At 40.6% G+C, this 118,674-nt stretch overlaps 1 protein-coding gene across 4 annotated transcripts; it reads right to left on the reverse strand.

The window, feature by feature from the left end:
- Window positions 1–34,714: 34,714 nt before the first annotated feature.
- MKNK1 (MAPK interacting serine/threonine kinase 1) lies at window positions 34,715–87,298 on the reverse strand. 4 transcript variants are annotated; one of them, XM_089515078.1, is made up of 15 exons: window positions 87,221–87,239; window positions 79,534–79,596; window positions 76,933–77,016; window positions 71,655–71,751; window positions 61,089–61,187; window positions 59,526–59,623; window positions 56,449–56,528; window positions 54,297–54,370; window positions 50,436–50,540; window positions 45,466–45,521; window positions 45,267–45,362; window positions 40,015–40,209; window positions 39,052–39,216; window positions 37,683–37,726; window positions 34,715–36,675 (listed from the first exon to the last, which is right to left on the reverse strand). In XM_089515078.1, exons 5-15 carry the CDS (start codon window positions 61,183–61,185, stop codon window positions 36,447–36,449), a joined length of 1,239 nt encoding a protein of 412 aa, XP_089371204.1. In that variant the 5' UTR covers window positions 61,186–61,187; window positions 71,655–71,751; window positions 76,933–77,016; window positions 79,534–79,596; window positions 87,221–87,239; the 3' UTR covers window positions 34,715–36,446. The 4 variants fall into 4 exon arrangements, with proteins under 4 accessions (XP_089371204.1, XP_089371203.1, XP_089371205.1 ...); XM_089515077.1 differs by lacking the exon at window positions 76,933–77,016 and having other exon boundaries at window positions 87,221–87,298; XM_089515079.1 differs by lacking the exons at window positions 79,534–79,596; window positions 87,221–87,239 and adding an exon at window positions 78,472–78,501.
- Window positions 87,299–118,674: the final 31,376 nt, after the last annotated feature.

Consider the following 118,674-nt stretch of genomic DNA (forward strand, 5'->3'; position numbering starts at 1 on the left):
AGAGAAGATAATAAAGCACATCTCAGTGCTGCCTCATTTTCAGTCACATCACACTCATGTACCTCTCCCCTCCCCAAACTCACTGCCCTGTTTTAAAGCCATTTGCTAGATAGTAATAAAGCCCACAATGCCACCCAAGAGGACTAGCTGCAAAAAGATTTATGAATTCACTTTTGTTGTGTAGTGCTCACTTCTCAAACACAGATGAATATTTTATACCCTGGGAGTTACACATTCTGCATAATGTAGAGAACAGGGTAACCTGAAAGATTAACATAACACCCCCTTAGGGAAAGCCACTCAGTGGGCTTTGGAGTTGGTGAGATGTGTCAATGTTTCAGTGAAAGCTCCACCAAGTACATTATCTGATTATAATATTTGGCTGGAGTTTCCAATTAAGTAGCAAGAAACAAAGCAGAATTAGAGCAAACAATTGCCTTTTGCAGAGGAAGAAAATATATCCTTCCATCTTGCAGTGGAGTCATACAGAAATGGACAAAAATGCTCTAGAATCCAATGGCAAATGCCATTATTCACCTTCAGGGACTCTTCCTCCACCCCTATTTTCTGCTCCATACCATACTCTGACCGCAGCCGCACATGGCAAGAACTCTATATGTCTCTAAAAGCAAACTGCTGCAGCTTCTTCTAACTTGTATGTTCTTCCTCATTAATAATTTTTGCCATCTTAACCACATTCTGATCTTGCTCAGTCACACGTGTCCCAGTTTTCATCTGTGAAATGTTGAGGAGCATGACATATATAGATGATTTCTCATTAGCGTTATGAAACTATTACCCATGCTGGTTTATATAAATTTTGGAATCAATGATAACCCTTGGATGACCCCTGGCCAGACTCCTAGCCTGTCCGCCATTACTGGCAAACCGAGAGGACATGTACACATCCCCTAAGGGAGCACCCATATTAACATCTTAGAAGGTCTGGGAAGTCGCATGAAGGGATTATCATAGGACCAGGAAGAGCAAATGTTTGCCTTGCCTGAAGCTATCACCCCCTCCTCAAGTCTGTTGTCCGAACAACTTAAGTCATTGATATTATCAGATCCAGACATCCAGGTGAAAAGAAAACAATTAAACACCTTTGTTTCGGCCAAGCCAGCCTCTTTGCCTAAGGCCAGATTTGGCCTATAAAAAGTCCCCACTTTGGCTGCTCAGCGCGCCATCTTTCAAGGTCTACTTGCTCCACGTCAGTCAGACCTCTGTTTTGGTAGCCGGCATTTCTGCTCAAACCCAGGTTGCGGAGCAGACTTGTCTCACTGTCCATCACTCCATTCGCTTCCCGGAGGGAATCTACATTCTGGTAAGCATCTCCATTAGTAACGCCTGAAATCTGTTCCTATTTTCCTACCCTAATTTTCCTGAGTCCTGAGTGTGTGTGTGAGTGTATGCGCAACGCATGTGTTTTTCCCCTATTTTAATAAATTAAACACCTAGTTATTAATATCCGTCTCAGCTTTATTTATTGGGATCCCCTGGTCTACTCCGTATACATATCGGGAGGGCGATTTCGGTGGGCTCTTGTGGCCAGCCCCTCTTGCAATATTTGAGCTAATAACAACATAATAAAATTCCCCTACGGACCCTTGGCTACAAAACTAGTAGACAATTTGCCATAACCATGTTCCAAGCATTTATTTATTTATTTATTTATTTATTTATTTACTATCCCACCTTTCTTCCCGAAGGGACCCAAGGCGACTCACAATAACAATTCTAAAAACATAGTGCCATAAAACAATTAAAACATCAGCTGAAAACAATATAAAATTACAAACAATAAAACCACAATATCCATCCCATATAAAACCCAACCCATGTCTAGATATTAAAAGCCTGCCTGAACAGAGCTGTTTTTACCTGCTGACATTCCAAGAGGAGCAGGAGCAGCCACCAAGAAGGCTCTTTCTTGTGTCCTCACCAGGCGAGCCTGTAATGGTGGAGGGACCAAGAGAAAGCCTTTTCTGGAAGATTTTAGGGTTCTAGCAGATTTGTATGGGGAGATACAGTCTCTCAAATAATCTAAACCTAAGCCGTGTAGGACTTTATAAGTCATAACCAGCACTTTGAATTGTGCCTGGAAACAAACCAGTAGCCAGTGAAGCTGTTTCAGCAAGGGAGTTATGTGGTCCCTATAACTGGCCCCAGTCACCATTCTGGTAGCGGCGTTTTGCGCACAGTGAAGTTTACAAACAATTTCCAAAAGCAGCCCCACATAGAGTGCATTGCAGAAGTCCAAACGGGATGTAATCAAGGCTTTGGCCACTGTAGCCAGATCTGACATCTCAAGGAATGAGCTCAGCTGGTACACAAATTTTAACTGTGTAAATGCACTCCTGGCCATCGCTGAAACCTGGGCATCCAGGCTAAGACTGGAGACCAGGAGCACACCCAATCTGCAAGCCTGAGATTTCAGGGGGAGCGAAACCCCATCCAACATCTGGCAAAATCTTTCAGTATTTTCCAAGGGGTCCACCCTGCCACACACCCCATTGAGGTCTAGACTGGCTGTTTTATGCTAAAATGTTCAAATAAAAAACAAAAATTTTGAACTTCTCACTCCTTGGTAAAATGTTCATGACATTAAAGCCCAGTAAGAGCAGGCATTGACAGAGGAGCAGGAAAAGAGTGAAGAAGGTCAAATAGCGATATGGTGTTTTTCTAGTCTTTGTCACCCCAGAGAATGATCTCAAATTAACTATTCACTGCCCACCTGGCCTAAGATGGCAATTTCTAGTAAGCACTGTATACAAGCTTTATAAACTGTGCATCCAATCCTGGTTAAACTAGATCACTGCCATGGGGCTCCCTGGTGCTGCTGGCTCTTTGTGGAGGCAAAATGACTGAATGATATTGTCGCATTGCTGTATTTTGTGAAAATGTAGCCATCAGTTTGAATTTGCTGCTACAGAACAGCTTGAGACATTTGAGCTTAATATGAAAGGTCTCGATTCTAAACAAACAAACAAAGATGGAGAGAAGCAGCTACAACGGAAGGCTGGTTAAAAATAAAAACAATAAACCATCTTAATGCCAGCAGGCATCAGAAAGAAAGAGCAAAAAGGATCCAGAAAGTGCAATTGAGCAGCTGGGCAAAAATCTGTGATGTGTTACATTACAACACCTGACACTTTGCTTGTGACACCAAGGGCCATTTAAACAGAACAAAAATAAAAATGCAAATGTAGATCATTGATGAAGGAAGTTGTCTGTGCATTCTCCTCTTGGGTCCTTATATATTCTTGGTCATTTCTCTGTAGGCCAACAGGGAAATGAGCATTGCCACAGATATTCTAACAATGCAGATGGACACCTCATCAAATATGTGAAGCTTCATAATCCATTATGTACTTATTTGTCTAAATTGTTCACCTCATTTCAGCAACTGGCCAAGTGTGCTGAAAAAGCAGCTTCTTTTCTTTTAAAATGTGTTTTAAATGTATTAACTAATTTTAACACTATGATCATGTAATCATACTTTAGCATGATGTATTTCTGGTTGATTTTGGTTTTGCTTGTTGTTGAATTTGTCTTATTTTATTTCTCCCTTTGTGTGGTTTTACTTGAATCTATTGTGAACGTCCTCTGGTACAAAGCCAAGAAATAAATCAAACCAATTAATTAATATAAATATATCTTTGGAATAGAATATGTAAAAATAGCTAAATGCACAAGTACAATTACCCCAGTGCTTATATCAGGGGTGGGCAACTGTGGCTCTCTAGATGGTTTTTTACTATAACTCCTATAATCCCTCTCCATTGGCCATGCTGCTGGGAGTTATATACCAAAAGCAGCTGAAGACCCCAATTGCACCATATCCTCCAACTGTCCTGATTTGATAGGTACAATTTCTGTTAATCCTCTGTTGTCCCATTTTTCAGCTGCCTTTAAAATGTTCTAGTTTCTCCCTCCTCCTCCCACTTTCTCACTTTGTCAGCCGTGGTATTCTTCTGGGTCACCTTGCAATGATGACACTTAGAGGCATTGTTTTATAGTGTCCTATTCTTCCTGGAGGCGTGAGCCCAGAAGTTGGTTTTGGGGCACTCCTACTCAGCCCCTTGGTTGTTGGCCTGCATGGTCCCTCAAGGTTTGATTCTGGTATTGGTATATGCTATTTAACATACAGTATGCACAAAACCACTGACACAGGCATGCTAAAGGAATAAGCAAAGCCAGATGAAACTAGTTCCCTAAATCAGGACTGAGGGACCAGCAGCCTTCAAGGCATTGTTTGATTCTAGCTCCCATCAGTACCAGCCAGCATAAGGATTATGGTAATAGCACTCCCAAAACATCCAGAGGACCACAGATTACCTATCTCTACCCTATAAATAAAGGTTTACATCCCTTTCTAAGGAGGTCCTACTTTAAGCTGTGATGAGTCTTCAATGGGAGGGACATTGGGTCACGCTCCCTGTGAAGGACTCCGTGCGCAGTCTGGGGGTGCTTCTTGACTCGTCCCTTCACCTGACTGCTCAGGTGAATGCGACGGTCAAGAGCACCTGTCATCAGCTTCGGCTTATTCGCCAGCTGCGCCCATACCTGGCCCAGAGGGACCTTGAAACTGTGGTACACGCCCTGGTAACCTCGAGACTGGATTTCTGCAATGTACTCTACATGGGGCAACCCTTATACCAAACCCGGAAGCTTCAATTGGTGCAGAACATGGCAGCCAGGCTGGTCACTGGTACGTCCAGGGCCAGCCATATAACACCGGTATTAAAAGATCTCCATTGGCTGCCCATTCGCTTCCGGGCGCAATATAAGGTGTTGGTGATGACCTATAAAGCCCTAAATGGCTTGGGCCCAGGATACCTGAAGGACCGCCTCTCCCCATACATTCCGCCCCGCACCCTCAGAACATCTGGGCAGCAATTACTTAGGGTTCCTGGGGCGAGATTCGTCTCCACTTCCAGGAGGACTTTTTCCATCGCCGCCCCGGCCCTTTGGAACACGCTGCCCATAGAGCTCCGCTCAGCTACCCCCCTAGCCCAATTTAGACGGGACTTGAAGACCTACCTGTTTAGGATAGCATTCCCTGAATAAGGTCCCATATGCCCCCCCTGCCGCACTGGCAATGGGTTTGGCTAACCTGGGGCTTTTTGTTTTTTGCTTTTATGGTTTATGTAATTCTTGTATGATTTTAATGTCTACTGTTTATGTATTTTAATTGTTGTAAACCGCCCTGATCTGATGGAAGGGCGGTATATAAATAAAAATATTATTATTATTATTATTATTATTATTATTATTATTATTACAACAATTGAAAAATCATCTCCAGAAGGCTAACACACAGAGGGAAAAGAGGCTAGCAGCGAAAGGGATCCCCAGTGTCACACCCAGTTTGTGGTTAGAGATGAAGAAAGGATTTTCGTTGCATGCCATTTCACCTCTGAACTGAAAGAGCAAGTACATTCCCTCCTAGGGCCCATCCCAAAGGTGAAAGGGCAGGGGAGGCAAAGCCACACAGCATTCCTCCTGAAGTATTCTCTGTTGGAGGCAGAGCCCACTTCCATTGTACATAGGGTATCCCAGCCACCTAAAGGGCACACACTGTAAACTGAAGTCCCCAACCAAAGTACCAGCTGCCCTCCAACTTCACAGCATATAGGCAAATTCCCAAGCAAAGTACTTTAGTCTCTATTTTGGGCTGCAACCAGAAGATGACAGGAGTGCGGCCTCAGATTGTCAGCTCTCAGGACATTGTGGTGGCAGTTCTCAGGTAATTAGGGTGCTTCTTTGGTTCTCCAGGCTTTGACTCTCGAGCAGTAGAGGGAAAGAAAAGGGCCATTCAGAATACCTTTTACACCGAATCAGGAACCGAATTATGCATGTGAAGTTCATATTCGCCCCGAATCTCCCACAAGCGAATTTCAGTTTTGCACACCGTTCCGGGTGTGCAAAACAGAGTAAAACAGAAGCGGAGTAAAAGCTGTATCTTTTGGGGAAAAACAGGTTGGGTGAATATGAACTTGTCCCTGATCATGATCGGGTCAAGTTCAGGGGAGGGATTTCGGTGAGAGGGAGGGCAGAGGGCCGAACAGTCCTCCCCTTCATCGGAGAAGGAGGAAGATGAAGCCGGGTGAAGGAAGGGGGCCATGAAGGGCAGCATCGGAAGGAGGAGGAGGAGGAGGAGAAGGCAGGAGCCGGAGGATGGGTGCCAAGGGCAATCAGGGTGACGGATAGAGCCGGGGGTGCCAAGGGCAGAATCGGGGTAACGGGGGAGCAGTAGGTGGAGGACCCGGAGAAAGGGTCAATTCAGGGCAGGGCAGAGGGAGGACAGAGGGCAGAGCAAGCCTCCGCTTTCGCAGGCAGCTTTCTCTCTCTTTTTATTTTTTTAAAATTTTTGACAGACTATGCGCATGTTTTTTGCTACTGGTACATACATATATAGAATGTGTGTCTGCTTGTGGTACTTTTCCGTTCATTTGCTTGCTCCCAGCACGCATTTTGCAAAAGGCTTTTTTTCTAAATTATTTTTTATATGTGAATGCTACAATGTGAATGTTACTAATGTTTCTCTTTCAATTTAGCAAATTGATACAGAATGCTTTTGCCACATATATGTATTCTGGGGTGGCAATAAGGATAAGCAATTGATGCAGACATGGCATTCCAAGGTGAGGAATTGTTGTTGTTGTTGTTGTTGTTATTATTATTATTATTATTATTATTATTATTATTATATGTGTATGTGAGGCATTCTGGGGTGGCAATGCAAGAGGTTGCAGAGATGGAATTCTGGGGTGAGGAATTATTGTTATTGTTATTATTATTATTGTGATGGGAAGAGGATGCATGTGGGGGAGGAAAGGGCTTCGGAGGTAGCATTGGGCTGGAAGCGAAGGGGAGGCAGGAGGCCGAAAGACTGGAAGGCTGCAGAGACCCATGACTTGGGGGGAGCCACACTCTCTCAGCCTCAGGGGAAAGGCAATGGCAAATCTCCTTGGAACCAATCTTACCAAGAAACCCCAGGATGGGGTTATTTAGGGTTGCCATAATCTGCAGTGACCCAAATACACACAACACACACACACACCTGGACGTTTTTAAATTTGACAGAATATGCGTACACTCCCACCTGTTGTTGTTTTTTTTAAAAAAGGAGGGGGGAAGCACACTTCCAATTGCCCAATGACTGCAGGAAACATCACCTGTGACAAAAGCAGAACTGAATTTGATTGACAGCAAAGGCACCTTCATTTTAAACCGGTTTCTTCACAGGAGCTAAAAGGGCATTCAGGGTTGAAATACCCTGATTGAGGTAGTGGGCACTTGCTTCCGGAGGGATTCCGGGGGGGGGGGGGGCGAATCTGCCCAGTTCCATCCAGCGCAAAAAGGTGAGTCTGAGCAGGGCCAAAGTCTAGTTTTACTGTGTGAGGCAGTCTTAAAACCATCATGCCCATCTCCTCCCCAGTCTTCACTGGCACCATAGCTCACTAACTCACATATTCACATATGTGTTGTGCTTGCAGAGCTTTGACCAAAAACCCAGGGGAGAAAAAAGGAGACTTGAAAGAGAACCAATGGAAGAATGCACGTTGGCCTATAATTAAACAGAGTGCCAGCAGCACAACTCATGAGCCTTCTTGTTGTGTGAGCCCTGGCAGCAATGGCTTGGAGATCAGAAGCATTTAGTTCTGAAGAAGAAAATACTCCTAGTGTTGCTGGCAGAGAGCCTTCCAGCAGCAGTGAAGGGCCTGGCAAAATTCCCCATGGTTGTGTAGGATGCCATGCCTAGTGGCAATGGTACCAGATGCTGCAGTTTCTGGTCATTATTTCCCATTAAGGATTATTATTTTTGTTTTTGCTCAGTTTTGGGGTTTTGCTCAGTTTTGACTCAACCTGAGTCCCAGCCACTCTCCACCAGCACTTTTTAGTAGCTGGAAAGTGATGACAGAGCTGGGACCTGGCTTGGACCCGGGCTGATGGCAGCTGGCAATTAGTTGATGATTTAGCATGCAATAATCCCCGCCTCCATCTCATGTCCCGGCTGCAGCCTGGGAGGCTTGAACCTGTTTTAAAGTTCCTGCGATAAGCTCCTAAATCACTCTCCCATTTGTGTACAGAGAGGGTGGTGTTTTTAGAATAAACTACCTGCTGTGGCAACAGGAGGATCACCTCTGTGACATCACAAGCATTCACATTCAAACTCTCAGTTTTAGGCTTTGTCCCTGAAACTTTAAGGAATGGGAAACTGCTAACCCAGCAACCCAACTGTGTCCCCACCCAGTGTCATCTCACTTCTGGAAACCTGGAGATAATCCAACAAAGGCGGGTTATAAACTGCCGCTTTGTGGCGATCTGCCACCGCCACTGTTTGCTCCGTAAGGGAGCCGCTGCAGCCAAACCGCTCGGCTCCGTTACGGAGCAAAAAAGAAGCTCCAAAATGGAGCTTCTTTAAGCGGCGCCTCTATGACGTCGCGAGGCGCCAGGGGCGGACTCACGACGTCATAGACTCTGCGACACGTGCGGACGCACAGCGTCCGATACGTAAATATGGCGGTGGCCGTGTGGAACGGCCGCCGCCATATTGTACGTACAGAATATGTACTAGGGTTAGGGGGGTGCAGAAGCACCGCCCCTTCCTAACCCTAGTACGTATTCATTACGTACTAAATGGCGGTCTGTAACCCGCCAAAGTTAGATACTTAAAAAAAATCCCTACATCTCATATGAGATGGATGGATGGATGGACAGAGAGACAAAAAAAACAGAAAGTAGTCAGGGATCATTATGAATACTTGGGTTCACATCTCTAAACAGCTATGAATTTCATTGCCTTTGGGTCAATCTCAGTCTGCAGCTAATGTGCCAACAATGAATTATTGCCAAGCCAGATCTGTCTTTCCAAGTGTCCAGCTACCCATAACTAAGCAGTAGTAGGATGATGCTCTGGCATCTAGAACATCCTGTTACCACTGGCTTAGACTAAGACTTGCCCCATGGTGAGGTATTGTACTTCCTTTAGAAAAGCTGACAAACACATCAGGATTTCAAAGAGAGTACAGTGGACCCTTGCTATCCATGGGGGATTCATTCCAGATCCCCCCGCAGATAGTAAAAAACATGGGACCTCAAGTCCTATTCTTTTCAATGGGTGTGCGCTCCCGTGCATGCTGCCACATGCACACACACCCATTGCAAAAGCGGGGGCTTGCTGTCCACAGAAGCTCAAATCCACAGATGGCAAGCCTTGTTTGGCTTTGTCCTGTGTGTGAAACACATTGTCCCTATTGCTTAGACCACTTAGGAGCTATTATCAGAATCTGAAGGTCACTTCACCTTTTTCAAGCACATGTTGAGGTCATGTTTGCTTCACCCAGAGGCATTCCCTTCACTCTTAGAAGATCATCCTTCAAGTTGGGAGTTTATCACACGGGAGGAATTTCTCTTAATTTCGAATGAAAAGAAAGTGAGGCCAGAACGCATTCATGTGAATTCGCTAGTTCAGCGAGTTTAACATGAATTTGAATTGCATTCAAACTGACTTCCCACTGCCTGAAAATTGCTTGCCATTGCCTGAATTTGTGTGTGGTAGTCTATCATGCAATAACGTGAAACCCCATGATTGCGCTCGGACTGACTTCCCATTGCCCAAAATTGTTTGTGGTAGTCTATCACACAATAACATTAAACCCCATGATTGCGTTCGGATTGCCATTGGATTATACTTCCAATTTCCCTTGTCTGATAAACTCCATAGAAAGACCTTTAAAATGCAGAGACACACAAAGAGAGTCTCTCTCTCTTTCTCTGAACTGCATCTCTCTTGGCCCTCTCTCTTTTACCTGCTCTGATCAACCACCCCTAAATTGTGGAATGACCTACTGGGAGAGATTCAACAGGTAAACATACTGTCTGAATTTAAAACCGTATTAAACTTCTATCCCTTCCACCAGGCCTACACATTTGACTTTAAACTATGGGTGATAAATTGGTATATTTTAATCTGGATGATTTTATTATGTAATGGTCATTTTAATCCTATGTTTGTGTTTTAACTTATATGTTTAATGGTTAGTTATATGTTGTATTTTAATGTATGTTGTAACCCATCTCAATCTATGATTCTATGAACAGCAGTAGAGACTAGTAAGAAAATGTATTATTATTATTATTATTATTATTATTATTATTATTATATTGCTCTAGAAAATGATTTAATAAAACCCACTGTGAAAAGCATTTGAGAACTGCATACCCCTATGATCCATTTCCACTGCCCCACTGATCATAATCAACCCCTTTGCTATGCCTGGAAGGCTACAAGAAGTTAGTTCAAACCCCAAGAACATAGATGCAAAATGTGGTATATCTCCATTACAAAATATGATCTCTCTCCATAACTCTTTGAAATGAATAATATCCTCTGGGGGATTAGATTGCAAAGTCACATGCTATTTCAGCACCTTTCATCCATGCTTGAACAGAAGAAAGTATTCACATAAATAGGGTGTGCATTCAGCTCCTTTGAAAGCCTTGAGCAGCGGGCCTCTGCTCTGTACTCCTTCAGATAAGGAGAAATAGAATTATATACTTTTTAAAAACCAACCTTGCAATCTGAGAAATAGTGTCTTAAAGATGGTACATTGTGCATCTTGTCAAAGCACAATGTATTCCTAGGAAAAGGGGAACAGCTCCAGATATTTATAAACATACAAAATAAAACTGTATTACTTTAACTTCCTAAGCTGAATGACTGTGACAAAGGCATCTTCCAACCACATGACAGCAGAGGGCTGTGCCTGCAGAAAGAAAATTGGGTGTGCATATATCAAAGACATAGAGAATGTAGTAGATTTTAAATATTAATCATGTAATTTTAATCTCAATGTGTTAATTCTTTTTAAGGGGGGAATTATGTATATCATTGTATGATTTTATATGTTGTTCGCCACTTTGATTGTTTTTACAAAAAGCGGATACAAATAAAAGTTTTATTTGATTATTATTTATAGTCCACTTGGTGCCAGGGAACTCTAGGAAATGTTATTCAGAGACAAAGGTGCTAAATAAAGAGATAATTGGGATGCCAGAATGACACTCCCAAATTCCCAGCACTTAGACTATATTCCAAGGTGATTTATAGAAAACTGTACAATTATCTGGTAGGCTTGGCCAACCGCTCTTTCATGAAAGGATCAGGAAAGTTAGGGAGGGAGGGCAAACACAGCCTCATTTGAGAGTGGGAATTGGCCTGAGAATCTAACCAGGCAATATTTTTATGCCAGGTTTGCAAAGGTTCTCCTCTAAATGGTGAAAGATGTCTGTTTGTCATAGCAAGTAATTTTCCTCACATACTTATCCTGTAGATTCAGCATCCTTTATCATTAGAAGGTTTAAATTGGGGGGCTTAATTTACAGATTTGTTTGCTGGGACATGCATGTTTGAGGAAATTGGTTTATTTTAATTTTGTATGCAATTTTCTCCCATCATTGGGGGGGGGGGGGGGAGAGAAAAGGTTTATCACAGAGGAAATGCTTTCCATGTGCTGTCTAATTTGATCTGTAGTGCTGCATACATGTACATGCATGATTACATAACAAGTTCCCACCTCTGTGAAGGACCCCTGTGTGCATAAACCTATTTTTGAACCACTAACAATTATGCAGCTACTAAGGGTGGCAAAGTTTTAGCCCTCCATGTTTTGTGCTACAGCTCACATAATCCTCATGGTGGCTAGGATGTCTGGGAGTTGAAGTTCAAAACCCTTACACTAGGGCCCGTGACCAACAGGTCTCTCAGCACTGGAGAAGGCCGGTTGGAAGGTGTTGTTCTATTCCCAGCATCTTTGTTGGGTGAATATATATACTAGTGGTGGTGGTGGAGAGTGGAAATTGTTTGCATAGGCCTCCAATCTCTTTAGATCTTGTTCCTGGGATGAGGCTGAGAGTAAAGTTCAGGTGACAGACATTGGTATATTTCTCTCACCTATGATGCAAATTTCAGCTCCCAGAATGTCCCAGCCAGCATCACTAGCCATGGCAATCAGAGATACTAGGAGCTGTAGTCCAAAAAGCAACATTTTGAAACTGATTGAGAATTTATCTCAAATCTGTCCCTAAGCCTTGTTTAACCTTCTTATGAGCATGATCTGTCTCTTTCTCCTTCTGCCTCCTCATACCTCTCCAGTATATTGCTGGCATCTAAGCTAACTGACAGCACTTTGGGAAGAACGTCATTCATTCCCCTCTTCTGTACAGCCCAATGTTGAATGTCAGTAATATGCAAAGAGGGACAGGGAGCCCTTTGTAGAAGTCTGAAAGCATGTTCCAGAGAGCACTATGCAGAAACAAAATTTATTTATTTACATTGACAGGAATCCTGTTAGGCAGTTATGAATGCTTAACTACCATAGTTATGGAGCTACGCAGTGAATTCCAGCCTACCCACCTCCCAAACATTCCCATCCCTAGAAAGCAGCTGCTGTGATTGATGGGGTCCATTCCCCTGTTGCTTGGGAAGTTGCTGACAGATGTTCCCATCTTCTCCTATGACAGCCCTGCATATATATATATAAACAGCTTTTGCAATGTCACCACTTCAAACAGCAAAATGTATTGGGGTTAAATTTATTTATTTCTGTCTCTGTCAGTCATCTCAAAAAGCTTTTTTGTCATGTTCTCCTTCCATTTTGAAGATGTCAGTCTTATTTTGCTCTTCACATCTGGTCACATTTCTTTCTTTTTAAAAAAAAAACAGTTTATGTTGGTCCTGAGGAAGGCAGCTGCAAACTAGTTCTCTTCAACACTGCCTGGATCAGATCTGAGCTGCATATAAATGAAGTTGAACTTTCTGTAGGGCAATGTTCCAAATGCCATTGTTATTATGAACAGCAAAACTAATGAAACTGTAGCTGTTCTTTGTCATTGTTAGGTCATATTTTGGAGAACTAATTTCTGTCCACAATGGTCTACATCCAGAAAATTCCCTACTATTTAGGCCTGGAATCCATGTAACCTTTAAGCCATCAATAAAATTATGGACACAATAGGATAGATTGGGTTGCTTATAGTGGTACCAAAGAGCACAATGAGTTTGCTAATTCTGTGAATTCTTGATACAATAAATATTGCCTGAAAGAAATTTAATGAAGTGACCAGACCAAAATCCAGCTATGTTGTGGTCTTCACTGACTTTCTGTGGAAATGCCCTGCAGAAAAGAGCTGTGTTTTACAGACAGGTAATTGCATATAGAGTAATACCATCCAGCTCTGCCTGTGAACAGCAACAAGATTTGAAGACACTTGAAAGGATGATACATGCACACACATAGACCGATTAAGGCAGTTGGGGAGCCTGGAGCACTTTGAAAAACAATTTCCCATATGTGTAGGTAAATACCCTCCAGCAATTTACAGATGAAAACTTGGACATATATGGTGGACCTGTCCTAACATAACAAAATATTGGAAACAGGTACATATTATTGTTTGTCCAATTTTTAAAATTAATTTTAACATTAGCAGAGATATACAATATCATATGCAATATGATAAACAAAAAACAAAAAATATTGAAAGATCTCATGGAAGAGTGCTCCTATATATGATCTTGGCTGCAAGATTAGTGTTAGCAAAAAAAAAAAAGGGGGGGGGAATACCCCCTTGATAGAAGAATGGTTATGGTAAACCTTAGATATGTAAAGTTTATACACCTTGACTGGAAAGTTAAGGATACAGAAGATAAACTTGGACACATCAGTGTGTGGCCAAGGACTGCATCTATCCTGCATACTTAACACAGTTTAATACCACCTTAACTGCCATGGCTCCATTCTATGGAATTCTGGGATCTGTAGTTTTGTGAGACATTTAGCCTTCACTGTCAAAGAGTTCTGGCACCACAACAATCTACAAATCCCAGAGCCATGACAGTTAAAGCAGTGTCAAACTGCATTAATTCTGCAGTGTGAACTCAGTTTGCCACAATCAAAATAGAGGGGAAAGTAGGTAAAAAGGAAAGTGAGAAGAGGCAAAAGAAACTGGGACATTTTTTTAAAACTATCTGAGAAAGTGAGATAGGACTATCCAGATACTCCGGATGTTATACAGATTTGTAATCCCCCCCCGACACACACACACACAAAATAAGAGGCACATACTAGAGCAGTTAAGTCATTATAACTTGTAGTGTTATAAGTTAATTAATGTAAGATTAAAACTGAAATAATAGTTTAGATCAGTACTGGACAACCTTTGACCTTCCAGAAGTTACTGGTCTTCAGTTTCTGATCTGAGAGCCAGCACGCTGTAGTCCTCTGAGTGTTATACTGCGACTATTGTAGGTTCATGGCCTTAGGGTCACCACAAGTCAGAAATGACTTGAAGGCACACAACAACAACATTTATTATGTCTCAGCTTTGACAGTCTCTATGAACCATTAAGTGTACTCTGATGCCAGAGCCAATGGGTGTAACAATAACCCCCTGGAGAAAAGACTGAGATTTTCCAGTTTCAGTATTGGGTGACTTTCTCTGCAATTCCTTGCTTCCTTGGAGATGATGGCTCCCATGCCTGCATTCTACCCTGCAAATGAATTTCACAGTGATATCTTGCATTATAACATTCATGAGCAAGGATACCTTCCAAGGGAAACTGTTTGCCGACTCCCAGCTCAACAGACATTTGAATGCAAATAGGAAACCTTAAGACCTCACTCTCAAGCAGTGTTGGGTGCTTGGCATGAAAGTCTAAACTATCTGAATTGCCTTTTAAAAGGACTTTCCCAACTTCTGGCTGCAAGAGCATGGAGAAGGTTTGAATTTTAAAAGGGTGGGAATCATGCTGCCCTCCAGATGTTGTAGGACTGCAACTACTGACAGCACCAATCCAGCATAGCCAACAATGAGGAATGCTGGGAGATGTAGTCCTACAATCTCTGGAGTCCCCACAGTTGCTTTAATAAGTCATTCCATTATGAACCCTGGCCTAAAAAGTCTAGTCTCTATTTCATAACTATTATACATTCACATCCAAGCTGGGAAAAGTCATGCTCAAAATATCAAGTTTGAGAAGTCTCATGACATGACTGAAGTGTCTATCATTCTAATAACCTTATCAAGTTTATAATTTAGGTGGGTTTTTTTTTCAGAGTCACTATGCTATTGCCATCCTTTGAAGCTGAGAGAGAGTGACTTGCCCAAGGTCACCCAGTGGTTTTTATGCTCAAGTTGGGAATTGAATCTTGATCTCCAGGGTCAGTCTAATGCTCACACCATTATACCATGCTGCTATACTTACCTTGTGTGTAAATCTGGCACTCTTCATAAGTATACAAGCTAGGAATTCTTTTAAATGATTTGAATTAACTAGAAAACACTGGTAATCTCTGAAGCTTTATAACTGTTACTTCTGTTTTCCTGGATTTGAGGAGCATTAATAAATGACTGTCACTTTCTGCCTATGCACTGGAAATCCATGTCTCCCAGAGTCACCTCAGACTGATGATTCCCTTCTCTCAAGACTCCATGGATTAAATACAATGTTTAATTTTACAGACTTTGTCAACTTTCACTGAACAGTTACATGCCTGAGTTGTCCTTTTTGTATCTAGGTATCTAGGAGCTTTATCACACTAGTGAGATCCTGCGGGCAAACAGGAGTTAAATGTGATTTAAATTAAATTTGAATTTAAACAAAACTTGCAAATTTGGGGAGTTTATCACACTGAATTGCTTCCAAAATGAAATAACATGAAGTTAAACCACAGTGAAAGCAGATAAAACCAGCAGCTTTTTACTTTTGGGATGTTCTGAAAGCAAAAAGTGTAGCCCGGCTGCACCCAGGGTCCCAGGCATGCTTCGGAGGCCGCTTTTCAAAGCCAGGAGCTTTTTGGCCTCCAAAGCTCACCTGGGACTCAGGATGGAGCCAGGCTGCAGTCGTCTTGCAAAATCAGTGGCAAATTATGTGTGATAATTCCCACCTGCATCCCGCAGCCTCCTGCACCCATTTGGGTGTAGTCGGGGGTTATGTCCATGGGATAAACTGCTAAAACTGACCAGTGGTCCATCTAGCTCAGTAGCATCCTCTTTCACTGATGCCAGATCTCTAAGGCTTAAGGGAGGATTCTTCCCTAGTTCTTACCCAAAGATCACTTGTATTACTTGATATTCAGGTGTCCAAGTACTAACCAGGCCCTATTTTTTTATTGTTTTTATTTATGGCATTTATACCAAGCTCTTCAGCTCTAAAGGCTCTCAGAGCAGCTTACAGATAGTTATTTAGATGGTTCCCTGCCCTCAGGCTTACAATCATGCTAAGTTTCCAAGGTCAGAACAGACATACTTTGACAGCCAATGAGAACTACATTCCACATGCCAGAATCCCAGAATTGTTGACTTTCCATACAACATGTGACTTTGTATATAAATTTTTCCTTGCTGTTACCTGCCTCGATCCTCAAACGGGAGAGGCGGGATATAAATAAATAAATAAATAAATAAATAAATAAATAAATAAATATTATTAACATGCTTTGGTTAAAGCATTGCAAAAGATAAATAGGATACATTGGATCCAGAATTACTGTAGATTGAGTTGGTAATCACTCATTGCAGATAAACATAGGTAAACTGTCTTTTAGTTAAATTCCAACTGTTTCCCCTTGCTTGGTATCTGAGATTAAAGAGAGAGTTCAAGGTAACTGTAAACGCAACATATATTGCAGTTTGGCTGCCCTACCAAGCAGGTAAATAAAGCAGGCTCTCCATATTTGCTTGGGTTAGGGACACAGGACCCCCATGAGAATGAAAAAACTTCAAATAAAAAAAGTCTCAAAGACTACTTCTCTAGGTCCTCCAGCTCAACTCTATGGTCAACCTCTGTCAAAAGTTGACCATAGAATCATGCTGGAGGATTTACAAATGCCTACAGAAGTCTTTTCTCTAGTAATCTCTAGCTCTTCCAATGCAACTCTATGGTCAGTTCCCAGCAACATTTCTTTGGAAGACTTAGGGATCCCTAGAGAGAATATAATAAACAAATCCACAAATAACTGTAAAAGTCAAAGCTGCAAATCTGGAGGGCCAGCTGTAAGAAAGAAAGTTTTTTTCTTTCTTTACCATGCTATAAAGAAGACCAGTGAAATGTTTCATGGAGAGTTTCAAGGAGTTACAGATGTGGTATGTTTATTTCATTTATTTTCCAGTATTTTAAAAGTATGATGAGATGTTAGCTCAAAAGATGCACTGTAAAGTGCTGCTCAGGCAGAATTGTGAAACACACCTTGTAAGCATTTCACCACCGCCCACCACAACCATGCTAGCCAGGGGAGAATTGAGACCAGAAGTGTCCAACAGTGGTCCCATAGTTGACATAGAGCAGTGAGGCATCCCTCTCTGTTGCTTCCCTACTCTCCATCCATAGAGAATTCCAATCTCCATAACAATAACAACAAAAAGATTTATGCAGATATAAGTGAGATTTATGATTATATTTATGGTGGATTTATAAGTTTAGTATTGGACTATGACTCTGGAGATCAGGGTCTGATCCCCCACTCTGCCATGGAAACCCACGGGATGACCTTGAGTGAGTCACACACTTCCAGCCCTAGAAAACCCCATGATAGGTTTGCCTTTGGGTCTTCATAAATCAGAAATTACCTGAGGGCACACAATGACAACAACAACATCAAAGTTGGATTTATATCTGCTAATAACAGGATGGCAGCCTTTAGCTTTATTGTGCTACATTTGTGTGTGTGTAATTGTTCTGTATAATTACCAGAAAGCTATAGCTCTCTGTGAACTGCAACCTAAACCGCAAGTTGTGCATAGATAATAATCATCAGCCAATGCCAGTTTCAAGAGACTGAGGTAATATGCTTGCAACGCAGCTCACAACGAGCCCACCTGTATAAGGCCAGCAGGGAACAGAAATGCTGAAAGAATAGCTCTAATGTCCTGAATGATAATTGTTTGTAAATGGTTCCCATGCGCTTCCAGTCTGAAAGGAACTAATATATTTAACCCATGTTACAAAGTAAGCATGTACACCTTTATTTTACAATCAGTGGAGATGGGTTTCTGGAAAAGAGGCAGAGAAAAATGGTTCTAATGAGACCACTATTCATTTTTAGTTATTATTATACTTACTGTAGTGTTTGACTCTTCCAACTAAATTAAAACTGGATTAGACATGTTGCCACAGCAACACTGGCCCACCTTCGTCATATAGCTCTCACACAAACTTTTCTTGAGATAGCACACCTACATGACATCCAATTTGATTTCAAGGCACAGTGTGGTGAAAAGACATAAGGAGCATCTCCAAAAGGCCCATCTGATCAAGCATCCCATTCCAAATGGGATGCAGCAAGATGCCCATGAAAGCTTCCAAGCATGGTGTGAAGAAGACAGTCCTTTTACTGTGTTTATTCCTGGGATGTGACATGTGGAAAGATTCTGTCTCTTAACACCAGAGCTTGTAAAAGTTATGTTGGCTTGGGGATTCTGGGAGCTGTAGTCTTCAAGAATAACTTTTCTAAGCTCTAGTCTTAATTTCTTGTCATTGCGTGCTTTCAAGTAGTTTCTGACATATGGCGACCCTAAGGTGGACCTATCACAGCTTTTCTGACAAGGTTTCTTCAAAAAGGGTTTTGTATTTGCCTTCCTCTGAGGCTGTGGGGATGTCACTTGCCCAAGGTCAGTCAGTGGGTTTCCAAGCAGGGATTAGAATCCTAGTTTCCAGAGTTGTAATCCAGTGCTCAAACCACTATACCACACTGGCTCTCTCTAGTTTTAATACAGAGGATCAAATAATAAGAAATTATTTTTGGGAACCCTACAGTTTGTCTCAAACTTTTATTAAATATATTTATGTTAATGTGTAACACTCACAGCCCAAGCTCAGCTTCAGTGCACACTCTCACAGCCCCAATATTAGCTGTTGAATGCAATATTCACAGCCTTGGCATTCAAGTGCATGCTCACAGCCCAACAACTAGCTGCCAAGCGTAACATTTATGGCCGATCTAGCCACCAAGTGTGTTCAAAGGATATGAAAAGGTGAACAATCTTTTTTCTCCACTATCTTATATATTGTTGCTTTTTTTTTACCAACTTAACATATACTATGTCATCATCTACCCTATAGAGTCTGTGCCAAGGAAAGGGGAAAAGGTTCCCATGCCAACTACCAAACTGTTTATCCAATCTCCAGGTGCTGGGACAAACTGGGAACAGCTTATCTTTTAGCACTGGAATGCCATCCCTCCTCCCTCCTGTACCATCCCAGTACAAAGAACATTCCTTGACCCATTCTTATAACAAGGCCAATGCATTTTTAATATTATATGAAGCCTAAACCACACTTCTACTAAAACTATAAACTCTGGCCCCAACACCATGTGCTTTGATCGCATGTCAATTATGCATAGTGAAGTGGTTTCATTGTTTGCCTGATATTCAGTTAAATCAGGTCAACATGAGTTCTTATATATATATTTTATCATCATCATCATTCCTTTTCCCAAAACCTGGACACAGAGCGGCTTACAAGATTAAAACAGTACAATTAAAAACATACAAAAGTGTTACATTAAAACAGATTTAATGATTACAATATTAAAACAGATTGCATATAAAAGAATAAAATATAGTTAAAAAGATAAAAGTGTTTAAAATACATGTAAAAGAATACAACACCCAGCCTGTTCTTTAAAAACCTTCTGTTTTAAATGCTTGTCTGTACATGAAGGTCTTAGTCTGCCGGCAGAAGGACAACAAAGAGGGGGCCATTCTGGTCTCCCGGGGGAGAGAGCTACAGAGTCACAGAAAAGGCCCTCTCTTGTGTCCCCATCCACGATGCCTCTGATGGTGGTGGAACAGAGAGAAGGGCCTCTCCTAAGGACCTCAGAACCTGGGCTGGTTCATATAGAGAGATATGGTCTGCCAAATAGCCTGGACCTGAGCCATATAGGGCTTTATAGGTCACAACCAGCACTTTGAATTGTGCCTGGAAACAAACTAGCAGCCAGTGGAACTTTTTCAACAGAGGCGTTGTGTGGTCTCTGTAACCTTCCCCTGTTAACAGCCTGGCTGCAGCTCTTTAAACCAGCTGAATTTTCCAAATACTCCAAAGACAGCCCCAAGTAAAGTGTGTTCCAGTAACCCAAATGGGATACAACCAAGGCATGTACCACCATGGCCATATCTGACATCTCAAGGAACTGGAGCAGTTGGTGCACAAGCTTTAAATGTGCAAAAAGCACTTCTGGTCACTACAGAGACCTGGGCCTTCAAGAGTACTCCCAAACTGTGAACCTGTGTCTTCAGGGGGAGTGTGACCCCTTCTAACATAGACTGTATCCGTATTCCCTGATCTTCCAGGAGCACCTCTGTCTTGTCTAGATTAAGTTTCAATTCATTTGCTTTCATCCAGTCCATTACTGGTGACAGGCACTGGTTTAGGACCAGGACAGCCTCCTTGGATTGAGGTGGAAAGTGGTAGAGTTATATACCTATTCAGCATTCTAATACGTATTCAGTATTAGAAAATAAGGGCCATGTTGACTAGCCAGATAGCCTCTGGCATCTACGCAAAAGAGTAAACATCTACACAGAGGGAAACACAAAGTGCCTCTGCAATTTTTTAATAAATAAATAGATGCTGAGATGCTCATTTTACACACCTAAAGAACATAGAGAGCCTTATCAGTGAACAGGGATGATCCAAGACATAGTATCGCCTGAGGCAAAGCAGCAAATAGTGTATGTGAGCACACATGAAAATATGCATGCTCACCCAGTCAAGGTACATAAGCAGGTCTGGTTGCTTTTGCACGTAAGGCAAAATAAAATAAAACAAAATAAAATAAAATCCCATAAGCACCTCCCCACTACCTGGGTGCAAAATCATAACAGTAAAACTAGGCATTATACTTTCTTTTCATAACAAATTGTACTGCCTGAAGAGGCCACCTTACTCTGACTAATGGCAGGTCTGATTCTGGCACAGTGCGTGTTAATCTTCATGGGTAATGGAATCATCAGACACTCACTTTATATGATTTCTGTATTTACTTATACATCTGATAACCCACATTCAGTGACATGAAAATAGACAATGTAGAGATCAACTAAAGTTCTCTCTGCCTCTGCAACTATTCACTGATATTTATCACTGTTACCAGATTCTCTCATCTCATCTTCTGGGTGAGAGGTGGAAGAGGACAAGAAAGCAGGAGAGAGAAGAGCAGGTAGTTATCAAAACCTGAAAATTCATGAATCAAACTGTTTGTGTCATAAATTTGTCATAAGCAGCCATTCTACCAGGCTGTGAAACCTCACGACATAAGTATGTGTGCCTCAGTTTTCTGCTTGTTTGTTTGTTTGTTTTTAATTTTCCCTCTCTGTCTCCATTTCCTTTTCACAGAATCATAGTGTTGGAAGGGACTGCCAGGGCCATCCAGTTCAACCCCCTGCCATGCAGGAATACACAACAAAAGCAATCCTGACAGATGGGCATCCAAACTCTGTTTAAAAACCTCCAAAGAAGGAGAGTCAATCACTCTTCAAGGCAGTCCATTCCACAGCTGGACAGTTCTTTGTTGCTGTTGTGTGCCTTCAAGTCATTTCTGACTTATGCCGACCCTAAGATGAACCTATTACAGGGTTTTCTGAGGCTGAAACTATTTGAATTGCCCAAGGTTATCCAGTGGGTTTCCATGGCCAAGTATGGAATTGAATACTGATCTCCAGAGGCATAGTCCAATGCTCAAACCACTACTCCACTCTGTTTCAAACCACTACACACACTGGACAGCTCATAACATCAATGAGCTCTTAATGTTTATTTAGGACAATTGGTTCATTTTCTGGTCTCTGGAGCAACAGGGAACAAGCTTGCTCCACCTTCTACATGACATCCCTTCATATGTTTAAAGACAGCTAGCATGTCATCTCTGTTTTCTCTTTTCCAAGCTAAAGATACCCACAGCTCCCTAAGTCATTCCTCGTAAGGCTTGGGATTGAGCCCTTTGGTCATCCTGGTTGGTCTCCTCTGACACATTCCAACTTCTCAATATCCTTCTTGAACTGTAGTGCCAAAAATGGACACAGTATTTTGGCTGATCAAAGCTGAATACAATTATCTCCCTTGATCTGGACTATAACCTCCTGCAGCTTTGAATCACATTGGCTTTTCCTTTTAGACTGTAAACCTGAAGGCAAAGATTACCTTAGTTTTTCCAGAAAGCAAAAACCTCCTTGTTTCAATAGGCCTTTAGCCTTGGCTTACCAGAGTGGAGTGATGTGTGCTGTTTTAATGTGCATTGTGTATTTTAAGTGTTTAAATTTTTATTTTTTTAAAAAAAATAGTGTTTTAATTGCAAATACTGTTTAGTGCTTTTTTAACTTTTTCTACTTCATATTGTTGTAACTGTTCTGTTTTAATTTATGTAAGCTGCTTTGAATTGTATTGGGGGGAAAGTGGATAAAATAAAATTAATAATAAAATTAATAACAACTGCCTTTTTAAAAACTGCTATATCAGCCACTCTGAAAGCTTTTATAATTCTAGAAGGAAGGTGTAGCTGACAGAAATAAATATAGAAACTGATCTCCTTGAATAGACAGGACCATCTAAACACTGCATTAAAACTGCCTGCTGCTATCAGTGGCTACATTGTCAAAAAAAAAAAAAAACCATTTTAGTGTAATACCTCCAGAGTCCTGGGGTAAGTTTGATACATTCGTGAGCAAAGTTCAGTTTGTTTGGTATACTGTATAAAGTATTGTCTGTCTTCTGCTACCACCAGTGTATGATTCTTTTTCAGAAGGTCCCCTGTGGAATTGATCTACTGATTCCATTGTTATCAGATACAGTATATTTTCACTTGTTCTGCTTTGCTTCAGAAAGGTTTTTTTTTTAAAAAAAAAAAAACAACTTTGGCTTGGCCTATGTCCAGTAATAAATGTTATTCCTCACAGGGCTGTAATACAGGAAATGGATAGATCAAAAAATTAATAAGCATCTTGTACAGAACTCCAAAAGGCAGAGAGAGAGAGAGAGAGAGAGAGAGAGAGAGAATGTACTGGACAGATTAGTGTCTTGTAAACACTGTGGTTCTTCCCTAAGAGAAAAGCTTGCTTTCTCAAGTCACACTTAAATTGATTTTTGGATTTCATTCAAGTGCATCAGTATCATTCCAGCCTGTGTTATGCATGATTATTTGCTATTGCAAGGAAGCTAGTGAATGAGTCAAGATAACCATGATGACTTACTAAGATGATGTGCATTTATCGTATTTGATTTCTGGATAGTCACACATAAGGATATGTGAAATTGGACTACTGATGACTTAGATAGTTAGAAGTAGTTTGAAGGTTTTTCAGGACATCACCCTGGATCATTTACATACATATGATATTGCTGCCTATATCTTAACAACAGGGAAAGATAAATGTATAATTTACTTTCCCCCTAATGCCCTCAGTGATTGCAAAGTTGTTGAGATAGCTGCTCCTCCATGTAAAAACCAGTGACAGGTGGACAAAACTCCAGGCCTTTCCATAAGGTATCAGATGTGATGGTAGTATCATAGATTGAAGCCATAAACAACTCCACCATTCCTGCCTATGATAAATAATACATTATATTAATCACAAAAGAGGGTGACAACTCTTTCTGGCATGTCATACTCACTGTTTCTACCATTTGTGTCAGTATTAGAAGCTTTATGGCAAGGGTGGGAAACTACTCATGGTCTGGGGCCCTCAAATGCCCTACACCAGTCCTTGGACAGCCAGACATGCCCAAGTCCTCCTTTTTAAAAACTTTTAAATATATGCTCCCCATGTACCTCTAGGGCAGTGTTATTCTAAGCGGTGACTCTTACACTGGTTTCAGTATGCCAGTCATCTACTACCAGTCCCTGGTGAAATTCTATGAAAAAGAGAAACAATTGTATCCAATGGTAACAAATATGGGACCAATCCTTTACACATTGGGGGAAAATAATTGCCAGTCCTCCATACCTGTTACCTTGGGAAGCACTACCCTAGAGCAGGGATGGGTAACTCCAGGTCAATTTCATACCCTCAAACTCTCTGTTTGGCAAGGATAGTCCCAATTAATCCTCTGTAGTCCCACTTTTTCAGATGCTTAAAAATGTTCCAGTTTCTCTCTTATCCTACCCCTTTCTGCTTAGCTTTTACCAGGTATGTTCTCAGAGCACATGAATTGACACGTTTTAGGAGTACTCATATCTATCTAGGATATTACTGTTTTATGTTTGGGCAAACTGGACTAAAAAAACACACTCACACAGAACTCTGTAAAGTGAGAGTTGTATTGAACATACAGCAGTCAAGATATGCAAAACAGCTGCATTGGGAACAGCAAATAAACAGTTCATGCAACTTAGAACACAGCTGTTTTAGGATGGAACGACACTAACTCAAAGTGAGCAAACTTTAATATTGCAAAGGTTCGGAATTAAGCAGTGTCAAGCTGTAGGGGTTGCTAAGTGGATGGGGAGATGAGAGCAAGAAAGAGTTTTAAAAGTAAGGCAAAGTAATGCTTTCTCTACACAACACACAACACACAACACACACACACACACCATCCATCCATCCATCCATCCATCCATCCATCCATCCATCCATCCATCCATCTGCACATATGAAAGAGTGGGCAGTTTGATGGAGCTGCAACGTGCAGGAATATTACTCCCTGAAAGACAGATTTAAGAAATGTCAGAATTTACCTCTCATTTGACTTGTGTGAGAAGCTAGGAAGAACTCCTACTAAGTTGGGAGAGTTGGTTCTTCAGGGCTTGGATAGTAAAGCCCTTGCAAATGGAGTAGGAGTTTACCCAGTAGCCTTCTCTGAGGAAGAAAAGGTAGTGGTCATGGGCTTCTGTGTGAAGGATCTTACTGTCATGCATGATGCAATGTGTGAATAAGACTTTAGAGGCCACGCAATATCGATGTCAATGAAGAAAAATTCCAAAGAAAGAATAATCTTTTCAATGTCTGAAGTATCAAAATGAATTGCTGAGGGCAGCAGCTACTTGGCACAGTTTACACAGCCACCTGAAGAGAGTGAGGTTACCACCAAAAAGCTATTCAGCTCTGGAATGTTTTGTGACTGCATTTGCACATGTGCAAGATCTGATTATGTGAAGGCACAGAGATAATGAAGAGGAAGATGAATGGGCCTCAAAATGAGGTGCCAGGACCTCATTTGGCCCATCCCTGGGGACATAGAGTGTTCCCATGTTTCATGCCCTGACCTATCCTGGCTATATACTAAGCTAATAGCTCCCCTGGGAGATTTATGTATTCATGGCACACTTGTATGTGCTGTGTATAAAAGATTTTTAAAGAACTGGCTGTAAACTGCTTCAAAGCCGGAATTATGGTTGACTTTCCAGAAGTCCATCTCCTCCTCTTTCCTAATCACAGCTGGCGTCAGGAATTGGTGGAAGGCAGCAAGAGGGGGAAAAACGGTGCTAGAAATCAGAAGAAGGTTGTGAGGGTATGGTGACAGCAGCTAAGGGCTCATTTCTACTTTCTTTTAAAGCGAATTGCTGATCGGCTTATATGACCATCATTCTCATTTGAAACCGGTTCTGATCCTAGTGTGATCAGTTTGCAAAGGCAAGTAGTTGCAAAACCAATGAATCAAATCTTTGATCTATTTTTTAAAAAAATCAAATGCCATGGAGACCTTTGAAGGTTTTAGCACTGTGCTCCTGAGCACCTCTTTGGGGGAAGCACCTCCTGAGTGATGCCCAGCCAAGGGGCCCAGTGCCTGCCAGCACCCTCTCTCCACCCGGGCTGCTGCTTATGTCACTGATGACACGCAGATGATTGACATGCATTTTGAAGTGGCACAAACTAGTGGGGATGACAATCATGCCAAAAAAGAAGTGATTACAAGGACATAATGAAAAGATCCGTTTTCATAGTGGGAATGACGGACCTTTTGGAATTGATTTACGAACACGGAGCGAAGGTGAATCCCAAATCGGTTTAAATGTAAGTGGCAATGAGCTCTAAGAGAGCACATGAACACGACCAGGAGCTGCCTGCTTTTTGTTCTCCAAGATGTCTCAAGGCAAGAAGAAAGAATCAATGGCTGAGAGCGAATGGCAGTATTTCCTTTGTTGTTAACTTCTGACTCAGCAACCACAAAGCAGCCTATATCGCTACTTCTATGCCACTAATGAAAATTAGCAGGGAATTTACAATTCCAAGCCAAGGCTGCCAGGGTAGATGGAAAACTTTAATATTACCCTCATCCCAAAAATCCTACTCAAGAGTATTGCTTCCTTTATGATAATAGTGAGGTTAAAATTTCCTACCCTCGCCCCAGATGTCCTGAGCCCCTTCCCTATGCCAGTACATTAATACAGTACATTAATACATGAGAGGACCCTAATAATAGGCTAGTATTCTTCTGACTTTCTAAATTTAGATACCCATCTAAATTTACTCTTCTGCCTTGCTCTATATATGCATTGATTTATTCTCCCATTGAGCACCCAGAAATTTTTGCTCATAGCTCATATCTCTGTGTGCAGATGCCTGTGCACCTATGGGTCTATGGATGGGGATGAAAACATGTTTTTAAACAAGACACTGCCCTAGGTCATCACTTTCATACGTTCGCCAAGTCCAGCTCCAGAGGAAGCAAGACTGCCTAGGGCTGGAACATATACCACGTGAGGTTAGTGTTACTGTGGAGCATCTGTGAGTCTTAACCACCCAATCCCCATGTGCTTCATAACCACATCTGAAGATGGGCCATAGTTCAATGGTAGAGCCCCTGATTTTTCAACAATTTCAGTTTTTCTAGGCAGCGTTGGGGTTCCTTTCTGGAATCCTGCAGCAGCACTGGCAACCAACATCAATAATAATAGACAAGAAGGACCCATGGTCTGACCTCTGCAAGATAAGGCAGCTTTCCTCTTAAGGCCCCAGGGAGATGAGAGGAGCAGAGCAGAATTTTGTCCATCCCAGTAGCTTCAGACAAAACAAACTGCTGCAGTCTTTCATCGCTTGTGCATTCTTCCTCATTAATAACTTTTGCCGTTTTGACTACACTTTGATTATGATTGGCCACATGTGTTTTCACCTGTGAAATGTTGTAGGGTATGGGTCTGCCTTCTGCAGGATAAGACATCATCTCTAAAGATAGCTCAATGAGTAAACTTCACTCAGCATGTTAAATCCAGAATCATAATTTTAATGCTCAGCCACTTGCTTGCTACAGCTGCAAAATCAAGGAAGAATAATCTTATTATAGTGCTAATTTTGTTAATTGTGCTAATCACAACAGTAAGGAACACTTGGTTCCAAAATGAATATTCTGTCTAGATAAAGATAAAGATATTGGAAGACTGTTAAGTTTGCACAAAACTTTTGTGCTTTATCTCTTTAGAAATTTCAGGTTAGGTCTACCTTAAGATAACAAAGGAAAACAAATGTGTAAGTCTCTTGCATTGAATTAATTGTGTTAGATCAAAAGGTTTGTTATGTTTCATGGATCTTAAATTATTTATGATGTATAGTCGTAGGTATACAACCCTGCAAATTAAACTTGCATTACCTTCCAATGATCAGTCACAAAACAAAGCATGTTCTTCATACAGTGGACCCTTGGTATCCACTGGGGTTTTGTTCCAGGAGCCCTCATGGATACCAAAATCTGTGAATGGTTAAGTCCCATTACTTCCAGTGGTGTAGTAAATGGTCCCTTATATAAAATGAAAAAATCAAGGAATTGGATTGCGGGGTGCAGGGCAGAATATTTTCAAGGCATGGATGGTTGGGTTAGATCCAAAGGTTTGTTATGTTTCATGAATCTTAATCTTAAATTATTTATGATCTATGGATGCAGAATCTGTGCAGAATGGAGGATCAACTGTAATATGAGAAAATCATGTCCTATGGCAAACAAATGTCTGTATTATTAAGGGAGGATTTTGCTTTAAACATGTTTAATTGAAACCACTTTTCAATGTACCATGAAACAAGCCACTGTTGAGGGCAAAGGAAGCATGCATGCAATAGATAGGGTTCCCATCCCCCCTTACATGTGTGTGTAGGTCCAAGATGTAGGTCCAAGATGGGAGGAGAAGCAGACAGCTTGTTGTTTAGAGCAAACTGTAAGGATGTAAATTGGAGTGGATGGGTTCAGAAACCCTAACTTAGACAGTGGAACCCCTTACTTAGATATCTCTTTTGGTGTCAAAAATCAGATTTCCAATTGCCCCCGATTCACCCTACACACACACACACCCCAATTTGCTTTCAGCTTGGCTTTCAGGAATTCAAAAATGGCTCTGATTAAAAAGTGAAATTTTGACAAAGAGGAGGAAAAGAATCAGGCTATTTGAGGCCATGATCTTCCTTCTGCCAGGTTTACCTGTTGACTAATAGGTTACCGCACTACACTCTTATAGCGCTGTTATTCCACTTCAACTGCTCTGGCTGCTTCCTGTTGCATTCTGGGATTAACAGTTTAAAGAGGGCATTTAGAATTCTCAGCCAGAGAGCTCTTAGGCCTCACTGAACTACAAACCTCAGAATGCAACAGGAGGCAGCCAGAGCAATAAAAGTGGAATAGCAGCACTATAAGAGTGTAGTACTGTAATGTGGCAAGTGGGATATGATGCCCATTAATGAGTCCAGTTGTTCCATGAAGCCATTACTCATAGTAAAAGAAAACTAAGCTCCTTCTTCCACTAAACTATGCTCCTGAAAAATAGACTGTTTATCTAATCAAGTCCTTAATGAAGTCATTCACAAACCTTCAGGCAACTGTTTCTAAAAATAGGTTGCCATGATGACTCAAAATGGGTCTCTTGCCAGTAAGTCAAGCAAGATTAAGCTAACTCCATCCGAGCTATCCATAGCTACAGGTGTGTGCGTGGCAAAATGAGAGTGTGTCCCCACATAACAATTCTGTCCACCCATAAAATTTGTCTTCATCCCCCAAATTTCTAGCATTTCAGCAGCTTAAAATTTCACGTGAGCATTTTGAAATCCAGTTTATACATAGAAAGGATAGACAGTGTTACCAAGGAAATGTGAATACAGCTAATAGAAGTGAACAAAAACTGAATTATTTTTTAAATTTTCACTTTTTGGAATGTTAGAAATTTGGGGACTGCAGAAAAATTTCATTTAAGGGTACAGAATTCTTATTTGGAAGGCAATGCCCTCACCTCCCTCCCCAAGTTATACTCCTACCTTCTGCGTGGGGATATCATCATTTTGTCCATTGCAAAAGAGCATCTAGAATAAAAATATATATCCCAGGATAACCAAGAATGATAAGACTTGTAGGCCTACAGATGTGGAATTGGGTTAGGGAGAACTGTGTAACATGGGGAGACATTAATCACCATAAGTTGACAGGCAACTTGAAGACACGTGTGTGAACACACACACACACACACGTGCCTTCAAGTCATTTGTCTATTTATGGTGACCTCATTAATTTCACAGGGTTTTCTTAAGCAAGGAATACTCAGAGGTGGTTTTGCCAGTTCCTTCCTCTGAAATATAGCTTACAGCCCTTCATATTTGTTGATGGTCTCCCAGCCAAGTACTAACCAGAGCTGACCCTCCTTATCTTCCACAGTACAAACTCCACACCAAAAACAAGCAAGCAAATGACAGACAAACTTCAGGAGCATGCTTAGTAGCCACATTGCAACAGAATGAAGAGTTGCAATTATTTTAAAGTCTTGGGATTTTTTAAATGTGAAGAAACCTCTGCAAAATGACTTCCCTTTGGTGGAATTTATGGTGGGTTTAACATCTCAGCAGAAGGAGGCTCAAGGCTGTATGGCTTGAACAGGGACATATTTGGTACACTGCATCACTTTCTCCCAAAACCCTTAAAATGGTATCTGAGATGAAGCTTCACGCATGAGGCTAACATACAAATATCCCCAATCAAAAGTGAACTGTCATATTGCTTCTAGTGGTTGTTTTGTTTAAAAAAAGAAAGATGACTACTGCTTTCCTTTAAAAAAACAACCCCACTGATTCTTTTTATTGATAACTAAACAATGCCATCACTGGAAAAAAAATAATTTACTGATTTTACTGTGTGCTGATATCTCTCATTCCACCCCTACAGTAATCTAGGAGCAAATTTGTTTTTTAAACCTTCTTGTCATTCCAGATTAGAATGTGCTGAAACAAACGGGCCATTTGTGGCTTTGGGGAAAGGAGGCTTATCTGCATGTATAATTCACCACAGAGAAAGTGGTGCATTCTGCATTTGGACATAAATTGTTCTTAGAGGAACTAGGAAAGCATACAAAAAGTTAGGACCAACTGGCCCAATATTATCTTTTATTTGTGGAAAGCTGCTATAGAGAGGGATCAGAAGATATTAGCAGAAATAAAACCATAAACTATCAGGTGCTTAACTCTTTCCCAGACACTCATTTTCAGCTCAATATGACCCTTCCCTAACATTGTTTTTTACTCACAGTCCCATGATTTGGGCTGCTAGAGGGGGAAGAAGATAGCCATACTTTGAGAAATGAGTGCTGCTGTTTCATGTGACACACTCACAATTTACACAAATATTTGACAATGCAGTTATAATTCTAGGTATGTGATAGTGTAAAATAAAACAGACAGGGCTTATGTGGTTTATATGTGTAAATTTGCTCCCAGGGAAATGTTTTCAAGCAAATATGTGGAGATGAATACTATTTCTGCCTCTGCAAGTTCATGTGCCAGCAATTGGGTGCTACCACTGAGATCTGCTTTGGCAATCTGCTTGTGCCAGGTTCTTTGGACACAAAAGCACTTTTGAATTCTCACATTCTGTTTAAAACAAAATTGCTACAAGACCCCACATGGTATCCAGGGATAAAAATGAAAAAAACAACAACATCACAACTGCACAAATCTGTAAGAAAATACACACTTCCCATTCAGATCAGGTCCTCCTTAAATATGGAGGCACTTGTCTTTCTCCTGAAGACCTCATCATAAAGTAAGTTGTGCCATGTGTCCAAAGCAATATATTATCAATATGCCCAATTAAAGTAAGTTAATCGTCCATTCATTATTGTTGCTCCTATTGGCAGAAGAGGTCTTGGCCATCAAGGACCTCTTCAGAGAGAAAAACAACCTGTTTTTAAGCCTGAGCTGCCTTCTTAATCACATAAACAAAAATGATTGCAGTGCCTCCAATAATTGTGTTAGGAGAAAATAGTAAGAAATAAACGACATAGCAAGACCTGTAGGGAAAGCTTTGAGAGTGGGCACTAACATATGCTTCTTCAGAACTGTCAAGCCTTCAGTTGCCATGGTTGCAATGTTCCTAAAGAAACCAAATTAGATATTTGTGCTTTACCACTGGAATCATCTGAATGAAAAAAGCATCAGTCTTCAAAAATCATCATCATCATCATCATCATCATCATCATCATCATCATCATCATCACCACAGGATTTGTGTTTTCTCTAATCTGCAAAGCAGCATCTTTTCTACAGACCATACAACCCATTAGTGTTGTTGGAGAAAACATGCCCACATGGTTTAGGCTCTGTAGATACTTTCTGTGTTAGTTAACATAGGTGGGGAAGCAGGAAAGAATTTTTCTAGAATGTTGTTTACACTAAAGGGTGAATTATGCAGTTAAAAGATACTGATAATGAACAGCACATACAGGGAAACAGTGTAGAATTGGGCTGCAAGAAGAATGCAAGTTTGACTGTTTATCTGCTGGATTAAAGTGCCTCCCCCTCCCTCTCTCACACACAGACAAACATAAACCTGCATGCACAAAGCATGCAAGCAACATTAAGTGAGATGAGCCAAGAGGTGGAAATACATCTAATTGGTTTTTAGCTTCCATGGCTGAAATTAAAACACAAGTGAGCAACATGGGTGAAATTAGGACACAGACAAGTTGTGGCACACATTGTAACACCTTTAAATGTTTTTTTTATTTAAAAAAAACAGCTGTGGTGACTAGAAAGGTATTTTTAAAAAAACAGCTGTGCTAACCTTTGAAGCCTACCGGTTCTTAGATTAGGGAAGGAAAGGGATGGTGTTGGAGTTATGGCATCTACACGTTTGCTCTGAGATGTTGTGGAGGAAACACTTGGGCCACATACCTCCAATAACTAGGGGCTAACTGGGAACAAAGGCAAGGGGGGGAAAGCCAGTAAAGTTTTGTTTCTCTATTTGAAATTACAAAGTACCCTCTACTAAGAACTATGTTTCCATCACATCCTGTGCAGTGAGTCTCTTCAGAAGTCTCTTTGCTCTCAGATCTGGAGATCATCGTAGATATTGAAACAGGCAAAGCATATCAATAGAAGCAAAACTGGGTAGCTGTACTTTGTGTTGGGGGAAAAACACAACTCCTCAGAAAATCATCACAATATATGAAAACACAGTCATAAAGTCCACTTCCTCCAGTAAAATTCCAGTGTTCCAAGGCTAAGCAGGCATTGCTGACTTTTGCCATTGTCTTCCCCTGAGGCTGAAAAGTTGTGACTTGATCAGTCACCAAGTGAGTTTCATGGTCAAGTTTGGAATTGAACTCTGGTCTTAACTCAACCTACCAATGAGTTATCAAACCTATATATTCTCATCATGAGTGTAATTCCATTATTACACAGCTAATAAAACATCTAACCAAATTTCTGGACTTCCTCCACTCCCCTTACCTTTAACCACCAAGCCTGATGAAAGTTCATGGAGTGCTCAAAAACTTGCTTCTAGGAACTGTAGTTGGCTTTAATAAAGGTATTTAATATTGTTGGATGATTTTTGCTTTCTCTCTTCCCCTCCATGGATAGGGAATTCCTGTACGCAAACTCTCCTCTCTCTTTCAAACTAACCATGTGACTTAGGTTACTTCCCCTTTGGGATTGACATTCTCTCAAAATATTTTCAACTGAGCTGTTGTGTTTCCATCTTCCTGCTCTGTCAACTTTGTAAAGATGGTGTGATAAATATTTCTTTTACCCGAACTATTCACTAACTAGATTAGGATATAGCTTCTATGTAACTGTAGATTAGAGCAATTCGTAAACTTTTGTTTTAAACTACAAACTATGTGTTTGTTTTTTTGGAGTCAGTCTCAGTTCTTAGGAAAGCATAGTTAGACAAGAGCACATTTCTGCTACTCTGCTAATTTAGACCCTAACAGGCTTGGCTTTGACATTTTTGATATTCAATATTTTTGTTTCCTTACCAAAGGCTGAAGTCTTAGGAAACTTAAATTACCCGACAAATATACCGACTGGTGGATTTTGCTTATCAACCAAAGTGGCTACCTCCATGTTGTACCAGTGTTTTTAGTGGTTCAAAGTTGATGAACATGCTCAGTCTTCATTGGACAATTTAGAGGGCTTATTTTTTTACCTCTGAGGAAGGTGACCATGGGCAAGTCACACTCTCAATCTCAAGAGGATAGCAATGGCAAACCCCCTCTCAATAAATTTGCCAAGAACATCCATGACTTTAGGGTCACCATAAATTGGAAATGACTTGAAGGCACACAACAACAACAACAACAACAACAACAACAACAAACATTGACATCAACACAGACTTCATAAAAATGTACTAAAACCTTTCCCCTCCTTCCAGTGTCCCCTTTCTGCTCTCAGTACTTTGCCATCTTGATTTACTGTGAGGTGGAATGATGTCCAAATGGTCTTCATTGGGTTGAGTATAAAAATATAAAATATGTATCAAAGTAAGCAAACATAATTATCAATCATCCTTCCTCTTTCCTAATTATAAAAAGAAGAAAAAATCAGAATTTTTATCTCCAGTTCAATAATTTTTAGCTCATGCTATAGCAGCATAATTGGTATACTATTTGGGGGGAAGTATGTTATGGAGGTAATATAAACATACAAATGCACACAGGAATAAATTAACTACAAAGAGGAGAAAGTCCCAATGACTGATTAAGTATGCCACCAAGCAAGGTTTTTGTTAAAACACTCAAAAATTTATCCTCATGTTTCCCCCTAAACGTTTTGCGAGCGATACATTATTTCTGCCAGCCAGATTTGGTGTTTGGGTATGTTCACACACTTTCACCAGAGCATGCATACTGACATAAGATTTCATGTATTTTTTTTTTAAAAAAAATCAAGCCTAACAAGATATATGTCCAAATGGTTTAGGCCACCAAGTTAATCCCAAGAAAAACAATCTTCTCATGATAAATGATTATCTTATAGTCATTCTATGAAAGTGAGACACAATTTTGCATCTACAAAGTATTCAAATATGTTGCACAGTTTAGATCTAGGTATCCAAATGTATGGTTCCACTGAATTTTCTATTGGAGATCTACATTTTATTTCTTATACTTCTTGATAATCTCAACAGAGTATTTAGGGTTTTTTTTTAAATAATTGTTATCTCTACAAAATAAACTGTCTAAATTAACCCTCTATTCAGATTAATTGTATATATCTTAATTTTATTTACCTTACTTGTTCTGAATGGTATACTATACAACAGGATTTACACTGTCCATATCTAACATCATGTGACTGAAATTAAAAACATATATTCTTGATCTTATCCCCATCAAACAGTTCAAACAGAGAAAGGTGTGTGTGTGTGTGTGTCTAAACAGATGAAGAAGAAAACAAAGCATTTTAGAAACAACTTAATTTTAATGTAAAGTACACAATATTAATAAATGTGTTACATACATAAGGATATTACTTCCTGAGTTTTCAAATGCTTGAAAACAAAAACCATTAGCTATGCAGTACAGTATATCTGTAAAAGTTTAAAGTACATTTAAAAACCAAAGTATAATTAATTACCTTCACAAATGGTACAATACATAGAAAACTTTTAGCAGCCATTCTTCACATTCATCACTAATATGAAGCACTGTCATTAAAAATGTATAAATACCCACATTGTATTCAAAGGCAAACATGAGAAGCTATACTGCCAGACTGTATTAGGATAACCTCAATTCACATCTTATTGAATTGCTTATTGGATTTTTCCCGTTTCCTGGTCCTTCAACACAAATACTGATTTTCAAAAAATTACCAACTTTAAATAAATCTTACTTTTAAAAAACTTCACTTTCCTGAGGTGAACAGCTTTTGCACTTTCAGCAAAGTAAGGTTTCCCAACATGCTCAAGCTGAATTCACTGGTTTGGTTTTAAAATGACTTTTGTAAAACAAAGCCACAGGTTTTGAAAAGGCATTAGTTGAAATAGTGTGTAGCATTTAAAAATGAAATCTGAATCTTTTCCTGTCACTTGTCTTCTCATTACTAAATCCAAAATACACTGTAATGGAGCTTTCAGGTACAGCTTCTGAAGTATAAGATTACTCCAATACAACTCTCTTGGCATGCAGAAATGTGGGGCGGGATTGAGACACACAAAGGAAAACATCACAGCTAATAATGAGAAAGTATCTTTACATTGGGCTATGAACATGGCATACACCAGCCCTGTGGTTTTTCTTTCTCCAACTTCAGTATTATGACCCTACAAAAAGTTGTTCATGGAAAATGTGTCTCAACAGCAAGAGACTCTCTCCTCCCAGCACAAACTGATCCAAGCTCTAGGAAGCTCTGAGCTAGTTCATCCAACTCTATGGCATTATCTTTTCATGTACTGTGGTAGAGAAGACCATTTGTGGTGTGCACTTTAAAAATGTCAAACTGAACCAGAAGTCCTGTTGTGTTGTCAAAAGAGATGATATGCTCCTCAGATCATTAGACGCTAAAAACAAATTCTGCAACTATGCAAGTTCACTACACTTAAACTTTTTTGTATGGCACCACAAAATCTTAAATTTAAGCAATTCCATTACTGGCCATCCTGGTTGAAAGTTTCTGAGAGTGGTTTGCTGAACAAGTAAAATTTCAAAGCTCTGGTCACATCTGTAGTCAAGGATCCAGCTTAATAAAGACACACACTCTTGACACAAAGATAAAGGAAAGATTTTTTTCTGCATATGTTTTGCTATTTCACTGAAATCTTATAGTGAACGAAGAAAGAAATAAGCAGGTAAGCCAAGTTTCCTGAAGAATGGCCACCAGTTATTCTGCAGCTGCAGGCAGAGACCCAAAGTACTGAAAAGTTCGTCAAGAACCTGTTAGTTCAGAGCCCTTTTTTTATAGTCACAAGACTGGTGACAGAAGTTTTCTTGGGTTTATGAAATCTATGTGCAAACACAGCCTGGGTGGTTTGTTATATCAGTACCACAGCACCAACTGTAATCTAAAAACTTATTATTATTACCATTTGCAAATTTAAAAACTCCAAGGAAATCTTCCTTCTATATTACTTCACTTTGTTAATTTGTTCTAAACTTTGTTCTAAAAACTTTAAAAAAACAGTGATAAACCATTGAGTCCTTTAAAATAGTAATATAAAAGCCAAGTCTAATTTCAGCAAATAGACAGGGGTGTTAAAGGGCTATATGAGAAGCTGGTTGGAAGTCGCTGCTCTTTGTGGCCTGGGCCATGGCTCTGCGTTTGGCCAGCCGAGATTTGGAAGGAGGAGAAAGCTTCATGGAACACATGGCCTGTGAGAGACTCTCTTGCTCTTCATTGAGATGATTCTCATGTTGGGAGAGCTGGCGGTTCAGGGCAATGGCCTCAGCAGCAAAGATGGTCAGCTCCTTTGTGCTGCTGTTCCTGGAGAAGGGATGTAGGAGTCGGGGAGGTACAGACAAAAACAGCTGATATAATGCAGACAGAGACTTGGATCCCTTTGGGCTGTACATTAGCAGAACAGTCCACTATGTTTTACCTTGTCCTAGAAAACTTATCCAGGGGTAGCTGTGTAGACCATACAGCCAAGTACAATAACACCCCATGTCCACAAAACAGTGATAACTTATCACTGTTTTGTGGATTTTGGATGTTATTGCACTCTACCTTCTTCTAATTCAGATAGGACAGAGACAGTACCAGCAGGAGAAGAAGGGTGCATTTTTTTACCTTGTAAAAATAATGCAGTTTGACACCACTTTTCATCCTATGGAATCCTGGGGCTTGTAGTTTTACAAGATCTTTAATCTTCTCTGTCAAGAGTGCTGGTGCCTCAATAAATCCCAGGATTCTGTAGGATGGAGCTGTGGCTATTTAATGGTATTAAAATGCATTATTTCTACAGTGTAGGTGCACCCAAAGGCTGTCAGCCTGGGCAAGGTGTTTCTTGAGTGCCTGACTAATGAGGAAGATGAGGATGCATGAAGATAAAGATGCACAGGAGGTCTGGTCTGGACAGTACAAACATTTGAGAAAAAAGCACAACATGCAGCCAACAACCTTCTCCTCCCACTATCTCTGCCTTTTTTCTTCTTTCCATGATGCCACCTCGTTCATTTCCCCACTTCACTTCTACTAGCATAATCACACCATCAGTGGAGCCAATAGGATCCTGGCCTTAAAATCCAGTTGTTAACACCAGCAGAAAGGCAGAAATTGCCTCTCCATTGTTTTTTTTACAACTAGCCAAATTAGGTTCTGTGATCTTTAATAAACAACATTGCGCTCTAGACTAGACAGTGTTCTCTCACAGTTTTTCCAACAAATGCTTTCACTGCTCCCTTCCTCACTGAACATTTATTTCATTTGATTGTAACAACTCTCCAGTTACCCCGTTCAACAGGTTATAAAAGATAATCAGGAATGGTTACCTTTGAAGAACCTGTGGTGTAGGCAGTCCTCTTTCAGAAGCATGCTGCACATAATGGAAACATTTCAAGGTTAAGTTGAGGATGTTTTGAGAAAATCTTTATTCATTCAAACATCTGATTCTTGTTAGGTGTCCGAGTTTTATTATTTTGAACACGCTCTGCTGGATTGGCAGAGCTTCAAAATGAATTAGATAGCCAAACAAGGCAGATATAATGTTTATAGAAATGTATATTTAACAGCAACACAATCATGCACCATCCTCTGCATTAAGCAAACATCAACATAGGAGAATCTGGAACTCTTTCTATACAGAATTGAGTTTTGTTATATAGAGACAGACAGGCAGTGAAGGGGGAAAGGCTAGGTTTTACTACAGAAGTGGGGAAAGTATGGGCTGTTAACTTCATATGGATAATTTCTGTGTCTAGGATTTTTTGTTTGGTTGGTTTTTTGGGTTTTTTTTGTTTTTTTTTTTGTTTTTTTTTGTTTGTTTGTTTGTTTGTTTTGTTTTGTTTTGTTTTTTTTTGGCTTCCAAATGTCTTCTAGCCAGCAAATGGGCAATTTCCTAGTGTTTCCAATCAGTTTTAAAAGCTGAGGATCCATGAATGCCTTTAAACCCTTATGCTGCAGGTAGGAAAGAGATACTAGGCATTTCTGGATTAGGAAATCATTGTGCCTAAGGTCAAGAAACCTTGGACCCTTAAAGAGTTTTATATTAAAACTCCTCAAATTATTTACCAGTTGTTATGTTGGCTGGGGTTTCTAGATGCTGAACACATCTGGAAGGTCAAATGTATTTATTTATAGGTATTTATAAGCAGCCACACTAACTGACACATTGAATTACATGGCACTAGGTTTGGTGACTATTCACATTTACACCCTAAAGAATCTCCATTTTGGACAGATTTTTTTTCCTAAGGTGAGTAGGCCAAGTGAAATGATGATTCACATGATGAACCCCTCTTCTTCAGCCTCTGATAACCCATTAAAGCTTCCCAACTCTATTTTTTTTTAATTCCTGGCACTGTTCAGGTTTTCCTAAATGAACTAATAATTGGCTATAAATGCAGCAGTTTACTTTGCCCCTCCCCAAGCCTCAACCTCCTCCTTCAAGAATATCCCAAACACTGGCCAGTCAGAAATGATAGGCTGCCACTCCCAGCATACTGAAATGCAATGATACAGCTTGGGGGAGGCAGAAGAGGGGCCACAGGGGTGACAAGTGGTCTCTGCTCCCTTTGCAGATGCCACCCAGCTCTAAAGCAAAGGTAATTTTTTGCTCAGGAACATGTGTCTTTATGACACACTGTACACACTGATGGCTCTATATAAAAAATAATGAAGGCTTAAAGAGGCACTACTTACACCTTGTACCCATGGATGCTGTAGAACCTGAGCAGCACTAAGCCTTTCTTTGGCATCACGAACTAACAACTTCGAGATAAGATCTTTGGCATCATCTGAGATACGAGACCAGTCCTTCTCAGGAAATTCATATTTGCCTTCCTGTATACTCTCAAAGAGTTTGTTCTAGTAACAACATATATATATATATATATACAATCATTTTCTTTAGAAGCCAAAAGCTCAGAATTAAAATATTAACTTTTCACTTTTTTCAACATCGAAGAAATTTGGTAACATTGCCATTACAACTTTGGATTACCCTTCCTCTTGTCTTGAAGGGAACAACATAGAAACCATATTTAGACAAGCCATTTTTGAAGACTGGACATAATGTCATCTTCCCATCTATCATGAGCATGCACAGTTCATACTGGAGTACAGTAGTGAAATCTATTTTCCAGTTTGAGGTATCCCCTTTTTTCACTTATGCATTACATACAATTGATATAAAAAGATATAACAATTCTTGGAATACAGCCTGACATATAGGAGAGCCAAGCCAGTATTGTAGTAGGATTCAGAGATCAAAGCTCCAGTAGTCTCTATGGAGCCATGAGATGTACAGGGCAACTTAAATCAGCCTAACCTACTTCATAAGGCTATTGTGAAAATAAAGTGGAAAGGGCAAAAGACATGTGCAACACCTTAAGTTCAAAGTATAAAAGGTAGGATATAAATGAAACTGGTGAATATAGAAAAGATATACTAGATCACAGTTCTAAGCAGAATGAAACTGGGATCTGAGACAGCACACTGATCAGGTTATATGGTCGCACCCATACCCCTCACTCTTCCAGTCAGAAGCATGCCTCAGATGATTGCTGGAAGTTTTTTTGTTTGTTCATTTTTTTGACAGAGCTCAAACTCACTTGCTTTGTATGCTACTGATACCAGAGGAATATGTCACATTTATCTATTTACCTGACAAACTTTGCAGACTTCTCCCCTGTCCCAGCCACAGTCTGTGCCACAGTTCCCCACAAAAGGTGGGTAGCCACTTAGCATGATGTACAAAATCACACCCAAGCTCCACAGGTCACAGCGCTTGTCATAGAATGTGGCTTCCTCTGTGAACACTTCCACCACCTCAGGGGCCATGTACTCTGCAGAACCACACTAGCAAGACACCATTAGAAAGGCATGTTAGAAAGAACAGTTTCATTTAAAATCAACCGTCTATTATCCCCTCTGTTGTAAACCGCTCAGATTCCCAGTGATTGGGCGGTATATAAATAAATCCTATTATTATACATAAATCCTATTATTATTAACTGAGAAGGAAAGAGAAACATTAATAAATCCCTAGGGTGTTTTTTTTCAAAGATGCATTCAGGACACAGCAAAAACCAATACATACTACACATTTCTATGCTTGCTTTTTGAGACAAAACTTGTTTCAGGTTAATTTCAATGGATCTTTTCAGCCTTATCTGTTCAGAATGTCATTATATTGCCCAAACCACCCCTGTTTCTCAAATAACTGCCCTTCTCACATAAACCTGAAAGAGTATAAATCCAGCATAGGGTGTACTCCTGCTGATAATTTTAAACACGAAGTCCAGGAAGCCCAAGGCAAAGTTAACTGCCAGTCAGTGGGCATATAATGAGATGATAGAAGAAAATTAACCACTCAGTATTAATTTGACTACAGCAGAGGAGAAACCTTCAGCCCATAAAGGTTCTCCAACCTGCTGGTTATCTGTGCTCAAATTGGGGATAACAAGCAATTTAAAGGCCATAAGGAGCTGATTTGCAGTTATCCCAGATTATCTGGGGGGTCTCTGCATGGAACAGGAGCTTTTGTTTTTGTTTGTCCTGGAAGGCTCTGCATGCTTGAAATTTGTGGCATAAGGAGAAACTGGTAAGATTTACACCTTGGACCTGCTCAGTTTGTTTTAGTCCCTCCTGGTGACATAGTTTCCAGATCTTTCCCTAACTGAATTTTGGCTGCTGGAAAATAAAAGGTACTCCCCAACAGCACAGAGTTATTGTGTAATCATCCACATTCCCACATATACAAGCCACATAACACTCTTGAAATGCAGCCCAGTGCAAATCATTGATGTTTAAGGTGGGCAAAGACAGACTAACACTAAGAAGAAAGATGTGTAAATTTAATTCATGCTCACAGAACAATCTATGCTCATAAGATAATTCAACCTATTTAAAGCCAAGGACTTTCAACTCCTGGCAAAATTCAACTCCATGCAAAGAAGGATGGGATTATTGGTTTGCCTCCCACAACCCTGGCAATACACTACTGTAGAGTTGCTGGGCAACAGCAAGTATTATGTAGAAGCTAATGAAAGCAAGAAGAATTTTAATTCTTACGTCTTTCAATATGCAGTACTTGAGCAGGCATACAATTTTAAACTATTCCTGCATTGTAAAGAAGGGTTGATCTTGTGACATTTGTATCAAACACAAAATATAATTTCAAAACAAAAGGAGCATTGTAATTTCAGGTCTCTGAGCGTCAAATTCTAGGGGCTGAAAACCCCACACAAGGCTAGGGCAAACACCTCTTAAAGCTTCTTTAAAACATCTACTTCTAATTAATTTAAACTCTGGCGGGTTACAGACCGCCAAAAAATACGTATCCCATACGTATTAGGGTTAGGAAGGGGCGGTGCTTCCGCACCCCCCTAACCCTAGTACGTATGGAATACGTACAAAATGGCAGCGCCCTGTTCATATGGGCACCGCCATCTTTACGTCTTGGACGCATAGCATCCAGACGTGTCGCAGCACCTATGACGTCGCGAATACGCCAGCGGCGCCTCATGACGTCATAGAGGCGCCGCAAGAAGGAGCTCCATTTTGGAGCTCTTTTTTGCTCCGCGCGGGAGCCGCGCGGTGTGGCTGCTACAGCTCCCTCACGGAGCAAGCGGCGGTCTGTAACCCGCCTCTGGTTTCTATTTGAACTGCCTTGTTTCAAAATTAGATGAGCCCTTCCAAATTTGAGGCTGGGCTGGTACTGTATCATAGTGACGTACAATCATTACAATCAAGCCTCTGTCTTTCTAGTACCTAAAATGCTGCATCACAACAGCATGCCAAGTGCAGATCCCAAGATGGATTTGCTAAATATGATTGATGATGATTATTGGAGAGAAAACATGGTAAATTATTGTTCCATATGATCAGTGCAGCTAAAATGTTATATGCCTCTTTGTGGAAAAATGATGAAACACCAAAATTGATTTATGGCTTTTAAAAATATATGACTTTATGGAATTGGATAAACTGACTTATTTAGTTAAAAAGAAATCAATGAAAGAATTTAGCCAAAGTTGGGAACCACTGATTAATTATTTAAAGGAAGAGAAGGGAAGTTTTACAAGAATAATTTTCGATTGAGCAGTTACTTTAGAATGAATTAATGGATAAAGATGAAGGTTAAAATGAAGGGCTGTTTTGGTTTATAGGGATTAACTAAGATGCTGTGGGGAAAAACAGATGAATTATGAGGTTATGAATGCACTTGTTATCAACTAGAGACATTAGAACTAAGATATGTTAGAAAGTATGAAATAGTAAAGGGATATACAGAATTGGAAATAAAGTAAGGAAGTAATAGACTTAAAGTTAACTTTTTTGGTAATGTATGATATATAGATGAATAGATGGACAAAATATGATTTTATATATATATATATACACACACACACACACATACACACACATACATACATACACACACATACATACACACACATACATATATGTCTTAAATTATATTGTATTGAAATTTTTAATAATGTTAAAATTAATAACAAATATGTTTAAAAAGCAGCATGCTATGTGCTGCAAATTTGAGTCTTAGGAAAAACACAGAGCTACATTTCCCCATGGTACCTTGTACCAGTAGCACTGTTGAGAAACAGAAAAGAGTGCAGGAACAGAGGCAGAGGGAGAAACAACTGTTATGTCTCTCAGGTACAGGTCTAAGAGAATGAAAAGAACAAGGGGAAGGGGAAATCTAGGAGAGTGTGTGCATCTACAATGTAGAAATAATGGTGTTTAATACCACGTTAAGTATTGTAGCTCTGTCCTATGGAATCCTGAGATTTGTAGTTTTACAAGATCTTTACCCTTCTCTGCCAAAAAGTACTGGTGCCTCACAAAATTACAAAATCCCTGGATTCTGTAAGACAGAGCCATGGCACTTAAACTACAGTTTAAATGCAGTATTTCTACAGTGTAAGTACACTCCAGGATTCACAGCAGGAACAACTGACCTGCTTGTAGGCTTGAGATATGTGAACTTTTGCTTCTGTAGTTATACTGCATTTGGTCACCCTCAAGTCTTTTATTCCCTTAAATGGATCACTGTCCCTTATATATTTAACTGCATTTTAGAATAATTTGATTATACATCTCTCTTCCATGAAATCCTACTTCTTTGAAATCTAGAATCATTCATAGAACAGTCCTTTGGCTTGTATCTTGCATAAAAAACAAGCTCAAGTGTGTGTTAACTTCATATGCACAGAGATGCTCACCATTTACCTTTGCTTCTAATCCTCCCCACCCAACTTTTGCCTCCTTTACAAATTTAAGATTGCCATCTCCTCTGGGTCTTTCTTCTTGTTACTTTTGATTCAAGGACATTGATGGTGTTTTATTAATACATACATTATTTAGTAGTAAGGAAGTGAATGGTTTTCAGTTCAAGCAAATTCATTTTGCAGCCAGTTTTCAAGAAACCTAAGAATCAATATTACCCTAAAATGCATTGGGAAACTTTATCATAGCAGTAATCTAAATCATTAGTTAACCTGCCTCTCATATAACACTATATTGTAGCTTGAAAGCCACACATGCCTGCTAATTAAATAGAGCCCTAGGCTTGAATTGAAGAAAGGCCATGTTCTAGTGGCAGAACATGTTTTGCAGGCAAAAGGTTCAATCCCTGACATCTCCAGGGAACATTGGAAAAGACTGATGTTTAAAGACTGAACAGCTGCTCCCAATCAGTGTAGGCCACAATCGGCTAGAATAACTAGTGCTTTGATTTCCCATATAGCCGTTTCCTATGTGACATTAACTTCTTCCTCAGCATAAACTATTAAGCCAATATCACATATCCTAAGTATGGGACCAAAAATCCTTTGGGCAGCACTCTGGGGCCTTATTTCCACTCACAAAAACAAGCAGTTTAGGATCCAAATCGATGGATCGATTCGACAACGGAGCATGGTTTCCACTACATTTACCCCAATCACATATTTTCCCTGTAAAATAACACACTTGTGATTCACATTCACAAATGAATCAGTTCAAAATGGACCCGCTCCAGCCAGTCGAAGGGCAAATTTAAATTGATTCTGATTCGCATCTGGTTCACACTTGCACAGAATCAATTTATCCAAAAAGACACAGAAAACATCAGCATCAAAAAACCACAGGTTAAATGGGTCTAGCACATGGCCTCCTTCTCCAAATTGCTTAAGTGAATCAATTCAAGTGGGAACCAGAGTCATTTGAACTGGTTCAAACCAATTTGTGATCCGATTGAAAAGGTAATGGGAATCAGGCTTGGGTGCATCTACACTGTAGAAATAATGCAGTTTGACACCACTTTAACTGCCATGGATACATACAAAATCCTGGGGTTTAGTGAGGCATCAGCACTCTTTGGCAGAGAAGGCTAAAGACCTTGTAAAACTACAAATCCCAGGATTCCAGAGGATGGAACTACAGCATTTGAAGTGGGGTCAAATGCATTATTTCTACATTATAGATGCACTGTTTGATCATATAAACCTGACCACAGATGTGTGAATGTCATTCCTATTTTGAGAAAGAAAGAGATAGACTATGAGAGAGATAAACACACTTACAAAAGTCCTCCTTTGAAACCAGACTCTGTGAGCCACAGACCTTCTAGGACTAGGGACAGAAGAAATTATAGCCTCTCAAACTCTGATGATGCAGTTTTGAAGGTGATGGAAGTCTGCTCATATAATTATAAAACCCCAATTACTGTGAGTATTCAGATGCATTTTACTAAAAATATGGAGCAGAAGTGATGACTGCATGCTGAAACATGGCTGAAATGTCATAGTTTGCCATGCAACATGACCCCCTAATACACAGGTGAGTTAATAAGTTGCCCATCTTCCTCCCTTAGCTCCACTTTCCCACAGAACACAGCAGAGTCTACATACTGGAGTAGTCAGCTCAGGAGTAGTAATTGGGGTACATGCACTGTTGAGTTTTACACCACTTCCAAGGTCAAAGTCACATATTCTCACTGGGGACACCTAAAATGGTGGAAGAAGAAAAAAGGGGGAGGACACCACATTACATTCATGAACACTACCTTGCAAAAGTAATAAAAAAGAGGAATGACAAAGTATGTAGTACCTTAGTGGGAGATTCACACAATATGTTTTCAGGTTTTAGGTCTCGATGAGCAATACCTAAAGCAAGTAACACAGGGAGAAGAATGAATTACATCTTAAAGAGATACATAATACAAAATTGGGTGGGAGAGCCATTATAACAATACACTATTTACTACTGGTGTTTACATACAGAGTGAAGTGAATCAAGCTGTTCATGAGCTGCACTGTCCACCAAACCATAGTCAGCCATTGTGTTAAATAGTACTGGATAAACCCTGAATAGGCACAGCTATATAAGGAGTCTATACCATGCTTCACTACTCTGCCAGAAGTGACCACATTTTGGGGATGGACAATGTCAATGTGAGGTGGAGATATGACATAATTTCCTCCCAGATATAAATTATCTAGCAATGTTAAAACATTTAAGAAGTGCATTATTGTTGCTGACGTTATGTGCCTTCAAGTCAACTCTGACTTATGGCCTCACTGTCTATATTAGAGTTTTCTCAGAAACCTTTATTCAAACGAGGTTTGCCATAGTCTTCCTCCAAGACTGAGAGAGTGCAATTTGCCCAAAGTAACTCAGTGGGCTTTTAGAATCCTAGTCCAACATTCATATGACTATATCACGCAACCTCAAAAACTGCATACAAACCACAATTTTTAACAGTGCGGTTAGCAGGAGCCTCACATACTATAGACTTCTTATAATCCTGATGAAGAAATGCTTGTGCATAAAAAGGACTGTGACTTGTTTCTTACTTGTATAATACTGTGTGGTGGTTGCCTTTTTTAAAAGGGAATATAAACATCTGAATAATGGCTGAACCAGCTCCCTTCACACAATAATGGCACAAAATGCTCCATATTAAAACAGCATTAGGACTGTGTCACACCTACAAGGTCACTTAGTTCTTTGGTCAAACACAGTCCATACACTACGCATTGGTGTTTTCAGGGAGAACTGTGTTTGAAGGCTCCCATGACAAACACAAACTCGCAAACATCACAGCTGAGTAGAATAGGAAGGAACCATATTAACTCAAAGAGAGGAGCTGACAACATAGCTCAAGTGCTGCCAAAACTATGTGGAAACTTTGGAATGATTTACACATGAAAGGGACTACCCTTTTGGCACAGTGCAAATTACAAAATAATTCTATTATAGAACTTCTATCTCCTGGTCCCAACAAAGGAAGAACCTGTTGGGTTTCAAGACAAAACATATTGTTATATGAGCATGTCGTTCACAAATTAAAATCAAATGTTAACATTGATTTTAACAGTGACAATGAGTATTCTAATGGCTTTAGGGAGCATCTGCACTGGAGAAATAACTGCTTGACACTTCTTGAAATGCTGTAGCTTCATCCTAAGGACTCTCTGCCCAAAGTCCTGGTGCCTCAAACAACTTTAAGTACCAGAATTCCACAGCATTTAGCCATGACAGTTAAAGCTGTATCAAATTATTTCTGCAGTGCAGATGCAGCTCTAGAAAATTATATAACATGAATGGGTTTCCTCCTAGTATGTTGTGCACTATTAAGGGTTTCTTCACCAAGTACAGAGTCTTATGATACAGGAACACAGAAGGTAGAAAATACAGACTTCATAGTAAATCAGTTCCTACAGTTACTCTTGCTTTTTGAGAACTGTATAATTTTAAACAGCAAAAAGCTTAAGCATTCAGAGTAACAAAGGCTTTGACTCCCAGTTTAATACTGTGTGCAATATTGTTTAATAAGGCTGTTAACGCCACACAGTGGAATCACAAACTAAATGAGAAAATCTGGGATTACAGAAGATCATTCTTCAGTCATTGCTTCCTGCTGTGTAGCTTCTTTCCTCAAAACATTTTTACAAACTGCTTCTAAAACATTCTGCAAGGCTAGAAAAGGGCATGGTCTGCACACAGCTAATGAAAAGCAAAACATAAAATTCCAAACCAGCTTGTATTTACATTATTTCTAGTTTAGTGTTCCTGTTTGTAAAATATGTATGCCCCCTCTTCTGTTCAAATCATAGCCTCAGAAAGTTTTACAATCAGTTTAAGAGCATTAGAAAACGAGTAAACAATAAAGTAAACAGCACCAACATAAAACACACAAGCAGAGAAATAGCAGACAATACAGTATCAAACAGTACCATAAAGGTCCACTAAGACCCTGTGCAGACCAGTCTTAAAGGCCAGGTTGGGGGCAGCGTTGGGGTATGGCGTCCATATGACGCACATCCCAGCTCTGCACCCAGAGCGGCATTATGCCATACATTACACTGCACAGCGTGCGGCATCACAATGCTCCTCTGGCACTGCATCTGCACAATACAGCACCAATGGACTGCCAAAAAGGTGTGGCACCACAGTTATTGCACCCTTTCCAGGGCGCAAAAAGGAGATGCTCTTTGCGGCTCCTTTTCGCGCCCTGGAAAGGCCAGATCGGGGCTGCGGTGTGCAATTGCTGTGGCCCCGATCTGGCCTTTGGGGCTGTCTGCACAGTCCCTAAATGATTTTTTTAAACCTGATGTCTGTGTATGCTCAGAAAGGCATAACTTTTAGAGCCATGGTTCCTTAAGTGAAATGTTCTTGCTAAAACAATCCAATTCTATAACCTCACAGGGCAAAGAAACATGTGGAGAACATATTTGGTTAAACTCAACATATAGATAAAGTCACATTACTTCAGATAGCCAGGTATCGAATGTGGGGGCTTTAAAAAACAAGAACAAGCACCCTGAACTGATGCCAGAAACAAACTGGATCTAGCATAGTGGACCTACTCTCGTTATTGCTTTAGCTGAAGTTTCAGTACACTTTCCAAGAGCAGCCTCAAAAACAATATAGTTACAGTAGTCTAATCTTCAGAAAGGTGTTCCTTTGCTAGAACAAGGTGTAATTGGAATCCCAGCTGAAGCTGTGCAAAGCCACCTAGTATCAGAAACAATGCTAGAACGAGGAGGAATCCCAAGAGGTACAGTTGTTTTTCAAACTAAAACTTAAAACATTCTGGACACCTCGTCTCAGAGTGGCTTCAACTACAACCATGGGTACTTCTGCTTTATCTAGACTGAGCTTTGGTTTGTCAGCCCCCATTCAGTACTTCAGCACTGATTTAGGACTTCCACAGATCCCTAGTCATAGAAAGGAGACAGAATTGGATATTATTGACAAATAATGCCACCCCTGAAACTTTGATTTCTCTCTTTTTCAGAGATGTCAAGCAGACATTCCTTCTGCAATTACTTCAAGACATAAAGAGCACTCCTCACTGTCCTTATTTCAGTAAAAGGTGGAACAGACTGGTGGAAAGGGCAGCTTGAAGCCGCTCCTTCCAAAGATGGATTGAGGCCATGGCAAACACACACCATGACCCCAATCTGCTTTCTCCCCAGCTAAAAAAGGAGCAGAAAATATCCACTCCATTTTTGGCCGGGGAAAGGGTGGCTTTTCCCACCCCGCTGCAACCAAAAGTCAGCTTTCAGATGCCGCAGCAGCGTGCAACATCTAAACGGCACTCCACTGCAGCGTCTTGAAGCTGCCCACTTCCAGGTGGCTTCACGGTGGCATGGAGCATGCAGTGTAAAAGCACCACACTCCCAAGCTGTCTGGACGACAGCTTTTACAACCGGTCTGTTTCACCCCTAAGTCAATAAAAAATCTTTTAGACAGATTTTATAACATTCTCCCCTGCTTTCCACTCTAACCTACCTAACTTGCTCTTCACTGAAAAGCAGGGGAGAAACCCATGCAGCTCTCCAGAAGTTGTTGGGTTGCAAGTCCCAGAAGTTCCAGCCATAACTGATAATGGTGACATATTTTTGGAGTTGCAGGGCAACATCATCCAGCAAGATTGCCACCACTGTGGTACATGGTGGTCCTTAAACATCCTGAAAAATCCCCTCTGCTTCTGCAATTGTCTTCCAAACACACTCTCAATTCACAAGCCATGCTGTTCAGTTCAGCAGTGATATTTCCACAGTTTTTTTCTGGCAGACAAGTTTTTCCCCAGACACTTCAAAACTATGTCCTCAGATGGAACAATATTAATGCTGCTATACACTTGAGTTGTTGTCACAGAGGTACAAGAGAATAACGTACAAAGTACCGGTAAGAACATGTCTAAATTCTTGGTTTTTTTCTGATAAGCACCACACAAGCTAGCTTTCTTCAAACTTCTATGTAGTGTATTTACGTAGAAACACCATAAGTTAAATATAGAAGACAGGGTTCTGGAGCTGACAGGAAAAGTAGCATATATCTGACCTGGATACCTTGTGAAAGTGCCTTTTTAAACCAGTTTCTCTCCAACCTAACCACTCATCTTGCAATCAGCTCTTGCTAGTTTCAGGTTTGTTTGTTTTTAAAGTGATGTATAAATTAACATAAAGTGATTGCAACCATAATAATTCAGCTATCTCCAACTAATTAAAATACACAAAAAATATGTAAAGCCTCAGTATCAAGAACCTGTGCAGTGAAACTTTATGATCTGTAAAGCATATTGCAAAAAATAAGTTAGACTGGATACTGTAAGTCATAATCTTTTCTTATTAGACAAATACCAGTCTGTAAACTAAATTCTTCTTCAAATATTCACCTTTTTTCTTACTGTATAACCTTATTTGATGAAGGGCATCTACAAGCATGAAGCTGGCAGTATAAACACTATTCATCCTCTCCAAATACCATTTGGCTACCATGAGTGACAAGCATGCTGAATCATGTCTGTGCCCAGTAGCTCACACAGGAGCTGTCTTCATCCCCTTCTTAATCATAGCCACTACTGAACAAAGCCAAAAACAATGGAACCAGAACTCCTGGGCTAGCTGGTATATCTAGCACACACCAAACATGACTAAACACTGAATGATCCCAAGCATGCTGGTCACACACACACACACACACACACACACTCTAAAACCGTCTGGTCTCTGAGCTGCTGACTAATGAGCCTGTAAGACTGGAGGTGGAGGTGATTGTATTTTTACCTTTTGTGTGCAGGAAATCCAGAGCAGAGGCAATGTCTCTCACCACCCTGCTGGCTTCTCTCTCATTAAAGTGCTTTTGCTTTTGTATGTGGGCCAGGATAGAACCTGTGGATAAAAAGGGCAAGCAGGTGCTTTTGAGAAAGAACAAAAAGACAGACAGAGCTATTTGAAAGCAATTCATTCTAGACAGAAATGGTAGTGGAAATAGATACGTTAGAATAAAATTGAACAGCATGGCTCTTATCTCAACATGGGCAGGGACAAAGGTAATTATTGTAGAGAAACTGCTGTAATAGTCAACAATTTTACAACTCAATAATAGGTGCAGAAACTGCAGTCTAATTTATATATGTTTATTCCAAGCAGGTCCTAAGTTGTCTGGGTATTTTATGAGTCTGGTACATGTGTGCATCACAACAGTCATAAGACAATAACTCAAAATCCCAAGGTATTATCACGTAATTAAAAGGTAACTGTTGGTTTTAAAGGAAAGCAAGATTTTACATGATATTGAAATGTAAAGAGAAAAATGCATTTCTGAACTGCAACCCCCCCAGAAAAAATAAGATTTCTTCAGCAGATACTTTTGTATATTTCTCATCTGAGTTTACAATTCAAAAAGGACACTGAGAAACTGTAGCGTGTCCAAAGGAGGGCAATTAAAATGGTGAAGGGTCTGGAAACCATGTCCTATGAGGAACGACTTAGAGAGCTGGGGATGTTTAGCCTGGAGAAAAGAAGATTAAGAAGTGATATGATAGCCCTGTTTAAATATTTGAAGGGATGTCATATTGAGGAGGGAGCAAGCTTATTTTCTGCTGCTCCAGAGAACAGGACCCGGAGCAATGGATGCAAGCTACAGGAAAAGAGATTCCACCTCAACATTAGGAGGAACTTCCTGACAGTAAGGGCTGTTCAACAGTGGAACACACTCCCTTGGAGTGTAATGGAGTCTCCTTCCTTGGAGGTCTTTAAACAGAGGCTGGATGACCATCTGTTTGGGATGCTTTAATTGAGAGTTCCTGAATGGCAAGGGGTTGGACTGGATGGTCCTTGTGGTCTCTTCCAACTCTATGATTCTATGATTCTACTCAACAAGGTCCTCACACCCAAACTTAGTTTTTTCAACCGTCCATTTATTCTTAAGCCACTGGTGGCTGGTTGCTTCCATTGTGGTGGGGTAATGAATCTGCTCCTGGTTTTAACTTGAATCTTAAAGGTTCTAAATCTATCTTGGGGATAGGATTCATCACTTTGGATATCTTCTTTAAAATTCAGTAGTAAAAAATGGAGTAGATCCAGCATCTCACTGACATGGAAGCCATCAGCTATCTCTTTTTCAATTTATTCTGAAATGGAATGAGATGCAAGTTATTGACACTTCTGTCAGGCAGACAGAACAATATATAACATGCTGGTAGAAGATGTGGGTTACGGCCTATCTCTTAGATCTGCCAAGAGACTCCTTAGGAATCTTGTAGGTTTCTGGCCTGGTTTTGAAGAATTATCCTTTCAGTACTAGAAGACAGGACCGCTATATGAATGATGCAAAGGAGCAAGAATGAACCAACACAGAACAAGAGGCATGCAAGATTTTGCTAATAAAAAAGTGACAAGGTTCCTTTGATCCAAGGTGCAGATGAAGAATCCATATCCTGACTCTTTGGCTGAAACAGTTTTTATTTTCTACACAGAATGCTGAACACACAGGCTGCTTACCAGGAGCGGCAGGGAAAAGATGACACTGGTTAAGCTTTACACATCTAGCCTACATAAGCCACATGCATCACATGCACATACTACAATAAACTTTCTTAGCTATAAAATATCTCATGTCCCTCTTGGACAGGCAATTCTGATCAGTGTAATCAATTTTAGGCATAAAACTAGACAGGGATAGAAGAATGTTCTTTATTCTGCATTAATGCATTCAAAAATATGTGCTGTAGACACAGTTGTATCATACTCTGGTAACATCCAGGATAGAACACTGCAATGTGTTACATGCACAGCTACTTCAAACATACAATTTCACACAGCTGTAAGGCCTTTAACCAGCAGCAATCATCATGAGTATTAGGAGAGCTTCACTGCTGCCGATTTTGTTTCAGACTCAATTCAAAGTGCTGGTCATTTATTTATATGACATAAAGAACTTGTTTGGCAAGTGGAATCTCCTTTCTAAGGTCCTTCAACAAGTGACTCCACCTTCAAAGTAATGACTAGAAAGGTGGCATTTTTATGGCAGTACAGTACCATATTCTGAAACTCATAACATGATGGTCTGACACACTTTTAAGAAGATTTTAGGCAACATGCAAATCATGACCTGTTTTCCTCCTGAATTCTTAAGTTTCATCTGTTTTTATCTGTTCCTATTGTGTTTGATGAGTTTATTGATTTTGGTACAATTTTAATGGTATTTTATGTAAGCTGTCTTGAAAATCTTTGATGTCAAAAGCAGATTTTAAAAATGGCTTAAATAAACAGAAGGTGCAATCCATCCATGCAACATACAGATCCTTCAAAGGAAGAAATAGTTGCAGAAAACACAGGGTGAGCCAAAGTTCCTGTCTGTACAAAGAGCAGGTAATGGTGATGAAATAGTGAGGTGGAAGAGTAGAATGACTTTCTCCTATCTGTGGGGCAAACAACCTTCAGTGAAAACTCAGATCTCAAATAAGTAGAGGAATACGAATCACAGAATTTGGATTAAAGTTCAGGATTCCAGTGGGTCCTTGTTATCCACTGGGGTTTGGTTCCAAGACCCACTCCCCCATGGATCACAAAATCAGTGGATGGTCAAATCCCCTTAAATACGATGGCACAGCAAAATGGTGTTCCTTATGTAAAATAAAAAATCAAGGTTTGCTATTTGGAATGTATACTTTTTTTGAATATTTTCAAGCTGTGGATGGCACAAAGAATCTGTGGATAAGTACAAATCTGGATCCCCCAAAATTAACATGTCAGACTTTAAGCACCCCAGAAAAATACCATGCAGTTTTCAAGGATATCTACATTGGCTGATAAATATGTCAGGAGAACAGAGGAAGAAAATAAAGCTATATACTCGCCTATTCTTTTATTCAGTGACATCTTTGATTACTTGTAATTAAATGAGGAGGCAGTAAGGTTTTATTTTAAGAGCAGAGTTTTGAATGTCTGCTGAAACTTTAATATTAAAATAGAATTCTTAAAAACTGGTTTATACTTTTTCTTGTGATCTGTAAAATATAAGTTAATTTATAGCTTGATTAGAATTCTGGAACTATTTTACAATTTCTTCCCACGGTAAGACTAAGTGTCTTGTTGTTGCTGTTGTATGCCTTCAAGCCATTTCCAATTTATGGCAACCTTAAAGGGTTTTCTTGGCAAGATTTGTTCAGAGGAGGTTTACCATTTCTTTCCTCAGAGGTTGAGAGAATGTGACTTGCCCAATATCACCCAGTGGGTTTCTATGGCTGAATGGAGTTTCAAACCCTGGCCTCCAGAGTTGTAGTCCAACACTCAGACTACTGCACCACAGTCTCTTGTGTCACCACTATTCCACCATAATATAACAAGCTTATTCTTTTGGGGTCTGTATACTGTGTGAAAGTATATTAATATTTCAAGAGCTATTAATATAAATAATTTCAATAATTTCTTTTGCAATTTCATTTCCATCCCTAATTGGAGATTCCAAGGATTAAAACTGCAAAATACGTATGAAAATTTTATGTTCTACCATTTATATACACCCCTAGTGAGATCACATCAAAAAATATTACCTTTTCACCCTTGCAGTTTTCTCTTTGAGGTCTGAACATTTAGTATGATGCTAATTACAAAAATATTTTTAAAAATACACATATATACCTCCACGTAGTTTTTCAAAGACAAGATAGTACCTTGAACTATCTTCAAAAAATTCTATCAATTCCAAAATGTTCCTAGGAAGGAGGAGAGAGGGAGATAGACAGACACACAGTGACAGAGAGAACAAATTTTATTTTTTTCAAAGTACTCAACAAAAACGCTATTACTAGAAGGCAGTAACATTATTAAAATCTTCTAAAGAAGAATACCTCTTATACTGGTCTAATCAAAGCAAAAACAGTATAAACATACGCTTCCTATTATATTGCCAACTTTAACTAAATTCACCTCACTGTTCCAATTCTGTAACAAATAAATATACCTTGGTTTACTTGCTTTGAGTATTACTCTTCTTAGAATTGAATAAACTGAATAAATAGCAAAATTCTAAGTCTAGACTTAATGTGAAAGCACAGTCTACTCTATCCAAACATTGACAGACAAGAGCATTGGTGGTACTTTAAGTAATTAAACAGCTATTCCAGATAGGATTTCTAACCTAACCCTATTTAAATTATACAGTCTTATACAGAGTCAGAAGAGGCCACACAGGCCTGTCCAGTCCACCCACCCTATCATGTAGGGAAACACAATTAAAATAATCCTGAAAGATGCCCATCCAACCTTTGATTAAAAACCTCCAAAAATGGAGGTGCCACCACCCTCCCAGGCAACCTATTCCACTGTCAAACAGCACTTGCAGTAGAAAAAAGTTCTTCCTAATGTTTAGGAAGAATCTCTTTTCTTATAATTTGAATCCATTTGTTCATGTTCTAGTCTCTGGAGCAGCAGAAAACAAGCCTGCTCAATCTTCTATGTCTATTCAGATATTTAAATATGTCTATCATGTCGCCACTCAGTCTTCTCTTCTCTACTCTAAAAACACCCAGCTTGCTCATAAGGCTTGGTTTCAAGACAGTTGATCATCTTGGCTGCCCTCCCCAGACATGTTCCAGCTTGTCAATATCTTACTTGAATGGTGGTGACCAAAGCTGGACACGGTATTCAAAATAAGTTCTGACCAAAGCAGAACAGAGTGGAACTGATATTTCCCTTGATCTGGACACTATGCTCCTGTTGATGCAGCATAGAATTGCACTGTCCTTTTTGGTGGCAGCATCACAACTTATGTTTAGTTTGTGGTCTACTAAGACTCCTAGTTCCTTTTCACATATACTACTTACAAACCAGCTGCCAGCCATTGTATAGTTGTACAATTCATTCATTCGAGTAGTTTTGGTCCAGCTCGCCAATCTGTCAAGGTCATTTTGAACTCTGTTCGTATCCCCTGGCATATTTACCTCCACCACCCTTAATTTGGTATCATCTGAAAATCTGATAAGCATGTCTTCCATTCCATTATCTAAGTGATTTATAAAGATGTTCTGCAATGCTGGGACCATGAGAGAAGGCTGAGACATTCCACTAGTCACTTCTTTCCAGGATGAAGAGCAACCACTGGAAAGTACTCTTTAGCTTCATCTACACTGCATACTTAATACAGTCTGATACTTCTTAAACTGTCATGGCTCAGTGCTATGGAATTGAGGGAGTTGTATTTTTGCGAGCTATTTAGTGTTGCCTGTCAAAGAGATCTATTTCCACAACTACAAATCCCAGGATTCTATAGGATGGAACCATGAACATTAAAGCAGTGGACTAATTCTGCAGAGTGTGAGCAGCCATCATGTTCTCTTAACTCTTAACAGATCCACTTCACTGTAGCACTCTCTAGCCCACAGCTGCATGCTTACAATAATATAACTGGGGAACTTGTCAAAAACCTTAATCAAGATATATTACATCTGTATTTCATTTTTATTTGAGTAAGCAAATGTTATAATTTGGATTTCAAGCACACTTTTAAAATGTAAGATTTTACATTTCTCAAATTTAAAGGGGCAGAGGTACGGTAACAACTTCACATATACACACACACTCCTATGCAGTATTACTGAAGTGAAGGCTGCTTAAGAAATAAAGAGGGTGCCAAAACGTTCAAAGAAAAACTAGGAGTGGTGGTTTCATGTCACTGTTCCTCCCAGTGCTCGATGAACATAATTTGCCGTGTAATAATATTTTAGCTTTGGTTTCCCCCACAAACTAAACAATTAGCTCAGATTGTGTGTTAAATACAGTAGCAATTCCTTACTTGTTACCCTGACACTGATACAAAGTCTCCACCTCTCGGAACACCCGACTCCGACTATGTCCAGCAACCTTTTCAATTATCTGTTGCAAAAATTGAAAATAAATTTTAAAAACAAGGCAACCTACAAAAATGCCGGTCATTATTTTTCAGCTTTATAAAAGGTTTTCACAGAAGTGCCAGAGGGGTAAGATTGTCAGGGACATTTCTTAACGTTGCTGTTATTCTAATACTCTTCCTTTATGACAAGGAACCTTCAAACAGGTTAAGAAATATTTCTTTTAAAAACTTGGGATGGATTTGCACACTGTGAATAGCCTTTTCTCTTACAGTTTTATTTCTTTTCTTTTTTTTAATTCTTTATTATTATGCCAATACAAATACAAAATATTAATACATTTACAACCCAAACACACTAGCACCCTTCTCATACAATTCAATACATTCAATACAATATAATATTAACAAACTAAACATACAAACAAACAAGCATTCTATCTTTCCATACATACTTACATTCATACTAAGACTATCTATATATACCATCTATCATCAGTTTTATTTCTAATAAACAGGACTCCAGTCTGTTTGACCAGAGAAGACAGTGGAGAATCAGAAATAATGGTTTCACAGGGGAAATGTTATCTTCCTTTCATCTCTTAAAAACTACTGGTTTAGACCAGTACTGCTCACAATGCTAGTCCCTGGGCAAACATTAGCCCCTGAGCCATTGGCTGCTGGTCCCTGGCAAGTTTCCAGGAAAGATAGAGAAAGAACAGTTGTATTCAATGGGAACAAATATGCTAGTCACTAGCACATGAAACAAAAATAACTTCTGGTCTCACACATCAAGAAGTAATTGTTTAGACATTTCCAGACTTCCAAACTATGGTCTGGAAAGTGAAGTTGAAGGCTTTCATGGCCGGCATCCATAGTTTTTTGTGGGTTTTTCGGGCTATGTGGCCATGTTCTAGATCTAGAACATGGCCATATGGTCTGGAAAATTTTCAATGAACACACATTCATGTCATTACAAGCTTTCTGCCTTTGACTGAACTGTGGTTTGCCAGGTCTGTTGTTAAGACTAAGCCAAGGCATTACTCACTAAGTGAAATGTGCAGGACAGGAAAGGAAAAGACAGCATGAGAAAAAAGATGAGTAAGCAGAGACATGATAGATACGAATAATGCTACACAGGATGTACAGAAGGTGGATAGCAAGAAGCCTTCCCATCATAATTCTAGAAGTCAAAGTCATCTACTGAAACTGAATGGTGAGAGATGCAGGACAGATAAAAGGAAGTATTTCTTTGTGTTGTACATAGTTTACTGTGCAATTCACTGTTTCAAGATCAGTGATTATTGCCAACTTGGATAGCTTTAAAGGGGAATTAGATAAATTTGTGCAGGTTAATAGGACAGCAATTGCTACTGTAATCATGATGGCTAGATATAACCAGTATGTGAGACAGTATGCCTCTACATAACAGCTACTGGGAAGCAGGAGCATGAGGGTGCTACTGCACTCTTGTTCTGCTGGTAGCCTAATTATCAAATTTGTAGATGATACCCAATTAGGGGGAGTAGCTAATACCCCAGAAGACAGGATCAAAATTCAAAATGACCTGAATAGACTAGAAAGCTAGGCCAAAGCTAACAAAATGAAATTCAACACGGAGAAACGTAAGGTATTGCACTTAAGGCGGAAAAATGAAATGCACAGACATAGGATGGGGGACACCTGGCTGAACAAGACTACATGTGAAAGGGATCTAGGAGTCCAAGTAGACCACAAGTTGAACATGAGTCAACAGTGTGATGTGGCAGCTAAAAAGTCCAATGCCATTTTAGGCTACATCAATAGAAGCATACTGTCGAGATCAAGGGAAGTAATAGTTTCACTCTATTCTGCTTTGGTCAGGCCCCACCTGGAATACTCTGTCCAGTTCTTGGCACCACAATTCAAAGAGGATGTTGAGAAATGCCCTATGAAGAATGACTTAGGGAGCTGGGGATGTTCAGCCTGGAGAAGAGAAGGTTAAGAGGTGATATGATAGCCCTGTTTAAATATTTGAAGGAATGTTATATTGAGGAGGGAGCAAGCTTGTTTTCTGCTGCTCCAGAGAATAGGACTCAGAACAATGGATGCAAACTACTGAAAAAGAGATTCCACATCAACATTAGGAGGAACTTCCTGACAGTAAGGGCTGTTCAACAGTGGAACACACTCCCTTGGAGTGTAGTGGAAGCTCCTTCCTTAGAGGTCTTTAAACAGAGGCTGGATAGCCATCTGTCGGGGATGCTTTGATTTAGATTTCCTGCATGGCAGGGGTTGAACTGGATGGCCCTTTCGGTCTCTTCCAACTCTATGTTTCTATGATTCTATAAAAATAAAGCGCACACTCCATTAAAAGACCCTTCTCTTACAAATAATAACTGAAAGCATGGCAAAAGCAAAAAGGTGAAAAGAGGTCAGAGAGGGGGCCAGCCTAGTTTGCCAAGGGAGGGAATTCCATAGCCTGGGATCAGCCACTGAGAAAGCCTTCTTCCATGTCCTCACCAGACATTTCTGTGATGACGATGGGCCTGAGAGAAAGTCCTTCCCTAAGGATTCCCCAAAAAAAACCCACACTATCATCTATGATCACCATTTGTCATCACTGTGTACTTTTGGTATATAAGCACCTATGAAGCAAGACCTTAAGATAGTGATACTAAAATCTTTCCCCCACCCTCGACAAAATATATGAATAACAATATTTTGATTATTTACTGTGCAGATTTTCATCCACACATTCATGTATATTCATATTTTAACATTTTATAAGGAAATAACATTGTTCAAATTAGAAGAGTAAATAAATTCAATATTTAATTAAATTCAATATTTAACTCAATGCATGTAAAAATTTTACACATAAAAAATGTTGGGAAGAGGTGGAGGAGCAAGGACTAGAGCCTCCAAGTCTCACCCCCTCCTTCAGGAACTCTCATGCCCCCCCCCCCCCAGCAGTACCACCCCACCATTTGAGTACCCCTGCTTTAAGATATTGAAAAAAACTTTGGGGCGCTTTTACTTACTTTAACTGCATATTCCTTCCCATTTTGCAAGCTGACAGCACCCTGTACCTTAGCATAAGAGCCCTCACCAAGCAACTCTGCAGTGAGTTTGTACAAATCTGCCAAAGAAAGCCAGCAGACAGAAATGTAAGGGAAGCTTAGTACAGAAAACTTCAGTGAATTGTACAGATAGGCTAATAAGTTAATTACTATTACCAACAATAATATAACAGCAAGTGCTCTCTTGCTAATAAACAAAATTGAGATAGCAGCTTCGGTTTTATCAATCTGTTCTCATCAATAAGTTAAAATCAAAAGCATGGGAGTGAAGTTCAAACCTTATCGACATAAATATTAACTCCCAAAATTCTGTGATCCTACCAACTGAACTGATGTAAAATAAATATTTCAAAATCACTGCAGTTTATTCTCCAGGGAGAATTTGAGAAAGTAGTGCTGTTTCATGTTAGCATCTTAAAATAGCTGTAGTCCAAAACAGGTCTGTGTTAAGGAAAGAAAAACATAAATTCCTATTATTTGTAGTTACACATGAGGCACAATCCAAAGAGGGTAACATGACAATATGTCTTCTGAATTCAGTGTGTTATATGCAAAGCAGTGTAATGCATGCTTACACAGAATTAATTAAATGGACACTGCTCTCAATTAAATGTGAATAGTACTGGAGTTTTAAAGGCCAACTGCTCCTCCTCTCACATTATTCTGAAACAATCCTAATGAAACAGAAGTAAGATCTGCCACCCACCAGAACCTCAGCAAATATTCAGCCAGTCTGACTTCACTCTCTAGGAGGTTCCCTAGCTAAGGTACTACCTTGTGTTTTTTATGTACCTTCAAGTCACCTATTGACTTAAGAAAACCCTATGAAATTCATGGGTTTGTCATAAGGCAAGAAATACCTAAAAGTGGTTTTGTCAGGTCCTTACTCTGGAATATAGCCTACAGAACCTGCTATTTGTTGGCAGCCTCTCATCCAATTACTAACCAGAGTTGACCCAACTTTGCTTCCGAGATCAGACAGGATCTGGTGCCTGTAGGGTATTCAGGCCCTGAGGTGTTACTTTAATTGATGTAAACATGGGTGATGTAACATAAAACAAAATTTCAGAGTCTGGGCAGGTTTATAGGCTAGGAGGCAGCCTTTCAAATATACTGGCCCTAGGCCATTTAGGGCTTGAAAACCACCACTGTGAACTGTGTTCAAAAACAGCATGGAAGCCAATACAGCTATGCTGAACCAAGACCATGCGGTGCCAAGATCAATGATGAATCGTCTACCACACTGTGCAGAGACACTGCACACTTTTCAAGGGCAGCCCTAAGTAGATTGAATTACAGTCGTCTAATAAGCAAATAATGGATGATACTGTATGAACTTCAAAATGTCAATATTCTGCTGCCTTTGAATCTCCCAAATACAATGATGCAACTCAAAAACAGTAAGCATAAAACACACTGATTAAAACAGATTTTCACCATAAACAGTGCTATAAACCCTGTTGCAACTGCATAAACTGAGGCTGCTGTGCAGGATCATAAAAGAAAGCAAAAAAGAAAGCCAACCTTCAAACCTTCCAGGGAAATTATCTGTAGCCCTGGTCCTTTTTTTCTTTTTCCTTTTGACACTGTCCGCTATGGGAAGGGGCTGGCTGCTGACCATCTCTATACAGAAGAAAGGGTAGAAAGGGTAAACAATAATTCTGTTTGTGTTATATAATGCTGAAAAATGATATGTGCTTGTGCTTTTTAATATTCTTTCTCATTGTAGCATTTAATATTTGACCTCCTGCATTTCAAAAAATTAATGGGTAACAAAAAGGACATATTTTGCCTAAGACGTACCCCCCTTCTCTTTTTTTGCTAGTTTCAGGTCAAATATTGTTCAGGAAAATATGAAAAACAAGCACTTATAATAAATTTACTGAGAAAGCCATCTCCATCTCTTGGTACTATGGCAACAACATGGCAAACTGGCCTAACAAAAATATCTATACTCTTTCAAAACCCTCTAGTGTGCCTCAGTTGCCAAAAGGCAACATTTCCACATAGCAGATTGCTGGCCTGTTTATATCAGGAGCTTCATTATCTCTTCGCCATTTCAGCTGTCCACATAAAAACAGGATTATCTTTGTTAAAACACAACAGAATAATATAGTTTGATGAATGAGAGAATAAAGCCATAAAATATATAGGAAAGCAAGGGTCACAGATTGCAAGCCAAAACTATTGCTAGAAGAGGCAAATCCTGGAGAGCATCCAACAAAATCCATAGGAAACAAGGGCAATATATGTCCAAGTGCTCAGTGAATGGTTGTTTTTATTTTTATTTTGGAAGTAGCCCAATGCATTTCAGCCTATGCATATATCAGCTGAAACACATTGAACTTTTCCCAAATTAAAAAATAAAAATAAAAAACACCATCCACTGAGCATTTAAAAAAGTGTCTCCTTTTTTCCTGTCAAATCTACAAGAAGTTACCATTCTATGCCATTTCAGTTATCACTGCAATCTTCCAACTCTGTGATGACTTACTGAATAAGCTGGAGAAAAAGGTCAGTTCTCTGTACACAAAAAGTGTTATCTACAAACATGGGCCCCACAAGAAAATAGTTTGCTTTTAAAACTTGCAGCCACTTTTTAGATGCTTCCAGATTGGATCCTTTCTGTGTGGTTCATCAGTTCCATTACTGTTTTTGCAGTTGTTATGTGAGATTGCAACCAGAGATCCACACCTAGAAAGAAGAGCTGGCTTTTGTGGGTGGCATACCTTGACATTCCATTTGTACAAGAAGGGAGAGGGATATGTCGTGGGGCAGTTTTTTGTTGCTCTCCTCCTCACTGCCTTTAGTCCACTAACTGTTGGATCTCCCTTGGAAAGACTAGCAGGACTAGAGTGTTTGAGAAGAGGTTCAGCACACCTGCAGCTCAGTTAGTGCAGCCCCAGATGTTTGCACTCAATAATCAGCTCCCCTAGATAAAGCAAGCAGCAAATGCACTACAGATTCAATCTCTGAATTAGCTCAGATGTTTCTCACAGAATGGGCAATTGAAGATGTGTCCAGTGGCTGTAGAGCATTTGCTGCCTGCCTTATCTAGGAAGGCTGATTATTTTGTAAATCCAGACTACTCTTCTGTGCACACCCTTGTTGGTTTTGGTTCCCCAGCATCTGACTGATTCTCTGTCTCTCATCCTTTAGAGCAGGGGTGGGGAACCTACAGAGGCATGATGGGAATGGTAGTCTGTCAGAACCAGGAGGGCAGTGGGTTCCCCACCACTGCTCTAGGCTCATAATCAACCACACACCTTCTCAGTTACCCAAGTGAATTATGACACTATTCTCCCAAAATTATTGCTTCTCCATTCTCTGATATACATACAGATGAGTGCTGCTCTGTTACCCCCAGGGTCTAGTCCTCCTTCACCCCTAGTCAACCTGTGATATCAACTTAATATTAAAAGGGATGTTTGGATCAAGTATCCAAGAGGGCACCTCCAGTGCAGGAAACTAGGCACAGCATATAAGGACTTCCATCACTGTACCTTGAAATCCTGTTAGCTCAGCATGGGGAAAGACAAGGCACTTAGCCAGAACAGATCAATTAAGATCAGAATCTGCACAATCCTTTCACATAGGAGTGAGATGGAGAGCAATATACAGTACCAGGTACTTGCCAGAAAGCTGGGGTTCAAAGGGAGCTGGAAATTGCACCTTTTTGTGTAAAACATTTGCATTGACTGCCCTGCCATTTCCACACATCTCTGGTTATTCTTCCTCCTGGAAAATCCACTCAAACTCCTGAAAAACTGCCTCAGAACACATTTCACCCTATAAAACTGCCTACTTGGGCAATTCCAATTTGGTTCACTTAAGTCAGGCAGAAAATCTGTTGGATTCAAGCTTGACCCCTCACTACTATTGGCTACGCCACACAGCAGAGTACTGAGCCCCATTTGACTCAGTGTCTTCCCCCAGATCGGAGCCCCACTTCTGGAACCAGTAAAGTATCACCTACTGCAATCCTTTAATTCACTGTCTGCTATCAGCTTTTATATCCTAGTTCTTTTGTGAATGTGTGTGAGAGAGAGAAAGTTTTCTTTGCATGCTGATTCCTTTTTTAATCAATAAACTAAACTAATTTAGAGCCAGCCTCTGGATTTCTTGAGTTAGGAACCATTATACATAGGCTTGTATCCTGGCTTTAGGGTTAGCCTAAGCCCTCTTGCCAATTGTGGGTGCCCTCCCAAGACCCCAGCTTTTTGTGTCCCAGCTAACTCAGGGAGACTCCATCCTTTTACATTAGGAGAAGACACATCCCTAGGGCTACATGCAACCCCCTTCAGCCATGTTTTGGGTGCCCTTAGTTCCTGCAAGCTTTGAAGAACACATTTTCTTTGGCAACAAAAACAAGGGTGAACTTAGGTTCCAGAAGACCTCTGCACTATTTAACATAAAAACTACCAGGTTTTGGTCTGTCTTGCTCGTCTGGGATTTTTTGGCAGTCCCTACAATAGTCACAGGGTCAGGAAATTGGCCTCTGGATACACTATGGTTACTCATCTCTGCTTATCAAATGATTTTCTGCTCTCAACTGAAAACATTTGTATCCAGACGTACAGCTTTAGTTTGAACTCATCACTGCTTGGTATCAATTCAGTGAGGCATCTTTAAAAGAAAAAAAAGGAAGGGTAAAGTTTGACTTTGTTCAACAAATGTAGCCAAATTTCCCATCTCTTCACCACAGTTAACCATTTGAGGGGAAGTGACAGGTGCACAAATCCTACTTAGCTTCCATATGAGGCTTTAGAGCAGTGATCTACCTATAGATGGGGTGGTTTACTGCATGATCACCCTGACTCATTCATGGAATTGTATGGAAGGGGGGATTCTCCAGATGTCATTTTCTGTTTGTAACCCTCCTGTGTTTTCTTACCACTTTCTCTCACCAGAAAAATAAAACATTAAGGAAGAAAGGACAGAATGTCTACACAGTACTGTTTGATAGTATTAGAAATCCTGTCTGGAAGAACCTAGGTTGTGCATTGATATTTATGGTACCTAACAATAAATTCCTAACCAAGATTTAAACAGCCATCAAGGCACCATCTTAGCATTCAAAAGCTCTCTGGTACCATTAGGTAGGGATGGAAAAATACCCCTGGCTTCTGATAATCAGCATAGGCAATACAGGTTGAGTCTCACTTATCCTACATGCTTGGTTTTGATTTTGGATTTTTTTTTTTTTGTACTTCGGAATATTTGCATACACACACACACACATATATACGTATATAATGAGATAGAGAAGATACCCAAGTCCAAACATGATGTCCAAACATCATTTATGTTTTGTACAAACCTTATACAGATATCCTGAAGGTAATTTTCTAATATCTTTAATAATGTTGTCCATGAAACAAAATTTGTATACACTGACCAATTAGAAAGTTAAGATATCACTATCCCAGCCACACAAGTGGACAATTTTGGATTTTGAAATTCCTGATAAGGGATATTTAACCTATACTAAAGTAGATTACCCAATGTACTAATCCAGTGTAAGGACGCTTCTTTCATTATTATATTCCCATTTCATACCCTACTTTCAACCCTCAACGAAGGAGAGTGAGTGAGCATATTCATGCAAGATGGAAAACAACATACAAATGTACAACCCTGTCCCAATAACTGGTTCTCTTTAAGAACACCATCTGGAGCTGGCTATTTAAAACACACAGACACACACCTACAGAACACCTTTCTTATTATTAAATCTGAAAAAATATACCCTGGTCACTTAAATATATCTTTTAACTGATCATTTAAGATTGGACCACAGTTTGGAAGTAACATGTTACAAGGGCAATTCTATGTCTAAATATTGTCCTCTCCCCACCTTCCATATTCCAAAACTACAAACAATTGTCTCTGAAAGTGACCAGAAGTGACTGGAATGTCACTTCGTGACACAATACGTGACAGTGTGGTATGGGGTTGGGAAGTGCTCAAAATGGCCTCCCAAATTTTGGCATGATCCAGCCCAGGGTCAAGAGGAATTAGTCAGATAATGTTTTTAAAGATGGTGAGATGCACCACTCCTGTGAATGTAACTTCACTCACAGGATGCTCCTAGAAGAGAAAATGATGATTACCTTTTTTTTTTTAAGAGTTCCTCCTTGCCTATTTACAACTTGAGAGGCTGTCCTGGAGAAATGGGGAAACTTCTAGAATCGTGCAAGAGGTAGCACAGTGGGACTGCAGAGGGAATGGGCAAAAATGACCACCAGCTCTAAAAAGGGAGTCCCCACCAAATCTCAGTGCCTTCTCCATTACACAAGAGCCACTCAGGATCCAGCTCATCAGATTCTGAATACTGACATTAATATCTTATCTATATAAATAAAAATGTAAATGTTTGTTTGTTTAAAATCTTAAATCTCCAAAAGCTCTTCATCGATTGCTTTGACATTTTGACACAACATTCTATTCAAATACACACATGGTTTTATATGTGCCACTGGTCACTGTGAGCTGCTGGTCGCTGTCCTCCAGAGTTTGCCGGCCCCCAAGTGTCCCTTTGGGACCCGCAGAAGCCAGCAAATGGGCCTTGGAGGATGGGAGCCAGTGGCAAGAGCTGATCTAGACAGGAATTGCTTCTCACATGGACAATTATATGTTGCATGTTCTAGAGTCGGCAAACCAAACAATCTCTATATCTACATAGACAATGGAACAACAAAAATATTGTATACCCACAAGCATTGTGACATTGAATATTTCAGAAATGTAGGCTTTCTCTTTTCTTTCTTTTCCATTTAATCGAACTGAGCCACAGCAACACGTGGCTGGGTACAGCTAGTTGATTATTAAACTGCTTATTGACAATGGTCCAAAACATACTGCAGAAATAATGCAGCCTGCAACCTCTTTAACTGCCCTTGTTCAGTGCTAGGGAATCCTGGGAATTGTAGTTTATTGTGGCACCAGAGCTCCCTGACAAAGAAGGCTAAATGTCACAAAACTACATTTCCCAGAATTCCCTAGCATTGACTCAGGGCAATTAAAGCAGTCTCAAACTGGGATATTTTTGCAGTGTATTTTGGACCAATGTCACTGAGGCTGAAAGAAGATTAAGAGGTGATATGATAGCCCTGTTTAAATATTTGAAGGGATGTCATATTGAGGAGGGAGCAAGCTTGTTTTCTGCTGCTCCAGAGAACAGGACCCGGAACAATGGATGCAAGCTACAGGAAAAGAGATTCCACCTCAACATTAGGAGGAACTTCCTGACAGTAAGGTCTGTTCGACAGTGGAACAAACTCCCTTGGAGTGTAGTGGAGTCTCCTTCCTTGGAGGTCTTTAAGCAGAGGCTGGATGGCCACCTGTCGGGGATGCTTTGATTTGGATTTCCTGCATGGCAGGGGGTTGGACTGGATGGCCCTTGTGGTCTCTTCCAACTCTATGCTTCAAGCACTGGCACATCTGGGATACTCAGATTTTAGTCTGAACACCATAAGTATGTTCTGTCAAGAGCACATCTGAAACCCAAAAGCCATACAGCCTACTTGGCTAGTGACTAAAATGGTCGACCAACATACCTTCTGGTTTGTGAATACTGCTTTAAACAATCAATTGATATAATTTTTAATTCTTGCAGAAATCTTGCAAGGGAAAAGATTTCTCCTTACAAAAATTTCCAGTGCACAGCCCTAACCATTATCTTCCATCATCCTTACAAACACTGACAAGACTATTCCATCTTTCTTCCTTTGTAGAAAAATAAAATACATATTGTTAACAATCTGCTTACACATACTGAAGAAACAATTCCTCTAGTACGTTAACATAACTTTATCAGAAACTAAGAGGGGTTATGTGATGCAGATGTAACCGTTTGTCTGATACTCTCAGATGCTTTTGATTAGATTGCTAAATAAATACAGACTTTATAGCAGCCACCACATTATTTCTAAAAAAATATAAAAATGTTATCGTTCTTATCAACCTTCTGAAATTAAAATGAAAAAGCTAGAAATTTTAGTTGCAAAAAAAGGAAGAGCCTTCCCAGAATGAATTAAACAATCCAATGAAAATATATTTCATCAACCCCCATTGCTTATATCAATAGTGACAAATGATGTCCTTCAAAAGTTCCATCCCAAGAGGTTATTTATTCTCTCTTCCAGTACTGGGAGAACCAGCATATGGCATCCATTGCCTGGAGAATTGTTCAGACCAAACTTCTTCCAGTTTCTTCCATGTCTGACACTCTAAAGGTTAAAGAGTTTTGTTTCACACCAGAAAATAACTTCACTCATTGACATCTCCAACTTGTGCTATACCAGACATACAAGAGGTGTTATTTTATCTGTTTATTCAGCCTGTGGCCTGTAATCTGAAATGCATGACATATCCTTGCATGACCTCTGATGTTCTAAAGATACTTTCCCAGATAGAATAAACCAGACACATTTTACTGTATGCAAGATGGCAATCAAATGCTTCACAATAAGACAACAATTCTACTTTTAACTCCCATCATCTCACAAATCATCTTGAAGTATAATTTACATAAAACAACATTAATAGACCTGGAGTCACTTCTGTATTAGAATATTTCAGCTAATTTACATTGCAAAACTGGCAGTAACTTTGAACATTTTTGGAAAAAAAATTCTTCTTAGTCAATTCACAGTAAACTACTTCTAGAAGCACCGTTATTTTACTCTAGTGCAGCAAAAACAAGGAGTCTTATGGAACTCTCTAGGCCTAAAACATATGGAATAAATGTTCACGATCTAGAACAATGGTTCCCAACCTTTGGTTCTCTAGCTGTTTTGGACTTTGTCTCCCATAATTCCTGACTGGTGATCAGGTTGGCTAAGGTTTCTATGATCTGAATTCCAAAACAAATGGAGGACAAAAAGTTGGGACCAATGATCTAATCTCCTTAACTGGTTACACTGAAAGTATCTAGTTCAAAGTTTGTTCACTTTGGCGGGATACAGACGGGCAAAAAGGGGTGTATTCATGACGTCATGAAGGTTGAGCCTTCAGACAGCCCTTACCTGAATGCCGTCATGAACGCGCCCCCCGCATGTCCCAAGCGGGAAGAAGCGGCATTAAAAAGGTGCTGCTTTTTTCCGCTTCTTTTTGATTTGCAGCGTACATGCGCAGCTCCGTATGTAAGCTGCTGCACCGGTACGTCTGAATTGCTACGCCGCAAATATAAGTTGCCCGTTTAAAAGCTCCGTGTCAGCTGCGTCGCATATTGGGTCGGGGTCCAGGACATGCGTGGTTTGCAGTCGGGCTTTAATTGCAGCGTCCGCTGCCATGCAGCTGTGGAAGCTGCGGCGCATTTTAAGGCTCGTAACCCTAACCCTAGAGCCACTTGTGATCATGCGTTGCTAGAATCGCGGGAAGTTGTAAGTTTTGCCGGCGGATGTTTTGGTTGTAGAAAGTGATACGGGAACGTTTGGAATTTAAAGTGACCCCCTACACACATTCCTGCGCCATTTTCACCTGGGAACGGGCACAGTTCGGCTGCTCCTGGCACAGCTGTGCGGCGGCTCCCCTTTGGCACCAGGCAGAATGGCACAGCCATCCACCAGCACCCCGAAAAAAGGCAGGGAGACGTCTTGGTCTCATGCGGAGACAGCTGACCTTATAGCTATATGGTCACAGCCAAACATTCTGCAAAAATTGGAGCAGTCCTACCTGAATGCTGACACATATCGAGAAGTGGAAGAAGCCATGAGAGCTGCTGCACCGGTACACCAGAATTGCTACGCCGCTAATTTAAGTTGCCCATTTAAAAGCTCCGTGTCTGCTGCGTCGCATAATGAGTTGGGGTCTTGGAACATGCGCAGTTTGCAGTCAGGCTTTAATTGCAGCGTCCGCTGCCATGCAGGTGTGGAAGCTGCAGCACAGCTGCAGCGCATTTTAAGACTCCTAACCCTAACCCTAGAGCAACATGTACGCATGCGCTGCTTGGAAAGTTTGGACTTTAAGGTGCACCCCTACACACATTCCTGTGCCATTTTCACCTAACAATAAAAAACCCCTAAAACTGTAAATATTTACATATGTACAAGGGAGGTGATGGGGGATGGCAGGGGGACAGCGGTGGCAGCGGCGACAGCTGTGGCTGTGCATTGCAGATTCAGCAAGAGCGCGGGGACCAAAGGAGAGGAGGCATCTATGATGCTGGTGACACTGGCAAAGTGCAAGAGGACAAGGATGCCAACACCAGCTGATCACCAGCTGGCAGGAGACCACCATTGTTCTTGGGCAGAGCGGGGGGAAAAGTTTTAAAGGGGCTTGGGCACTTTAAATGTGCCCATAGGCTTTCTGCCGCCGCTGCTTAGCGCCGCAGCTGCGCACCCGCCAGCCGGCAAAGGGGGAAAAAAAGCCGCGGTTTGGGCCGCCTGTGCGGAAGCTGCCCCTTTCTTTGCAGCGTCCTCCGAGGCGGCGGTATAGAAGCTACGGGTCCGAAACGGACCCAGGTGAGGCGTCTTCACTGCCCCCCGTGTGGAAGCCCCAACACCTGAAGCACGTCCCCGGGGCGGGCGGTCTGGAGGCTCCGTATTCAGCAGAATACACCTCCAAGACGTCTTCCCCTGCCCGTCTGTAGCCAGCCTTTATTTTAATGAGCAAATTTTATCATCTAACTATATTCTATGTTGTTTTTTAATGAACCATTCTTTGTAAAATTATCTCAAGAAGGAAAATTTATCTTTTTAAGAAAGAAAGGGAAGGATGAACATTCTAATTTGTAGCACAACCAAAGATGAGAGACAGAGGAGACTACATACTGTATCATGGCAGAAGCACAGAGACATTTCTTTTAAAAGTAGACTACTACTTTAACTACACATGCATGTTCAGTTTGAACAGATCTTTTCCAAAATGTTTTCCTAAATGTGTATACTGTCTCAAACTACTGCACAACATGAAATCTTGGGATTAGACAACAGAAGAAGAGGGTCTCTGAACTTATCAAACTGAAAATTAGCAAACACAGAAGTCCTGATGAGGTTGTCATCCATGTACTAAGTTACGTTTGCACAACATAAGAAACCAGTTGCTTTTTAGTTACAAGCAGTGTGTCCATGTACACTTTCCTATCACTCTCACTTGAAGAGACAACAGTTAAAGAAACCACAGAGTTGTCCCATAGTTTGCTTCTTCTGCCATCCACATATTTGTTATTTCTCTTCTTTGCCTATTTCTTTCCCAACAAACCAGACAAAGAATCCAGGGTTTGCTTTAAGTTTGCCAATCTCTTGTGTTTAAGTGACATTTCAGTAACTAAATTTCAAGATGACTTCTCTCTTCCAATTTGTACTGAAAACTAAGTAACTGCTTCTTTATGGAAACACCTCCTTAGCATCCCATCTAAGTATAACAATTGCAAGCTGCAGAAGAATACAGTGTGAACAAAGTTTTTAAATTTGGTCCTTCCTCAAAACTGATGACCTCAGAACTTGTCCCTTTCTGAAGCCTTTTTATTTATTTTATGTTAATGTCACATTTCCCCTAAGGCAGCTCACAAGATTTAAAAGCAGTACAGCTTTAAAAACAGAACTAAAACATCACAGCAATATAACAAATTAAAAGTACAACATGTCTTGTAATTTAATAAGAAAAGACCTATCTGAGATGACCTTTCCCTGTCACAAGAGGTAGATCTCTCAAGTGTTAAAAACAATATACTAGTGAGAAGCTGCTCTCATTTAAGAATGTAAATAAAAGAGTGCTGTTGGAACTGACTAATATTTACACTTAATTAACTGGTTAAAATAAATGATGTGGAATTAAGAGTTCAGATGTCCAGGGAAAATAGTGCCTAACTGGGGAGGTAAAAGGATATTATAAGGCTGAAAATCCAAAGTGAGTTATGGTTTAATTGCTAATGCTAAGACAAATAAACTAGCATAATAAAATTAGTTTATAGCCTTATCCACAATGATAGGCACTCTATGGTGATCATACCAACAGATGCCATGTTCCCTTGACCTCCCCCTCAATAGGAAACCGTGCATAATCTTGTCCCTTTGAATGTTTTACAGACAAGTGCACCACAAGAAATACACGCAAACATAACAGACCAGACCTCAAAGCAGGTACCTGATTTATGTTGGATTGACTTCACTGAAAAGAGAGCTGGGGTATCCTGGCAACACGCTTCACTCACAAACTGGCTTGATGAAGGATTACTTTGAGACTGAAAGTTAAAAAAAAAAAACTTATTTAGTTTTGTAGGCTACCACGTAGAGAACACCCACTGTTCCCTCACAGGGAGATACAGCAAAAAGACAAATCCCATGGCAGCTTACTCATTAACAAACACAGAAACAAAAAGGAACTCTTATTTCCTTATTTGCAGCTATACCCACACATTGTCCACACATAAACAAACAGGTATACATTAAGCAGGCTCACAACAGAGCTCCACTCACTTCCCTTCTACTATATTTTCCCACATTGTTTCTTGTAGGCTGTAAGCTCCTTGGGAACAGGTAAGCACCTGCCAGTTGGGCCACAAAACTCTGTATACAGCACCATACACAATAATGGCACTCACTGTGTGTGTGTGTGTGTGTGTGTGTGTGTGTGTGTGTGTGTGTTTAAGTTGCCTTTAGATTTATGTTGACACCAAGAAGTTCATAGGGTTTTCTTAGGCAAGGAAGACTTATAGGTGGTTTTGACTGTTCCTTCCTTTGAAATATAGCCTATAGCTTCTGGTAGTGTCCCATCCAAATTCTTGCCAAGGCTGACCCTGATTAGTTTCCAAGATCAGATGGGACCTGGTGCCTTAGGGTATTTAGGCCCTCTATGCACAGAACAGTAAAATAAATGCATAAGGCAACAGAATACATGAATAGGGTTTATGCTTTTTGAACATCCAAGTTCTAGTCCTTGCTTTTTCAACAAACTCAGTAGAGCCACATTCTCCAAAGTAGCATTCTCAGAGGAAGGGACAGATTGAAGATAGGAACGTTTAATTAGCTTGGAAGACAAACTCCTACCAGTCCAGCAAAAAAGATCATCTTTATTTCACCAAGACTGTACTGTATATTCTAAATAGCAAGTGGTGGGTAATGTTTATATTGGCAGGGAGAGGCTCACAGTATCCCAAGCACAGTATTGCTTAGGATATTGGCTGTATTGGCAAGGAGAGGCTCGCAGTATCCTAAGCACAGAAAGCAGCTTATCTTGGCTAAGAAAGCATAGTATTCAGAGTAGTATACCTCTTAACTCTCTTTCCTTCTCTCAACTATCTATGGTCTTGTGTTATTTTTTAATTAACATCTACATCAACTGACTCTGATCTGTTTTGGAAATGCTTTTTTCCCTCAGCAGAAAAATTTCAGCCAATCATACTTCACGCATGTGCAGATGTGGCTCACAAGACATTTCTGTGTGTATGCACATCTTGATTCCATGAGAGCTGAAGCACGTGTTGCAATATACTGTAGCCCAAAGAATTTACATCTTCCTAAAGCAGCAGCTCACCTGCCTCCAAAAATATATCTGAATTGCTATGGCAAAGGACTATTAAAATATGAGGAACTTGCTAATGTATTTCCCAGTAGTCAGGCAGAAGGACTTTAGTGTCCTGCATTGAGAGAGGCCTTCCCTCTTAGCCAAATAAGCAGCAACACATTAGGAAGAACAGTAAAACTGGAAGAATGACATCATTTACACACATCTGTTTGACTTATGCAGCTCGCAGAACTGAGGTTTTTTTATTTTGGAAAGTTCTGAGTTATGTTGGTGCAGAATATGCTGACAAATAGAAAAAGTAGAGCATACACCCAGTAAAAAGAGCCTATGCAGTCAAACAGGTATCTCCATGGGCTGTGCAGAGCTCAGCAAGTGACGCAGGACAGTCATTTCAAACATAAGCTATAGATAAAGAAAGCTGACTAAAACAAAGGGCCTACTTAATCTAGCATTCTAGTAAAAACCACACTCATTCTCCATACCTCAGTGCACAATATAACTGCCAACACTTTCAGAAGAGGACAGCCCATGTGTACTTGCCTCTAGAAAGCCCATGATTTAGCAAATTTCACTCCATCCTCACAGTGCTACTTAGCATATCAGCTTTTCACAGGTAAGGAAGTGCTTGGAGCCAGGGAGAAATGATTACAGAGCCATGAAATGCAAGCTGACCTCCCTCCAGACTGAATTTTTATTTGGGTAAGAGAAGTGGCCTATGCAGAAAAAGTGCAAGAGGGACTCATTAAGGAGAGTTTCTCCCTACTGACATCAGTGTGACAAACACATTTATTGCATTCCAGCCTTATAAAAAGAATAAAATAGCATGGTTTCATCTAAGTCTACCATCTGGTTTTTAACAACCAGGTACTACAGAAACACCACCATCACCATAATTGCTACTGACTGCCTCTCCCCACACAACTTATCCAAACCTACAGGTCTTTTGGCAACAGTCACTACAGATAGTTGTAGGTCATGCATGTGTACTTTATATTTCATCCTTATAAAACCTACTTGCCAGCTGTACCCATTCCTTGAGTCCAATACTGGGGCCAGTTATAGGAAGCACGTAACTCTTTGTTAAAACAGCTTCACTGGCTACCAGTGCATTTCCAGCAACAATTCAAAGTGCTGATCATGACCTAAACAGCTCTAAATAGCTTGGGTCCAGACTATCTGAAAGACTGCACCTCTCCATACAAACCTGGAAGAATCCTAAGATCTACAAGGGGAGGCGTCCTCCCAGCCCTGGCATCTTCACAAGCTCTCTTGGTGAGGACATGAAAGAAAGCCTTCTCAGTGGCTGCTCCCACCCTCTGGAACTCCTTGCCACAAGAGGCTAGACTGGCCTCCTTTTTCGTCTCCTTCCATCAACGGGCAAAGACTTTTCTCTTTAGGTAAGCTTTTAATGAATAAGTGCTTACAGGGAGGCTTCTTATGCAAGTAGAAGGTGCTTTTTTTTAATGTTTTTGTATGCTTTTTAAATTATTCTATATTTTTAACATGTTATTTCAATGTGATGGTTTTAATTGTGTTTTAAAACTGCATTGTTTTTGACTTATTCTTTTGTGAGCTGCCTTGTATCCTAAACCAGGAGAAAGGCCACATATAAATAAAATAAATAAACAATGGCGGGTTACAGACCACCCATTTGGAGCGGGCTGTACCCGCCCCTTTCCCTGGAGTATCGGGGCCTCAGTGGCCAGAACGGCAACCACTGAGGCCCTGATCCGCCACTTTCCAGGCTGCGGGGAAGCGGCAAAAGGCCGCTTCCCCGCAGCCTGGAAAGGGGTGTCCCTGGGACTTCAAGCCCCAAGGACACCCCGCGGCGGCGGGGAGGAAGAGAAAGGGGCCGCTTGGCCCCTTTTTCCTTTGGTCCGCTAAGCGCAGCCGTCTGAAGGCTGCGTCTAGCAGACCAAATCAGGAAGGAGCTCCGAAACGGAGCTCCTTCCTGCTCCGCGGAAAGGGTGCATTATGTGCCCTGGCGCGGAGCGAGGACGTCATGTCCGCGCTGCCCCGTATAGAGGTGGCGCGGTCGTGACGTCCTCATGGCGGCGGCCATGTGGAACGGCCGCCACCATTTTGTGCATGCGGAGTGCGCACTAGGGTTAGGGGGGTGCGGAAGCACCGCCCCTTTCTAACCCTAGTGTGCGCTCCACACGCACAAAACGGCCAGTTTGTAACGGGCCTCTATTTCATTTTCATACATTAGGCTCAGGGTAGTTTTTGTTCAGCCATGCCATCTATCTGGTGCATTCCAGATGTTTTGGACTAGAATAATTATTGGCAACTGGCTATGCTAGCTGGGACTGATGGTGCAGCAGCCCAAAACAAATTACTGCAGTGGTTCACAAATGGTGGGATGGAACCCCCAGGGGATGTGTGAGAGGTGCTCAAAGGGGAGCATCAGACTTGGAGGCTCTTTATCCCTCCACCTCTTCCTAAACCTTTTATGTGTAAAATTTACACATGTGTTGAGTTAAATAATGAATTGTCTTAAATAAAACTATTCAAATTTGAACAATGTTATTTGCTTATAAGAAGTTAAAATATGAATATATGTGAATGGGTAAATGAAAATATGCACACTAAAAATTTTTTTTATTCATATACTACATGGGTGTGTGTGTGTGTGTGTGTGTGTGTGTGTGTGTGTGAGAAACATCTGTATGTAGCTTTAAAGGGGGTCCCAAGAGAAAATAAACTAGGTATCACTGATCTAGTGGGCAGCAGACTGGGAAAGGCTTTTATTTTATAACATTGACTTATCTTGCAGATTAGTCAATGAAAGTTCCAAGCTGACAAAAAGGACTGCTTCCCATCCCACATAAACCTCTACAGTTCAGAGAGATGACTAATTTAAACCTTTACTGTATACAAGAGGTTCTTGTTTACTAAGAGCAACCAAATCCATTGGTATTAGCTGTCCATTGTTTTTGTTTTTGTTCATCCTACTTTGGAAAGGGGGTTGTTTTGTTTTATAAGTTATGGATGTCTGCACTTACATCCCTCTCTGTGTGTGTTTATTGAAAAGTCACTCCAACGCTGTTTTCTGCAGTGGAAACTGATGCATACATTTAATAAAGAATGATATACTGTATTTCTACAACACACATATCCCTCTTCAGCACTGAAATACGCTTGCTTTTTTTAAATGAAACACAGGAATAAAGGACAAACCACTGGGGCTCATTCCTTTAGCAATACTCTCCTTTCCACTGCCTCTCTGTTAACCAGCACATTTCTTAAAAGAGTCCCTCTTGGTGTAATACTGACTGAAAGACTAGCAAAATAGGACAAAGCAACTGAAGGAGAGCAATTCTGAAAAGGGTATTTTTAAGGGAATAGCCCTGCAAATACTTGAAATGTGACTGCAACTTGTGCATTATGCAACTGGTAAAAAGGACTTACTGTATTCTCAAGATGGGTGCCTTTCATTTATACTACATTTCCTGTCAATTTGTTCTATTTTTCTAATCCATAGTTGCAGAGGGACATAAAGCATACAGGATGGAGGAGGAGAAAAGAGTATGTTTCCTCCTAACAAAACACTTTTTAAGTCCATATGCTTACTTTCTAAGAAGTAGAAACTTGCCAAAATGAAACTCAATGCTCCTTCTGGGAATATGAGAGTCACCCACACAGTCATCTGTTGAAGGGCAAATTTCACTTCAAATGCACATGTTAGTTTACAAACTGCAAAATGGCACCTGGGCTTCCTGCACTTGCCTCTGAAAAAGCACTTGGCCAGTTTAAGAGTGTGCTTTATATATTAATAACTGTTTTGCTGATATTAAGCTCCAAGTTACTCTTCCTACTGCTTCTCTATACTGAAAAGCATGTGGACCATCAAATTTAATTGCCTAACAATTCAAAAAGCGTCTTTGTGGATTTTTACCTAGTTATGCAATCTATGGAATAGACAAGCAGGCTGCACTGGAGATTACCACCGGACAGCATAAATTCCAAGACATTAGTCATCCTGTAAGAAAGAACTAGGATTAATAGCTGGTAACAAGCTAAGCACTCATAAATGAGCAAGCTATTACTGCTGGAAAAGAAATGAATGCCATAAATTGGGGTACTATTTATATAAAATGCAGGAATTACTTCTCTTACTTGCAAGCCTCCTATTGGAATAGCACATTTAGAGATTTATCACACCAGCCTGTTGTCTCGCAGCAATCACATTTTTTAGCAAACGGAAACATGCTGATATGGAAGCAATCACTATCACACCTTCTCTGCAACAGAGCTATGATGATGCACATTCCCACAATCAGTCTTCTCCACTGTCTTGCTGACCCTGCCTTCCTACGTGAGTCCACCCTACATAATACATAGGCACTGTTTTTCTTTTCTTTTTTGACCCATTTGCACAGTTTTAATGCTTCTCGCTTCTGCCATTTCACTCCTTTAAATGAAATCACATACATACTCAATGCATATCATAATCTGCCCATCTCATTAAGGTGTTTGTGTAGTACAAGGCACCTATACATTCATTGGTTCACATTGGTTGCTTTTACTCTGCTTCCTGGTGTGTGTGTGTGTATTTGTTTTGCTGTAACTGTGAATTTGTGGCATACTGGAAATTCACCGCAACAGTACAACCACACAATTATGGCCAACCAATTTTTTTTTTAAATATCAGGAATGGAGTAAAAGCTACAATGTTCCTGTACATCATTACACTCTCTTTGACCAGATACCAGAAGTGGAGTGACACCATTTTGCTTGGGGATAGGGAGGAGGAGGAGAGGAGAACCATGCCCACTCACACATATCACAATTGCAGTGGAATGAAACGACTGCACCAGAAGCAATAGCCAAAGAGCAGTGATACGGGAGCCATTAATAGGTTTTTCCCATCAATGAAAACATGTGATCCAGTAATTATGGAAATGCAATGCAACAATGGGAGAGTCACAATGTTGTGTATTAAGGAAAGATGAGACATAGAACTAAGCCAATGCAATCATGCAGTAAACCCATCTTCTGATAAAGCCCTTGATTCTATCATCATTTTCAAAACAGACATGAAACAGTTGTAAAGAATAACAAACGTGATTAGAGCTAAGACAAACATGATCGACAAAGAGAAATGGAAGAAGATGTAGCCTTATGTTTCAATTTTATGTACCTCACTCCCTTGTGCTGGTCTATGATTGCAACAAAAGCTTATTCTATTCTAAATGGAAGAAGCTGAATTTGTGTAGCTGGGGGGGGGGGGACAATTAAATAGGAACTGAGTAACATTTCTCTGAAACACGCTTGCCTTAAGAAGTAGAGGAATACATTTTTATGTCCAAAGCTGATGACAAGAAATAATGAGGTCAAATTGGAGTGAGAAACATAGACAGAACATTAGGAACAACTTTCAAGCCGAAACATTAAACATTATCCCATTATTTTATTTACTAGATTTACAGCTTACCTTTCAGACACACCTCTCTCAGAAGTGTATAACTTTTTTTTTTTTTTACAAATCATGGTGGAATTTTCTTTACTGGGAAAAAAACAACAACCAAGGAGTGTAGTGGAGAGAGGGCAAAATGAGAACACTGGGCCCAAATAGACAGGCCAAAATAAAGCTGCTTCAAGTCACTTTAGAGGTATGCTATTTAAATGACACACGTATCTGAAGAGGCTAAAAGCTGAGCAAAAGCTGCACTCCAATCCTTAGGACTGGAGCGTGGCTTTGGCACAGCTTCTGGCCTCTTAGGACACATGCAGCATTTAAACAGCATACCTCCAAAGTGACCCAAAGTAGCTTTATTTTGGCCTGTCCAGGCCCATTGTTTCCCCCATAGGAATTCTGCCCCCCCCCCCAATGAAATTTTCCTTTGGTCTCAAAATTTCTAGCATTGTAGAAACTTAAAACTTCAGTTGAACATTTAGAAATACAGTTTAGGCATCCAGAGGAAAGGAAATTGCAAGGACACCAAAGGGATGCAAATACAGCAGATATAAGAGTTCTAGGTGTTATCTAGTTTCAATGTCTCACCCTGTGCAGTACTAAACAGGTGGGAGCTGCAGGAAAATTTCATTTAGGAGCACATTTTTAATTCTGAGGGACAATGCCCTCAGTTTGCCTTGATTAGCTATACCTAATTTGCCCTCTCCTAGATTTTTTGTGCTGGCCAAAGTTGATTCAATCTGCAGGGCAGGACCCATCAGAGATGTCTGCTCCAAGAGTAGGAAGGAGGGCAAAAACAGCTTTGTTTGGGATCTCTGCTTTTAGACATCAATAATGTTCCAATTCAATAACAATAATCAACAGCAACAAAGATATTCTTTTCAACCTCTAGGGACTTTTTAAAAGGATGAAACAGAACTAGGCATTTAATGAGACAAGCCTCTCAACATTAACTTATAACTGCATGTTTGTAAAACAATAAATGATGTGGGGGCACGAATATAGCAAGATACATAAATGAAGAATAGCAGACAGCTCATGAACACAAAACAAGTTATTTGGCGGTTCCTTCTATTTTACCTTAATGGAACAAGGGAAGCTCTTCAGTTCTGAAATTGCACTGTGACTGATTGCATTAGACATCTGGAAAAGATGAAAGAAAAATTAGCCACAGCTCTTAAGAGATAGAATACAGCTGAGATTCTCAGAATTTTGTATGTTCGGTAGATGGAATACATAAGATTTGGAAGTCATTCCAAAAAAACAAACAAGCAAGCAAACCCTGAACCTATTTTAGAAAAGCAGTCGTCAGGTATTTTCCGTTTCATGTGCAAATTACAGAAATGAACTTCTCATAAGAATCACTAAAACATTTGTATGAAGATACATTCGGGAATAATTTGAAATATTACGGTACGTGGATTTAACATAATGTCAGAAACAGGTGATCCCCCATACAGACTTAGCAAGCAAACAAGACAGAAGTAGCCTAATTCATAACAGATAAAGAAGAGTTTAGACTACAGCTCCCAGAATCTTCAGGCCAGTATGTCCCCTGATCATAATAGATGAGAGATTCAGGCAGATAATAACTATTACTACTACTACTACTACTACTAATTCCAAGTTCTACATTAAGGTTTGTTGTTATTGTTGTGTGCTTTCAAGTCATTTTATTTCTTTAAAAATGTATACTCTGCCTTTCCATATCAATGACACACTGTGAATAAGGCATCTTATAAAGAAGAAAAACATTTAAAAAAAACAACAAAGCAAAACATTTTTGGTGTAATTTAAAAAAACATTTTGCTAGTAATAGTTAGTAACAGTGAACACTATTTGTCATTAAAATACTTTCCTGTTTGTGAAGCCAACGTTTTTATTATTTGGACATAACATCTAGATAGTACATCACAGGCATACTTTCTCCAGATAATACATCCCAGACATATTTTCCATTCATTACACCAAGATGTGATCAAGACAAAGAATATCAAATATTATACTACTGTGTGTGTCTGCAGAAGGAAAATATATTTTTCAGTCAGTGCAAAGCTATGCAATGTAAGTTTTTTATGTTTAAGTATATTCCACTAGGTTCATATGATTGCAACTTTATCTGATAAAAAAAGGTGTGTGTGTGTGCATGTGTGGGTGCCTTCATGTTGCCTGCTGACTTATGGAGACTTCCTGAATTTCATAAGATTTTCTTGGGCAAGGAATATCCAGAGGTGGCTTGCCATTGCCTTCACTGAGAGATAGCCTAAAGTATTTAATATTCTTTAGCAATCCTGCTTCCAACTACCAACAGGTTAGACCCTGCTTGCCTTACAAGATGGGTTGGGATCTGATGCCTTCAGGGTATTTGTAGCCTTGATTTTTTAAAAATGTTGGCCCAAATAAAGTATCTAATATAGAACCTGAAAAATGGCACATCATTTGCAGACAACGAAATGTCATAAGGGAGGAGCAAATTTGTCTATTTCAGAGGTAGATATGCTACATGACACAATATGCAAATCTGTCTAATGTCCTCCAGATATGGTTAGGCTGCAACCTCACCACACTGTTTGGGGAAGGTGGCAGTTGCACATATCTGGAGGTCACCAGGTTAAGGAAGTTTTATCTAAACAGAAGACATGTGTGCATTTGCAGCTGCTAACCATGTATTACTGTATGTATTTGAATTACTGCAAAGCATTCTACTTGTAGTTGCCTTTGAAAAGTGCTCAGAAACTTCACTTGGCCCAAAGAGCTGCAGCCAGGTTGTTAACTGGAGACCACAAGAGTGTTGAGATCGTCCAGAGAGGCCCTTCTCTCTGTCCCACCACCCTCTCAGGCTTGTTTGGTGGGAATAAGAAAGAGGGCCTTCTCAGTAGCTGCTCCCAAGCTATGGAACTCCCTCCCTACAGAAGCCAGGATGGCTCCATCCCAGCTATCCTTTTGGCGGCAGATAAAGACATTTTTATGCTGTCAGACCTTTTCAAGCTGATATGGGTTGGGATTTAAATGCTATGCATTTTAAATTTTAATGTTTGTATTTTTAACATGTTAAATTTTGATTTATAGATGTTGAAACTTTTAAAATTGTTTAATTGTTTTTAAATTTTTATATTTATATATTTTAATGTTGTTGATTAATGTTTTTAAATTGTATTGTTTTTGCATTTGCTGTTAGCCACTTTGAGTCCCTATGTAGTAAGAAAGGCAGGATATAAGAAACTAAAATATAATAATAATAGGTAATACACCTCTGAACAATTGCTGAAAACAGTCAACAAGAAAAACCAGCACATTTGTGTCTTCCTGGTAAGTTTCCAGAAGCAACAGAGCGGTGGACTAGCTAGACTGCAGAAAGGCAATTATTAACTATATCCTTAATTTCACTACAGCCAGCTCCTAAAGTCCAGTTGTGTCAACTGTTTTAGCTCCTATGTGTTTCCACTATTCCAGAGAAACTAGTAAGATAAACATAGGTTATACAGTGTACCTTGCAAACATCACAGTTTGGGAAACTCTGGCCTGCTAAATGTTTGGACTTCAGCAGCAACCCTAGACAACATAGCTAATAGTATAGTGGACACTTGTTATACGCTGGGGTTTGGTTCCAAGATCTCCCGTGTATAACAAAATCTGTAGATGCTCAAGTCCCATTAAATATAATAACATAGCAAAATGGTGTCCCTTATAAAAAATGGAAAATTAAGGTTTTATATTTGAAAGTTATACTTTTTTGAACATTTTCAACCTGTGGATGCTTGAATCTGTGTATAAAAAATCCGTGTATAAGAAGGACCAACTGTAAGTTAAAGTTTGGGTATTCTTGTGCAAACATCCAGAGGGCTACAGGTTCCTTTTCTTGGCTTACATACAGGCCTTAACATATTCCTCTAGAGGCCTACATACCCTAAAGGCATCAGATCCTGATCTTGGAAGCTAAGCAGGGTCAGCCCTGGTTAGTACTTGGATGGGACACCACCAATGAATACCAAGTGCTGTAGGCTAGATTTCAGAGAAAGGAAGTGACAAAACCACCTTAGCGTATTCCTTGCCTAACAAAACCACTTCTGTGTATTTCTTGCCTAAGAAAACCCTATGAAATTCATGGTGTCGCCATAATTCGAAAGGTAATCTGAAGGCAAATACACATACACACAACATATCCCTGTGTTCTTGTTAGACTAAGAGTAGTTAGTGTTCTAAATCTGCAGACTTTCTAGATCTGCAGAGCAATTCCTGTAGATCTAAAAGTATGGGCCTATCTGTTAGCCTAGCTGAAATTTTATCTAATTTGTATTTCCCCCTGTAAAGGTACCAATCAGGAGAAACAAACAAACTAAGTCCATGATCCAAGATGGCTTTTTATTTTGCATGCAAATGAACACAGGGGAATCATTTCTACCAAACTGTGCCACCGGACAAAGTGTAGAGCAGCCTTTTATACAGAAGACAGTGCTTAAGCTTCGGGCACCCTCCTTCTGAACTTTCAATAACCCAAATTAAAAAAAGTGTGTTCTTAACATTTAATGAGAATGAAACTCTATGTCTTATCACCGAAGACTAATTTATCTCCCTCCCTGTCTGGGTCAGCTTGGCCTTGACTCTGCAGGTGCACTGTTACCGTGCCAAAACTCAGAAAGGGGAAGGTGGGGAGAGAAAGTAAGGAGTAGAAGAGGGGGGCAACCCAGCCAAAGGAAGAGCAGCGAGAGAGAGGGGGGTTTATCAAACCCTAACACCCCCATTATTATTTAGCTTAGTGGTTCATGTGTTGGATTGATGCCTCATGTTAGAATACATTTTCTAACTGCTATTTCAAGACCCATAGCTATGACGTATTAATTCTAGGGTGTACCACTTTGGTGTACAGAGGACATGGAGAGAAACTATGTTTACCATCACTAAGCACAAAAATAATAAACGTATTTATTTTATTTTATTTAAAAATCAAAGGGGAATTTAATCCAAGAGTAGGGGTGCCATACAGCCAGCAGGGGAACACATTACATGACCAGACAGAACTAAAAAGACGATAGCGACAATACACAGAACTATATAAAAAGAGATGAAAGGATGACAGATTCATTTGAGGAAGAGCCATATGAAGATGAACCTTCAATTTCAGAAAGTGGAGTGGAAGCTGCATTCAGAGCACTTGGGAGAAATAAATCACCAAAAACAGAAAGTATACCAATAAAACTGCTTCAGTCTGCAGAAATAGAATCTACTCTAGCTCTAACTAAAATCTGTCAACAAATATGGAAAACAAAAAAATGGCCCACAGATTGGAAATACAGTGGAGATTTACTTTACGCAGGGATCCGTTCTGGACCACCACCAAACGTGTATGCTCGAGCCCCATTGAATATAATGGGGCTTGTGCTTGCGGCACGTGTACCATTCATTATTTTGCTGTGCAGCTTCAGCATAAGCTGAAAGCTGCGTATAGTGTGCTTTTGTATGGCGCAGGCGCACTGGATACCTTCCAATCTTCAAGAAAGGAGCTACCAGGGATTGTAGTATCCATGGGAGACTGCATTAATTTCCCATGCAAATGAAGTGTTGCTCAAAATTCCACAACAAAGACATTTATCATTTAAGGAGTGAGAAATACTAGCTGTCCAAACTGGGTTCAGGGGCGGGGGAGGCACTGGGGATCATATTGCAAATATACATTGGATATCCTATGCTGTATAGAGTATAGCAAAGCCATTGATTTTACAGATCATGAAAAACTATGGCTCGCTCTTAAAGAAATGGATGTGCAACAGTATTTGTTTATCCCAATGCATAATCTGTACTTGGGACAAAAGGCTACCATTAGGACAGAATACAGAGAAATGGAATGGTTTCCAATTGGGAAGTGGATCAGGCAAGGCTATATTTTATCACCTATCCATTCACTGTATATGCTGAACATATCATACAAAAAGCGGGATTAGACTTGGAGGAAGGATGTGTGAACACTGGAGGAAAAAAAATGAATAATTTAAGGTATGTGATAAAACCATACTGTTATCAGAAAGAGCAAAGACTTGGAATCATAGCTGAAGAAATTCAAGGAAGAAAGTACAAATGCAGGTTTACAGATGAGCATTAAGAAAACAAAAAGAATGACGGCAGATGATTTCCTTGTACACTGAAATAGTTCATGATTTTCCAGACATTGATTCAGTTATTAATCAGAATGGAGACTGTAGTCAAGAAATCAAAAGACTAGGACTTGGAAGGGCAGCCATGATGGAACTAGACAACATCCTAAAGTGTAAAGGTATACCACTGACTATTAATTTTGCGGGTTCTTCTTGCTGAGCTGGGGAACCGTGCAGTTTGTCCGCTGCAGTTCCCTTGCGCGGCAAACATGGACGCCAGCAGACTGCCCTTTTGGGCAGTCTGTAAAGCACCATAGTTCCCATTTCTGTGTAAGGTTGTGAAAGCTGGACAGCGAAGAAAGCTGATAGGAAGAAAATCAACTAATTTGAAATGTGGGTCAGAAGAGTGCTGCAAATACCGCAGACTGCTAAAATGACAAATAAAGGGGTCCCAGAACAAATCAAGCCTGAACTCTCCCTAAAAGCCAAGATGACTAAATTGAGAATGTCCTGCTTTGGCCATATCTTGAGAAAACAGGACTCACTAGAAAATACATGAATGCTTAGTAAGGTAAAAGGCAGGGGGGGGGGGGGGAAGAGGAAGATAGCATTGATGGACTCAATCCAGGAAGCCATGACCCTGAGTCTGCAAGACCTGAATGGAACAGATGATAACAGGATGACTTGGAGGTCTCTCCTTCTTGAGGTTGCCATAAGCCAAAGCTGACTTGGTAGTTAACAGCTTTCTCCCAGCAAGGGACTCAAAGAAGATTGCAAAAAAAAAATTACAGCTAAAATTGTACTGTATTTACAAAAGTTTAAAAACCATTAAAGAGAGAATTCTATTTAAAAAGCAGGTAGGAGTTTGATCTAATGGTTTGAGTGTTGGACCATGATTCTGGAGACCAAGCTTTGAGTCATGGGCCAGCCGTGTAAACCCACTGGGTGACCTTGGGCAAGTCACACTCTCTCGGCCTCAGAGGAAGGCAAGGGCAAAGCCTGTCTGAAACACCTAGCCAACAAAACCCCAGGACAGGTTCACCTTAGGGATGCCATAAGTGGGAAATGACTTGAAGGCACACAACAACAACAACAGGAGGCTTCTATTCCAACCAAGGACATCTCCCCTTTGCTGCTTATGCCCCCCCAAAAAAAAATCAGGAAAAGTTCAAGTTCATCTTTATGACAGTTATTGACCAGCAGAGGTAAAAAGGGGATACAGAATAAAAGAAAATACAGTGGGCCCTTGGTATCCTCCGGGTTTGGTTCCAGGACCCCCCAGTAGCAAAAAAGGCAGGTAAAAACACAGGTTAAAAAATGGGATTTAAAATATCTTTTTAAAATCCAGTGTGGCAGGATCAATACTAGCCTACTGCCTTTTTCCATCACACTAAAGAAACTTCACTGCCCACACACACATGTAATAATCTTTATCACCACGTATGCAGAGAGAGATATCTTGTAGCACTTTTGAGACTAAGTAAAAGAAAGAAGTTGGCAGCAGGAGCTTTCCTAGACTTCAGTCTTTGGACAAAAGCATCTCAAGAAGTAGACTGAAGTCTAGGAAAGCTCCTGCTGCCAACTACTTTCTTTCAGTCAGTCTCAAAGGTGCTGCCAAGTATCTCCCTAACTATAGACTAACACGGCCATAGCTCTGAATCCATCGGCAAGAGGACCAGGACGCTGCTGTCCTCCTTTTGTATTCCCTATTCCCAGGTATGGATGTGAGAGCTGGACAGTTAAGAAAGAGGATAGGAAGAAAATCCATTCATTTGAGATGAGGTTCTGGAGAAGAGCGCTGAGGATCCCATGGACAGCCAAAAGGACAAACAAATGGGTCCTAAAGCAGATCAAGCCGGAAACCTTCCTGGAAGCCAAGTTGAGTAAGGGCTGTTTGACAGTGGCACACACTCCTTCCTCAGAGAGTGGTGCAATCTCCCTCCTTGGAGGTCTTTAAACAGAGGCTGGATGGCCATCTGTTGGGGATGCTTTGATTGAGAGTTCCTGCATGGCAGAAGGGGTTGGACTGGATGGCCCTTGGGGTCTCTTCCAACTGTAGTATTCTATGACCAAACTGAGGCTGTCATACTTCGGACACATCATGAGAAGGTAGGACTCATTGGAAAAGACAATAATGCTGGGGAAAGTGGAGGGAAGTAGGAAGGGCACCTGGCAGATGGATGGACTCTGTGAAGGAAGTCACGGGTTTTATCGGTTGCAGGAACTAAGCAGAGCAGTGGAAGACAGAGGGTCTTGGAGATGTCTCATCCATAGAGTCCCCATGAGTCGAGATTGACTCGAAGGCAGTGAACAACCAAGGAAACCTGTCGGCAGTTAGCAAGTTTTAAGCAGCACGTGCTTGGGTGCATGTGCAGAGTGTCTTTCTTTCATCCCCCTCCCTCTCTCTCTCCCATATAGACACAAAAGCTGGCCCTGCAGCCAAGCCATCTGCTTGGAGACCCCAGTCCCAGCTGAGGCATCCCTTTGAATGCTAGGGCTCTGGGTGCTCCCTCCTTTGCCTGGCTTGACCCACAGCCCCCGAGGCAGCCTGAGCCTCCCTTCCTCCCCTTGGCTGCCTCCCTCCCAGGACAGGAGGGCGAAGGGTCCCCCTCCTGGGCTGCCCCCTGCCCCACCAGCCCCCCTCTGAGCCTGCCTTGCTCCCCATCCCTTGCACCCACCTCCAGGGCCTCCTCCTCCGGACTGGAGCCTCCCTCCCCCACTCGGGCCGGGCTTCTGCCCAGTCACTCCGGGGGCGGGGCTACCAGAGGGTTACGTCATCAGGTTGCTCCGCCCCCCGCCCCCCCCCAAATGGGAGGATGTATTTTCCCTTGCCAAAATGTAGGCAAGCGCATGCTCCAGGAATGCAGCCTCTCTGCTTAATGGAGAAACAGGCTGAGCTTAGAAAAGGTAGCCTGGAGTCCAATACTCACTGCAGGAATCATCAGAAAGATCCTGGGCTTTGGGTACCTCAAGATAGTGCCTGCGGTTGCTCTTCCCCTTGGCTGCATCTGCACTGCAGAAATCATGCACTTTGACACCGCTTTGACTGTCCTGGCTCCATGTTATGGGATCCTGGGCTTTGGGTACCTCAAGGCAGTACCTGTGGATGCTCTTCCCCTTAGCTGCCTCTGCCCTGCAGAAATTACACTGCTTTAACTGCCCTGGCTCCATAATAATAATAATAATAACAACAACTTTTATTTATATCCCACCTACTCTGATTAGGACTGAGGCGGTTTACAGTAAAACGTCTGATACATAAGAAAACAACAATATTCAATAACCCCAAATTCTACCCTCCCTCCTTCCTAAAATAACAAATCATGTATAGATGCTCTTTCCCTCGGCCGCATCTGCACTGCAAAAATCATGCAGTTTGACACTTATGGGTTCCTGGGCTTTGTACTTTGTTGTGGCCCCAGAGCTCTCTGACAGAGAAGGCTCAGTGCCTCACAAAACTACCTGCATCTGAGGAAGGAGGCTGAAGTCTTGGAAAGCTCCTGCTGCCAACTCCTTTCTTTCAGTGACTCTCAAAGGTGCTACAAGACCAAGTACAAAAGTGCAGTTCTCAGAATTTATTTATTTGTTTGTTTGTTTAGAGTATTTATAATCCGCTCTTCAGCTAAAAAGCTCTCATGCCCTCAAGTCGATCTCGACTCATGGCGACCCTATGGATGAGACATCTCCAAGATCCTCTGTCCTCCACTGCTCTGCTTATTTCCTGCAACTCCATAAAACCCATGACCTATAGAGTCCATCCATCTGGCATGTGGCCTACCTACCTCTCTTCCTACTTCCCTCCACCTTTCCCAGCATTACTGTCTTTTCCAATGAGTCCCTCCTTCTCATGATGTGTTCCAAGAGCAATCTAAAAAATGACAAGACACAAAAGGAGAAGGGAATGGCAGTGGTGAATTCCCTAGTACTGAGTCAAGGCAGTTAAAGCAGTCTCAAAGTGGATTATTTCTGCAGTGCATTTGGGATCTCAGTCGGCAAAGGTGCTCTTGCAGCACCTTTGAGATGAGCTGAAAGCTAGACTTGAGCCTAACTCCTCAGATGCAAAGCCAATAACTTCCCAAATCCGCCAAACTGTGATACCTTGATTGGACCAACCAAAATGCACAATATATGTTGCAAGCTTTCGAAGCTCCACTGGTTTCTTCATCAGGCAAGGTGTTAAAAACCATAGAGGAGGAAAAATATGGAAAGTGTTAGTTCTAGCCCTGCATTTTTGCTGTTTTTGTTCTCAGTTCAGATGGTATTGAGGGGTATTTCTTGCAGGCTGGCACCTCCTGTTTCTGGCCATGTGGCAACTGGAAGATTCTCAAAATACAGGAAATTTAACATCAGTTTGCAACAGAAAAAGGTACTTCCTTTGCAATCCAATATGTATGATCCTTTGTGAGGCCACAAGGCTCTTTGCAGGCAGAAAAGGTAGCAAAATTTCTCAAGAAACCTTCACACTTTTGCATCAGGAAAACTTTTGGTGGTGTTGATGTAAAACATTTGGTGGAGTGGAAAGCCCAGGGACAGACCTATATAGCAGTCAAGGTGACCAGGCATCCTCCTTTTCCAAAACATGTCCTAGATTTCCACCATTCTGAGCATGTCTAAGAAGCATGGGTCTATATTATTAGTATTTTTTTTTTTTTAGTTGGTTATGGCCTACATTTTTCTGGAATGTCCTCCATTTTTCACGCAGTCTGCGTGTGAGAATGGCCATAGGAATGCAAGAGGAGGGGGAGAGATTTGAGTTGTTCAGAGTGGAAGGAAAAGCAGATGAGGAGGTTTGTGGTCCAGGGTTGCATCTGCACTACAGAATTAGTGCAGTTTGACACTGCTTTAAATGTCATGGCTCAATACTATGGAATCCTGGGAACTGCAGTTTTGGGAGATATTTAGCCTTCTCTGTCAGAGAGTTCTGCTGCCACAACAAGCTACAAAGCCCAGGATCCCATAACATGGAGCCATGACAGTTAAAGCGGTGTCAAACTGCATTATTTCTGCAGTGCAGATGCAGCCAAGGGGAAGAGCATCCACAGGCACTGCCTTGAGTTACAAGGAAGGAGGGCTTTGTGCCTCAGCAGCAACATTCTCTGTTGACAGCAAGGTTGGGGGGAAAAACCAGTTATTTTTGTTTTATTTATTTTTATTTAGTTATTTATTTTGCATTAATGTGTAGGACTACACCAATATAAGACTAACTCAGAAATTTAAGCAGTGAAATCCAGTTCAGATGTTATGGCCTATAGCTTAAAATATTTGTTCTTTCAAAAAGTTTAAGTTGAACCTATGTCAGTTGTAGGACTTGTTTCTGAATGGCATTTCTTGCACTATAAAAATAAAGTGACAATGACAATGAATTACTACCAATAAACTGTCGACAAATCAAACCCAGGAAAGTTTATGCCTTAATAAATTTGTTACTATTTAAAGTGCTACAGACTAACAACCATGTAAGTTTGTTTCAGTACAAAAAGAACAGAAGAAAGAAATGCAGTCTTAAAATATTGGCTGTAGTCCATGAAAGTTTATACTGAAATACATGTGCTAGTCTTAAAGGTGCCAAGTGATTTGTTTTTCCTACCTCCCCTCTCTCTTTTAAAGGTGCTACAAGCTTCTTGGTTACTTTTTTCTCCAACTGACCCATTATTACCACAGAATCAAGATTTATTTGAGAAAAGCACTATGCAGCAATACAATCTTGTGTATGCATATATGCATGCAAGTTTGAGTGTGATGAAATACCTCCTGCTGTTACCAGTATTCCTTGGAAGCAGAATAATGTTGTGATCAGTCACTGAAATGAACATAGAACATAATCTAACAAACCTTAAGGCCTGTATTGCTTAGGTCCAGGCTATCTCACAGACCATGGCTGCATCCGCACTGCAGAAATGATCTGGTTTGACACCACTTTAACTGCCAGGGCTCAATGCAATGGAATTCTAGGAACTGTAATTTGTTGCAGCACCAGAGCATGGCATGGCAGTTAAACTGGTCTCAAACTGGATTATTTCTTCTGTGCATACAGCTAAAATCTCCCAATACTTATTGATCGATTGATTACCTAACTTAATAAATGGGACCAACTTTGACTTCATTATGCCCATAATGATTTCAGATCATAGTACACACTCAAATGTACCTATTGTCATTTTAGTTCAGTATAGGGGTGTGTGTGTGTGTGTGTGTGTGTGTGTGACATATAGTGGCACTGCTTACTTGAACTATTTATGCCAGAGGCATCTAGCTAATGAGGCATGCAGGTGGTGAAGTAAACTAAAGATGAAAAGGGCACATGGATGCTGTGAAATACTTTAGCTGAGCAATACTGAAAAGTGTGTCTGCCATACAACAAGCAGCATTAGATAATTAGATAAAACTGCTCTATTTTTTATAAGAGTGTGGTCTGGGTGAAATGAGGATTATTACTCAGAATAATTGTTTTCCAATCTTGTTTTCAAAATTATGAAACCACAGGTGTCAGGCTGGATTTAGACTCAGCAAATGTCATCCACGGTAACCACAAGAGGTTATTACACTGAGAACTGTCCTCAGTTGAAGATTGGTTGGAAATTTTAGCTACTGCCTCCACAAACCCAATCTGACATTTGATTGCTACGTTAGGTAGTCCTGCACAAGACCTGACTGTCATTAGCTGATTTTAAAAGGGTGTGCTTTCTTTAGCATGTATGCACTTCCCCACAGATGGACACTACACATTAGCAATGCCAGATGGATGAAGTCCCATTGAACAGACCGATCCTGTGTAGGAAATTTCCTTCATAGCTTGGAACCATGACCTTTTTTGGCCTCAACTTCCATAATCTCCAGAAAAGAATCTTTCCAAGCTTAGATTCAGTTTCACCCATCATGTCTTCTGATTGCACCTTTCAGGTGTTATCTGTGTTGTTCAGTATCTAGCCATGGGGAAACAGCAACCAGAGTGCCAGACACTCATATACTAAAAGGTGTTACGCATAAATATTCATATGGATCCCCCACTGCTGCTCCAGATCTGAACAGTGATGGAGTCATACAGTGTTGTTGCACATCCTCTGGTTATATTTCAGGGAACACAGACAAAAAGCAATGAGAATAATGCAGAATTTTCTAGCCAGACTTATCAAAGGCAGCAGTTAAATACTGGCTTAAGCTGAAGGCAATGTCTTAACAAAAACTGCACACCAGAAGTTCTTTTAGAGAAGAGACCATTAGACTACTTATCTGACTAGAATGGGACTAAGAATGACAGTACAAAAATAGTTTTTTGTGGGTTTTACGGGCTATGTGGCCATGTTCTCAAAGAGTGTCTTCCTGACGTTTTGCCAGCATCTGTGTCTGGCATCTTCAGAGATGTCTGTGCTTTTTATCTAGAATCAGCTGTAATTAAAGTAAAAAAGACACAGAGAAAAAAACAGAGAAATGACAATGACAGAATTATCTGCTGCAATGAATTCAAACATAGAATAATGTTCACTACTGATTAGGAAGAGAACAGTGTGAATCAGATTGGAGCATTTTTATATTCACAGCCCTATCCTTGGAAATTTAGCCTACTCATAACTACCTTTAATTCTACAAAAACAGTATCTGCTTTTCTGGTACCTCTCAACAATATCTTGCTTTGGTATTGCTGATATTTTGACAGTTCCTCTCTACCCTGATTACCTTTTCTTTTCTTTCTCTCATTTTCTTAGAGAAGGGACTATATAGTGGCCCAGTCCTCACACCATTATTTTTTTAATCTAGTTTATCATGAGTGAGCAAGTATACTGCTGCATTTTGCTCAATCTCTCCCATTTGGCATTTTCATCTACCAGGAGCAGTTTAACAAGCCAAAAACTCTGTCCATGGTTTGCTTTTCATGATATCTGAACCAGAAGCTCTAAGCCATCAGAATGATGAGTCAGTTTTCCAGGATGCACTGTCGTGATATCTGGATACTGTTGTTGCACTGGGGGGGGGGGGGGGAGCCATAAAATGGAGGGTGATGACAGAATTTGCTTCACTGGAGGTTCTACAGGTGTTGAATAGCACCTGGGAGCATCCTAATGAAAACATGCTCAGTGGCCACAGAATATTGTGTATCGGAGCGATGGTGTGTGAAATGGCATATGAGCTAATTGGAATATTGGATAGAGACATTGTACACTGCAAGAGTTTGTGCAGATTCCATTTGATTTGAACAATTTACTGCCCTCTAAAAACCTAGCCAAGTTTAGGTGCAGGATTCCAATTCTTATTACTTATTACACTGTACATTAAAAAAAATGTACAGTGGGGTATTTTGGCTGTATATGCTGGAAATAGGGCTGTGGAGTCAGTATACCAAATATTTGACTCTAACTTCTGTTTTCTACTGTCCAATTCCTTCATAAATGTCAAATGCATATTAATTACAAGTTGAGTATCTGTGATCCAAAATGCTTGAGACCAAAACTGCGTTGGATTTTGGATTATTGGTTTGTTTGTTTTTTAAATACCTGTATTTGCATATACAGTGCGTACATAATGAGAGAGCTTGGATATGGGAACCAAGAAACACAAAATTCATTTATGGTACACTACCTAGGCCACCTGTTAAAAAGGTTTGGGGTTTTGGAATATTTTGGATTTTGGAATTCCAGTTAAGGAAGACTCGACCTGCAATAATAACAAATTAACTGTAGTAAAATGATAGCATAAGTCATTTAATCACCAACATGTAGATCATCATAACACATAAAATATATTTATTTGACTAACATTTCTGAAGAAATTTTTTTCCTAAATTCCTATGAAAGTAAATACAGGTATGTAGCAAACTAGGCATTTAATAAGTTTTATTTTGAATCTGGAGTTGGTACGTTTCTACAGAATATGATTCTACCCAAGATTGCTCTAACTCTAAACACAATGATTCCAACTCTACAGCCCTAATAATAGGTCAGTGGCTGAAATACAATGCCATGCTGAAAAGTACCACTATGACTGAAGCTTCTGTACTTTCTGTCTCTCTTGGAGTCTCTCAGCAACTGGCTCTGGAGTGGTTTCAAATGAGACTACACAAGATTATGATTTCTGAGACAAAAAAATGTCTGTCAGTAGATGTATCTTGCTGGATCCTGGCCATTGCTATGAAGAAAAACAAGAGTTTTGATAAGTTTAGGTGGGAAACTGAGTGAGAAGTTTTTCTACATAACTAATAAGGACCAGCGCGGCAAAGTGCAGTGGGTCCTTGTTATCCACTGGGTTTTGGTTCCAAGACCCTCTGTGGATACCAAAATCCGTGGATGCTCAAGTCCCATTAAATATACTGTAATGGCACAACAAATGGTGTCCCATATATACAAGGGAAAATCAAGGTTTGCTATTTGAAATTTATACTTTTTTTGGAATACTGTATTTTCAAGCCATGGATGCTCAAATCCGTGTATAAAAAAATCCATGGATAAGGAGGGCCAACTGTGGTTTGAGTGTTAGACTTTGACTGTGGAGACCAGGGTTCAATTCCCTGCTTGGCCATGAAACCCATTGGACACATGCCCTCAGCCTCAGGGAAAGGCAATGGTAAATCTCCTCTGAACAAATATTGCCACAAAACCCCCATCCTTTTAGGGTCACCATAAACTGGAAATGCTGTTGCACACAACAGCAACAATAAGAATGAGGAACTTGGATCTTCTTAAGAAGAAATGTATGCACAAACTGAACTAGGAAACAGAATGCTTACACTGTTTCAGTCATACCACTCTGCATTTTGGGATCAAATTTGTCTTCTGAGAGCCAGCATGGTGTAGTGGTTTGAACATTGGACTACGACTCTGAAGACCAGGGTTCAATTTCCAGCTTGCCCATGAAACCCATCTGATGGCCTTGAACAAGTCATAGGCGCTCGTCCTCAGAGGATGGCAATGGCAAACCTCCTCTGAACAACTCTTGCCATGAAAACCACATGATAGGTTCACCTTAGGGTCACCAGAAGTCAGAAATGACTTGAAGGTACACAACAACAACGAATTTGTCTTGAGTGTAGTTTTGGGTGTCTTAAGGGTACAGTATTTCTATGTCACCACTTTCACAAAAATAATATATATCTATTAGAAAGAAAAATGGAAACAGATGCTTCTTGTGTTTTAATTCAACTCTAAACACATGTTATTTTGTAGAGAATTATACTTGTAAGAAATATTAATTTTCTAGCCAAAGAGTAATGGGAAAAATCACAGGGGTTTGACACTGTTCTAGCTAATATGAATATAAAATAACTAATTTCCCACATGACTTTATCTGATGTGTTCTGCTAATAGATTTTCTACTAAAAGCTTTTTAAAATAAATGTCTTGTCCAAGATACTTATTAAAGATGTATCATAGAACAGCCTGGGTGACAGAAAAGCTCTGGAGAAACACAAGATATGTTTTTACTGTTGTTTTTTCCTGAACAAACAAAAGGACTATAAACGCCATTTCTTTTTAATGAAATCCTACAGCTTTCTATCAGTTTCTTGTAATATATGCAATTGTACAATTAGACATTTGAATATTTTAAAAAGAAATAATCAGGCAGAGCAGCAAGGGCCCTTGCAGAAGTCTGTCTGAGGATAAAACAACCCAGAGGTTTTATGGGACTTGCAGAGGCTTCCATGTTTGTGGGGGCAATTCTGGTGAACGAATACCCCAAAAGTACCAAATCCCATCTGACCCTGGAAGCTGAGCAGAGTCAGCTTTGTTAAGTACTTGGATGGGAGACATCCAATGACTTACCAGGTGCTATAGGTTATCTTTCAGAGAGAGAACTGGCAAAACCACCTCTGAGTCTTGCCTGAGAAAACCTTAGGAAATTCATGGGGTCACCATAAGTTGACAGGTGACTTGAAGGTAAATACATTTGAAATACATTTTTAAAAACTAGTTTTTTAAAAAATACAGTAAAAACAGGATTAAACATACATTTCAAAAAGAGATGGAGTAGATCTTAAATTTTGTCCCCATTAGAACATAATTATCAGCAGGGAGGGTGTCATAGAAGAAACTGGCCTCTCACTGCTGCAGAGATGCTGATCAATTTGACCCTGACCACTCTGTTCTGAACTATTCATTAATTTTGGTCAAATGTCCCTGCATAACAAATAAACACTTGGAAGAAAGAATAAAACATTGTGATTACAACTACAATACATATGGTAGGTAGTACATATAACACAAAAGATAATGTGACACTTGTCCCTTTAATCTGAACAGATTAATCACAACTCTCCAGATGCTGTTGTATCATAGTTCCCATGATTCCTCACCACTGACTGTGTTTGTTAGAGATGCTTGAAGTTGCAGTGTAACAATATTTGGAGGACCATTCTTTGCCCATCCCTAAGAAGAAATAAAAATTGGGAAGCATCAAATGCAATCTGCAGAAGAGAAATGCAGAAGGAAACATGCCCCAGAATACTAAAAAAATTGATTGTCTATTGGTAGTAAAGTTCAACAAAAAATTTGAACATTTTGAGACATGTCTATGGTTTCTTCCATGCCTACTTTGGCTCTGCGGTCTGCCAGATCTCTCTGGACTACAACTCCCATCCACCTTAGCCAGAATAGCCAATGTTGAAGGGTTACAGGAGTTGTAATCTACGACCCCAATGTCATCCACCCCAAAACAGGCTCAGGGGATGTTTGTTCCCTAATACTATTCTGCAGTATATTTAGGAAATTATGCTGCAGTATTTAGAAAAATCTATGCATTGAGTGTATAGATCAGAAGGACAGAATAGTGTAGTGGTTTGAGCATTGAACAATGACTCTGTAGATCAGGTTTCAAATCCCCACTCAGCCATGGAAATCCACTGGGCGAGCTTGAGCAAGTCACATTCTCTCAACCTCAGAAGAAGGCAAAGGCAACCCCCTCTTAACAAATTTTGCCAAGAAAACCCCATAACAAGTTCACTTTCGTGTCACCATAACTTATAACTGAATTGAAGGTGTACAATAATAATAACAATAGCAAAATAAACATTAATATGAAAACAGGCATTTTACCTTGTCGTGTCATTCTCTTGGAAATGACTGAGTAGAAATATGTCATTTTCACTGTTGTGGCTCAGAGAAGTTCAAAGGCAGGGTTTTGTTTTGTTTTGCCTTCATAACTGTTTCTGTCTTGGGTTCCCCATTCCACTTCATCCTAGCTAGACTCCATAGGCACTGCTCTGAGTGCGATTGTCTTGTGACTCTCACCTGTGTGCACCATTATCTTCCATTCTGAAAGCAAACCAAAAGAACAAGCTTTTCTACAGAGGATTTTCTATCATGCCATGCTATTCTACCTTGTCTTTAGCTTCCTGTATTAGGAATTACACTACTGATTACTGTGAAATCACACTGAAAAGAGATTGTTTATTTATGTACAGGGTTCAAGATACTTTCCTTTTCATTTGTGTTATGTGCTGTCAAGTTAAATCCATTTTATGATAACCCTATCATAGGGTTTTCTTGGCAAGATTTCTTTGGAAGAGGTTTGCTGAGAGTGTGTCACTCATCAAATGTCAACCACTGGATTTCCATGGCTGAGCAGAAATTAATGATTTTGACTCCCTGTGTCCTGGTTCAAATAGTCAGACCAGTAAGTGCCACACTGCCTCTCTTTCCTATACTCCAAACCAGCAAACATCCCTCCATCTAAGTTCTCCTGGTCAGTGGCAGCTGTTATCCCTACACACACACACACACACACCACATGGGTTTCATACCCAGGCAGAGCCTCAGTCATTGTTCTGATTAGTGATTTGCATGTTCTGTGATCCTACTTGAAAACATAGAGAGACATGGACCACAATTCTATGGATTGTGATAAAAATCTACAACTTTATGGATCTGAGTGCAAGCGTGGTGTAATGGTTAGGGTATTCAGTTGAAGGTCTAGACTCTTGTTCCTGCTGAGCCATGAAACTCACTGGGTGAGAATGGGTCAGTATGACACACCTCGCAGAGTAGTTCTAAGGACAAAATAGGGAGTAGAGATCATATACACTGCCTCAAATTAACTGGCGGAAAGCCCATGTAGAAATTCACTAAATAAATAAATATCCAGCCAGAAATGCACATCAGGTTATGTATCCCTGAAGATACGAAATCTATCATGCAGAATAATTATTAAAGTACATTAAAATATGTATTTTCTGGGTGATCCTTCTAGCAGTGGGGAATCTTCACAACATCTTTTGAATGCCAATTTCTACTGCATTTTATCAGTAAGAAACCACTTGCAGATACACCTGTGTGCACACATGTACACAGACACTCAAAGCATGATCCTGAAAATGTCCATGTTGTGTATATGTGGTCTGAATTTATTTTGTGGCAGACTCAAGGGCAAATTACTGAAAGACAGTAGTATTTGTTGCTGTCGTTCTCTGAACTGAATTTTAAAAAAGCTATTCAAATATTTCTGTTCTCCTCGATTATTTTTGGCAACTTCTGACACCTACAACATTTTGGTTCCATCCTCAAATAGGCGCCTTTTTAATGCTGATATATATTGAAAGAAAAAAGTCTCCTTTTTTCACCTCTTGCCTTTAAAAAAGGTTATACTGCAGCAGTAAAATAGCACTTGAACACTATGAAGTTTATCGCACTGCGTTCTGAGACCGTTCTCATCACGTGATGAGAACGGAACGCATTTGAGTATACCGCACAGTATGTGTTCCAATCGGGTTCTCAGAACGCTTAAATGCGTTCCAAATGTGTTCCAGGAGGGTACAGATATGAATGTGTTCCCAGAGAGCTGGAACGGGATGAGAACGTTCCAACAGAGGTGTGTGCGGTATTCTTATGTGTTCTCAAATCCGTTCTCGCATTCCTCCGTCTCCTGATTGGCTGAAAGAATGCCCTTCCCTTTTAGTCCTCCAAAGTCCTAGAGCGTACTAATTTTTTCTTTGCTCTCCCATGTATGACGTGCCCCCGTCTTTGACAAAAGGATTTTATCCTATTCTCTGCATACACACACGTGTGTGAGGTTTTTTTTCTGTGCACGGGTACAAAAAAGCAGAAATGGAGATATTACATAGACATAATGCATAGCACTAACTATCACAGGTTGCATGTTTGCAAACTGTTACCGAGTCGCAAAAGCAGAGGATACAAGTGTCTCCGGAATTGTCACAGAGTGACTTCTGTCGCCAGCATATTGCAATGTGTCTAGACATATTTATCTCTGGAGTTGTGTAAGTGACCCATCTCTGTTGTGTGTATGCACAATACACCATGATATCCGGGGGCTGGGGTTTAAAGGACATCTGGGGTCCGCGGATGCAGCGACACCGAGGGCAGCACTAGGAAAAGGGGGGAAATATTCCGAGGGGGGGGGGAACCTGGAGGTTTCTCAGTTTTTTGTCTTTTTAAAACCTCTGTCGGGCTCTGAGGATTTGGGGCTGGCCTCCCTGCGTGCTTATGACAGATTGGGCTTTTTCCAGCTCGGCTTTGGGGCTTCTCCTCCCCTTGCAGATGATTGACAGAGGAAAGGGAGGCATTTAGGGGCAAATTTAGACTGGGGATTGGTTGTTTGGGGTCACATGTACGGAGGCAAGGAGACTATTGGATGGCCGGGTTTTGGGTATTGAAGCCATGGAGGCCATAATGGATGAGGGGTGCTGGAATGCTGGGAAATATATGCAAATTAGCTTTAAATTTTGGACAAAACGAGCTCATAACAGCAAAAGGAGCGGGTTGTGGGCAGCAGGACAAACGGTATAGGATCGACCATATAGAAAGAGATGTCATAGAGCAAGGAACGGCGATACTCGCCATGACACGAAAGACAGTGGAAATGTGTGGGGTCTGGGTTGCTCTTGATGCCAAATTGCTCAGTCGTGGCTCCTGTCATGGGAGCTCGACATGCCGCTGTATGCTGTTATCCTTGTGGGTGACACAGAAAAGAAAGGAGTCGCCTGCAGCGGGCAGAATTCTGGAACAGCATTAAAGCATCTCATGAGATGCTTTAATGGGCTGCCAGAAGACCGCTGACCAATATGATCCTGTTCTGATACTGTGTGACCTACAAGGATGACAGTATATTTCGGCCTGCACAAAAAGAGGCGGGGAACTTCCCCGCCTCACATTCTGGTAAAAGAAAAGAAATAGAAAAAAAACCCTTCCCTCCCCAGTGTCCCCTGAAGGTCTCTTCCATTTTGGGAGAAAGGGTGGGGGCCATGTAGAAATGCATGCAAGGCAGAGTTTCACACACTATAGACATCCATGGAGGGTGTGCCGGGGATTGGCAGCATGCTGGCTAATATGCAAATGGATCTGGTTCTTTGAACAGCATGAGCAGCCCAAAGAAGAGTGTTAACTAAGCCAAAATTACATCTGAGGAAGTGGGTTTATGTGTAATGTTGACCATGGTTTTCATTGCTGGCTGGTAAACTTATTTTCAAAGAACTATTCTCCCTCCAGCATTTTACAAAAGGGATCATTTCTGGATTTCAGGAATTATGTTCTTTTTCATCTGTAATCTGTTATGCATTTGAGAAATTATTTCATATTCAGAATTTAACTAATATTAGAATTTGTTTATAGTACTGCACAATTTGCCACTCAAAACTTACCATTGCTGATGGATCATGAAGCAAACATGTATATCAATACTCTCTGCCTGAATATTATTACTATTATTACTGTTAAGCTTTATTTGCAAAGTGCTGAAAGTTTACACAGCAATGTATTTCCATTGCTTTTAATTGGGATGATTTTTATTTTGTAGAAAATTTCTACTTGCATGTATAAAACAACATGTATGGCCACTCTACCATGCATTTTGTATTGTTTGAATGAAGACACTTCTTGGTCACAAAGTACATGTAAAGGCTGTCAAACAGAAGCAGTATGATGTGGGCTAACTTTACAGGGGCCTACTGGTAATACGTCATACCTGCATCTACCTTGACTGTTTGGAATGCTAGCTTTTCACAGCTAAGCGAATTTGATATCTGGATTAAGGTTGTTATGTTACCTCTATCTTTATGAAACTATGTACCTTTGATGCTCTTGGCAGTGTGTATTTCCTGTACTTGGTGGCATGGTATTCAAGAAATTATCAATCTGCCAGTCTGAACAGCTATTTTTATATAGAAGTAAAGGACACTACTGTTAAGCATGGCAACAGATGTGAGTTATTAATTACAAACTGCGTTTATTACACTGCGACGCAATACAACAAAACAATCTTCTAAATCTGTAATAACAAACAAATGATTACCCAGAAATTGGGGATTCACACTTGTTAAAAATAAAGTCTGGTTCCCTTGGAACAACATATATGTACCATATGCAACTTTGGATGCCAGTCAAAAAAAGGTTTTATAAAAAAAACAGAAATACCCTTTTTAAAAAAAGGACAATCATAACTTCGTTAACATCGATCGATGCATGTTATTTGAAAACAAAATAACAGCCATCTTACGTTAAGAGTACAGTACTGTGTCCAAACTCTAAACTTGTATTCAATAACAATGCAGTAATAAAAACATGTGTGAATACAATTAAGTGTTGGATGTTTTCTGCAGATGCAATTCAATTATATTTTCGATTTTCTTTAATCTGCCATTCATTTTCTGTAGTACTCCCACAATTTTCCGATTGATGTTTTCCTGCGTTTTCAAGGAAGATTGCACTGTACAGACAAAAGATATATACAAAAAGCTTTTAATAAGACAGTTTATTGCAATGTATTCTCTGTTTAACACAATATGTTCATATATTTCTTTTTATTTACTGTCTTGAAAGTAAAGTTTTCGTGATATTCAGTTCTCCGGTATATAGATGTATGTTATTAATATAAACCTTAATCCTTATATGACCACCACTCTCTTTTGAAAAAGACAATGCATATTTATTTAAATTCACCTGACTGTTGAAGTTCAGTTATGTAGCTGGGTACAAGAGTTTGGGGTTCTGGCAAGATGTCTCTTGCCGATGGTCCCGACTGGATTCCACTACAGCAAGGTTCATCTATAGTATCTGCATGTTGATCAATATAAAAAAATCAAAGAGATAACTAGATCAGAAATTGTGCATTGATCATAGTAAGAATACTCTAGGAAAACTGCAGGTTGATAATACAACTAAAAATGTAGGACATCATAATTTCTCCATCTTTTTGCAGTTAGAAAAAAGTAAGAAAACAGAGTGGCAATGCTGTTGTCTAATAAATTTATCCTCCATATGTACACCCATCTATCCCTTCCTATGTTGGAAAAGTATGGCGACCTCAGGGCTGGTAGTCCATTGTAGTGTTTTTTTCTTTTGGAAACTGATAAGGGAAGTAGCCTAATATGATATTGATATAGTGACTGTCTTTAGCAACTGTTCCTTATGGCTACAACACTGGAGGAATTCCATGGCATACTATGCAACAATGAGCCTTTACTTGTAAAGCTACAAACTTACCCGAGGGATTTTTTTCCTGGGAGCCATGGTTCCCCGCCATAAGCCACAGCTCTTTCATTAGGGGGAAAAAGGGTGGTTGTTTTTCTTTGGGGGGTGATGGCCCAAAACTATTTAGACTGGCCAAAAATTTTTCACGCGTCATTTTGAACTTCCTGTACACCTCTTCGGCGGTGCGGTTGTAGCCATGCATTTTTAATTGCTCTGCTACCTCTCTATGCACAGGAAGAATGGGTACAGAACGGGACCTCATGAGCGTCTTTAATTTTCCGCTCCCCCTAACACTTCTCAGGAGCAGATCAATCTCCTTATTGACCCATTTGGATCCCTTCCTACGCGCCATCACTGCTTCCCAATAACTTCGGCCACTCCGAAAAGTCCAGCGGGAAGAGGGATTTGCAACGTCATCACTGTGCAGGGATTCTTGGCGCCAAAACTAGACTTGCGCCCTCTAGTGCTTTTACTGCAGTGCCGGGAGTTTGGGAGTGCAGAGAGCCAGCATCAGCAGCTAAGTGCTAACGCAGAAGTTTATTTCACAGCCTCTATAATTAAATTGCAGACAGTATTATTTTATACTTTCTGTAATTAGGAAAGCCATGGATAGCCATGCAGTGACCGAAAGCAGTGCCTCCGCACAAGCAAGGGGGAGGGTGTGGAGTGCCAATGAAGTTTTGGCCTTATTGGAGATATGGAAAGAACAAAAATTGCAGTCCAAATTAAAAAAGAATTACAGAAATTTGGATAAATTTAAAGTTGTATCTGATGAAATGGCAAAGAGGAACCATGTCAGATCTGCCGAGGAATGCAGATCTAAATCAAAAAAATTGAGATTTGAGTACAGAAAGGTTGTGAAACACAATCAGAGAAGTGGAAGCAACCCTATTACATGTCCCTTTTATAGGGAACTAGAGGAAATCTTTCATGGGGATGTTAGCATCACCCCTAACAGGTTATCCCGAAGTCTTGATTTTGAAAGGGAGGGTGAAACCACAAATGTGAATCAAGAAACCGCATCCACCTCCATGGCTAACACAGGCGAAGGAAGCACCCAAGAAACAACTACCAGACAAGACAGTGATGAAGGCAAGTTGCCCATCTGTAATGCCTGAAGATTTCTGCTATGTGCATGACAACATTATTTTGTTAAAAAGACAAAGGCTTTACTCTTTTTTTCCCCTTGCATTTTTCAGATTCTGATGACACTTGTCTCGATGACACAGTCATTACGATACCTGTCACAATTTTGGAAAGTGGACCTACGCAAATAGCAGGTAGTCATATATAAATTTATGTCAATTTCTGGATCTCTGTTTTCTTCATAAATATTGTGAACCTGTATATGTGTTCAAAAGAAATAACGTTGGTGTTTAATGCTCCACTTTGAAGGTGCGACTGGAGAACAATTGGGTGACTTGGAAAGACGTGCAGATGATACAAGCGGTACAAGCAATGGTAGGTAGCATCTGCTTTTCTAAGAAAATTCTTTGTCTACAACCCTTTACATGATGCTACCATTAGAAATAAATTTCCTTCCTGTGGGCTTAATCTATTTTCACTAATTTTTAAATTTCAGTACCTAACGATCCAGAGGACGAACCACCCAATGTATTGCTGTCTCCTGGAACAAGACTGCGTTCAAACAGGAACAGGAATCGTCGCGCCAGAAGAGGAGAACATATTGCGCGCACTATAATGCAGAGTGCAAGTCGAGAGGCCCAACTTACCCGGAGAACACAGGAACGGTTCATGGAAATTGTACACGACAGCATGAAAGACTGTAGGAGGACAGAAATGGAACTTGTACATATTATGGAGGAAGATGTAAGGAGAAGTGCACAGGACAGACAGAGAATGTTGCAGTACATGGAGACCATGACTGAACTGTACCGGAGGAAAGTAGATCATGAATGTGCACTTCCAACGGGGCAACATGATACTGTTGCCCAAGGAACTATGCACACATCATTCAGGGCATCTCCGTGTGATATTCCTCCTTCAACACCAGGCCCAGCTGTCTTTACAGATTTCCAGGAGCAACCATACACATCAGATTTTGGTGGGAAATGTCAAGGGAACAATTCCCCTGAACTCTTTGATGAACTTCCTCCTGCTTATGCTCCTGATGGTTGTCCTGTCACTCCTAGTAGTGAAATTAGAGATGGTGACAACACAGTAGAGAACATCAACAGGGATGTTCAGAATGTTGTTGCAGTCACTGATCCCCCAGAAAATGAAGGCTGCATTGGAACCGTGCAATGTGTGAGCAATGCAGGAACATCTTCCTTGCAAGGCGCAGTTGCACCTGTTCAAAACCAAGATAAACCATGCAGTTCTCGTACTGGGAGGATAATCAAGAAAAAAAAAATATTTTCCCCATAAGGGAAACATATAGGGAAAAGGTTCTGTTTTGAAACCTCAGATATGTTTCAGCATTCTATGTTTACCCTGTTACGTGCCCTTTGTGACCGATAAAGAGGGACTTAAACCATTTCTCCTTGAACCACAGTAAAATTTCATTTTCATGTTAAGGAAAGGTTTTGTATGTCACCATGTATATATGGATATGTTCTCACCTAATGTATATACAGTGTATATAAATGCGTGCTTTGTTGACATAATGGAAAACAAGCCACCAGACGGTTTTTTTCCAAAAGAAAAAGGATATTTAATCGTGTTTTAAAATGTTAAGTTATATTGTTGATAAAATACAGCTGTGTTCTCAGAAATTGGTCTACCGTCCTTAATATACCTAAACATTTCCACAACAATAGCAACATTATTCAGCAATGGTTTCTAGAACAGCCTTCCTTTTGGTTTTCAAGGTAGGAAACATGATGTATTACTATAAATGTAATATAAACAAGCCATTTTTACACCATTGTTTTCCTATATTGCCAAAAAAGGATATTTGAAACATCAATATAGCAATTGTATAACACTTCAAAATAGATTTCCAAAATTTGGGTAAACCATGAAGCTAATCTATAACAATCGGGTATTTATACCCCACAATAATATAAACACCACTAGCAGAACCTGATTGGGGAAAAAAAAGTTAAAAGAAAAAAGAATCTAAACAACCGTGATTCAACATTGCCGTCTGGTAAAGTTATTCACATGTTGTACATGACATGTTGTCAAACACATGTATATCAACATTTGTAGATTGATACAAAGGTAAACCAAGAAGAAACGTTTTGATCAGATCAATGCTGTTGCCATAACTGAGGTGATGTTATGAAACATCAAATAATGTCAGTTTCTGGTGTTAACGACCCAAAATAATGTTAGTTACTGCAGATCTAACAGTTTGACCCTCTTTTTTGTGATTTGTAGAGTGTCCTCTGATGCTAGTCGCTAAAGCGGGGAGGACAATTTTCGCAGGTGGCTCTACATCGGGATCAAGCACTTCTCCCCTCGTCTCGCAAATATTGTGCAGTATGGCACATGCTGTGACAACAGAGATGAAATTTTCCTCTTTCACAGTTAGTCTACCAGACAGACACCCCCACCTAGATTTCAATCGCGAAAAAGACCTCTCCACCACGCATCTTGCCTTGCAATGGGCGGTGTTATAAGCAAGTTTGTCAGGTGTTAATTCTCCACGATATGGTGTCATGAGCCATTTCCTGATTGGGTAGGCACCATCCCCTATAATCAGTGGAGGAATGGCTACATCGTGGACATGAAGGGTGGGATTTCCGGGCACAAAACAGCCTTCATCCATCACTTGACAGATAGCGGAATTGGTAAATATGTGGCTGTCATGTGATCTCCCACAATTCCCTACTTCAATGTCAATAAACCTCCCACTGTGATCTGTAGTTGCTTGCAGAACAATTGAAAATCCCTGCTTGCGGTTGATGTATTCCTCTCTGCGTCCCAGCGGTGGGCAAACAGAAATATGAGTGCCATCAATAGCTCCTATGCAGTGTGGGAATCCGAGTCTCTGAAATCCATCCATAATCTGAAAAAAGGCAAAGGTATAATAAATTTGGGATATCAAAAAGGTGGGTTAACATATTTCATATCAGATGATGCATTATTATTATTATTATTTGGTATATGAAACTGGGATCAAAGAGACAAAAGCATGAAAAGGACAATAGAAATTATTAGGGTTTATATATATACCTAGAACACACTGAAGGGGAATCCAGATGTTACTTGTTCACATATCAACTCTTGCAAATATATCAAGATACATTTTTTCAGAATAGCAAACCACAACAGCACAGCTGGATAAGAGAGAGGCCAGCAGCAGAGATGCACCTACGAAGTGCATGCTCCAAGCCCAGGACCACCCCCCAGCACAGCTGGATAAGAGAGAGGCCAGCAGCAGAGATGCACCTTTTAAATCCATGCCCCAAGCCCAGGACCACCCCCCAGCACAGCTGGATAACAGAGAAGCCAGCAGCAGAGATGCACCTTTTAAATCCATGCCCCAAGCCCAGGACCACCCCCCAACACAGCTGGATAACAGAGAAGCCAGCAGCAGAGATGCACCTTTTAAATCCATGCCCCAAGCCCAGGACCACCCCCCAACACAGCTGGATAACAGAGAAGCCAGCAGCAGAGATGCACCTTTTAAATCCATGCCCCAAGCCCAGGATCATTAACCCACCCCCATAATTGCAAAGGTAATTGAAAGCCTTTCTTTTTTTCCCAAACAAGGAAAAGGCAGGATGTAAACATATCTTAATGGTATTACATAAGCAAAACCTATCTATCTTTAGATATGCATTAATGCATTTGCACCCAGAAGTCTTAGGTTTAAAAGTAATATTGATACACACCGTGTGGTAGTTTCCAAGCTGGATAGTTTTCCTCAGCAGCAGCTTCTCCATAGCAAGGCACACCTCGATGGCGATTTCTGCAGCTGTGGATGCTCCAACCTCGAAACGGGAAGCCACCTTCCTATACATCAGAGGGCTTGAGAGCCACCAAATAGTCAGGGCCACTCTCTTCTCCACCGGGATGGGACTCCGGAATCTAGACTCCCCACGCTCCAGCTCTGGTCTCAAGATGCTGGCCAGATCAAAAAGGGTTTCTTTAGACATGCGGAAGTTAGAAACCCACATGTCGTTATCCCATCTCTGGAGGACTTCGTCACTCCACCAGTTGGTCCGCTCCCAGGGTTGCTGCCACCAACGTGGGATGCGAGGCCAGGTCGCCATCCATGCCAGACAACTGGATATATCAAGATTGCCGCTGGCAGCCATGACTGCAATCTTACTCAGAGCAGCCCTCCGGCGCGAAATGAGGACCAGTGATTGAGCAATGCGACTCATTCTTCTCCTTCTTCGCTCTTCTTCTTTCTCTACCATGCTCACAAGATCAAACCATGCTTTCTCCGACGCCATCTTTACACCCCACAAGGAAGTCACCGGACGACTTTCGGTTAAAAACAACCACCGAGTGGCGACGTCATTGGTACACCGCCCACAATATCTAATACGCATGCGCTATAGCAAACCGTTCTGAGAACGGTTTCAAGAAAAAGGAATCGCAGTGCGGTAAACTGCCGTTCTGATCACGTTCTCATCACGTTTTGATTGCTAATGCGGTAATATCCGTTCCAGGAACGGTCTCATCACGTGATGATATGGAACGTTCTCAGAACGCAGTGCGATAATCTCCTATAACTCTATGATTCTTAACATGGGGGGGGGGGAGAGAATTGCCCTTCAAGTCATAAGACCACCATAGCAACCAATATCACAGGTTTTTCGAGAGGCGAAGTTAAACCCTTTGGAAGAGCCTTGGTGCATCCAAAAAGGATAGAACAAATGGAGGGAGAAGTCACAGCAACTGGAAAAACCCAAGGAGATATTTTACAAGAATTCACACTTTTTTTCAGCCCAGTTGTGACATTATAAACATTTTCTTATTGGTCTTTTAACACAGCATGCTAAAAGCAGAGCAATATGAGTAATAATTCTTAATGTTCCTGATATCCATGAAAATTTAGGTCCAGAAAAAACCCACTTACTTTTATCATACTGTTTTGAAGTAATCAAATCATCAATCTTATTCCAGCTTTGTAACCTTTGTATGGTGAATGTAAAAGCCAAAGGCCAAAAATATGGATATTCAAGGTGATGATGATGATGATGATGATCTTGTCCACCTTTCTTGCAAAATTGGGACTCAAGTTGGCTTACTATATTTTCTTAACATTTAGTTTTAACTTTGTGATAAAAATCCATATTACAGTGGGCCCTTGGAATCTGCTGAGGTTTGGTTCCAGGACCCCATGTAGATACCACAATCTGTGCATACTCACGTCCCATTATATGCAATGGTATAGTAAAATGGTGTCCTTTATATAAAATGACAAAAATCAAGGTTTGCTTTTTGGATGGTGTGTGTGTATGTGTGTGTGTGTTTTCAAGCTCTGGATGGTGAAATCCATGGATGTAGAATCTGTGGATAAAGAAGGCTGACTGTATTTACTATTCAGTTTTGATAAAATCAAAAGGCAAAAGGAGATCAAAGAAACTGCAACATGGGAATACAAGCGTCAGAAAGGACTCAAATGAAATTTGGATGTTCTTCATAAGCCACTATGTGACAGGACATATAGACAAGTTCATGGACATTATTATAATAGAGTGTTCTGCCATGTTGTGGCACGTACCAGTGTATTTCCCATCCCTACTAAGTGTGATCCTCTCCCTACTGTGCAATAATGCATTTTTTCCCAGTAAATTTCCAATGCACCGAAGAGAACGTGGCAGCAATTTTTAAAGAACAAAGATGGAGTATGGCAGGTGGAAGAGTAACTGACATGAACTGGTTAATGAAGAAAGGATGGGGTTGAAAGAAAAGCAGAAATGGCTGGGGGGGGGGGGGGTAGAGGTATATAGAAATGGGCTTTTGGTGCTAGCACCACATTTCAGAGCATGGGTGGAAATAATTTGATCCTTCAGATCTTTGACTGCAGGATCCATCAGTCATGTCCAATATAGTCATTGGTGACAAATGCTAGAATTGCAATCCAACAGCACCTGGAAGGCAAAAAGATTCCCAGTGCTGCTATAGACTTTGGAAATGCTCCTTTTTGACTTCTGCTCCTAAAATGCCCCGCACTGGCCATGTGGATGAGAGCCAATGGCACTCAGGTTGGTGTCACCCAATGCAGTAACTCATTGACTTCTTCCCATTTCATACCATACCGAATCCTTAGTAATGCTTTTTTTTTTTTGCACTAATGTTACTCATAAATTGCAATTCCAATATGCCACTGAATGTAATCCTAATAGTTGTGCCATAATCAAGTAGCAAAATTAAAATTATACCTTCAAATTTTAATATCATATGCACAACCTAAATGTATTTGCATACACATAGTGAATATTTGGTTAAAATGTGTTGTTTTAGAATAAAATTTTAAAAGAATAAAAAATTAAAATTTCAAAAAGATTTTAAAAATTAAAATTTTGAAATTTGAAATTTTAATTTTAAAATATACTGGGGCTTCCCTTTTCTCCTCCCACTGAGCTTCACCCCATTCACCCCATCTCTTGAAGCATTTAAAGGGAAGCAGATGTGTTTCTGCCAAAAGGTAGGTGTGTGAGGAGCACTCGTGTCACCCCTCCCCTTTAGAGTGTCACCTGGTGTGGTTTGCAACCCCCCACTCCCCTAATGATGCCACTGGATTCAACCATGGTCTTTTGATTAGTCTTTAAAAAGCCATTCAGGCATAGATGAGATCTTGTTCTGTTCCTCATTTCTCTCATATATGGTGGAAGCTTTTGGTTTTTCAGATTACTTATTCAGGAATTACAAATAAGGAGGTAGATGATGATGATTGTTGAAAAAATTGTGTTAGGCCTGAAATAATTAATGCTCTATCTAATTCACCCTTGTTGCACAAACAGCAAAGCAGAAAACACAAGGATCACGTAGCCAGCCTAAAACTGCCAAGAGAATGTTTACCTTGAGGAGGTGAGAAAGGGTCTGGTCATACGCAGTGGATAGGGACTTGAGACTGCCTTGGTCGCCTTAGTCGATGATCTCCATCTGGGCATCGACAGGGGAAGTGTGAACCTGTTGGTGCTTTTGGACATTTCAGTGGCCTTCCATACCATCAAACATGGTATCCTTCTGGAATGCCGGAGGGAGTTAGGTAGTGGGGTCACTGCACTCCACTGCTGCAGCGACTAAGGATGGCATCTCTCCTCTGAATGCCTGCCTCAGGTCGGTAATGGGCTGGATGAGGGAAAACAAACTCAGGCTAAATCCAGAGAAAACAGAGGTACTAGCGATAGGAACCCCAGGCCAGGCAGGGAAATTTGTCAACCTGTCCTGGGAGGGGTCACACTTCTCCTAAAGGACAAAGTTTGCAGCTTAGGAGTACTCCTGGACTCATCCTTACAATTGTCATCTCAAGTTGATGCGATGGCCAGGAGTGCTTGGAACTTTGGTTGATACACCAGCTGTGCCCTTGCTTGGAGCAAAAGGAAGCAGTGGTACATGGACTGGTAACCTCTCATCTTGATTTTGGTTACACACTCTATATGGGGCTACCCTTGTGCCAAGTTCGGAAGCTTCAGTGGGTCCAAAATATGGCAGCCAGATTGGTTACTGGTACTTCCAGGTCTGACCACATAACACCTGTATTAAAATCACGTCACTGGTTGCCAATCAGCTTCTGGGCACAGTACAAGGTGTTGGGTATTACCTTTAAAGCCTTACATGGCTTGGGCCTGAGTTACTTGCGGGGATGCCTCTCCCTACATAATCCACCCTGCATTCTCAGAACAACTGGGAAGAATCTATTGGAAATACAAATGACTAGATTGGCTGTGATTTCCCAAAGAACTTTTACTGCCGCTGCCCCTAAATTGTGGAATGGCCTGTCAGAAGAGATCCATCTTATTACCACCATGGACGCTTTTAAGAAGGCAGTCAAGAAGGAGCTCTTCCTGCGGGCCTATCCATCCGACCCTGTTGAGGATATCCATCCATCAATCCTTGACAATGATTCTGTGCAATTCTACTGTTCTTCACTGTCCAACTCTCACATCCATACATGGTGATGGGGAATACAATGGAAGGAAATACCTTCTGTGCCTGAAGGACCTGAGCAGAGCAGTGGAGGGCAGGGGGACTTGGAGGTGTCTCATCCATGGAGTCACCATGACTTGAAGTCAACTCAAAAGCAGCTAATAACAACAAACAACAAAAATACATAGTATCCTGTTTCAACAGAGCTAATCATTCTGAAATCCTGCTGCAAGCATCCCAATCCTATAGTGCTGTAATGCCATATGAAAAACTAATTATAGCAGCACAGCTGTTGATCTTAGCAGAGAGAGAGAGCACGCAACTTGAAGCCTAGTTTCAAAGTTCCGGTATAAGTTTATTCCACCCCTTGGCAAAATTCTGTTTTTAACTACATCCCCCAGAATTGCCCTGCCATCATGGTGTCCATGCAGGCTGGGGGAATCTGGCAGTCCACAAGCTTAATGTTTCCAGACTCTGACAAGCAATTCACTCAACAGGTGAGAGGGACATAAATATGGTTGAACTTATGCTTTCTGCTTCTGTACAAAGCTTCTGCAAAGAGAAGTGATTTACAGTAGACTCATAAGAATGAACTAGATAGTAAAGTGCAAGGATTGGCTGCATGGCCCCCACTCTTTTTTCCTGTGTCCACCGTACGCACCCCTCCCTTCGCCAGAGTGCTGAGAATACAATGCTCTGTGTCTCTGCAGTGGCCTTGAAGAGAACAGGATCATCCTAGCTAGTATCCCTTTGAATTCCAGACTCCAGGCAAATGTAATGCCAATAAGAAAGTGTGTGAACACTGCATGGACAGTGAATGCAAGCAATCACTTGATGTTTAGACAATAGCCAATTAGCTGCCTGTTGTATAATCATGTGTGTACTAAATAACAAATTAAGCTAATGCTATGTAAACAATGAACTGTGTTTTGCTATAAAAACTTTTGGAAATGGCTACTGGGCGCGGCAGCAATTTCATCGCCATCTACTGGCGTGCTGTCACTTAAGGACTCTCCTTTCAAATGAACATGTTGGGAATGTTTCCCTAACACAGGTAGAATTAGCCAATTAGATCTTTCCCTAAAGTCATTTGCCCAAACCCTTTCATTTTAGCTGCAGAGGAGTAAAACAGATGGATCAAACTGAAGGGCAGGAGTCTGTGCCAGGCACCCTGGACAGTCTTGGAAGAGAGGGAAATTGCCATAGACTGGCCATGTTTTGGTGAAGATCTTTCACACTAAGCTTTCTTTTGTCCCTTGGGAACTGGCCAGAGCAGATTATTAACAGAGAACCCCTCAATCAACCCCAACAGTCAGCAGAAACTCCACCCATCTACCCTATCACTCTGATTGTCCTCTATCACACTACATTCTCCTGAACTGTACCCATGGCCGATGTGACAGATAGTAAATGTCTTGCATTAATGTCTACGTGTAATTTAGGATCTAGATTAATTGGTGTGACTTGAAAATGGTTCTTTATCATTTGTGAGGAGGAGGAAACCAAGGAGTAAAAACCTCTGTGAAACTAGCTGGCATGTATCTTTCCAGTTCTCTAGCTCTGATGAGTTTGTCCTGTTCTGTATTGCTCTTCAATGGCCTGAGCCACATTTGAGCTTTCCATTGCCATTCTTAGCCTCCACACTTCATCATTCCCCAGTGTGGCTTTAATATTTCATATTCCTCAACCAAGTAGGACTTCAAGGATTGTGGAATGAGCTGACTCCATCCTATTTACTACATCCCAGCTTGGCTGCTCAAAAATTGTTGGATATGAGTCAGGAGATAAACAGGAGGGAATTCATGGCCTAATTCCTAATTACCTCTTGATTCAATTCCTGAATTGATTCCTGAAACCGGTTCAGTAAACATAGTGGTTCTCACTATAGTTCTCACTATGCTTGCACCAGTTTCAAGAACTGGTGCAGGAAGTGACAGCCACAGCTTCCCCGCCATGCCTCCCTCCATCTTCCCGGCCATATTGGTAGGCCGGGGGCAGAGGAGAGGCCAGGGCAGAAGGAGAGAGGCAGGCTGGGAGGATGGAGGACTGAGGATATATGGAGGTATGGCCAGGAGACTGGGGAAGTTGCTGCCAGTGGAAACCATCAGGATTCGAATCCCACTGGACTGAATCAATTTATTTCCAAATAAATCAAGTAATCCCCCCAAACACCCCATTTTACCAGCATCTTCTTGACACGGGTTAAATGGGTAAAAATCATGGCCCCACTTTCCAAATCACTGCAGCAATTCGAATTAAGTGGGAACTACAGAGTAAAGTCGAAGGCTTTCATGGCTGCCATCCATAGTTTTTTGTGGGTTTTTTGGGCTATGTGGCCATGTTCTAGCAGAGTTTCTTTCTGACGTTTCGCCAGCATCTGTGGCTGGCATCTTCAGAGAATCTTCTCTGAAGATGACAGCCACAGATGCTGGCGAAACGTCAGAAAGAAACTCTGCTAGAACATAGCCACATAGCCCGAAAAACCCACAAAAAACTAGGGAACTACAGATCTTTTCAAAGCACAATCCAATTTAAACCCTAGTGGGAACGAGGCCCCATATTCTTTTCCAACAATGGAGCAAGTGGGGTTGATAGTATGCCAATTTTTGTAGCATTTCTTCAGTTTTTCAACTCTTCAGTTGACACTGAAAAAGTACAACATGCATAGTCATTGTCAACCATTTCCATGTTGTCCAAAAACTAAACTGAGGTGTGTTTTTTAAAGCTACAATGACATAACAAAATGGGGGACCAAAATAAACATGCAGCCCATAAGGTTAAACATGATTAGGTGTGTTACTCACCCTCAGCCAACATAATCTAATGGAAACCTTTGTGGCTTTTGGGGGGAAGGATCTTTTATTGCTGGATGTGATGACTGGCATCCTTTGAATACTAGAGTAGCAACATACCAATAATCACTGAAGCATGTGTAGCTCACAAGTATGGAATCAATAGTGATATGTTGGAAGCTTCAGTAAGAAAAGAAGAAAAATATTGAATTCAGGTCCTTGAGCATATTGCTTTTTCCTATACTTACCTTTTCAGTGCACTGACAAATCTAACATTATGCCATTTGGTGAAGAAGGCAATGGCTGAAAGTCTGGAGAATGGTTTAGAAAAGCTTCACACCATTTTACTCACTGTGTATCAAAGCAAAATTCACAATACAGTTGATCCACTTTCACAATTGCTCTAAACAGTTGACCAAGATTTTTTACACTACCTCAAAAACTGTCATGCCATCACTAGGCAAGATGAAATGCTCTGTAAATAATTTCAAGAAGGCAAGGAAGAGCTATACCCGTTTTACTACACAAAAGGCTATGAATGACCTTCAGCAAAAAAAGAAAAAAGAAAATTAATAATAACTATTGTTAACTTGCCAGTTTGATGAATTAGCAACTGATCAGTAATTCACAGATCCTGAAAAGCTGTTTCCAAAGAAGTGTGTTTAATGTCAGCATTGACACCATGATTTCACAACTGGAGCACTGCTTTAATAGTGTGGAATCTGCTGGAAAACCTTTCAATGTCTTATCACCGCACAATCTGACTTTTGAGTAGAACCACTGATTACTATCTCAGTGAAGCAGCAGCAGTTTTAGCAAATACATATCCACCCAGAAGATATTTCACACAGCCTTTCAAGTCAATTAATATCATTTTGTTCATTGTTCAAAGTAAATATAAAAGCAATATCATCTGTTCTTGATTTGGCAAGTTAAATTTTTTTTTCTTTTTTTGGCCAAGCTTCCAGGATGACTACAGCATTTTTATTGTCTTTTTATTCCTGTTACTCTGGCCACAACTGAAAGGTCATTTTCAAAACTTAGTTAAGCAAGACATACTTTGGAAATTCTATTGCACATATCAAATGTTCAGGACTAGCTGTTCTTTCAATAGGGAATAAACAAGCACATCAACTGAATACTCCAAAAATCATTGATGTATTAGCTCATCTCAGAGAAAGAAAGAAATGTTTTTATCTGAATTTCTGAGTTAATAATTCGGAAATTATCACCACCAGTCAGAACACATAGAATCATAGAGTTGGAAGAGACCTCAAGGGCCATCCAGTCCAACCCCCTGCCATGCAGGAAAACACAATCAAAACACCCCTGACAGATGGCTACCCAGCCTCTATTTAAAATTTTCCAAACCACCACACTCTGGTGCAGTGTATTCCACTACTGAACAACTCTTATCATCAAAAAGTTCTTCCTAATGTTTAGGAAGAATCTCTTCCTGTAATGTTATTATTCACTGCAAAATAATCAGTCTAGATGCTGCACGTTTACTTGGAAGTAAATCCTTTGGATCTGAATGCTAGCCTCACGTGAAAGATTGCTTCATGTTCTATGGACTTTAGAGTCTGTCTTGGCACCCAAACTAGAACTCTTTTTGGGGAGATCGGGTCTGTCTTGGCACCCAAACTAGAACTCTTTTTCTGGGAGATTGGGTCCGTCTCGGCACCCAAGCTAGCACTCTTTCTCTCAGATGTATGGTCCATTTTTTCCAGTCACACAAGGAGCCTTTCTATGGGAGATAGGTCCCCTGTGGCACCCAAGCTAGCACTCTTTCTCTGGGAGAGATGGTCCATTTTTCCATGCACACAAGCACTCTTTTCTATGGGAGAGATGGTCCGTTTTTCCATGCACACAAGCACTCTTTTCTATGGGAGAGATGGTCCTTTTTCCATGCACACAAGCACTCTTTTCTATGGGAGAGATGGTCCGTTTTTCCATGCACACAAGCACTCTTTTCTATGGGAGAGATGGTCCGTTTTTCCATGCACACAAGCACCCTTTTCTATGGGAGAGATGGTCCATTTTTCCATGCACACAAGCAGCCTTCCCCAGTGGCATCGGAAACAGCTGCTTTCCCCCTCGTCACCAGCATGTTTCCTGTTCACGTTATAACGTGAATACATTCATTTCCCAGTAGCTCTCTGCCCTTTCCCAAGCATTTCCACAGGGGAAACCGCATTTCCCCTCGGCAGCAATGGAAGCGGGGGGGAGGGGGGGGAGTGGAGTACCGGAAGCAAATGGGGCAAAATTGCAGCATGGCATCATGGGAAATGTGGGACCTTGGCGGTTTGGGGGGGTGTACCGGGACGGAAGCAAAGTTGCATTCCACACCAGACCAATTTGGAGTGAAATCAAAGTGAGCTTGAATGCAAATTCTGTGAATTCACTTTTTCCCCCGAATTCATCAAAATGAGGAGTCACTTTGGAATCACTGCAGAAGCGCCACGAAAGAAGAGCCCATAGAAAGGAATCTCGTCTGATAACACATTCATGTTATGACGTGAATCCGCATCTTTGGACCTGCAGTCACGTCGGATCTGAGCCGCAACCCCCCCTAAAAACCTTCGTGTGATATACTCCCTAGTCTCTGGAGCAGCAGAAAACAAGCCTGCTCCTTCTTCAATATGACATACTATAAAATGTTTAAACATGGCTATCTTGTCATTCCTTAACCTTTTCTTCTCCAGGCTAAATATACACACCTCCCTAAGCCCCTCCTCACAGGGCATAGGACCACATAGGACCTACCGTCAATAATATGATGTGGCAGCTAAAAAAGCTAATGCGATTCTATACTTCTATTGATGCAGCACAGAATCACATTAGCTTTTTTAGCTGCCACATCATACTATTGACGGTAGGAGCTTGTGGTCTATTAGGACTCCTAGATCCCTTTCACGTGTACTGTTGTCAGGTGTCATCTACCCCATCATTTTTTTTCCATAAACTGAAATAACATTTCTTCCTATTGAAATTAATTTTGTCAGTTTTGGCCCAGCTCTCTCATTTGTTAAAGTCATTTTGAATTTTTATCATATTCTCTGAGGTATTAGCCACATCTTCTAATTTGCTGTCATCTGTAAATTTGATAAGTAAGTTCTCTATTCCATAGACCAAGCCATTTATATATTGAATAGCACTGGACCCAGGACAGAACCTTAAACCTCACTAGAATCTTCTCTCCAGAACAAAGAGAAGCCATTGGTAAGCACCCTTTGGGGATCAACCAACTACAAGTCTACCTAGCAGTATCATTATCTAACCCACATTTTACCAGCTTGTTTCCAAGAATATAATGGAGGACCTTGTCAAAGGACTTACTGAAATCAAGATAACCTATATCCACAGCATACACCTCATCTCTGGACTTTATCGCAGAGGCCCTGGAATGGGCCTGTCGCGTTCTAAAAGGGGATGTGATGGGGATGGGAGGCGGCATAGAATGCATCTTACCGCACAGGGAGAACGCTGCAGCTGCAGCCAGACATTCCCATCATGTTCTGGATGCATGCTAGAGGGGGTGATTTTCAGGAATGCTTCATTCCTGAAAATCGTGCCCTGGGGAACACATCTGGAACGCGATGTTAATGCCGCCTCCCATCCCCATCACATCCCCTTTTAAAACGCGACAGGCCCATTCCAAGGCCTCTGCGATAAAGTCCAGAGATGATTAGTCTGGCATGACTTGTTTTTGAGAAACCTATGTTGACTTTTAGTTATGGCATTTCTCTCTAAATGCCTACAGACTGTTTCATAGTCTGCTCTAGAATCTTTCCTGATAATGATATCAGGATGAATGGTCAGTAATTGTTTGGGTCTCCTTTTTTCTCTTTTGAAGAATGGGACAACATTTGCCCCCCTCCAGTCTGCTGGAACTTCTGTACTCCAGTTGGCATAGGCCTGAAACACATGGGAAAAATGATTTGGCTTCAGGCTGGAGTGACGTGGCATTTAAATGACGCATGCCCCAAATGTGGCTGGAATCCGTACCAATGCAGCGCCATCCCAGAGGAACTGGCAGCCTGGATTGGGACTAGGCACATGTGGCTGCAGTCCTGGCACAAATGGCACAGGAGCAGCACGGTGCTGCTCCATCCAGGCTGTCTGTTTCACTTCAATGATTATTGCCAGTAGTTCTGAGATTACTTCTGCCAGTTCTAATACACTCGGATGTAGTTCATCTGGACCTGGAGACTTGAAATTCATTTAGAGTAGCCAGGTATTCCTGTACTACCTCTTTACCTATTCAGTGCTGCATTTCCTATGCTGCATTATCTGCTCCATTTTCCCCAGGTTGAACACTGTTTTCCTTTTGGGAGAAGATGGAGGCAAAGAAGGTGTTGACTACTTCCCCCTTTCTCTGTCTTCTGTTAGCATTTCTCTATCTTCTCCACATAGTGGCCTTGTTCTTTGCATATAACCAAAAAAGCCCTTTTTATTGTTTGTACCCTCTCTAGCAAGCTTGAATTTGTTCAGAACTTCAGTTTTTCTGACTTTCTCTCTACATGTGCTGGCTATTTGTTTGAATTCCTCTTTGTTGATCTTCCCCTTTTTCCATGCCCCTTTGAAATCTTAGCTCAGTTGAAAGTTCTTTTGACACTCATTCCTGTTTATTTAGAAACCTCTTGTCTTTTCTCTTCATTGGAACTGTTTTAAATTGTGCATCAGTATCTCACTTTTAAGAAAATCACTACTCTTTTAGTAGTGAGCTATGGAATGGCCTGCTGGAGGAGATTCAATGTATCACTAGTCTGGATTGCTTCAAAAAGGCAGTCAAGTCACATCTCTTCCAGCAGGCCTTTCCAGAATAAGATCAATACCCTAACAATCTGTGACTGATTGTTGACGAACATCTAGTTGCCTCTGCTTTGGTTACTGTCAATAATTGTTAAT

Source organism: Sceloporus occidentalis, unplaced genomic scaffold, assembly GCF_023333645.1.
Source record: "Sceloporus occidentalis isolate IW3139 unplaced genomic scaffold, rSceOcc1.0.p SCAF_3, whole genome shotgun sequence".
Lineage (NCBI taxonomy): Eukaryota > Metazoa > Chordata > Lepidosauria > Squamata > Phrynosomatidae > Sceloporus > Sceloporus occidentalis.

What these genes read in the sequence shown, in the direction of transcription:
- MKNK1 (XM_089515077.1), bottom strand. Translation starts at nt 79,596, where the DNA reads ATGTCTAATGCAATCAGTCACAGTGCAATTTCAGAACTGAAGAGCTTC. An exon ending in GGAAGGAATATGCAGTTAAA is followed by an intron (nt 56,529 to 59,525) that starts GTAAGTAAAAGC and finishes TTTTTGCAACAG; the next exon opens with ATAATTGAAAAGGTTGCTGG. An exon ending in TATCAGTGTCAGGGTAACAA is followed by an intron (nt 54,371 to 56,448) that starts GTAAGGAATTGC and finishes CCTCCTTCCTAG; the next exon opens with GAACATTTTGGAATTGATAG.